Here is a 144,179-nt window from a genome sequence, read left to right as displayed (position 1 = left end):
AGAAAAGTATTATGTAGGAGTTATAGTCCAACATGAACTCAGATATCACCAGAGGCTCTCAGCAGTTACCATCTTCTAACTAAGCCTTGTATGTTAATATTTTATGAAGAGACTGGTTTAAATGATCAATATAAGAAATACCTCTACCAGAAAATTGCATCTGAATCCTGCTCTGGCAATCCCACAGAAGTCAGCTATTTGTTCTTAGATTTAAGTTCCAAGAGGCATTTAGGCAACAGTGACTGAGGACTGAAATTCCTTTGTAAGAAACAGATATAAAGGAAGCTGGTGTGTGAGGGAGTGGCTTCAGCTTCCAGATTATTTCTCTCCTTTCTCCATTACCCTGATTCTGTCTGTTTTATGTCACATAGTCCTTGCTCCTTCAATTCACAAAGATCTATGATTTGTCAAGGTTTTAACCAACCCATCTCCTACTGTTGTTTCAATTTCTTCAGATCGCCTAGTTTCTGATTATTTTCAGGAAACTTAGGCCTCCTTCTCTGTTTTCTCTTTTGTCTCTTTTTTCTACCTTCCTGGTATTGGAAACTCCTCTTGCCTGGACATTCTATGTTTGCTTGTATTCTATTTCTCTTATTATAGATCTTCAGGGGGTTTCTTTTCCCATTGCCTGAACAGGAAATCACAAATAATAGTTTTCTCTTTCTCAACTTTTCTCAGACACCAGTTACCATCCAACCTGTTCAAAGAAATGAATTTAAACATTTTACTGTAAGAAATGGATAAGAAAGAAAAATATGTGCATGTTATGGTTTGGATGTAAGGTGTCCCAAAAAGCTCATGTGTGAAACAATGCAAGAAGGTTTGGAGGAGAAATTATTGGGTTATATTTTAACCTAATCAGTGGATTAATTCCTTTATGGGATTAACTGGAGGGAGGTGGGGTATGGATGGAGGAAGTAGTTCACTGAGGGCATGGCTATGTGGTATTTATTTTGTACCTGGAGCTTGGAGTCCTCTCTTGGCTTTCTGATCACCATGTGAACTGGTTTCCTGTGCCACACTCTTCCACCGTGATGTTGTGCCTCCCCTACAACCCAAAGAATGGAGTCGGCATTCTATGAACTAAGACCTCTGAAACCGTGAGCTCTCAAATAAACTTTTCCTCCTCTATAATTGTGCTGATCAGGTCTTTTAGTCACCACAGTTACAAAGCTGACTAAAACAGAGCATTAGCATTCCAAGTCTGAATAACAAATTATCTCCAACTGGAGGACCTCAGAAAACAAAATTAATCTCTCAGAGTTTTGGAAGTTAGAAGTTCAAACCATCATGCTGACAGGGTTGGTCCCTACAGGCAACTCTAAGGAAAAGATTCTGTTCTTTGCTTCTAGTCCAGGTCCTGATGGTTACTGCCAATTGTTGGAGTTCCTTGATAGCAGATGTATCATTCCAACCTCTGCTTCTGTCATCAAGTGGTATTCTCCTTCTGAGGCTCTGTCTTAATGTCTCCTCAAAAATACCATTTAGAGGGGAGTGAGCACCCACCCTACTGCACTGTGTCCCCATATTAAATTGATCTCATTTAAAATAGCCCTCTTTCCAAATAAAGTCACATTCTGAGATACTGGGGGTTAGGATTCTGAAATATCTTTCTTGGGGATGCAGTTTAACTCAACAAAGATTATAAACTGGCTGGCCAAATTTGCTAGCAGAAATTCATACCTATTAAATGTCTTCAAATTTTTTATTCCGGAAAAAAATAATCCTGCTCCTGGAGGATAAAATTATGATGCCTTTCTCCACCTTTGTTTCTGATCCAAGAAAATATTTCAGAGTCTAAATGTATTCTGCAAATTAATGATATTTAGTTCTTTTGTTTATTTTGTTTGCCATAACTGTGAAGTTTTACACTTGTATCAATAAGACAGGCTTTTATTTCATTCAACATATATTTATAGTTCCTATATGTTATATTATACTGTTTTAGGGGCAGTATGGGTTTATTGAAAAAAGAGCAAAAAATCCCATCAGCAAAGAATTAATTTAGAAGAAGACTAACTGCACTTCAAAGTACTTATTATAAAAAACCATCAAAACAAAGGTGTGAGCAAAGAATTGTATTTAATAGAAGTGAATAGGATATGACATCAGTTGAAGGAATAAAGAAATATTTCCCAGGAAATATAGTTTTTGAACATTGGGCTTGAAGAATAAGATCAATAAACTCAATAAGAAAAATGGATTGGTTGAAGATTGTATATTTTATTTCCCAAATTCTAAAATACTGTAATTTCATTATCTCCCAAACATGAAAATAGACAACATTTTTGGGAGAAGAAAAGTCAGATTATGAATAATTAAAATACAGGAGAAAACATCTTAGTGTGATTATAGAAGATGAAGGGGAAGGAACTGGAGAGACTGGAAAGGTGACCCAGTATACTAGCAGGCTACCTACCAAGAGCCATAGCCCAAACTCCTGCTTTCAGAGCCAATCTTGATAAGAAAAAGGAAATATATCAACACTTCCCAGCCAACAATCTTAGATAAAGTTTCTAACAACCTTGTAGCAAGTTTTGGCTTGTCCCTAAGCCTAGTTGTGTCATTGTGCCTGTGTCTGTAGAACTCTGAAAGGGCACTGGGGGAAACAGTTGTTCCTACTTAGTGAAAGCTTAAATTCCAACATCACCTTTGAAGAATAATGGGTCAACAGAATTAGTAATTAAAATATATAGCCAGGTATGGTAATACACTCCTATCATCCCAGCAATTCAGGAGACTGAGGCTGGAAGATCATGAGTTCAAAGCCAGCCTCAGCAACTTAGCAAGGCCCTAAGCAACTAGTGAAACCCTGTCTCAAAATAAAACATGAAAAAGGCTGAGGATGTGGCTCAGTGGGTAAGCAACACTGGGTTCAATCCTTGGTAGAGAAAGAGAGAAAGAAAGAGAATAAAAGGAAGGAAGAAAGAATTGAAATATAAGAAATGTATAAATGTTCCATGCAAGACTTCATTTCTTATGAAGTCCATTCTAAAAGCATTGACGAGTCAAAAGACAAGGATCTAGGAGAAAGAATATTTATTGTAGTATTGGTAATAGAAAAAGGAAGGAAGGAAGAAGAAAAGAAGAAAAAAAAAGAAAACAAGTTGAAATCCACCAACAATAAAGAAATGATGGAATTAATGAGTAGCATTTGTAAAAGCTACTATTATAGTCCATTTTTCATTGCTATAACAAAATATGGGATGCTTTGTAAAGAAAAAGGTCTATTTAAATCAGTTTCTGGAGGTCCAAGAGCAGGGTGCTGGCTTTTGCTCAGCTCTGATGAGGGCTTCATGCCATTACAATGGCAGGAATGTGTGGGGTAGAGGTCACATGGTGAGACAGGAAGCAAGAAGGCATTACAGAGATCAGGGTTGCACTTTCATAACAACTCACCCTCTTGAGAACAAATGCCCTCCACCAGACTAGCATTAATTTCTTTCAATGGTGAGGCCTCCAATGATATAAACAATACCGACTTTCAAAATTTAAGTATCTATCCATTGGACCCCAACTCTTAACGATACCACCATCTCTTAATACTACCACTCTGGGGACCAAACCTCCAACAACATACACTTTTAGTAGACAAACCATAACCACACCATAGAAGCTACACATTAATTTTAAAAGTAAATGTCTAAATCAGATATAAAATTTTCCATTCAAGGACAACTAACCCTCACCACCCACCCCATCTCAGGTACATTGGGTGCTCCTTACCTCCATTCCCATCTCGTCTATTCCAACGTCCTGGACTTTGACCTAAATTCCACTGTGGTGTGGAGGACTACTCTCCCAGTCCTTGAACTTCAGCCCAATATCTGAGATAATATCTTCAAACAATGCAGACAAGAGAGACTTCCACATGTCCCTTAGACTAAGCCCACTAAGCCAATCCTAGGTGCATTTTATATTAATGAAGAAAAGTCAGTAATCATCTAATCAAAGAGAAAAAGAGCAATATTAACAAACCATTTCTCACTGGACCAAAATATTAGTCATTAGTCATCTTAGTAGTCATGTCTGCTTGTCTTCCTACCTAATATCTTCATCCAGATGCACTTAGAGAATAGGACACATTGAGAACAAATTTAGACCAAAATACTGGAAAAAATGGTATTTTCAAATATAAATGTCATTTTACATAGACATATATACTAATAATTTTTCAAGCACTTGAAAGTAAAATTACATTCAGAAGAACTTCAAACATCCTAAAATACATTGCACACATAATTGCTCAGCACAGAATATTTCTTTTATAATATTTCTTAATTTAATTGGCTAACAAATTGTCATATCACAGGATAATTACATGTAATTTTTAAGTACTATATGAAGAAATAATCAGGGCAAGATTTATGTTATATGCCTACTAAAAAACATATTAAAACAACTTTGGATTTGTATGGAAGAAAATCTCATATACCTGAATTGTCCTCTTTCACTACAAAAGTTAAAACAAAATATTTCCAAAGATACACAAAATTTTTTAAAAAAAATTCTTTCTTTATGAAATAATTCACCCAATAAGTGAGTATATTTTTGTTAGAATGTATCAGCAAGTAAGTATTCATTTGTCTGAGTACATGGACAGAATTTTTTATCTTCCAGGGTAAGGAATGCTCTACCTGAATATAAAGCAGTCACTGTGACAAATTTTTGATGAAAAAAAAAGACTAAAAAGCTTTTGTTCACTTTTATGAAAGGGTGTTAGATGGAGATAAAATTAGTTGAATTAAGTATGATCTGATAGTTGGATGAGAATGCTAAATTAATTAGTGTAACAGTAAAAGGAAGGAAAGGATAATTGGGCACCAAACTAAGATATCTCATTTTAAATAGTTGTTTTTGGTGGTGGTTGTTTTTTGGTTAGGCTTTTAAAGTATGTGAAACAAATGACAATTTCTAAATGAATTGCACATGCATCCCATAAATTAGACTTCAACAGTAAACAGAGTTAAAAAGTACCATAAACATTGATATTATGGATCATTTAGCACTTTTATTTAAGTGAGGTCATTTTTATACCAAAGATGTCAATACCTTAAAACAATAATTTAAGAAGTATTTTTATAAATTGCTAAAGTTTCCTATCAATGGAAGTTGCTTAATGTACAATAAAGGTGTAGACTAACAGTGTTGATGAAAGGTACTCATTTTCTTCAGGTCTTGGCAATAAAGCAGATTAAACTTTAGGGCAGCAGGAGTATATTCTCTTTCTATTTGTCCTTGTTGGGACAGATCATAAACGTGTATAGCATATACCATGGAGGGCTGGGCTGATAAGAAACAATGAAGAAAGCACAAATCTACACTGATGGAGCACTTTGGTGGTAAAGGTGCTCAGGTTCTTCATGCCCACAATTCCCATTGAGCCAGGGAACTTGTCCCAAGTTTGCAGCAGTATCTGTTGATTCTAAAGGATCATTGATGTCAATTGGTAGATTGAATTTCTACCAATGTTGAGCCTTTATCTGAGTCTGGCTGACCTACATATTTGCAACCCATGAGGCAGAACTTGGTTTCATTCCAGTTAGTGTCAAAATATGTGGATTGACATTCTTAACCCTCTCTTTCCTTTCCTTCTTCTTTCCCTTCTTTTGTACTGCTTTACTTCTCTCTGGATCTATTCTTGATTTCTAGCTCTTCCCTTTCCTACATGTGTTATTCAAAAGATTTGGCCTTCTGGTTTGAACCTTATCTCTTACTCTCAAACTCCCTTATGATGGGGCCAAATCAGAGAAAGAATAGGAATCAGAGTCACAAGGAAAAAAAAAAAAAAAAACAGGCTGCAAGTAGGGAAATGGTTTTAAATAACAATTCTGCAAAGCAATGAATAGGGGAAAGGATGTGAGATCCAAAATGTGAAATATTAGAGATAAATTAGAACATGGTAACTAAAATGATAATGATAAGCATTTGTGCAAAGCACTAAACAGAAAAAGAAGAAGGATACTGATGACTGTTTAGGTGCTATTTTTGTTATAGAGGGAAACAGGCAGCTTAAAAGAAACTTGTATTTGGAAAGACCTTGTCCAGTCCCACTCCATCTGCCTGAAAATCTGCTGTGAATTTCTCATTTCTCAGCTCCCATTTGCCTTTCTTCTCCTCCCCCTCCCCCTCCCCCTCCCCCTCCTCCTCTTCCTCCTCTTTCTTCTTTCTGTATTAGGGATTGAACCCAGGGGCACTTAAACATTGAGCCACATCCCCAGCCATTTTTAAAATTTTATTTAGAGACAGGGTCTCACTGAGTTGCTTAGAGCCTGGCTAAATTGCTGAAGCTGGCTTTAAACTAGAAATCCTCCTGCTTCAGCCTCCCAAGCTGTTGGGATTACAGGCATGCACCACCATGCAGGGACCCCATTTGCCTTTCTCATAGCATCTATTATTTCTGTAATTAACATATTTTATTTGTAATTAACATATTTTATTTAGGTGTAAACATGTTTACTTTCTCTCCTTCTTAATAGCCTGTAATTAACATATTTTATTAACATATAATTAACATATTTTATTTATGTGTAAACATGTTTACTTTCTCTCCTTCTTAATAGCCTATATGCTATGTGGTGTTTAGAGCTTCTCTTTCTTATTTTACAGTTTATATGCAGCCCTGAGCAACACGCCTATCACAAAATCAAAGATGGGGCTTTGATGCTTTTGATGAATGAATACAAAAATAAATAAACTCAAAATTAAATTGAGTTTTTACTTATACCTTAGTAACTTCTTTTTCATTATAATGATGGCACCTTTCATATACAACCATATTATATAGTGCTTTAATCAACACATTGTTTTCCTTTTACCTCTGACAGAATATGAACTCCTTGAAAATTAAGTCATGTATTATTCATCTTTGGAACAGCAGACCACTTAGTATATAACTTTGTAAATGAATGAATGTTTTTATTAGTCTCCCAAAAGCATTTCTCATTTTGATGAAATGAAAATTTTAAATTTCACAAATCATCAAAAGTGGAAAATATACTTCATTATGATTTGGAGGGAAGAGAGGTTTTTATTTGCTTATGAAAATATAATTTAGCTACATATTTTATCTTCACCTGTGAATTCCATAGTCTATTTTAACTACTTCCTTGATTTAAAAATTAGCTGTTTAATAAAAGCAAATACAAGGCTATGAAATATTTCTGAAATACTGCTTAGGAAGTGGTGATTGTTTTCATAATTCCTTCATTTTCTTCAATTTATCAGATGTCTTGGTGCTTGGAAATAGCTGAGTTTCTCTATAAAACAATAAATATTCCAAAATTATTAGACTTTCCTGGACAATAGATAGTAACTTAAGGGAAAAGTTATTTTCACCTTTTCGCAATTTTTTCATTTAATAAGATGCTCTGGACTTAGTCAAATTTGAAAGACACTCTTAAGTTACAAAAAAAGCAGGCATTATTTTTTAAAAAATACAGACCTCTGATTAAGGAAAATTAATATTTTTCTCCATTATGGATATTTCTCCATTATGGATATGCATTTTGTCTATTACATGAACATTTACTTGGGTGTAATTTTCAATAAAGGATATAAGATTTACTTTCGATGTCTTAAAGAAAAAGTAATATTTGGTAACTAACTATCCCAGTTTGCCTAAGACAGAGGGTTTCCCTGGGATTCAGGACTTTCAATGCAAAGACAAGACAAACATGGAAAGTTGTTTATCCTAGACTGAAGCAGCATTATTTTTTTTTTCTAAACTGCAATCATATACTTGTTGAAAAAAGCTCTTAGAATTTTGTAAGGAAGTCTCTCTAAGGTGTAGTTAGAGAGAGGAAGGTAACTCATTTTTGCTTGAAAGGTTGACATTTTGTGTTTTATTTTCATCCCAAGATGATGATGATTATTTATTTATAATAGTTGTAAGGGTACATAGCATTTACAAACACATAAAAGACAAAGCTCCTTTGAGGTTTCCCATCTAATTCAATATACCATATACCACACAACAGGAAAGGGGGAGGTAGAAGACATGGAAAAAATCAATACTGTGATGCTTATTGAATGAAATGTGCTGTAAATTTTCAAGGAGAGATGTCAATGAATAAAAGAAAAACTGTGTTCAAGCGAGACTAATCTGGCTTTAAACTTTTTGAAAATAATACATGCATATAATAGGAGAAATTTCTGTCTCTTTTTTTATTATATCTTCCTGGTGGACTTTTTACAAAATATCATTATACAATGACCCTATTTAACCTTAATAATGTTTTCAGCCTTAAAATTTTTACCTGAGAGTTATAAACCTACTCTAGTTTCTTATTAATATTATTTGTCACTTACATCATTTTTCTTTAATAAACTTCCAAATAAAAAATGTATCTATGTGGTAGCATGCATTATTATTTTTTATTGCCAAATAATATTCCCTTGATTTTACATCACATTTTTAAAACTTTTTTCATCAGTTGATCTTTTGTGCTATTTCTATTTTTTGAATATTATACATAGTGCTACTGTGGAAATTTATGTACAAATTTTTATGTGAATGTATGTTTTTATTTCTCCTTGAACATATGCCCAGGAGTGAAATTACTATAACAAATGACGCCTCTTACCTTTAACATTTTGAGGGACTATTTTTCTACTGTGCTACATTTTACATTCCCATGATTAGGGTCTGAGCATTCCAGTTTCTCAACATCCTTCCACACTTGTTAGGGTCTATCCTTTTGATTAGTCATTCTATTGGGTATAAAGTGATACCTCTATGATTTTGACTTACATTTCCCTTATGGATAATAATTCTGAAAATTTTTATGTGTTCTTAGAATTTTGTATCTCTTTTGGAGATATGCCTATTCAGATCCTTTGCTTAATTTTAAATTGTATTGTCTTTTTAACATTGAGCTCTAAGTGTTTATATATTCTGTGTTCTACTCTTATCAGTTAAATATCTTACTCACTTTTTTCTTCTATACGGTGGATTGTCCTTTCACTTTCTTGATCATTTACAGCAAAATTTTTAAAATATTGCTGAAGTCAATTTAATTATTTTTTTATTTTGTCAATTTTACTTGTGGCATCAGAACTAATAAACCTTTACCTAAACCAAGTTCATGAAGATTTACTCCCATATTTTCTGCTAAGAGTTTTACACTTTGAGCTCTTGCACTAGGTTTATGATCCACTCTGGAATAATTTTGATGCATAAAGGGGTCCAACTTTGGCCTATGGATATTCAGTGTTTATGGCACTATTTGATGAAAAGACAATCTTTGCTCATTGAATTATCTTGATGCCTGTGATGGTTAATTTTTTGTGTCAACAAGATATTTGGTCAAACATTGTTCTGGATGTTTCTGTGAACGTGGAGTTTTGTTTGTTTCTGTTTTGGATGAGATTAACATTTAAATTGGTGAACTTTAATTAAAGTAGGTTACTCTTCATTATGTGGGTAGGTCTCATCCAATCAACCCAATAGAACAAGACTGACCTCTGGTCAAAAAGAAATCCCCAAAGGCTGCCTTAGAGTCAAACTGCAACATCTCTAGTCTGTTAACCCTCAGGCTTTCCCTATAGCCTTTGGACTTGTCAAGCCTCCACAAATACATCTGTGGATTCCTTAACATGAATTTCTCTTTCTCCCTTTCTTCCTCTCCTTCTCATAGGGTCTATAGTCTCTGTTGAAACTGTTTAGTGTAGACAACCCCAGAATAATGCAATACTATTCTTTTTTTTTTTCTTTTTGGTACCAGGGATTGAATTCAGGGACACTCGACCACTGAGCCACATCCCCAGCCCTATTTTGTATTTTATTTAGAGACAGGGTCTCACTGAGTTGCTTAGAGCCTCGAAGTTGCTGAGGCTGGCTTTGAACTCGTGTTTCTCCTGTCTCAGCCTCCCAAGCTTCTGGGATTACAGGCGTGTGCCATCATGCCTGGCACAATACTATTCTTAATTAAATTGAACTTAATTGTAAAGATTCATTCCTAGATTTCCAATTTTATTCCATTTATCCAGGGTTCTAACTTTATGACCTCAGTAACAAATTTAATGCTTATGTTCCTATCTGAAGCTTTGCTTTGATTACCCAAGGTGGAAGACCAGAGGACTCCAGACTGAGCAGCCCCCTGAGTTCTAATTCTTTACCTAAATACGCCCAGAGTCTCATCTTTTGTCTCTGCATAGGTATTTTTGTTTTCTTTTCTTTCTTTTTTTTTGTTGATTAATTTTTTTTTTATTGGTCGTTCATAACATTACATAGTTCTTAATACATCATATTACACGGTTTGATTCAAGTGGATTATGAACTCCCCCTTTTACCCCGTATACAAATTGCTGTATCACATCAGTTACCCTTCCATTGATTGACATATTGCCTTTCTAGTGTCTGATGTATTCTGCTGTCTGTCCTATTCTCTACTATCCCCCCTCCCCTCCCCTTCCCTCCCCTCCCCCCCTCCCCTTTTCTCTCTCTACCCCTTTTACTGTAATTTTTATACAAATGGAGCACAACTTTTCATTCCTCTGGTTGTACATGATGTAGAGTCACACCATTCATGCAATCAAACTTATACATAAGGGAAATAATGTCTATCTCATTCCACCATCTCCCTCTCATACACCCCCTCCCATTCCCTTCCTCCCCTCTGCTCAATCCAAAGTTCTTCCATTCTTCCCTTGCCCCACCCCTCACCCCCCATTATAGATCAGCATCCACTTATCAGAGAAAACATTCAGCCTTTGGGTTTGAGGGATTGGCTTATTTCACTTAGCATGATAATTTCCAACTGTGTCCATTTACCCATATATGTTATGATTTCATTCCTCTTGAAAGCTGAGTAATATTCCATTGTGTATGTATACTATAGTTTCTTTATCCATACATCTATTGAGAGACATCTAGGCTGTTTCCATGGTTTAGCTACTGTGAATTGAACTGCCATAAACATTGAGGTGGCTGCATCACTGTAGTGTGATTTTAAGTCCTTTCTGTATAGACCAAGGAGTGGGATAGCTGGGTCAAATGGTGGTTCCATTCAAAGTTTTCTAAGGAATCTCCATACTGATTTCCAAAGTGATTGCACCATTTTGTAATCCCACCAGCAATGAATCAGTCTACCTTTTCCCTCACATCCTGGCCAGCACTTATTGTTTCTTGAATTCTTGATAATTGTGGTGCTGGGAGACCTGGAAATCCTTATACAGAAAAATAAAATTAAACCTCTATCTCTCACCCTGCACATAAATCAACTCAAAGTGAATCAAGGACCTAGGAATTAGGCCAGAGACTCTGCACCTAATAGAAGAAAAAGCAGGCCCAAATCTTCATTATGTCAGCGTAGGAACTGGCTTCCTTAACAAGACTCCTAAAGAGCAAAAAATAAAATCAAGAATCAATAAATGGGATGAATCCAACTAAAAAGCTTCTTCTCAGCAAAAGATACAATGAAGTGAAGAGAGAACCTATGAATGGGAGCAAATTTATATCACACGTACATCAGATACAGCACTAATCTCAAGGATATATAAAGAGCTCAAAAAACTTAACACCAATAAAATAACCCAAGCAATAAATGGGCTAAGGAAATGAACAGACACTTCACAGAAGAAGATAACAATTCATAAACAAATGTATGAAAAAATGTTCTCTGCATAGGTCTTAAAACTCAAATCTTGTCTCTTAACTACTCCTTCTCTACTTTTGACATGAAGGTTGTTATCTATTCTTTGGAAACAGTGTACGAACACACACATATCACTTTGAGTGATTTTTACTAGGAACAGAATTTAAAAGTTTGTTTTTGTTTGACAACTTCAAAGATCTACATTAAAAATTCAAATAGAACTGAAAAATTCAAATATGGAACATATATTTATGAAAACAATGAGTATTAAAATTATAATAATATGAATATTCTAAATTACTTGTATATTGAATGTATAAAACCATCATCAAAATTAAATGGGGCACTTGGATCAAAGACTTCAATAGAATAAATTATTCATTTAATAAGTAGAGTTATTGTGTTTCTTGTTATTCAGTTACACTCTGAATTACGTCTGTATGATTTCGTCTGTAAAATTCTGATTACTCACTATAATATTTCTTTTCCCATTGAGATAAAATACACTGTCATTTCTAAACAACTATTTTTCAAATGGATCTGAAAAAAGAAGACTGTCATCTGTCATTCTATTTTATATTTAAAGTTCTATTTATTTGAAAGTTAAAATAGTTAAAATACTTAGATAAATACAAAGGCAGGTTATGCTGTAATGAAACATGCAATTTCTAAATGTCCTCTTTCCCTCAGTGCAATAAAATATTCATAGACGTTCATGATTTGCATAATTATCTTAAGGCCTCAGAAGAGAAAAATGCCAGAGAAAATATTAACTATTTTACTGCCAAAAATAATTAGTTGTAGGAAAAATCTACAGCTCAATTATTAACGCATAGAAGTGGCACAATTCATCACAGTAAGCATGCAATCATTCACCTTCAATTCTTGAGACAGACCATGTATCTTTCATTTCTTTATGATGAGACAATAAAATAAACATTTATTTTTAATATTTCCATTTTAAAATTTTGAAATTATTCACAGTGATGATAATGTTATTTTAAAAGTTCATCTAGGAAATATACTTCTTTTTTTGGTACCAGGAATAGAATCCAGGGGCATTTAACCACTGAGCCACATCCCAAGCCCGATTTTGCATTATATTTTAGAGACAGGGTCTCACCGAGTTGTTTAGTGCCTTGCTGTTCCTGAGGCTGGCTTGGAACTCGTGATCCTCCTGCCTCAGCTTCCCAAACCACCGGATTACAGGCATGTACCACCATGTGCAGCTATATAAAATATATTTTAAATAAACAATTTAATGTTTAAATATTTTTTGCCAAAATGTCATTTTGTTTCTGGGAAGCTTTCCCTATATTAAGCACTGTTAGAAACATTTTGAAAAGCAATACATTAGTATTTTAATACCAAATCTTTTTAAATAGATATTTTTTAAAAATTATAACAAAACAAAGATTTGCTAATAAAATTTCACTTTGCCCCAAAATGTCTCTGGCCATTTTGCATTGATTATTTTACCTGTTTTCAGAGCACGTTGGATATTGATGATGAATTCTATGGGATTTATTGAGAAAAGAATTCAACCAAAAACCAAAATAGAACATACTATGTGGTTAGTATGTGTGTATGGTATAGACAGGATTTATTCCATCAATTAGAACAATTGTAAGCTACCCACTTCATAGTTGTGTGTTCCACACTATATAACCTTGATTTTTCTTACTTTCAATAGAAAGGTTTCTAGGAGTGGACGGATATGGCTACAGAATGTAAATTTTTATTTTAGTTTTTTATAACAAGCTCAAATTATTTAATGTTTTTGAGATTGCATTTTGGGTGAAATCGGTCTAATTTAAGCACACTTCCAGTGTATTAAAACAGATCTGTGGTTTTTCATAATTCCATAGGGTTGATGTTGTCAAATGAAGCTTTAACAGATGATTTCTCAACACTATTAGCTGAAGAGGTATTTCATAAAGATTTGTTTTGCACAGTTGCATTTCCCATTTGTTGTTATCTGTGTCTCATAATTTAATCATTTAAGGTTTTTATATGTGATATTTTATGTTAATTATGTCCTAAAGGACATTCTTTTTCCTGTAGAAATAATCTACTAATTTTCACGTTTAGGTGAAAATAAATATTCTTATTTCAGCATTTCTATTTCAGTAGCTCATTTGCTTTTATATCATCCATTATTTAAGGATTTCCTTTGAATTTTTTGGTGCCAAACAACAACAGTGCCATAAAATAAATATAAAGGCTTTTAATTAAAGATATATAAGATCCAATAGTCTCTCAATTAGGTAATGATAAATTAAAAATGCTATTTTTTCCAAAACAATAGAAAACAAAACAAAACAAAAAACCTCAGTGTATTTATCGCAGAACTTTTCTGTTAAGATAAACAGAAAAATGGGACTTCCTGAATTTTTATTATTTGAGTGGTAAAAATTTAAAATGAAAAGTGAAATTGCTTGCCAAGGTAATAGAGATTCAGAAAAGAATGACTTAATTTCCTGGGCATGAAGAATAAAAATTAGCCATAGGAACTCTTAAATACTTTTAAATGAATTATATAATTGCAAGAACAATATCAAATGAAAATACAAAGTATAAATTTATCATTTTTTATATTTAAGTTTTCTATAGAGATTCCCATTGGTGCAGATTTTCTGTTGCATGTGTGTTTACACAAATACTTCAAAATTAGTCTGAGAAAATGGCTGACAGAGAAAGTGAGACTAACTGTGACTCCATTTTCATTTAAGTATATCTTCAATTTTTTTTCAGGTGATTAAATTTCACTGAGCTCTCAATATTAACAATAGATTGCAAGATTGCAAAGGCACACACTCTTCTCACTGTAGATTTTACTGTGTGTTCATAATCTGTGATTCTATTTACCACATATTAAAACATATGGGCTCTCTGATTGCAGAGATGGCAATACTTTTGTGCTGTCTACCAGTGTAGCAGCTTCTTGTAAACTCTGTGAAGCCAAAGAGTTTGGAACAATTTAACACCAAGAGAGATGTGAATTCCCTCTATTTATTTTAAAAAGGTTTAACATCAAAATAGTTAAGTGCCACCAATTGTACTCCAAAACAAAAATGCTCAAATCCAGTTATAGAAACTGAACTCAATCAGTTTTTCTCAATTTGTTTTTATGCTCTGTTATTTAGCTACTACTACAAAAACAATTATCCAGAACTAATGAAAATCATTGGCAAACTAAATTTCAGAACATAACATCAAAACCATGTTACTACCTTGCCATATTTTATTGATATTAAGAGTGACATTGGATCTGTCTATCCATACTGACAACAATGCTGAATTTGTAATAAAATTGTGATATTGTGCATAAAACAGCAATCAAGATTCACTGTAAAGCACTCAATGTAGAGTGAGATTTGCTGGCTTCTGATCTTGGCTCTTTTATTTAAGGCTAATTTGGAGGTAAATTTCATGTCACAACCACTCTGTGCCTCAGTTTAGTCATCTGTGAATGAAGACAGTAATGGCACCATCTCATAGAGTTGTGATAAAGGTTAACTTGGTTAATATTTCTATTTACAATGGTGCTTGGCATATATAAATACTAACTATGAATTCAACAAATATTTGATGTAATAATGTGTTATTATATAAGGGATATATTAGTAAACACTTTCAGTTTGGGATATCTACTATTTCTGTATATTGGATTTCTCTGAAAAATAACTAAGGTAAATCAATCTCTCACCCAGAGTGAAAATAAAAGACAGATTTATCAAATTTGTTAACTCAGGACTGAGAGCATAGCTAAGAGTTTGGATAACACAATGACATTTAAAAAGCCTGCTAGAAATAATGAACTGATGCTAGCCAGATAAAATTGAATATGAAAAAAATTATATTTCTTTATTTATGTCTTTAAATTGCCAAGTCTAAAATGGAATAACTTAGTTTAACAGAAATTCTATGTTAAAAATGGCAAGTTCAAATGAACCAACTGTATTTTCCCAAAATAACTATTAAACTTTAAACTGAATAAATAAGTGTGTAATGCTAAAGAAGCTACACTGTAATCTGGTCTTAGCATTCTAAAATATTAGAAAAGACCAGATAACATATTTTAAAGCAGGTATTGACTGTCTGAAGTATGTGTGGAAGATATCAAGACAATAAGATAATGGAAATCTCAGAAAAGGCAGAATAATTGAAGTGAATAGGCAGTTTAGTCTGAAAAGAATACAAAAGTACATGATTGCTGTCTTCAATATCTTAAACTCTATAAAATTCTTCAAAAGAATTATACCTTGTTCCTTTTACTTTTGAAAACACAAGTAGTTTCCAAATGCTTAAACGCCCACTTCTTTAACAGAATTTTCCTCTACCTTAAAATCTTTCTACTTGAGACATCCAGTGACAGATTTCTCAGTTCTCCTCACTTTCATCCTCTTTACAGAGGAAACTAAAACTAAAAACTATATAAAACTGTCTTAATGTATGTTCCCAGCTTTTCTCCTCTCTTCTGAACTTTTGTGGGTTTTTCTCTCCTTTGCACCTCCATGTCAGGCTCCTGTTCCTTTTTCTATTCCCCTGACTAGGAGTTCAGGAAGGTTCTGTTTTCCCTCTCTACACTCTCTAAACCACAACTGTGCACTCTATCTGTAAATATACCACTGGAACTACACCTAAATCCTCTCCCCCTCATTCTCAGGCACCATCTGTGATTACTTTTTGAGTCAATGTTTCATGTTCCTTAGACCTGTCTCTGTACATCCATATAGTAAATCAAGGTGTACTGTTTTCAACCAAGTCATTGAGAAACACAAATTTCGGGTAAAAGGAATATTGGGGAAATATAATTAAAAATAAAATCTCCTCCCAGTACAATAGTGAGATTTCGGGGTTACAGGGTGGTTGTATTTTTTAATTTTTTGAAGACCCTCCATACTGTTTTCCATGGTAGTTGCATCAATTTATATTTCCATCAGCAGTGTAAAAGAGTTTCTGTGGAGAGTGGTGACTTGGATAATGGTTTCTGACTGCCTCATGGCTGTGGCTGTGCTTGCACTGGGAACTTTGTGTGCAAAGATGCAGGACAATATTGCTCAGTTGCTAAGATGGTTCCCTGCCTTAGGAAACTCTGTGCAAAGGCATGGAACTATATCAGTCTTGACCTGGAGCTCAGACACCAGCTGCCAGGGATACAGAATTCTGAATATAACAAGGTAACCACAAAGTCTCACCAGAGCTGCAAACTTCTAGTCTGCCTGCTTTGCAGAAACTTATATAAATAAGCTTTAAATACTAAAACCTATATAATAAACATGCTATACTAGCTCTGGGTCATTTTTCCTCCATCAGAGGACAGTATCTCACTTGGTCCCAGCTTTCTCTTTCTAAATGTTTGTTTGTCTTTTTAAATTCCCCATTGCACCTTGCTGGTTTCTGAGGTTCAGTCCTGCAGGTTGTGACAGGTTTCCTTTTCTCCAACATTTGTCATCCCTTCTCAGTTTAATAACAGTCACACTAATAAGATCAGGGCAAAGGACAGGTAGCTGATTTTCGAAGAAAAGGAACAGGTAGATAGCACTTCCCATCACCTAGTTGTTAACAACCTCCAGGGGAGGGGAAGGATCACATTTTCCAACACAAGCAATCACCCCCTGGGTGGCTCTATTCCTGCCCTTTTGGCCACATAGGCAAAATAAAAGAAAGGAACATGAGAAGAAAGGAAACCCCCACTCCCTAGGGCACCATTTCTGGACCCTCTCCTCTCCCAAGGAGTCTCCCATTCTCTCATTCTCTATTCTATCCTTTAAATAAAACTTTTTACTCTTGCCTTGGCATTTCTCAGGTGTTCAATCTTCAACACTGAAGAACAGGGACCCAATCCTGATTCTCGAGACCAGTTTCACTAACAGATATCCAATGTTTATAAAGGTTTTTTTTCTCCAAATCTTTCCATGTACATGCAGTCTAACTTTTCATATTCTGTATGTGCTATGTGCTTGTGTTAAGTAGTAATCTTACCACTGTATTGGAAGGAGATTTGGGGTTTAATTATATTTCCCCAATATACCTTTTACCAGAAATTGGTGTAACTTGATGATTTGGTTGTGAAAAAAGACACTCTCGGTTACCAGGCTGTATGGATACACCTTGAGCAGGGCTAATGAGAATAAAGGGTTTTCATTCAAAAAGAATCAATAGATGATGTCTGAGAATGAGTGGCAGAGGCTATAAGTGCAGTTCTAGTGGTATATTTATAATAGAAGTATTTTTCACACAAGGACATGTGGTTTACATCTGTCTCTTTTATATAATCTTATAACAATCTTAATTTCCTTTTTCTTATACAACATATATTCATTTGCCACTATGAACAATTAGAATATTAGTTTACTTCCACTCCTTCTGAACTTTTTCCTTCCATCTACCATCTAATTTATATCAATTGAAATACTTTATAATTATTTCTAATAATTATCTTTATCCAACATATTCCCATTTTAATTTTTTTTGTTCTAATTAGTTATACACGATATAGTATAATGCATTTTGACACATCATACATAAAGGGAGTATAACTTCTCATTCTTCTACTTGTTCATGATGCAGAGTTACACTGGTCATGTAATCATATATATGCACATAGGGTAATAATGTCTGATTCATTCTACCATCCTTCCTAACCCCATACCCACTCCCCTTCCTTCCCTCCCCTCTGTCTAATCCAAAGTATCTCTGTTCTTCCCAATACCCCCTTGTTGTAAATTTGTATCCACATCATATATCAGAGAAAACATTAGGCCTTTGGTTCTTTGGAATTGGTATGTCACTTAGCATGATATTCTCCAGTTGCCATCCATTTACCAGCACATGCCATAATTTTATTCTTCTTTTTTGGCTGAGTAACATTCCATTGGTTATATAAACCACATTTTCTTTATCATTCATCTGTTGAAGGGCACCTAAGTTGGTTCTATAGTTTAGCTATTGTGAATTGTGCTGCTATAAACATGTGGCTGCATCACTGGAGTATGCTGATTTTAAGTTTTTTGGGTATAAACCAAAGAGTAGGATAACTAGATAAAATGTACCCCATACATTCTTAAGCCACTATTACTTGATTTAATAGCTGCTAAATGTCCTTGAAAACTACTTGATCAGGAAGTTTCTGAACCTTTCTTCTTTTCCCCTCTACCATCTAACATTTCATATTTATATTATTGTTTCCGCATTGCTGTAGATTTCATCCCATAGCTATAGTTTTCCTAGATGTTAAATTTCACCTTGACATTAAATGATGTTAGGCTTAACCACATCTTGTATTTCTAGATTGGTTGAACTGCAACTTCCAACAATTCCTTCAAGAAGGTCTTTATCAAATGTATCTTCCCTAATTTTTTTTTGTACCAGGGATTTAACTCCTGGGCACTCAAGCACTGAGCCACATCCCCAGCTCTTTTATTTAGAGACAGGATCACACTGAGTTGCTTAGCACCTTGCTAAATTGCTGAGGCTGGTTTTCTTGCCTCAGCCTCCCAAGCTGCTGAAGTTACAGGTGTGTGCCACTGCATCTGGCTCTTGCCTAAACTCTTGAATGTTTGAAATTATCTGTCTGTTACTTTTATAAATGGAATTGTAAAATGTTAAAATATATTTGAGTCACACTTTCTTTGAGGACATTTTAGATTTGCTTTACTTCCCCTTACTCTGAAACATGTTATTCGGAAGATTGAAACCAAACTGACAAGTGCCTGGTGAGGTAAGTTGATCTATTTTACACAGTTTTTGGTGGTTCACATTCCATAAAAATATTTCCTTCTCTTTATAGCCAGGATATTTATGTGAAATTTTTTAGTAAGACAGCCAGTTTTAATTGGTATATAATGTTTACTGAATTGAACCAAATTATTTTTTATTTCAAAAATCCTTTTTTCTTGATTTTTATCTTTAAACACAATTTTTCTTTTTTTCTTTCTTCTTTCTTTCTTTCTTTCTTTCTTTTTGTTGTTGTGTTGTTAAAAGAGGGTAGGGATTTTGTTCCTTTTCCAGCTCAAAAGGGAACATATCATGATGTATTTTTAAAAAGTAGATCACTTACTGTTCTATATTTTATCTAAGTTGTTCACATTTTCTACTGATTTGTATTTCCTATGACTATATTTTATATTTCACTAAAACTGACTAATTTCTATTAGACTTACAGGATATATTCCTCAAAATTTTGATGATTTTTGGTTTTTGCTAGTTCCTCATATTTTTGAGATGATTTCTGTTTGCCTGGATGTAGATATGTGTTCTGACATCAGAGTTGGCCTTGGGAAAATGTGGGAGGAAAATGCTGGTAAATTGTGCCAGAAATTTTTGTCTGATTATGTCTAGCTTTGATCATCCAAACACTCACCCTCACTACTTTGCTGTGAGGGCAAACACAGCTGAGGCCCAGGGAAGGAAAGGGCTCTGCCCAACTCTTCCACATGCACTCACTAAAATGGTCCTTTCTCAGGGTTCTCCTCAAATGTTTGTAAGTGTTGGCTGGGAGCTGAAAGTAGTGCCACACATCCTCTTCTAACTTTTTGGGGGCTGTGGTTTATAAGAAACTATGCCCTTTGTTAATTGATTTCAAAATTCTCATTTTCCAGCATTACTTTAGATTCATTACTCCATAGACTATATTTGGCCATTTCAAAGGTAATTTGGGTTTGTAGAGAGTTCCTATGTTTGCAGTCAACTCTTTTCATCCAATATCATTGTTCAGAACAGTCTATGATTTCTAATTTGAAACCTATTTGATTCTCTGACCTGTTGTAAATATTTTTAATAAGACAATGTAGTATCCTCGTGCATGTATCCCTTTTAAGATTTCACGTGCTTATTTAGTGGTATTTTTGTAAGAGATTTTTTGACTTGCAGATTTTTTGACTTCATTTAATGAATGAAACAGATAAAAAGGCCATAATGATTGAAGAGCTGATATGATTTTAACTGACATGCATTAAAATGCAAGAATTCATGATAAAAATAGATCTAAATAATATTATTGCATATTTTACTGTGTAATGAACTTTTAAATGTTTTTAGCTTGTAAATTTGGTTATTTGGAGTTTTAATGTTTATTAGTAGCTATGTTTTTTAATCTATGTAGTGGTCATAACCACAGAATGCAAATATTGGAGTGTAAGCAGAGCACAGATTATTTTATATAAAATGCAGATATCTGCACTCTAAATAAAATTACTCTAACCTTCTGGATTTTTATGTTTGCTTATATATAAAAATTGGAGGTATATGTAAAGATAACATGGAACATTTAAAACTTGGAGCTATTTGAATATAATCAATCTGTGTAATTATAATTGACATAAACTTAAACTATTAATCTCAAAAATTATGTTAGCTGTAGCATTTTATTATTTGAGTCTAGGAGAAGCCAGAGAATTGCAAAGTTTAGGTAATCCTACAGAAATTGGCCCACATACAATTTCTGGGAAGGGTTGTACATTTAATATTTCATCTTTATATTAGTATTTGATTTTTTACAAGTTTTTTGAGATTTATGATAGTGTTCAACTTCAGTAATAGACTGCTGCATCTACCACAGGGCTTCTGAGGAACCTGGAATTGGATTTCGAATTTATCATAGATCCTTGTATGTCCTAGAAAGTGTGTTTGTCACTGTTTTCTCCCAGGTTGCTTATTTATCCTCAAAACACAAACAGTTGTAGTGAGGTCTGCATCACCTTGAGGCACTCACTGTCTAGACTTTTATTTATTTTTAATTCTGTAATTCCCAAGGCATAGAGATTTACTTCCTAATTTTGTGTTCTGAAAACATACCTTTGTAAAATAGGCTTCAAAAAATAGAAGACATGCCGTATGTCCCTGCCTTGCTTTCTCTGCCTTCTTGCCACTTTTCTTGTACCTGCTCTTGTCAGAGGAGCCTGACATGTATGGAGAACATCCTTGCAAGTCCTGCCTTTGCTTTTGGTAGGCCATGGCCAATGGGAAATCTTGGCAGATACCTGATGGCTGTGGAGTGGCTGGAGGCTGATTGCATCACTATACTCAAGATCAGCTCACTGCCCAAGGCTCCATATGTCCTTCTCCTTCTGATATTTGGAAACTACTCTTGCTTCTTATTTTTGACATAGGTGGCCTATATCACCTAAGTTATGTTGATGTAGAGAGTCTCCCATTCCACAGTGGAAAGAGCATTACCACTAATAAAAAGGAAAAAAGGAGAATAGTTTTAATAATAGGATTCAAATGGTATACCTGAAAACAGTTTTTGGCTCATGCATAATAGCAATTAGTATGAATAATATTTTCCAAGTGAAAGAAATAGATGTCAAATTGTTTTGAGTAAATGGATTCTCTCTTATAACTGAAAATTCTAAGAGTAGACAAATTGTAAGTTCCAACAGTGTTATTTGGTCATTTATGCACAAGAATTCATTTTCTTTAGCCCTTTGTTTCCAACCGTTCCTTATACTATTTTTGTTTAATATTTACTGTTGTTTTGGGTGATTTTATTCTTATGAACTCTATGCCCATCATAACTGAACTTACATCTGAACTTGTAATATTATTATTTTCATCAAGAGTTATATAAAAGAGCTTTTGTGTTTTTTCAATTATTCAAGCAAAAGTGATATAATTACTTTAATGTGAAAAGCTGGTGTTGTGTGATTGTTTCTAAACATCAATCAATGTGGATGGATTTGTAAATTTTCCAGGTTTGTAGCAAATGTGTTTCTGTGATCATAAGAATGGGGAGTGGGGTTGCCAACTAAAATAGCATTCAATAAACTAATAATCACTAAGTAACTACCTGGTAGAGGCATTTTCATAGGTGGCAAGGATATATCCTTTAATAAAATTTTTGCCATAACAGAGCTTACTTTCTGGTTAGGGTTATAAACAGGAAAAATAAACAAACTAGTGATTTGTATCACTTACTTGTTCTATCTAAAACCAGTTCTAGATAGTAAGGGATGCAGAGTAAATCGTTAAGCAAGAACTCTCTGATAAGGTAACTCTGCAGCAAAGCCTTGAAGGGAGAGAGAGAGAGAGAGTGAATTAAGTGGATATTTGAAGAGGATAATGTCATTTATAAAACAGCAGCAGAGTGAACACTACTTAGCAGAGAAGTTGAGGAAGAAAATGTGAATATAGGGTGGCAAGTAGTAAGAGGTCATATTATCTTTTTCTGAGTATGATTGGAAGCCACTCAAAGATTTTGAAAGGGGAAGGGACACTTTATGAGATGAGCCATTATGCTTCTAAGCAAATCATCAGATGTAAAAGGATAAGAAGGAATGTGAGGAAGGCATTTTAGGAGGCTGCTGTTTTTTTTCCAGTGAAAGACAATGGGCTTGATAAAGGTGTAAGAACTTTCTGGCTCTAAGATAGGAAATGTTCTGAAGATCAAGGTAATGGGACTTGATCAGGGAGGTCAAGCCCAGTGGCCCAGTTCACCCACACCAGCTTTTGTGGGGCCCAGACACACAGCAGGCCTGGTCCACCCCTTTCTCAGTTGGGCAGACACTTGTCAGAGCCTAGCCTCTGGTGCAGGACTGCCCCTTCTGACCTCTGGACTACCCTGGGAGCCCAGATCCAGCCCAGACTACCCACACTAGCCCAAGGGATCTAGGCTCTCAGTAGGCCTGGTTCACCCCTCCTCCAGCTGGGCAGACACCTCCAGAGCCTAGACTTTGGTGCAGAACCGCCCCTTCCTAACCAGCAGACTACCATGGGAGGTCAAGCCCAGATGCCCAGATCCACCCACTTCAACTTACTCAGGTCCCAGATCCAGAATGCAGTAGCATTCACTGAGGGACACCAGCAGGGTCTGGAAGCCTTCCAGGGTCTGGAAGTATTCTTGTAGTACCTGTATAATCTGTACAGGTACTACAAGAATATAGGGAAGAAACTGTAACATCTCAGATCCACACTGTAAGAAAGAAAGACACATAGACAACATGATAAAACCAAGGAAGAAAAGTGTCCCAAACAAACCAGGATACTATAATAACAGAACCCGTGGACAGCGAAGTTGATGAAATGTCAGAGAAGGAGTTCAGGAGGTTCATAATTAAAATGATCTGTGAATTAAAGAATGACCTAAATGAGCAAATACAAGCAAAAATTGATGACTCTAACAATGAGATAAAAGAGCAAATACAGGTAGCAAAAGATTAGAGAGAGAGAGAGAGAGAGAGAGAGAGAGAGAGAGAGAGACTCTGAAAAAAAAACAGTCAGAAATCCTTGAAGTGAAGGATACAATAAATCAAATACAAAACTCAATAGAAAGCATAACAAACAGACTAGATCACTTGGAAGAAAGAATGTCAGGTAATTAAGACAAAGTATACAATCTGCAAAATAAAGTTGATTACACAGTGAAGAAAGTTAGAAACCATGAACAGAACATTCAAGAATTATGGGACAGCCTCAAAAGACTTTTGTTATTGGGATAGAGGAAGGCATAGATTTTCAAACCAAATAAATGCACAATCTCTTCAATGAGATAATATCAGAAAATTTCCCAAGCATGAAGAATGATTTGGAAAATCAAATACAAGAGGCTTACAGGAAACCAAATGTACAAAATTACAACAGATCTACACCAAGGCACATTATAATGAAAATGCCTAGCATATAGAATATGATAACTTAAAAGCTGCAAGAGAGAGGAATCAGATCACATATAGGGGGAGATCAGTTCGTTTCTCAGCAGATTTTTCAACCCAGACCCTCAAAGCCAGGAGATCATGGAACAACATATACCAAGCTCTCAAAAAAAATGCATGTCAAACAAGAATCTTATATTCAGCAAAACTAAGCTTTAGATTTGATGATGAAATAAAAATCTTCCATGAAAAACAAAAGTTAAAAGAATTTACAACTAGAAAGCCTGCAATACAGAACATCCTCAGCAAAATATTTCAAGAAGAAGACATGAAAAACAATGATGAAAAGCAGCAGAGGAAGGTATTACACTAAAAAAAATCTAATCAGAAGAGAAACATATATATATACACACCAAATATAAATATACCCAAAAAATAAAAAATAAAAATGCCTGGGAATACAAATCATGTCTCAGTAATAACCCTGAATGTTAATGGCCTCAACTCACCAATCAAAAGACATAGGTTAGCAGATTGGATCAACAAAAAAGACCCAACAATATGCCGCCTCCAAGAGACTCGTCTCATAGAAAAAGACATTCACAGACTGAAGGTGAAGGGTTGGGAAAAATCATACTACTCACATGGATTGTGGAAGCAAGCAGGGGTTTCTATCCTCATATCAATAAAGTAGACTTCAAACTAAAGTTAATCAAAAAGGATAAAGAAGAACATTACATACTGCTCAAGGGAACCATACACCAACAAGACTTAACAATTATAAATATATGTTCCCCAAACAATGGAGCAACTGTGTTCATCAAACAAACTCTTCTTAAGTTCAAGAGTCAAATTGACCACAAAACAATAATTTTGGGTGACTTTAACATACCTCTTTCGTCACTAGATAGATCTTCCAAACGAAAGCTGAACAAAGAAACTACAGAACTCAGTAATACAATCAATAACTTAGACTTAACTGACATATATAGAATATTCTATCCTTCAATGAGAGGATACACTTTCTTCTCAGTAGCACCTGGATCCTTCTCTAAAATAGATCATATACAATGCCACAAAGCAACTCTTAGCAAATATAAAAAAGTAAAGATACTACCCTACATTCTATCAGATCATAATGGAATGAATTAGAAATCAATGATAAAATAAGAAATAAAAGCCACTCCAACACCTGGAGACTAAATAATATGCTACTGAATGACAAAATGGGTCATAGAAGACATCAAGGAGGAGATTAAAAAGTTTTTAGAGGTGAATGAGAACACAGATAAAATATGTCAAAATCTCTGGGACACTATGAAATCAGTTCTAAGAGGAAAGTTCATTGCATGGAGTCCATTCCTTAGAAGAAGAAAAAGTCAAAAAATAAATGACTTAACACTACATCATAAAGCCCAAGAAAAAGAAGAACAAATCAACACCAAAAGCAACAGAAGACAGGAAATAATTAAAATCAGAGCTGAAATCAATGAAATTGAAACAAAAGAAACAATTGAAAAAATTGACAAAACAACAAGTTGGTTCTTTGAAAATTGACAGACCCTTAGCCATGCTGATGAAGAGAAGGAGAGAGAAAACTCAAATCACTAACATGTGTGATAAAAAAGGAAATATCACAACAGACCCTACAGAAATACAGAAAATAATCAGAAATTATTTTGAAAACTTGTACTCTAACAAAATAGAAAATGCTGAAGGCATCAACAAATTTTTAGAGGCATATAATTTGCCCAAATTAAATCAGGATGATATACACAATTTAAATGGACCAATTTCAAATGATAAAATAGCAGTTACCATCAAAAGTCTACCAGCAAAAGAAAGCCCACGACCGATGGATACATAGCCGAGTTCTACAAGACCTTTAAAGACTAATTAATACCAATACTCTCAATTTATTTCAGGAAATAGAAAAAGAGGCAGAACTTCCAAACTCATTCTATGAGGCCAATATCACTTTGATTCCAAAACCAGGCAAAGACACATCAAAGAAAGAAAACTTTCAGACCAATATCTCTAATGAACATAGATGCAAAAATTCTCAATAAAATTCTGGCAAATCGAATACAAAAACATATCAAAAAGATCATGCACCATGATCAAGTGGGATTCATCCCAGGGATGCAAGGTTGGTTCAACATACGGAAATCAATAAATGTAAATCATCACATCAATAGATTTAAAGATAAGAATCATATGATCATCTCAATAGACACAAAAAAGTATTTGACAAAATATAGCACTGCTTTATGTTCAAAATACTAGAAAAACTAGGGATAACAAGAACATATCTCGACATCATAAAGGCTATCTATGCTAAGCCCCATGCCAACATCATTCTAAATGAAGAAAAATTGAAGGCATTCCCTTTAAAAACAGGAACAAGACAGGGATTCCCTCTTTCACTGCTTCTATTTAATATAGTTCTTGAAACATTGGCCAGAGCAATTAGACAGACAGAAGAAATTTAAGGGATACACATAGGAAAAGAAGAACTCAAATTGGCACTATTTGCTGGAAGACCCTAAAAGTTCCACCAGAAAACTTCTAGTACTAGTAAATGAATTCAGCAAAGTAGCAGGATATAAAGTCAACATCCAAAATCAAAGACATTTCTTTATATCAATGACAAATCCTCTGAAAGGGAAATGAGGAAAACTACCCCATTTTCAATAGCCTCAAAAAAAAAAATCAAGTACTTTGGAATCAACTTAACAGAAGAGGTGAAGGATCTATATAAGGAAAATTACAGAACCCTAAAGAAAGAAATCAAAGAAGTCCTTAGAAGAAGGGAAGATCTCCCTTGCTCTTGAATAGGCAGAATTAATATTATTAAAATGACCATACTTCCAAAAACACTATACGGATTTCTGCAATTCCAATCAAAAGCCCAATGACATTTCTCATAGAAATAGAAAAAGCAATCATGAAATTTATCTGGAAAAAATGAGAGACCGAGAATAGCTAAAGCAATCCTTAGCAGAAAGAGTGAAGCACGTGGTATCACTATACCAGACCTTAAACTATACTACAGAGAAATAGTAAAAAAAACCAGCATGCTATTTGCACCAAAACAGACTGGTAGAGTCATGGTAGAGGACAAGAGACTAACCTACAAAACTACAATTATCTTATATTAGACAAAGGTGCCAATTACATGCATTGGAGAAAAGATAGCCTCTTCAAAAAATGGTGCTGGGAAAACTGGAAATCCATATACAAAAAAAAAATGAGATTAAACCCCTATCTCTCATCATGCACAAAACTCAACTCAAAATGGATCAAGGACTTAGGAATTCAACCAGACACCCTGCGTCTAATAGAAGAAAAAGTAGACCCTAATCTCCATCATGTAGGCCCTAACTTCCTTAATAAGACTCCTGTGGCACAAGAATTAAAATCAAGAATCAATAAATGGGATGGACTCAAACTAAAACGTCTCTTCTCAGTAAAAGAGACAATCTGTGAGGTGAATAGAGAGCCTACATCTTGGAGCAAATCTTTACCCTTCACACATCAGATAGAGCACTAATCTCTAGAGTATATAAAGACCTAAAAAAACGAAGCACCAAAAAAGCAAATATTCCAATCAATAATGGGCCAAGGACCTGAAGAGACACTTCTCAGAAGATGATGAACAATCAATCAACAAATACATGAAAAAAATGTTCATCATCACTAGCAATTAAAGAAATGCAAATCAAAACCGCTGTAAGATTTCATCTCACTCCAGTCAGAATGGCAGATATTATGAAGACAAACAACAATAAGTGTTGGTGAGGATGTGGGGAAGAAGGTACACTCATACACTGCTGATGGGACTGCAAATTGGTGCAACCAATATGGAAAGCAGTATGGAGATTTCTTGGAAAATTGGGAATTGAATCACCATTTGACCTATCCTTCTCCTCAGTATATACCCAAAGAACTTAAAAACAGCATACTACAGGGACACAGCCACATCAATGTTTATAGCAGCACAATTCACAATAACTAAACTGTGGAACCAATCTATATGCCCTTCAATAGATGAATAGATTAAAAATGTGCCATGTATATACACAATGGAATATTACTCAACAATAAAAGAGAATAAAATCATGGCATTTGCAGGTAAATGGATGGAGTTGGAGAAGATAATGCTAAGTGAAGTTAGCCATTCCCCCCCAAAAACAAATGCAGAATGTTTTCTTTGATATAAGGAGGCTGATTCATTGTGGGATAGGGAATGGGAGCATGGGAGGAATCGATGTACTCTAGATAGGGCAGAGGGGTTGGAGGGGAAGGGAGGGAGTATGGGATTATCAATGATGGTGGAATGTGATGATCATTATTATCCAAAGTACAGGTATGAAGACACAATTGGTGTGAATATACTATGTATATAAACAGAGATATGAAAAATTGTGCTCTATATGTGTAATAAGAATTGTAATGCATTCTGCTGCATATATATATATATATATATATATATATATATATATATATATAAAAGAAGAAGAAAAAAGGAAATATGACTTGCTTATAGATAGTTTATGGAATGCAAGAAGACATAAAGATGTCTTCAAGGTGGTTCAACCTGTGTCATAGTCAGTTAAGTCTGCTTATACCAAATAGAGTAGACTGGGTGGCTTAAACAAACATTTATTTCTTATAATTCTGGTGTCTTGAAAGTCAAAGATCAAGGAAGTGACACAACTGGTATCTGATGAGGGCCCTCTTCCTGGTTTGCAGATGGCAATCTTGTTTTTGTAACCTCACATGGTAGAGAGAGAGCTAGCTCCCTTCTTATACTCTAATCTTATTCTGGAGTCTCCACGATCATGACCTAACTGCCTCCTAAAAGTTTCACCTTTCAATATCATTACAGTAAGTCTTCAACATATGAATCTTGAGAAGGGAGATAGAGACAGCCTGAGTAATTACATGAAGGTTGTAACATTGATTGAGATGGAGAACACTACAAATGAGCAATTTTAGTGTTCATGAAATTAAGAGTTCTGTTTTGAACTTGGTATGGTTTGTGAGTTGGAGAGCTCTTCCAGACCACCAAGTGGAAATGTCTAGTATGTAGTTGAAGATAAAAGTCTGAAATCTACGAGAGATACAAATTTGGCATGTATATATCTGGAACTGTGGATATAAAATTACGAAGGCATAAGCATATAACTGCATAGCAAGAGGTAAAGGACTGATTCACCAAAGGAATATAATCATGTAGCTGGACGGGGGGTGGACAAGAAGTACAAAATTTATTGTATTGCCCCACCTGGTGTCAGTTTTTACTAATGGTAAAAAGTACTAGCTATAGTGGGTATCTTATCTATGAATTACCTTGTATTCACCTGAAAGATGGCTGCTTTTTATTGAGAGAAATAGAAAACCAAAAACTAAAAATTCATTAACCATAAGAAACCATAGGTTGATCTGCTATCTCATATAACAAAAAGTTCAGAGGCAAAAGTTTCATAGTTAGTTGATTTAAGGGCTTACTGCTACCATGGTATTATAGTTTTTATTTTATTTTATTTTTTAACCTGGAATTCCACTCTTTCAACTATGGGACTGGCTTTATCTTCTTACTTTTGGTTTTGTTGTGGTTTCCCGGAGCAACTGGTGTATAGGTTTCCTCATTTCAGAAAGAGGGGAAACTGATTTCCTATGATAGCGCCACAGGGGGAAAAAAAAAAAAAAGAAAAAAAACAAACTATCTTAGAAGTGCCAGAAAATATTTCCCTGCATCTCTAGTTGTTCTGGGTGCCTGATCATCCCTAAATTGATAACTGTGACAAAGACAATAATTTTTTTTTCTGCTGAAGGATAGATACTTCTGCATAAAGGATATTGGGCAGAAATGTAAAGAAAAGAAGCTATTCTAATATTAGTAAAATCGAGATTACTATTTGGGGGTCTAATAAGAATTTGCAGATTACTTAGAGTAGGTAGAACATTCCTCATGGTCAGAAATACATGTCAAGACAAAATAAATAAATTTCCTTTTTACAGTTTCCTTTCAGTCAAATAAAGTTAGAAATTTATTAATAAACATGCCTCTAGACTTTGGAACTGTTTACACCATTTTAATGTAAAAATACATAGGAATGGTAACATATTTTTTCTCCATCTCTTCTATTCCTTTGACATGTCAAGTTTTGATACCAAGTACAGGTTGAATATGGTATATTTAAACTGAAATTTTCCAAAAATTATTGTATGGTATTCAATTTTATTCTATTTTAGCCATGGGAAAGACTTCTTGAATTACTTTGTTACTATTGAGGATTAAATAAAACAGGAGAACACAAATAGCATTTCATCCTCTAATAAAACAGCTGTAACTATCATTCTAAAAACATAGTCTTCGAAAAGCAAGTTATGTGGAGGAAAAATTAACATTTAGCCTTAAAAAGTCTATTGTTATTGCACACGTTAATAAATGAATAACCACCTCCAATTTTCATCAATGGGACTCTATATATTTTATTTCTCATTTCCTATAAAATATAGGAAAATAATGTATAGATATAGATTCAATTTAAAATAGGTTCTGACAAAGTTACAAAATATTCTGAAGAAGTTACAAAATTCCATTCTGTATTAAAATGTATTTTGAATCTAAAGCAAATAGTTTCCATATATTCCAAATAATGCTAAACTTTAAAAGAAGGCAGACTCTTAGTCAGATTTTCATTATTTAAAGCTAGTCATTATAAAAGTTCTAAAATTGTGCCTTCATGTTTGTTAGTTTTCAGATATTCTTTTTTTCTTCACGTGTGTTTTGTGTGCTGCTAGAATTATACATGTATCAACCTGAACATAAACAAAACTTCTCACTGATTTTCTCAAATTTTCTCACATATTCTCAAGAATTTTGTGAACTCAATAACTTTCCTAAGTTTTTGTTTTTTAGTGTGTGAATGGGAATCAAAGAGTGGCATCTCTTTTGAGTGATGCAAACCCTCTGGTTTTTCCCTGGTTCCATTTCAATTTCTCTCCTTTTTGTCTTTACTCACATCTCTACAGAGAAACCTAAAGAACAAACATGATTTAGGCAACATGTTTTTTCCCCACACATAGGCATCTCATGGGGATGGGAACTGAGTTTTTACTACAGGCAAGCTTCTCCAAGAATCTTTTTCTGAATTAACACTCAAATGAATTATCATTCAAAAGAATTTTCCTATTAGAGTTCTTTTTTAAAAAAATCTCAGTGTATATCTTCGGTGTAATTTAATATCTGTTGAGACATTCTTTCCCAAAGCTGTGCCTTTTGTACAGTGAACCACCAAGTGCCACATGACATGGTCCAAACCAGAAAGATCCATTCCTCTCCTCTGTAATGCAAGCTTTTTTCGTTTTGCATAGACCACAGGCCACACATTTGGATGCCCAGATGTGCTAACTTGACTTTTGGGATTCCTTCCTTCCCTCCTTCCTTCCTTCCTTCCTTCCTTCCTTCCTTCCTTCCTTCCTTCCTTCCTTCCTTCTTTCTTTCTCTCTTTCTTTCTCTCTTTCTTTCTTTTTTTTTTTAAATCTATTTCCAGCCATTGACTTTTCCCTTGGAAAATGGCTTATTTCTTTGGATGCCTCTTAGGCATTTTCATTTGCTTTCATCCACTCCAAATCGGTAAGCCTCCACAGAAAGTGAGGCGAGAGCTCAGAAGACAGTGGGTGCACTTGATGCAAAATAATTCTCTGAGGCTGAGAGAAAAATGAAACAGGGAGATCTTCAGCTCCAATGAGTATTGAAAATAGACTTCCTGTTTGAATATTCTAATTTGAAACGCTCTAATTTAAAGAGTCACTTATCTATATTAACAAAGGTAAATTTTGAATTTTGACTAACATTGTGACTATTGTCGTAATGAAACATCTTTCTTATTTACCTGTAATTCACAAAATATGGTGTTTGAACCATGAGTAGGCCATATGGATTCTCTATTATTCATTGCTTTTTAAGCCAGCTATTATACGTTTTTTGGCATAATAAGCAGTTTTTCTACTTTTAATAGTATCCATAGCCTCACTGGTATCTATTAAAAAATCAGTGTCTTCCTTCCTAACAATTCTGATAATTTTCAGGCATTGGTACATCGGAGATGATGAAATGTGTTGTCCACAGGACCTGTGGATCACTGGGCAAATTGATTAACATATCATTAGGCATGATGTCTCAGTCAACCATTCATTTATCAATTACTTGCTGACCACTAAATGAACAAAAGAGCCCATGGAGCTTACATTCTAGTGTAAAACATAATTAAATATGTCATTTGTCATTTTTACAGTGTGTTAGAAGGTCGTTAGTGCTCTAGGGGAAAAAAAGAAAATGGCAGCAAATGTCTGGAGGTGTGTGTGTGTGTGTGTGTGTGTGCGCACACACTTTTAAATATAGTGCTCGGTTTGTTTGTTTTTTTTTTTTTTGAGAAGGTTATTTTGATAAAATTCTTGGAGTTGGAGGAATTAGTCAGAAAAGAGTGTTCTATTACTCTGTTGTGGACTACTTATGAATAGCAAGGAATCCAGAGTAATCTGGAATAAACAGACAAGAAGAGGCAAAGTTAGAAGGATAGCAGAGGGATTAGGGCATATATTGTCTTTTAGGCTACTTAGAAGACTTTGACTCTCAGAGCATTGTGGAGCTCTTGCAGTGTTTTGAGCAGAGGAGCAAATGATGCAACACAATGTCTTGACTGCGAATGCACCATTGGTTGTGTGTAGACAGGAGGTGGAGAATAAAAATCAAGGAATCTTCTAGAATGGTATTGCAGAAATCCAGTCCAGAGAATATGGTGAGTTTGATCACAGTAGTGGTAGAAGTGATATGCAGTGCTATAATTCTATACACATTTTTAGAAGATAGATTATGGAAAGTTCTAAGTGTTATTCACTATGGCCCTATTGCTAACAAATAACAAAAATTAACAAATAAAAACTAATAAATACTGGTAAAATTCAAAAGGGTCACATGAAACCCAAGAGCAGAATATTTAGCTCCTTACTAAGAACTATGTCAAAGATATTAAGAACTCGGTAAACTACTCTGCCTTTTTCTTTGGGGCTTCATGGTGTTTGATTTTGTTTCTTTGTGTACTACTGATTATGTACCACCTTTCTTTACACTTTACTTTTCTCTGACTTTTCTTGCTTTGTTGGACATTGACTACCCTAGCCTTCTGTTTATCCTTGAAATTCTAGTTTCAAGCTCTGTTGACTTTATACAAATACAAATCCCATCTTCTTTAGGGAAAGAATTTAACTGGCTCAGCACAGGCAATAGATAGGCTGCCTCATGAGTAGAATGATCAAGTGATCGCTCTGGTCATCCTGGAATAGGATGAAATATATTACATTAACATGGTAGCATAGTGAAACTACTTTGTTGGGGGAGGACAGATCTTAGAGAAGCGGAGGGTGATATGTATAAAAATCCAAAATGTATACTGGTTATCAGATAATCTATTTTCTTTTTTTGTACCAGGGATTGAACCCAGGGGTACTTAACCATTGAGCCACATCCCCAGACCATTTTTATATTTTATTAGAGACAGGGTCTGTCTCTGAGTTGCTTAGAGCCTTGCTAAGTTGCTGAGGTTTGACTTTGAACTTGTGATCCTCCTGCATCAGCCTCCAAACTCGCTGGGATTTCAGGCATGCACTACTTCACATGGCTGATTATCAGATAATCTTAGAAGTAAAATGTATTTAACTATACAATGTGTAGTCTTCAAAAAATTTTTTAGCTTATATATCTTTAGTTATGTGATGAATAGTAAAATTTTTAAAGAAGAAAGCAATTAGTCACTCAAATCCTGCACTTGATAACAGGTTAATATTTTATAGACATTATTTTTTATATTTTTGTATGAATAAAAAGAATTAAAATTAAGCTACTAGACTACATGAATAAAATTCATTTTAAAGAAAGGAATGATAATATAAATGATACTTACAGAGTATTAACCTAAATTTTGCTTGAACTAAAAAAAAAACTGAAGTAAAACTGAAGGGATTGTTACATTTCAGATAATCAGATAATGCATCCCCCACCCCACCCCCTTTCAAAATCCAGATACATACATTCTTATAAGAATGCCTTGAGCAGAGAGAAAGGGAAATGGAAGAAAAAAATATCTAGTCTTGCTACAATGCTGAGATAAGCCTTGACCTTTCACAGGTTCTCAGGGAAATAGCTGAGTCTGAGTCCTGAATGCATTCAGTGTGGGTTTTAGTGACAGGTCATAAAATTTACTGACTTGCCTTTAAGGTTTTCTTTGTACTTTGAAGGAGACAGATATATGACTAGAAAAATTAGATTATATGCCTTAGATTACAAGAGATCCCCAATCATTTTTTTTCAGAAGCATTACAGTAATTATAACATTTATATGGAGTCTTGAATTCTTAGAAAGTTGGTTGATTGCCTAGAAAAATATATCATCTGAGCAGCCAACATTTAGAAAACATGGTGCCCTGCAAAAAAAGGAACATAGATGTGTATCCCTATGGTGAACTGTGACATCAAACTCACATGTGACATGAAACTACCTGTAGAATCATCAAATAAACTCGCCTTTATGGAAATTTCTAAAAGGTGAGACTAGAAATGTCCTTTTGGCTTAGCAACAAAGAAGTCTTCAGTGTTTTTGTCAAGGTAAGTTTCAGTCAATGGGGTGAGGATGGGAGTGGGAGAGAAGAGTGTAAGTTAGAGGTGAGGAAAGAAAAACATTTTCCTGAGCATTGTTCATTCAAAGATTCGGCACCTATGATGCATCAGAAATTGCATAAGACCCACAGATATAATAGTAAACAATTCTTCCTGTTCTTGATAAGCTTGGGATACTAAACTAAAGTGTTAAAATGCAGCTAGGAAAGAATGAGTAAGGAGGGAAATTTGAAAACATGTTGAGAGTATACTATTGTTGACAGAAGTGAGATGAAAGTGGTTGGAATACAAAGCTCAGGAGTAGGGATTCATTTAGGAAGGAGAAACAAGGATATGATCTGAGCCTATGGTTTTCCTCCAGTGGCAGCTCCTGAGCTGTCAGTTATTCCCCCTGGCTTAAGTATGTTATGTGAATCCAGATATGGGGAGGGAAAAGGGAAGATGGGCTTGTTTTGAATGTTTCCTGTTGAAAAACTAGGTACTAGATAACCAGTGTGCTATTTCTTCCTGCAAATATGCACCCAAAGCTGACATTTTAGTCCAAATCAGTCTTGAAAATATTTATGTAGTTCTTTATTACGTTATGGTTTCACGTAAATCAAATGATTGAGAAAACATTGGAAATTAGAGGATAATTCACATTTCACATTTTGTCTTATTACACCACAAAATCATTGCATTGTAAACCAATGGCAAGTTTAAATCAAATTTGCCTGAAAATTGCATAACTCATTATGTCAATGACTGAAACCTGCTATAAAAATTATCAAAGAACACTGTTATGCTCGAAAATATTTCTCTGTAAAAATTGCATTCAGGAGCATATGTGTTCGGGTAAGAAATTTTAAAAGTTCAGCTCCCATGAGCTTATGATTCACCAAATAAAACGTCCACTCTGGCCCTGGTTTGGATAGCTTCTTATTGGCTACAGAATTTAGGAATCCTGCAGCCCACAGGATCCGCTCACCAGCTTTCTCGGGCGGAGAAGGCGGGAAATTGACAAGAGGTGGAGCAAGGAGGAGCGGCGAGAATTTGGGTGGGCGTGAACAAACTGGGCGGGGCTTGTAGGCCCTCCCCCGCCCTGTTCCTTTACATATTTCAGAAAACCTCTAGGGCGCCTTAGGCCTGGGAACGCGCGCAGCTGGTCCTCCACCAGTGCTGGTTAGCCCTCTAGTGACCCCGTACGCATGCGCGAAGGCGGAGACGCCGGCGTGCGCGTGACGTCACGGACGCGCCGGTCTCTAAACTCTTCCTAGTTTTCTTTCTAGCTTGTGAGTGAGTGACTTTTTAAGTGGTTTTGGAGTTTGCTGCGTCTGTGAGAGGTAGGTTGAACCTTGGATCAGCGTTCTTTAGAGATTGATTTCATTTAGATCCACATTGATGTAGTAATTTCTCGGAAACTCTCCATATGTGTGTTTATGGTGAACCTGCTGTGCGCTGCATCTTGGCTGGTGTTTTGGGAGAAAGCAGCGTACAAGTCCTTGATCTAACAGAAATGAAGTGGCTTGGACAAAGTTGGCGCGTACATGTTAAAGTTAAGCGTCCATACTAGTCAGTGTTTTAGGTCAACATTTGAGAAGTAGGATTTAACTGCCAGTCCGCAAGTTAACAATAGTTTATCTTTTCTTTGGATTATATAGGGGATGGAGGGTGGAGCAACAATAGATGCTTTGTTGCAGTTTGCCTACACAATATTACATTTGTCAGGAGTATTGAAAAACAAAACCCAAACTTTCAGCACCTCCTCCCCAATTGCTTTTACAGTTATACATTGGTGAAGTTTGTTAGTGAACTTCTGACACTTCTTAAAGCTAGCTTTTAGAGGTATTTTAAATGCAAACGCTAAATGGAAAAAAGAAATTGTCTCCATTCCTTAGAATGTTCTATATTGGTAATTATAATAAGGTTATAAAGTAATCCATCATTCTGCCACTCTTTCAACCCCAACAGCAATAAGTATCTTATTAAAAAAAATGAAAAGCCAAACAAGTCAAAGAGACTTATTTTTTTGAGTATGTTTTGGATAAAACACTGGTCTTTGTGTCTTTAGCAGCAAGCTGTCAACTTCCCTAGATGAATTTGCTTTGGATGTCATTGTGAAGCAGAATTGATATGCCACTTGAATTAATGAAGCAAGTCAGTGGGGTGCCTGAAGTTCAGCAGCTGAGTAAATTACACAAGGTAGATTTCAGATCTCTACAGCCAGGTTGTGATTATAGCAAGAAATATATTCAGGTAAGACGTTTCTTAACTCACAATTTTTTTTCTTTCTAAAGGGAATGAGAATTTTATGTTCATTTTCTTTATGAGTACTGTCTTAAGAATGGCTTTTATCTTTGTCTAAACAGTTGAGACTGAATAGTTCAACAAGTTCTGTATAATTATCCATAGCAAACATTTAGAATTTTGTAATATATTGGAGTGGGTTTCTGAGATACAAAGATGAGTAAATATTGTGGGGAACTAAAGGTGATTGTATTTTTGAGGGTTTTGATAGGATTGCTCAATCTCTAATTCTTATTACTAAGTGTGGTAGTCATATGATGTGAACATGAAAGAGTTTTTGGTTTACATACGTTAGCAGGAAAGTTGAACTGGAATTTACAGGATGATAGATTCTCTCTCTCTTTTTTTTCTTTTGGGGAAAAGCTGTAATCATGTGCATGTTAAGGAATTCGGATGTTACCATAAAAGTATGAAGGCTCTCAGCAGGTGTTAAGCAGGAAAAATACATGATTCACTTTGCATTCAAATTATTCTACTTCCTGTGTGAAGAATATATTGTATTTAAAAAAATCAGAGGAAGGATATTTAGTAAGTGTCAGTTACAGTAATCTAGGTGATATTTGATAGTAATCTGAGTGTTAGTGGGGATATGGTAAGGAGATAAATGTGGAAAAAACAGCAATAAAATAATAACAAAAGTTAATACTTATTGAGCTCCTTTTGTAGGTGCGTTATGTATATTAATTCATTTAATCATCACTAAGACCAATGATATAGGCATAGGCACTATTAATCCTCATCTGTGTAGATGAAGATACTATATAATTAGTTTTACTGACTAGAACAAGCTTCAAAGACTCTTACACCTGCATAAGCCCTTCTACCATGCTGTCAGAGGCCTTACAAATTTTACACATTGATATAGATTTTTTAAATTTGCCAAAATAAGTTGTTTTATCAGATGTTTAAGGCTACAATTTCTTTTCCTCTCCTCCATCATATTTTTTCTTATACTAAATGTCATTGGAACAACTAAGATTTTTTTTTTTTTTGACTCTAGCTATGGAGAAGTTGTCTTATAAAATATATTTAGTTTGGGTTTCGGGAGATGTATTTATGTGGTGTGTAGTCACTTTCATGGATAGTCTGATATTGCAGGCTGGGAGTGAACCTGTTGTAGGGACAAACGAGGCAAGGCACCAAAGATAGCAGGAAACAGTTTTATTTGGCTGCAGCCAGGTTCAGAGGGCACAGCTTTTGCTATATTCAATTAATCCCCTGAACCCTGAGTTCAGGGAGTTTCAGAATTTTATACCCAGCATGTAAGGGGAGGGGCTCAGAAGCTCACAATCTGCAGAAGTTCACTTAAAAGCAGCTTTTTCTTTCACTGTCCTGGGCAAGTTAACTCTTCAAGGACAACACTTGAGAAGGGGAGAGCTTCTTTTCCCCTTTCTTGTCTCCCCTTGCCAGCTGTTACCATGGCCCATTTGTAACTTATCTTAAAAATGTAGACATCTCTGTGAAACCCCAGCTCAAGGCCAGAGGCCTTGTTTGCACATTTCTTCAAAGTACTATACTGGATATGTTTGTGAAAAACTAGTAAGGGGGTGTCCGGCACCTGGAGTGCTGGTATCTTCTCTGCCAGTGGCCAAGTAAACAGGGCGACACGAAAATAGGAAGTTTATCTACATTGGACTTTTTCTCAGAGACTCTTTTGCTGACAGTCCTAAAATCAGCCATGGTGGATAAAAGGGGTGCCACTTCAAACACAGGGTCTTGCATATGCCAGGCAAGTACTTTACCTCTGAGCTCCATCCACAGTCCTTTTGAAATTTTATTTTGGAACAGTGTCTCACCAAATTACCCAAGCTGGCCTACAACTTTCAATCCTCCTGCTTCAGCCTCCCTCTGTGTGCCACCACACCTGAGGATAGACCCCTTACCTTTTTGCAAGGTTGTCCAGTGAGCCAGAGTATTATGGGAAATCACTCTTAACAAATTGCTGGTACTAAGAAAAAAAAAAAAAAAAGGAAGAAGAAGAAGAAGGAAGCAGACCTGAAATTGTATAAGGCTGTGAATATGTTCTGTCCCACTGAACCATGATACTTATGTACAGTTAGTGAAGGAGAAAATAAATACTTAATCACGTAGATCCTGAGGCTAGTCTGAGGAGAGATGTTATGAATCTTACAATTTACATATGAATGAAACTTAATAGGAGTTTTCTCAAACTTGATAACAGTTTTCTGTTCTTTAAATAGTCTATACTCTGTAGAAACCATATTTTAAAATTAACATGAAAAAATTATTAGAGTATATACCAAAAAACAAAAAGTAAAGATATGTCACACAGTGTTAATTATAAATTAGGTTATTTTCCTGGAATTTTAAAATATTTGTATCACTTTTCTGCTTTATAGCTTATAATTTATTGTTCCTTTTTATTTTAAATGAATTTTGATGTGACAAAATGGATTGAGGAAAGATGGTAGTTAAAGAGGATATCAGATTGAAGAAAGCATTGATAATGTTAGACTGGGGATGTATCTGAATATGTTGTTGATTTGTAATTATATTCTTCAAGATTATCAGATTTTTGAAAACTTTATTAAGACTTCTTTGTGGGCCTGCATATGGTCTCTAGAAAAATCTATTCTTTGTTGTCAAGTGTAGTATTCTATGAATATCAGTTGTATAAAATTATGTGGTGGGTGTATTTGAGTCTTTCATACTCAAAGTGGCTTAATTTCTGCTTGTTCTGTAAATTACTGGGAGATGGTTGTTAAATTCAACTATGATTATGGATTTGTCTGATTAGTTATGTGAGTATTCATATATTTTAAAACTTATTAAGTGCATAAATATTTAGCATTGTTGTGTCTTCATGATGGTTTGATCCTTTTATCATTATGAGATGTCCCTGTTTGATCTTTGCTTGCTCATTTTCTTTGATCTGTTTTGTCTGATGGTGACAAAGCCTTGCTAGCATTTTTATTTTTATGTTTTGTATTTTATTTTTGTAGTACTGGGGATTGAACCCAAGAGAATTTTACTTTTGAGCTACATCTTTAGGGTTGTTTTTTACTATTATTATTATTATTATTATTATTTTACTTTGAGACAGTGTTTAGATATGTTGCCCAGGTTGCCCTGAACTAGTGATCCTCATGCCTCAGCTTCCCAAATCACTGGTATTACAGGCATGTACCACCACACCTGGCCAAGCCTTGCCAATGTTTTTATCTTTACTTTTTGGATGCTATGTATTTTTTTTGTTTGTTTTCAGTTTTAATATTTTAACTAGATTATATTTTTTAATCTAGTATGACAATCTCACCATCTTATTGTGCTTTCCTCCTAGATTGGCCTGCTGTACTTTAGTAGATTCAGCTGGTGAGGAGATAGAACATCTAGATGGATTTACATAGTAGTTTATTACTTAGGTCACAGCAGGTGACACAACTTCACATTTTCATTGGTTCCCCTTCCCATTCCAAGTCCCATGGTGCATATTTGTATAGTTCGCACAGAGGTTCCTTCATATCTCAGGAACACTGAGTTCTGAATACTCCCAAGTCATAACAAAATATCCCAGATTGTGGATTTAAATATTTATTTTCTCATAATTTCTGTAGGCTAAAAGGTCAAGATGAAAGTGTCCAATTCCCAGATAAGCTTAGGAAACCCTTGAATTTTAACAGGGTGTTTTAGTTTGTTAGGGCTCTCATAACAAAAAACTACAGACTGGGGTGCTTAGACATTTATCTTTTCATAATTTCTATAGGAGAGAAGATCAAGATTAAGGTGTCTGCAGGTTTGGTTTCTTCTCGTGCTTCTTTCCTTTGCTTATAGGTGTTTATCTTCTTACTGTATCTTTTTTCTTCTATGCACGTGTGAGCTCCTGGTGTCTCTTTGTGTATCCTATTCTCTTACATGGTCATTGATCACATCGGATCAGGGCCCACCCTAATGGCTTCTTTTTAACTTAATTACCTCCTTAAAAATCTCTAAATATAGTTACATTGTGGAGTACTAAGGGTTAGTGCTTAGACAGATAAATTTTAGGATAACATGATTCAGTCCACAACATGGGGTATTACATTTTTATGTCTGTCTTCATTTTTATTCTGAAAGCAACAGATTTCTAGAGTAGAGAGAGATTAATATTATTCTTGTACACCCTTTACCTCAGCTTATCTCAGCAATAATATTGTCCCTATTCAGGGTGATGTAATGAGCACCTGATGTCTTCCTACATATGTAAAGGAGATTTCTTGTACTGTAAGAAAGGATCCCATAGATCTTATATAGAGTTTATGTAAGACAGCTATTCAACTTCACTCTTCTGTGGTAGAGAAATAGCATCTTCTTAATGTAAATATATCATTTGGAAGGAATATAAAGGAGTGGCCCTGGGTTTTATCTCCTGTTAAATGATGAACATATAACTTGGATGCAAGTCGGCTCTGAAGTCTCTTACTGGTCAGTTATCCTTTAACTTCCAAGCTTTTTTTCTTTAACTCAGGTTCCATTTATGTTTGCTCACTTCAGCTAAGGCAGTGTGAGATTTCCTACCACCCTCCTTATGGAGTAACTCCCATTGTAGGTAAAGCTTTCAAGATAATATATAACTCAGGGCTATTGTATCAACCAAAGGAATTATATTAAATACTTAAATGTTTATAGACTACTCCTGGGTGCACATCACACTGTTTGTATGGTTTTCTGTCTTTCACACAAGAAACACAATCTCAAGGGCACATTTTTCATCTCTGGAAACAAAATTACAATTGTTGGGAGTCCTTCCTAAAAGGACATAGATCAGTGTGAGTTAATAGGGTCCCTTATGAGGTCTGCCACTGGTAAGGCCTCTGGCCCTCAGTTCAGTCCCAGTAATTCAATTTAGATCTAGTTTCCAGAGACACTGCTTGAGGGCGGTCATTTAAATCTGTCCTGCCTGACCAGTTCATTTGTCCTAAATGTATAGAACTTTTGGAGCTATTCTCCATTGAAAGTGCAGGGGGTTGGCCATGCCAACCTCATTGTGAGAGCCCTGGGGTGGTGGATGATAATAGGCTCTATAGTTATTTTACTTGCAAATTTCCCAGCAGTTTGTGAAAGTAGCACTAGTTCATTCTCTTTTGGGTTGTGGGAAAGCTCTTTGAGTAGTTCTGCCATAGGTCATTAATCTCCCCTTCCTTATACCTCTAGAGTCTTCGTATTCCCTTCCCAAGTCTAGCTAGTCCTAAGTGTTCATACCCCTTCCCTGGTTCCAGGGATCTCTCTTCAGGGTGCCAACTTTATGAAACCAGCTTGTCTCATTCCAGTAACTGAAACTCATATTTTCTCTGATCATTCTCTTCTCTCACCCAGACCTTTCTTCTAGTTGGACCACATGTAAGAGGAACAAAGCCATTTGCTTTGATTAATCTCATGTAATTTTATTGTGATTCTCTTGGTTGCTTTGTGTCTAAGACAGTGTTACTTCTTGCCTGTTTGTATGCCTCAAATATATTGTTGAAAGCCATGCACCTTATATAGGACTATGGAAATTGAAGCAGATAGTTTTATTTCTGAAACTGTATGTGGTGCATTAAACTAATCTAGTCAATAAGAGGGATAAGTTTGTGATTTGTTGTTAGTATGGTTATTTCAGTGTGCTGTGGGCTGCAGATTACTTTGTATGTAGGAAGAAGGCGGAATGGCCAGAGGGTTTTGCTCACTGTCTTCTTCATCTTTAGTTTTAGGTTTTGCCTTGCTCTGTTCCACAGATAAGGTCTCTCTCCATGCAGTAGTACTTGTCTCCTAGTTGTAGACAATGTTACCTTTTACTAGATATGTATTGGTCTTTGATGGGTGGATGCTTTCTGTTCTGATTAAGCCTATCTTGGCAGGCAGTGAAGAGTTCCTGGGTCTTGTGAGTGGGTCCTTCTCCATGATCTTGCCATGCCCCTAGATGCAGGTCTGGCCCTTGTATGGGTATTACTGTTCCTGACCATCTGTTTCAGGAGTAGAAGTTTCTTGTTTCTTTTTTTTTTTTTTTCCCTCAGTAACTCCCTTCTATCTACAGTGAGTTTTTACCAAAGTTATTCCAGGTTTATTGCCCTTTTCCCACCATTATCATGCTTTTCTTTTGAAAAAAAGATTGATGAGAAAGATCCAAGCAGGGGTTCTCCAGTTCTTGCAGTAACTCCTGTCACCCTTGCCCCACCTTTTGCTGTGAATCTTGTCAGTTCTGTGGAAAGAAACTTATAAGTGGATGTGAATTCCCTTGTTTTTGCAGCTCCCAGGAGCTCTGTTTGTGCTCACTAGACTTTCTTGGTTTTTAACAGTTCATTAAAAAGGTCAGATGATTTTTTTCTAACAGATAATCTGGCAGCATCTGCCATATAAGCAAGTTTATAACACTTGCCAGATAAGAAAGTGTTGTTTGCCATCTCTCACTGAAAGAGCACTTTCTGTTTAGATTTCCTTAGTTGTTTGACATGTGACCTCAGCTCTTTAATGGGTCAAGAAAAAGTTTTGAAATTTGCAAATTGTTTATTTTTTGTTGTCAGTCTCTAGCTTTCTACCTCCAAAGCAGAACTATTTATCTTTACTTTTGAATCATTATGTATTCTTTTTTTTAAAAAAAAATTTTAGATGTTGATGGACATTTATTTTATTCATTTATTTATATGTGGTGCTGAGGATTGAACCCAGTGCTCACAAATGCTAGACAAGTGCTCTACCACTGAGCCACAACTCCAGCCCCTTATTATGTATTCTTAATAGCTATGTTCTTATTTATTTAAGAATACGGTTTTCCAAATAAAATTGACTTATAACTAATATTGATTTCTGTCTCATCAATAAACTTGATTTCTTTTTATTGTTGACTGTATAAATGTCTGGAATATTATTAGGGTGGGAGGTGTGTGTTTTAGGATCTTTTAAAAAAACTATTCAATAAGTAAAATAGATACCTTTATGGAAGTTTTCTAAGAGCCTCGTAATATATTCAAAATATCCTTAACTTTTAAAGCCATACGAAAGTAATAAACCATTCAGATTTAAGCACTTCATTTTATCTGAGAGACTCTGATTAATAACTTTGTGAATCAGACAGACTGGTTAGTTACAGAGTAGAACAAAGGCTAACCTGTATTTGTGTCTTAGTATATTGGTTTATCCCCACTATTTTTTTGAGAGAGAGAGAAGAGAGAGAACTTTAATATTTATTTTTTAAGTTATCGGCGAACACAACATCTTTGTTTGTATGTGGGGCTGAGGATCGAACCTGGGCCGCACGCATGCCAGGCGAGCATGCTACTGCTTGAGTCAATCCCCAGCCCTCCACTATTTTTTTATGAGATAATTTTTCACTACCAAGTTTTTCTTGTTTAGATTTTCATTCCTTTCTAGAGCAAACCTTATTGTTCAAATTTTATTTATTTTTGTTAGAGAACAATATGGGTTAAAACCAAGTTGGGTAAAGTTGATATATTTCTTTACCTGTATCTTAACTAATAAGATTGTTTAAAAAATTAAATTAGTAACTAAGTATTTTTACACCCTCAAATTTTTCCTTAGAAAAATTTATTCAGCAGTATTCATTGTCTTAGAAAAATTTTTTGAACCCAATATATTGACTTCTTGAAAGGATCAACCTCAATAAAAATTATAGAGATTCTCTAAAGATTAATTAAGCTTTTTTGGGAATAGAATAGCAATACAGGAAAATTTGTATCCATAGTCAACTATGAATATGTTCTAGGAACTTCAGGCACAAGGAGAAGTTTTTAAACAAAACGTGAGGAAAATTATATATTTTGAGACAATAATCTTCAGCCACAGAGATTAATAACAAGGTCTATATCAGTTTGTACAGACAAATGCTGTGCAGATATCCTCAAAGAAATATTTTTGTATAAGTTTGCAGTAGCATTTGCACAAAGTTTTGGTTCTAGCAGAGTTGTGACTTCACAACTGTCAGAAGTCATACATAGGAATTCTTGTCAGAAACCTCCAGTGGCTTTATTTATTTATTTAACTAGTTAGGGTTGATATAAAGCAGTTGTATTTTGGTTTTGAGATCATTCACAAAAGATAAAATTCTAATGCTTTTTAAAAAATTCTAATTTTTACTAATATCTTGGTATTACATAAAATTCTCTCTTTGTTAACTAATTTTTTTTTCTCCCATTTCAGGGAAAACTTTCACTTATCTCTTCTTTAACTTACGGTGGAAATGGAAGAGCTATTTTGAAGATTGGACTTCAAGGTATATAGTAAGCAAGCTGACTAAATTTATGTTTAACTTTTTTCCTGTAATCTTTAAATATGTACCTTTGTGTACTACATGCATACATAACCCAAATGATTTTAGCAGGTGATATAGTCGCATTAATGCAGAAATCTGTGCAATGAAGTTAGTTTTTCCTTTACTAAACTTTTTCAACATCTCTTTCCTTCTTCTTCTCATTCCTTTACTTAAAATATAATAACCTTTACTCTCATATCTAGACTATTGCAATGATTGATCTCCCTGTTTTTAGTTTTATTAATAATGACCTAAGCATTGTAACTAAACTTTCTTAAAAATTTGCCCTCAACATGTTACTTCTTATATAGGTGCCCTTATGTAGGCAGAAATCCTTCTGCTTAGTAACTCTCAAAGAATCTTAGTAAGCTAGGAAGAGCACCTTGTAGCATTGAAAACTATAAAGTAGAACAAATTTAAATTCTGTAATTTGGTTAGAAGAATGATCTGGATCAGTAAATGGGAAACAGACCGAGAACTTCAACATTCTACAACTCTTAAAAACCATCGAAATATCAGACATTGATAAAGGTTCTGTGGATACAGCAATGACTGAAACTCAACCCATGTCTTCATAGAATTTACAGAATAGGAGAGTGAATGAAATGTACTAAATAATTATAAAAAGTAATATCAGATACAAATGTGATCTTGAGAAAGAGCAAATTAAATTGGTAGATCGTAAAAATATTCTAAATTTTCTCAGGAAATCTATAATGTCTACATTTTTCAAGTAACAGATATTGACAGAAAATTGATTTATCAGGAAATGGTATTATTATTTTTTTATTTTTTGGTATTTCCAGTGGCTAGAGCTTTGCATGCAGCAGAAACTTGGTAAAATACTTTTAAATGAACTTTAAATATTGAACAAAGCCATAGATGAAGTAAATAGAAAAATTTTGGACTTCATGTATGAGATCAAGTAGAGAAGTTATCCATTCATTGACCAAAAAAAGATGTTCAGATGAGTATAATATAACATGATAGAAGCATTCATAATTTGAATACATCAAAGTACATTTATTCAAGACACTGGATTCTTTTTTAGCACGTATATATAGCATATATGTATAGAAAAATGAACAAATCATGCATAATGATGTTTTTATGAGGAGAATATACATTTGTAATTAGCATCTAAATCCATAAAAGACCATCCTTAATACTGTCTTCCAGAGTCACTATCTTCCCAAGGAGAATTAATCTCATTATGCCATATATTAATTTGCTTGTTTTTGAAATTTATATAAGTTGAATTTTATGGCAGTATCTCTATTATGTGTGGCTTTTTAATCTGAACATTTTGTTATGAGATTTGACCAATATTGATATTGTAGTTCATTGCTTTTTTATTGTTCTCCAGTATGCTGTTTTCTGAGTGTATTAAGAGTTTATCTGGGGGCTGGGGATGTGGCTCAGCGGTAGCGCGCTCGCCTGGCATGCGTGCGGCCCGGGTTCGATCCTCCAGCACCACATACAAACAAAGATTGTGTCTGCCAATAACTAATAAATAAATAAATATTTAAAAAAAAGAGTTTATCTGTTCTGTTGATAGGCAGTTGGTTAGTTTTGTGGGTTTGGGCTATACTGTATATACCTGTTCACGTTTTGGTAAATACAAAGTATTTCTCTTGATCATATTTACATAGTAGTGGACTTAGGTCTTTAGTAGGTATTGCCAGATTGTTTCCAAAGGATTTATTCTGTTTTATGTTTCTATCAATAGGATTTCAGTTTCTACCAGTAGGATATCAGACTTTGAGATTACACATTGTCATCAATATTTTATCTATTCTATTTTATTAATTTATGTTTTTTTCAGTAGGTATAGTCTAATTAAATACCAGTTTATGGTGAAAACACTTAGACAACTAGGAATATAAAGAAATTCTCTTAATCTGATATAAAATATCTTCAGAAATCTTATAGCAAATGCTATTCTTAATGGGGAAATATTTGAACCTTTCCCCTGAGATCAGGAATGTAATAGGGGTGCTTATTTTTACCACTTTTTACAAAAGGTCCTTGTCATATAAAAAGACAAAAGAATTAAAATGAATACAGATCAGAAAAGAATTAATAGAATGTCATTACTGACAGATGGCATTAATAAATATATAAAATTTCTAAAGTTATCAGTGGAAAAATATAATATTTAATTATAAAATTTAATGAGGCTGCTGAATAAAAGATCAGTAAACAAAAATCAGTTTTATCTTTATTTATTAACAACAAGTAAATGGGATTTGATTGCTGTTGCACTGAATCTATAGATTCTTTGGAAATTTCACATGTTAATGATACCCATGTATCAGATTCATTAACTTTGTAAGGACTCACTATTTAGTTGTTTAATTTTTCTTAATAGTGTGTTATAAATTTTCAGTGGACAGATATTGCACATATTTTAATACATTCCAGAATTTTTTATGCATTTATTTTTAATAATTGTCCTTTATCAGACTTAAGGAAATCTTTTCAGTTCCTACTTTATTGAGAGTTTTTTCATGATTGGATGTTGGATTTTGCTAAATGCATTGTCTGCCTCTGTTAATGATCATAGTTTCTTCTATTTTTAGTTTGTTAATATGTATTTTACTTTGATTGATTTTCCCACATTAAATCAGTCTTGTATTTTGGTTTAAATCCTTTTTAGTTTTGATGTATTATCTTTTTTATGTATTATTGGGTTTGATTTGCAAATATGTTAAATGTTTTTGCATCTATATATTTGTGAAAGATTTTGATCTAAAACATTCTTTTCTTATAATAATTTTGACTGGTTTTAGTGTCACAGTAACACTGTTCTCATGACTTAGTGTTGCCTCCTCTTTGTTGGGAGAGTTTGGAGAATTGTTAATTCTTCCTTAATGTTTATACATTTCACTAGTAAAGCCAGCCAACTACCTTATTTTAATGGAAAATCTTTTAATACTTAATTTAGTGTCTTTTAATTTATATAAGGCTGTTCAGTTGTCCCTTTGTCTTGAGGAAACTTTGGTAGTTTGTGTTTGTAAAGGAAGTTATTCTGTTCATCTCAGTTGGCATGAAGTTGTTCATTTCTTGAATACTCCTTTAATGTTGATAGATTTGTAGTGATATCTCATTACTAATTTTTGGTTTGGTAATTTGAGGTTACTGTCTGTGTTCTTTTCCTGTTCGTTTTTTGGCTAGAGGTCTGTTTAATTGACCTTTACAAATAATTGGCTTTGTTTTATTGGTTTTCTGTATTTTCCAGTTCTTTGTAGCACCTTCTTCTATATTTATTGACTATTAACCCCATTCAGTATACTATCAATTTTCAGTATTTTTCATTTCTAAAAGGTTCACTTGATTCTTTTTTTATACCTTCCATTTTTCCCTATGTTCATGATTTTCTGTACTTTTGTGAACATGTTTTTAACTTCCTTAAACTCCTCTCTCCTAGTGCTGTTATTTCTATTGTTCATGGATCTTTTCTATTTTTTTTTTCTTTTTTTTTCACTGCTGGTAATAATGCAAAACCTCTAGCGTGCTAGCTACTATGCCACTGAGCTACTTAATGTCCCAGGCCATTTTTTTTTTATTTTCCTTTTTCCTGTTTTATGTCCTTGTTTTTCCTGTTTACATGACTGGCAGTTTGTTGCTGAATGCTGGATATTTAGAATTTTATATAATCAAATATTGGATTTGTTACCCTTTGAATATTGTTAGTGTTTGGGATATATTTTGTTGGATTCAACTTGATTAGCTTCATTAAATTAGGTCCAAAATAGCCTTTATTCTGGGACTTATTGGCCTTCTCATTAGGGAAATATCCTTCTGAGGAGTCCATTCTGTACTCTAAAAATGAGGAACTCTTTCTATTCTAGCCTATTGGTTGTTATAGGTCTTTGTGAATCTCAAGATTGTTCTGCATTCTCTGTTCAGTTGGCTAGTCTCTTTCCCAGAGGACTGAGTGCTCATACAGTTGGAGATGAGTGTATGGCCAAAGACCTGAGGACACCTAACGATATTCAAAGCATTCATTTTATGGCTCCCTTCCTTTCTGCACTCTGTCCTGAAAATTCTAACAACTGTGATGTCCTCAGACTTTTAACTCAGTGAAATTGCTTGACTTTAGATTCCATCTCCATATTCTGTTGCCCACAATCTCTCCCACAGTGAACTAGGTTACTGCTTTTATTTCCTAAACAAACAAACAAACAAAAAACCCACAACTCACTTTCTTTTGTCTAATGTCCAAGAAGAGTTATTTCACATATTTTGTTTCTTGATCTTCTGTTTTAAGGCTGGAGGATAAATCCAGTCTTTGTTGCTTCTTCATGGCCAAAAAGAAAAATTCTATAGGTCATTTAAGACATTCAAGAAATGTGTTAGGTTTTGATTAGTAGCCACTATATTTTTGTGTTTGAGGAACAGTAATATTTGAATTTGCATATATACTTGTTTTGAGGGAGGTAAGCAAAAGGAGCAATAGGTAGTTCTGTGGTAGTTGTTTCATTCCAGGGGCTATTAGACCTGATAGAGTGGCAGATGTAAGAGTTCCAAGTCAAAAAACAGAGACTTCAGATTTTGGAAAGATGTTTTATGTACAAGAAAATCTACTAAGGGAGGGTCTTGAACTAGTTAAATGTTTGCCAATTAATATAAATTAGCTTCTCTCAGATGACATAATTGAATCTTAGCATCTGGCTCTGTCGTAGTGGCTTATAGGAAGTGGGTAACCTTTGGAGAATGAGAATGTCTGACATTCTGTCCCCAAATATAGAAGATGTCAGTTAGGTTCTTTATAGAATTTGTCTAACTCTTCCACAGTTATAATGATTTGGCCAAGATGTGCCATTATTTAGAAGAACTGATTATCATCTCAGCAGTTAGATTTGTTTCACCCACTTCCTTTATTCACAAATATTTGTTGAGCATTTTTAATGAGTTTATCACTATGTTAAATGCATCCCTGCTCTTCAACACTTTCTTAATTATTAAAGATTTGATAAAAATGGCATTGCCTTATTGGTTCTAAGTATTGAGTATAATTAATCTCGATATCAGTTTGAAAAATATTCATTCCTAGGTATGTTAGATCCTTGGCTCGTGTGTTTGGATTATGTTAGAGATAAAAGAAGTAATATGATAAGGTCTTTTAGGTATTTAACATCCTTGATATTTTCACTTTAAAAATAAATATGGTCATATTTTTAGGGAGCATGTAAAGAACTGATTGTTAGTCAACCTTGTCAGTGAAATTTCTTTGTAGTCTCATTATTTAAGTAGGTTTTACCTAAACTTCTGTGGTCTTCTGTCCCAGCACATATATATGCAAGTATGAAAGATCAGAATCTGTGTTGCAAAGTACCCTGAAATTTTGATAGAGAAAATAACAGTATAAGAGACTCTGCATTAATAACTGTAGATTACTTAAAGTTGACCATCAATAAAAATGAAATATTTTGAAAGATCTCTTAGGCACTTCTAAATTAAATAATTAGTAGTTTTTCATTTACTTTTGATTACAAACATAAAAAATAGTAGAAGGTTGCTATTATGTATTGTTAATGTGATATTTATAGAATGTTATACCAGATATATTCTAGTTGAAACTTGTTATAATTTTGGTTTTCATGTGTAGTATACTTTACTTTTGTAATTCTTAAAGTATTACAGCAAGCTAAAATTGAGTCAGAAACAATTTAATTATTTTCTTCATAATTAAGTTTTCAAGGAACTAGTTTTAAAGATATAGTTGTCATCAGTTTTATTTTATTTATAAAACTGCTATTTCTAATAAGTGTTTTTCTATGTGTATGTGTTATGTTTTTCTCAATAGACAAAGAAAATTCAGAGGTCAACACCATCAATGTATTAATTTTTGGGAAATTAGCAAAGGACTGTGCAAAAGTTTTCTATGAAGGGGTAAAATATTTTTATATTTATTGTTTTAGAAATAGAGTTATTAATGATGTTATTCATCTTAAAGACTTTTTGAAATTTATTATTTATTTTCAGACATGTAATAAAAGAATAAGACCTATAAAAGTGACATTTTTGAAATGTAACAGCACTAAGAGATGAGTAAAACTAATCATTGGCATAAAGAGAAATTATTTCTTAGTTCATTTTAATTTTTAGTATTGAATAGCATGTCTAAATTTAAATACATTACTCCTTTAATTAAAATAAGTATTATTAAAGATTAATATGAGCTTTAGTTCTGTGTTTATAGTATTTTCTTACAGTTATTTAAAAACTACATGCCTTCAAAATCCTGATCAAAATAGTAGCCAACCTAATCCAACAACATATGAAAAGGATTAGACCCTGTGAACTAGTAGGATTTATCCCAGGAAGGCAAAGCTCATTTAGTATAAGAAAATAAGTCACTGCCTTACACCAGATTTATTAGTAGAAGAAAGGGGGAAAAAACAAAGACATGATAATATCTGTTAATATGGGGAAAAGATTACTAGATAATGTAAGAAACCCTAACACATTTTATCATAAAAGTATACAAAATTAGAGAATAAAATGGATCTTCCTCAACATAATAGAGGGCATTTTTGGAAAAACCCACTCCTAATATAATAATGAGAGACTGAAAGCCTTCTCTCTGATTAGGAACAAGAGAAGTATGCCCCGATACTCAGCATTGTACTAGATGTTCTAACTAGATCAATTAGTTAAGAGGAAGAAATATAAACATTTCATAATGGAAAGAGAAAAATAAAACAATCATTACTTACAAATGACTGATCAGATATATAGAAAATTCCAAATACTTCAAAATAAAGCTATTAGAACTAATAAACTAATTTACTAGTTTTGAGGGATATGATCAACACCCCCCCCAAAAGTTAAGTGTTTATATATACCTGCAATGAATTGTCTGAAAATGAAATGATGAAAGCAATTCTATTTATACTAGCACGTAAAAGAATAAGATACCTAGTAATAAATTTAACAAAAGAAAAAAAAAAAGAAAGAGTAGTACACAGAAAATTAAAAAGTTATTTGTAACAGAAGTTTTAAAAAACCTAATGAAAGAAAATAACCTTCCTTGTTCTTGGGTCAGAAGAGTTAATATGTTAAGTTGCCTATACTACCCAAATGATCTGTAGATTTAAGAACATCTGTATGTATCATAGTTCCAATTTTTTTTTTTGGTAGAAATTAAAACAACAACAACAACAACAAAAAAAAAAACAGTCCCCAAGTTTTTAGAGAATTTTAAGGCACTTCAGTGACCACATAACCAAAACAATCTTGAAAAAGAAGATGAAATATTAGAACTCATGCTTCCTAATTTCAAAACATTATACTAATCAAAACACACTGATACTGGCATAAAGACAAGTGCACTAAAAGTTAGTCAAGAAACAGTGGGGTATGTTTGAGGCTCTGGGTTCAATCCCTAAGTGCAAAGAAAAGAAAAGAAAGAAATCCAGATTTCTATCAATAGTTAATTTTTGAGAAGAATATCAGGTCCAGTCAATGAACAAAACAATTAGGACAAAAAAAGAGATTCAAGACATTTAACATCCAAATGAGTAAGGAAGAAGTAAAACTATCTTTATTTATAGTGACCTTTTGTCTTTTTAACAAATGATGAGGCAGTTGCATTTTCAAATGTAAGAAACTAGTAGGATATGATAAACCCCCATACAAAACAACCTCCACACATTATTTGTTAAAAAGACAAACACATTGCAGGTGTATATAAACAACTAACTTTTGTGTGGGGGTTGATCATATCCATGTGTAAGAAGTAGATCCTTACTGTACATCATACACAAAATTTAATTCAAAGTAGATTGAAGTCTTGTGAATAAATAGAAGATACAGGAATGAACCTTAATGAACTTAGATTTTGCAGTGGATTCTGAAATGTGACAACAAATGCATAAGAAACAAAAGAAGAAATAAATTTCTTTTCATCAGAAGTATAAGATGTTATGTATTAAAGGATATTATCACAGAAGAAAAAGAGCAGTTTCTAGAATGGGAGAAATATCTAATGAGGATTTGCTGTCCAGAATATATAAAGAAATTCTAGAGATGACCAAGAACTGCATGAAAAATATGAATACTGTTGTTGGTTTTTAGAATAAGAAAAATTTAAACCAAAGTGAAATACCATTTCACACCCACTAGGATGGTTATAATAAAAAAAGTCACAGAAGTTCTAATGTTTCATAAAAATCTGAAGAAATTGGAACCTTTATATACTTTGCTTTAGGAATGTAATATGGTACAGCCACAGTAGAAAATTGGTTGGTATTTTCTCAAAAAGCTAAACAGAATTAGTGTATGACCAGCAATCTTAGATCTAGGTGTATAAACAAAAGAATAAAAACAGGTAAAGAAACTCACCTGTAGGCCAGTTTTCATTGTAGCATTATTTACCTCAGTCAGCAATGGTGGAAACCGTTCACATGTCCATCAACAGATGAATGGATAAGCAAAGTGTGTATGTACATATAATAGAATATTAGCCATAAAGATGAATGAACTTCTGATATACACTACAGTGAGTTTGAACATTGAAAACATTAAAGTAGGTGAAATAAGCCAGATAAAAAATGACAACTATTGTTTGATTCTAGTTAATAAGTAGAAAGTGCATATTCATAGAGACTTTAGGGAAATTAAGGAAAAGTAGAGATCACCAGGACCTGAAAGAAGGTTAAAATGGGGAATTACTGCTTGACAGTTGAAAAGTTTGTGTTTGCTATCTTGAAAAGTTTTGGAAATAGAGGTGATGGTTGCACAACTTCATGTTTTTAATTAATTCTACTGAGTTGAATCCTTAAGAATAGAAGTGGCAAGTTTTACATTGTTTATATTTTGCCTAATAATGCAAACCTGCTATACAATATTTAGACAATATAGATAGGTATTTGAAAATGAGAATCTAAGTGACTAAGTTTCCTAGACCAGCATCATCTAAACTATTGCAATGATAGAAAGATGTTCTACATCCACATTGTTGATATGGTAACTACTACTTACATGTGGCTAATGAGCACTTGAAATGTGGCTAGTGTGGCTGAGGAATAATGTTTTAAATTTTATTTAGTTTAAATGTTACATATAGCTGGTTGACACTGTATTGAACAACACATCTCTAAACAGCATATCTCTAAGTTTAACCTAAGTTTAACTTGTGAAGTGGTGCTGTTTTTGTAAAACCCGACTTTGAAGTCTAGATTAAAGATCCATTTCAAAAAAACTTTGGGTTTTGTTTTGTTTTGTTTGTTTTCCATGTAAAAGATTGTTGTGGATATATTGCTAAAGTGAAGTTTTAATCTATTTTTGCCAAAGCTCTTTTAAAGAGACAGTAAATCAGTTAATTTTTTCCTAATTTGTTTTAAACAAACAAAAGGAGAATCAGTAATAGTAATATTTTTCCTTGTGCACATCTCTTATTAAGCCAGTGATTTCTTAAAATCTTTCTTTGGGATTGAGGTAGTCAGGTAGGTGTTGTACAGTTTATGTCTTAAAACTCATGGATAGGTCATCAGATCATTTCTTCCAGGATGAAAACTAATTTTAGATACAGGTTTAAAGATTCTCGTTGAGATAAAGTTTTAATGTACTTGGTGTGATAGAGAAGTTCTAGAGACAAATCTACTAAATAAGAAGTGTTATATAGCAGTCTTTTATCAGGGAAGGGGACTAGAAAATTAAATAGAAAAAAAACCATACCCATACACAGTTATTCCTACTCAAGCCATTTAGGCTAAGAATTAATATTCTAAGCAAGTTACTATAAAACTGTCATTTATGATGAGGCACTTTGGTTATGGGTAGCTCCAGTCAGTCCCTGTTGTCATTACTATTATTATTGCTACCTTTGAGGTGTAGATTTTTATCAGTTTAATTAATTTAATATTTGAGATGACTGTTTTGAGTTATTAAGAATTCAGTGTGGGCTGAGGACACAGTTCAGTTGGTAGAGTGCTTGCCTCTCATGCACAAAACTCTGTGTTCAATCCCCAGCACTACCAAAAAAAAAAAAATTCAGCATGTAAGAAGACTTGAGATGTCGTTTGTTGAAGAAAAGTATTCAGAAATGATGAAATTAGAAAGACAGGGAGAGAGAATATGAATGAAGTTAGAATGCGAGTAGGTGAAGAATGTCTTTGGATTTGGATGGGGTAGAGATTGCATTGAATCTGTATAATGCTTTTGGTAGTATGGTCATTTTTACAATATGAATTCTTCCTATACAAGAATATCCTTTACGTCTTCTAGGGTCTTCTTTAGTTTCTTTCTTCAATATTCTATATTTTTCATTGTAGAAGTCTTTAACCACCTTAGTTAAATTTATTCCTCAGCCTTTTTTTTTTTTGAGGTTATTGTGAATGAGATAATTTTCATTCTTTCTTTCTCAGTAGATTTATTATTGGAGTATAGGAAAATGATTGATTTACTTATGTTTATCTTGTATCTTGATACTGTGCTGAATTTATTAGCTCTAGAAGTCTTCTGATTGAGTTTTTTGGGTCTTCTAAAGGAAGGATCATGTCATTAGCAAACATAATTTGGCTTCTTTTCGTATTTGTATTCCTTTTCTTTTCTTGTCTGATTGTTCTGATAGTTTGAAGAACTGTCTTGAATAGGAGTGGTGAGAGTGGACATCCTTGTCTTGTTCCTGATTTTAGAGGAAATGCTTTCAATTTTTCTCTGTTAAATATATGTAGACTTTGGATTTATTGTATGTAGCCTTTACAGTGTGGGAGAAAGTTTCTTTTATCCTTAGTTTCTCTAACATTTTTAACATGAATGGGTGCTGCATTTGTCCAATACTTATTCAGATTATATTGAGATGATTTTTGTTTTTGACTCTGTGATAGATTATATTTATTGATTTTTGTATGTTGAACCAACAATGCATCCCTGGAATGAAACCCACTCGATTATGTTGTACTGTCTTCCTCATGTGTTTTAAAATGTGGTTTGTCAATATTTTATTATGAATTTTTTCAACTATATTCATCAATGATGTTGGTCTGAATTTTTCGGAATGAATTTGTCAGTGTCCCCCTTCCCTGTGTATTTCATGAATAATTTGTGGAAAAATGAGACAACCAGAATGGCCAAAGCAATACTGAGCAGGAGGAACGATGCCAGAGGCATCACCACATCACCATACCAGATCTCAGATTATAGTAACCAAAACAGCATGGTATTGGCATCAAAACAGACATGAAGACCAATGAGACTTAAAAACAAAACAAAACAACAAAAACACAGAGACAAATCCACATAGATGCAGCCATCTGGTACTCAATGGAGGAGCCAAAAACTATTGGAAAAAAAGATAGCCTTTTTGACAAATAGTGCTAACAAAATTGAATGCCTTGTATGTAGAAAAATGGAACTGGATCTCTATCTTTCACCCTGTTCAAAAATCAACTCAGAATGGGTCAGAGTCCTAGAAATTACACTAGAAACTTTGTAACTGCTACAAGAAAACACATGCTCAACACTTCAACATTATCCCTGCAAGTACCAACTTTCTTAACAAGTCTCCTAATGCTTAAGAAATAAAATCTAGAGTCAATAAGTGGGATTTCAACAAATTAAAAAACTTATGCACAGCAAAAGAAAGAAAAGCATGAAGAGAAAAACCTATGAAATGGACGAAGATTTTTGTCAGATGGTCCTCTAACAGAAAATTAGTAACCAGAATATGTAAAGAACTCAAAACACTTAACATCAAAAATAAATAAATAAATGGGCAAAAGAACTGAACAAACAGAAGAAATATAGGTAGCCAACAAACTTATGAAAAATGTTCAACATCCCGAATAATCAGAGAAGTGCAAATTAAAATTATACTGGGATTTCATCTCATTTCAGTCAGATGGGCAGTTATATCAAGAATATAAACAATAATAAATGTTGTCAAAGATGTGGGGGGAAAGAAGGTATACTTCTATATTGTTGGTGGGACCACAAATTAGTCCAACTACTCTGGAAGGCAGTATGGATATTCCTCAAAAAACTAGGAACCACCATATAATCCAGTTACCCCACTCCTCAGTATTTATTCAAAAGAACTAAAATCAGCATACTGTGGTGATAACAGGCACATCATTGTTTATAGTAGGAAAACTCACCATAGCCAGGTTATGGAACTAACCTAGATACCCATCAGCAGATGAATGGATAAAGAAAATGTTTATCTATACAATGGAGTTTTACTCAGTCTTAAAGAAAAATGAAATTATGTCATTTGCTGGTAAATAGATGAAACTGGAGAATATCATGCTAAATGAAATAAGCAAGACCCAGAATGTCAAAGGTCAAATGTTTTCTCTTGTATGTGGAAGGTAGACAAAAATAAGGGAAATAAAGGGGGTGGGGGAAATCCCATGAAAATAGAAGCAATATCAGTGGAGCAGAGGAAAGGTAATTGAGGAGGATGGATGAGGGTCAGGAAAAGAGAGGAACAGTGGAATAAAATTAACCAAATTGTGCTGTGTGCGTATATGAATATGGTGAATTTAACTTTTTATGTATATCTGTAAAGTACTAATTTAAAACAACTGCAACTAGAAAAAAATAGAAGGAAGACCAGTAGAATAGAGGATGGGGAATAGAGGAAGGGAGGAGGGAAGGGAAAAGGGATTACAGGGTCTGGAAGTGGAACAAATGCTACCCATGTTTTGAAAATTGATTTATTTTCACTTAGTTTTACTTAGGTATCCTATAGAAGCATTTCAAAAATAAATGCAAAGTAATATTGGAATCTTCTGTTTTATTTCTAATATGTTTTCATTTTTATTCTCTTTAAGCAGCTTACATTTATTTTTTTATTTAAAAAGCATTATATAAAAATTATAGTGATTTTTTAGAACATGTACTTATGTGTCTACGTGATAAACACTATATTAAGTATTGAATGTATTTTCCCTGACACATGAAAAATGTTTTTTGCTTTTAAAATAAATTTTATATAGGTGTTTATGAAAATATAATAGGATTATGACAGCTAATTAATATTTCTGAGATAACAGGATGTTAAAGATGGTAAGTTAGTGTTTTCTCCCTCTTTAAATATGATAAAGTTAGGTCACAGTTTAAATTCTTTCTGGACTTACAGTTCATGAGTGCTGATCATCTGGGCAGGTTAGTTTAGAGACTGTAGTATCATCATTAAAGAAAATTGCAATGCAAAGTTAGAACTTTTTGCACAAAGAAATTAACTCTTCTAGTTTTGTTCTTATGTCTGCCTTGTCAGTTGTTTGTTTTTATAAGGCTAATTCCATATTTAAGTAAAACTCAATTCCTAAAACTCTAAAACTAATTTTAACAAGATTTTAATCCTTGCTTTGCTAAATTAAAGATAGTTTACAGAAATATACATGTCGTATAATTGAAACTCCTTGTTTTAGCTTTCATTTTTTAAAGTAAGTTTTAATATTTGATATGGGTAGACTTATCCAAAGTGTTAAGTTTTAAAAAATATTTTATTACAAAACTGTCAATTATGGATATTTATGTATAGATAGATTTTCTATCCTTGTTTTGAAAACTGAAGGTAGAATAGTGTCTGTCTTGGAGGTCAAGAGATCTGGGTTCCTGTCTTAGTCTATAACTAATTATCTATAAGTGACTTTAGGCCATTCTTAATATGCTTTCTGGCCCTTGTTTTCTTATCTGAAAGATGAAGGTATTTGATGATCTTTGAGGTTCTTATCAATTCTAAAATGCAAAATGCTAAGATTCTATGAAGTAAGTTTTATACAATTTATGTAAGATTTATGAAGCTGTACAATGTGTGTGTCTGAGTTTGCGAGTATTCATATCTTTGGTTACTTATGTAGTTCAAATACATGAATTTTTTATGTTTTATAATAGATGTTGGAGATAATTAGTGAATAAGATAGTCATGGGCCTTTCATTCATGGAACATGATGTGGAGTGGAGAAAAGTGGAGTTAGCCAACTATTACAATCATTTCATACAGACATGATTCATAGTAAGAACATTAAGTAACAAATTGAGAAGAGTTATAGAAAAATGAGCACAGGGTACTTGGAGAGTGACTCAGTATGAGAATAACATGCAGAGGTCCTGAGTGAGCATCTGGAATGTTTAAAGAATACTAGAAGGCAGAATATCAGATTGAGTCAACTAGTATATGACTGGTGAGGGAGGTGATTACGGGATCATATAGTAATTTTAGACCATTGTAGGATTTGGAGTTTTAAGGTTAATATTACATAATTGTCTGTGGTGTAATACACAATCCAATAGCTGGTAATTCTCAAAAATATACTTTTTTATGTTAGTGAAATATTTTCTGTCTAATCACTATACTGTTAATACCATCAGGTCCCTGGTTTCTTGCTGAACCCTGTATTAACATTGTTTAAAATAATAAGATAACCTCATAAGATTTGCAAGGTCAGAAAAATTACTTGATGCTTATTAAAATCAGATATGTATTTTTCTTGTTAGACTATCAGTTATTTTACATATTCTGTGCCCTTTTTCTGCTCATGAAATTAACAGCTTGAGAATTTTTAATTTATTATCTATTAAAAATCAGCAAATTAACTCTCTAGTCTTACAATTTATTTTTTCATTATTTATAAAATACTTTTAGTTTCTGCAATCAAACATGTAGATAAAACCTTGCATATTTGATAAATGTGTTACCCTTGTATAAATGGAAAAAAATTAAGTTTAACTTTTCTAGACCAATATGGCTGTTAATTTCTGAACAATGCCAACTCAACACAGTAAATTGGGGATACTTTTTCCAGAGTTGACAGTATATTTAAAGTTTCCAAAAATTCAATATTGTATATATATAATATGTATTTTTTTTCTTTTTTGTTATCTTTTATTTTAAAACAAATGCTGTTTCAAATTCATTTATAATATGTATTTTATATATATATATATATATATATATATATATATAATAGCATTATGTTATACATCAGTTGCAGCAACAACAGCTTATCCAGGTTCTTCAGTCATATCAACATAATTATAGAGACATCCAGCACACTCCATTAAAGGTGGGGGAGGTATAAAAACAAAAAGAAAACAAAACCAGAGAAAACTGCAAAGTTCTGGTAGTGTTGTGATACCTGGCACCATTTTTTTCTTATTAGCTTCTCAGTCATCACCTGAAAAGAAAACATTCTGGAGTAACATTATTAAAAACAGCTCTGTTAAAGCACGGTCACTACTGCATACCATAAGGCAAGTACAAGAGGTTTTACATTCACAGAGTATGATACTGTACTGTCCTACATCTATAATACTAGAGGATACAATTAAAAAGGCAATTATTTGAGACTTGATTCTACTTTTCCAGCAAAGGGTCCAAAGGATGGTATGACACAGTTCTGTAAAGAAATGTACTTCTTTAGGATTTCCTTTTATTGGTGGCACAATTCTAAATACTTACACTTTTCATGAACATCAGCTGAAAACTGTTAAAAAAAACAACAGGAAAAAAACAAAAAGCAAAACAAAACAACCATTGGATTCATACAACGGTGACCAAGTGGAGGCAAGCAAGACTCAACCTAACTAGTGTTTTACCAAATCTGTCATGTTTGAATGGTGAGCTCTCCATGGAAGAAAGGAGATGCCAAATAGTGCTCCAAAAAACTTCAGAATACAACCAAAACACAGCATCATTTCATTCAGGTATGCCCAAGGATATTGATTTCAATATTGAATCATCAGCTCACTCATTCAGGAAAAAGAGGAGATCAGTTTCTACAGTACTTTGTGTTCAACTCAATCATCATGTTACAAAAATAGCAGGCTGCCATAATAAAAAATAAGGCTCCTCTCTCCAGCACCAGTTATTACAGTTTACCTTTTTGTTGTTCATCTATTAATTTGCTTATTTCACCACTGATTGCTTTCTTCATTAAGTTTCATGAACATATTAAGACCTATTTGTTAATGTACAAATGAGTTGTCTGATAGATTTTTTAAAGGACTTTTTTAAAAAGTAGTTTTAAGTTCACAGCAAAATTAGGAGAAAATTACAGAGATTTTCTTTTTACACCCTCCCTACACACATGCAGGCTTTCCTCCACTATCATCAGCATCCCTCTCTACAGTGAGATAGTCATTAAAATTGATGAACCTACTTTCACATATCACCTGGTCTGTAGTTTTCATGAGGGTTCACTTTTAGTAGTATACATTCTTCTGGGTTTGGGCAAATATATATTCACATATATTTACATATGTATGTACAGAGGATTTTCACTGCTGAAAATCTTCTGTACTCTGCCTAGGCATCCTTGCCTTCTCCTAATCCCAGGCTACTGATCATTTTATCTTTATTGTTTTCATAGTTTTACATTTTTCATGATGTTATATAGACTCACACAGTATGTAGGCTCTTTTTTTTTCCTGTTGATTGTTAATTTTTGAAGAACATTTCTTTAAGTTAAGAACATGTATACTGTTTACATTCTTTTTTTTTTTTTTTTTTTTTTTACGAGACTGGTTTGCAGTAAACAAACCAAACAGGAATTGTTCAGTGACATGGAATCACTCTATCTAAGGCACAGTGAAGAATGGAGGAGTCGTGAAAAGGAAATGACTTCTCTAGTTTTCAGTTACACTGATTGTATATTTATTTACTTTTAATAGCTTGTGCACAGGCATCAGTAAGCCTTGTCACATTTAGTAACATGGTATTCTTCTCAAGCTGGTCTCCTAACACTTTTTCATCAGATTGAGATAACTGCTTTTGTGTATCAGAATGTCCTCTTGGCACCAAACTAAGTAATTCCTCTTCTTTTTTGAATGGCCTCAGTATGGGCCTCTCAGAAGTTTAGAAGTTAGAGCACTACACATTAAATCTCATTTTCAATTAAATCTACTAAATATAAAAACTAATATTTCATATTAAATATTCATCTTTCTTATTTTCTATGTATTTGAATAAATATAAAAATATATTAATTCATGGAAACTAGATCTGAAGAGCCATTTTTTTTCTCCTTTGTTTGATCTGTACTTCAATTTTTACCACTGTTAATTCATATAATATCTTTGTTGACTACTGTGAATAGAAACCTGTCAGTGACTCATGGGATGTACACATGGATAAGACATTATTTTTAGTTTTATAGAGCTTAATGGGTTGGGCGGGGTTGTGGCTCAGTGGTAGATCATTTGCCTGGCACATGTGAGGCCCTGGGTTCGATCCTCAGCACCACATAAAACCAAACATACATACATACATACATACGTACATACATAAATAAATAAAAGGTATTTTTTAAAAAAAAGAGCTTAATGGGCTTTAACATGGCACTAGAGGTATTAAGTTTAAAGTTTGGAAGTAACAGAGTACAAAGAATGTTTAAATGCTCTTTGGGAGAAATCAGAGGAAGATTTTTTTTTTTTCCCCCTTCTGGGAAAGGTGTAATTTAAGATAGTCCTTATCAGGAAGAAGCATTTATAACTCAGACTTTGAAGAACAGATAAAGTTAAATAATACACAAATGGGGAAATGTTTATTATTCATGGGAGCTTAGAATAAGCAAAGAATAGATGTGGAAAAATGTTAGATTTATAAGAGAATGAATGAAAATATTGAAGGAAATATTTATTGAATGAAAATAAATGGAAGTAGGCTCAGATGAGATGAGGGCCTTCAAAGCAATTTATGTGTGTGTGTGTGCATGCTTCTGTACATATTCAAATATAAATCTGTGCTTATAACAAACTTTACTTTTTAAAAAAAGTTTGATGATTTCCATGTTGACAAGTATATGCTCAGGGAAGAATTGTAACTTCTTACTGAATCGTGTAGCTAATATTGATATAAATTGAGAAATTTTTAATGAATACTAGCTCACAGCTTTTAGTCATTTATTCATAAAATATTTTCTGTATTATGAAAGACACTTATAAAGTTTTATGCTGAAAATTTGAGACAAAAATGTCCATCTTTGCCTTATCTTTTGCTTTTCGGTGAATTTTTTTTCCTCATAGTGTTTATTTTTGAAAATGTTTTTAAGTCAAATAAAGAATAACATAAGATACTGGTGTGTGTGTGTGTGTGTGTGAGAGAGAGAGAGAGAGAGAGAGAGAGAGAGAGAGAGAGAGAGAGAGAGAGAGAAACCATGCTTATTTGAATAAACAACTTTGAATCTTTAACCAAAATCTTAAGTTTTCATTAAAATGAGAATTTATTGGTCTGAGGTCAGTTGTAAACACAAAGCAAATAAAAACATAACCCTTTGTCTTCCAGTGGCTTAGAACCTAGTTTATGAAACTGAATAGAAAATTCTGGGGGCTGATACCATGCCCTTATATATATAAAGCAAAATGTAGTTATGTAGACTTTCATTTCATGGAGATTAAAACTATTGATGGAAGATGACCTAAAGTTCAAGAATTTTTATACATCTTAAGATTTGTTATTACAATTAGAAGAATAAGAAAACAAAATATGTACAATGGACAAGACAGAACTCAGTTTATGTTTCAGTATCTGAAAAATATTCAGATACAAATAAATGGAGAATGACACAAACAAATGGAGAATGGCTTCTTCTTACTGTTATAAACATAAGTTTAATATATCTCTTCTTAGGTATAACTGGAAATTTCCTAGTTTTATATCATGTTCTGGATTTATATACATATGTAATTTGTAATATAGAGTTTTTACACTAAAGACATGCTTTTTTCAATGTAGTCTCTCAGTTCTGAAGTTTTATTCTTAATACTGCTAACCCATTTGTTATCTTGTGTTTAATTATACAGCTTATTTATATAAGCTGAGATAAACAATGATTTTTAAGTCCCACTAAAAAAAAAAAAAATCTTCTATGTGATTTTGTTAGTGTTTTCCTGGGCCATGAAGTGGGACATTATTCTTTTCTATGGTTGTAGAAGTTCAGGGTCAAAGGAGGTATTAGTCTAAAACATATATTCAATAAGCATGAAATCAATTTAGGTTAAGCAGTTTTCCATTTTATAGAAGTGATTCCTGTTTTTAAATAATGATTTGTATAACATTCTGGGTTATAGATATTTCATAATTAAATAACAAACTTTTTTTCATATATAGGACACCATTGCATTGGCTAGGTTTATTGTTTTGTCAGCATCTACAAGCAGAGATACTAAATGTTGCATATTTTTGAAAGCATTTGAAAACTTCAAATCAATTGTTTATGTAAGTATGCAACTTTTGTTTTCTAACCATATATATTGTAGCTTCACTGAGCTGAAGTAATGGGATGGAGATGTTATTTTTGGAAATCAGTAGATAAATTTAGTTTGACTGAATTGTTTTAGTGGTATAGAAAGCTCAAATTTCAGTTCTGAAGTTTCAGTGATTGAATCTGCTGAAACAAACAGATTAATAGGAGGAAAAAATGTACAAATTTATTAATGTGAATGTATTTACAGGAGCCATACAAAATAAGATATGTAAGCTGTTTGAGACTTAAAAACCTCTATAGGAGAGAGGGAGGGAGGAGAGCTATCTGCAATTTTAGGGGAGTATAAAAGGATTTTTATGGAGGGAGAATGTCTGGAGAGGAGACAGTGAATTAATACAAATATATTTTGGGTTCTTAATGTAATATTTGATTTTTAATCTCTTCCTCTATGATTTGAGTTTAATCTTCCATGGCTAATGAAATTATAATACCAAGATCTGAAGGTAATTATGTTCTTTTTTGGGAGGTCTAGTCTTTGAGTAAATAAGGAAACTAACTTCAGAGAAAACTCTTCCAAGCATTTGCTGTTTCTTACCAAATATCTTTGGTAAGATGATATTTTAGTTATTTTAGAATACATAACACCTACTACATCCACATGTACATGCACAGATACACACATATTTATATCTACTTTTTAGTCGATCTACTTTATATTTTGATTTTGAATTAGTCTACCTTACAGTTTGATTTTGAAATAGCCTCTCAGCTTGAGGTCCAAAGTTGTATATTTTGGAGTGTCATTTTCTGAGCTTCAACAATTGACTATTTCAAGTTTAAGAAAAATCAAAATGTTTAGAATGACTCTGAAAAAGGAAGGTCTTGTGTGAATACAGTCATGCATTTCTTAATGATGGTCGTATGTTCTGAGAAATGCATCATTAGGTGATTTTATGGTTGTATAAACATCCTAGAATGTACTTTTCACAAGCTCAAATGGCTGATATGTCACAAGGCTGTGTTACATGACCACCATCATATATGCAGTCCATTGTTGACTTAAATATCCTGATCAACATATTATTGCATTTAAAATGAAACTTAGAAAACTTCATAGACATTCAAGACCTCATCCTCTTCTTTGTAATTATCCCATTAGGTACTTCTGATAGTTGACCTGATTTCATTTTAAATTAATTAGTTAAAACATTTTCTCCTGGGTTAGTCTTTGTGACAGTGACTTCTTACTCTTGACCTCCTTTCTCCTTCACATGCTGGAAAACTACTTCTTTGATCAAAATCATATGTTGACCAAGTCATACAACTGTTTGATTGTTTTCTCTTAGTGTGTACAGAGGCAACTCAAGGGCTATGGGTGGCCTTATTTGATATTATAATAAATAAATTAGGTTGAATATGGGTTAGATTTCAGGTAAAGTGATCTCTACTACATTTCCTTTATTTTATTTTGTTTTTCTGTAAAGTCCAGGGTTCTGTGCAGAAGTTTTGAACACTAATTCTGATTTTCCACTTCCTTTGAACTGAGGATTGTATGCTCTTTTATATTTTTTCCTGAGGACTAAATACTGATATACTTCAAATTTGAGTGTTTTAATGAAAATTTTAATACATTTTACTCTTTCTTTTTGTAGTACCACAGACTGAACCCAGGGGTGCTTAGCTACTGAGCCACATTCCCAGGCTTTAACATTTTTTTTAAATTTTGAGACAGGGCCTTGTTAAGTTGCTTAAGGCCTCACTAAGTTGCTAAGGATGTTTTGAACTTGTGATCTCACTGCCTTAGCCTCCTGTGCTGCTGGGTATATAAGGCATGAGCCACCTTGCCCAGCACATTTTATTCTTAATATATAATCTATAACTTCTTGTCATTTTAGTGAGTTTGAATATTATACTGTTAAGTATTAGTTTTACCACAGTTTAATGTCTGTGATGACACTAGAGGTAGTTTGCATACAACTAAACCCTCTCTCTTTTTTCAGGTTTATGTCAAATCTGTGAGAGATTTTTCTACAGAACCAATGTCTTTGGTAAGATAATATTTTAGTTATTTTAGAATACATAATACCTACTACATCCACATAGACACACACACATATTTATATCTGCTTTTTAGTCCATCTACTTTATATTTTGATTTTGAATTAGTCTACCTTACTGTCTTGATTTTGAAATAGTATCAGAAAATGAAGTCCCTTTTTTTATATCTGATAGCATTCTATTTGCTAACATATTTACTTAGTAATTAATATCTGCTTATTCTATTATCTGGATATCTGCTGATACTTTGTATAAGGTATACATACACAAGAAAATTTAATTTAAAAAGATTTTTACTATATGAAGACAATGAGATTTTTGATAATTTTAATTATAGGAAGAATCATGTTTTGTTTTTCATCAAGTTATGTATGAACAGATTATTATGTGCTGAATTATTATTTGATAAATTATATAATTTTAAGTAAAGAATTTCTTTGTATTTGTGATACATTTTGCTTTTTCTTTTTATACCATATTTTCACTCTTATAAAATTTTGTTATAGCGGTAGGAAGGTTCCCATTTTAATAGGTAGGCTATTTATGGCTGAGTGAAACTGGAAAGGTAGTATATTGTTAAAATTTAATTTAAAATTCATGATATGCCTATATTTTTAAACCTTCAGTTAACAGAGAATAATAAAGCTTCAGGCAAATAGAGAATAGAGACTTTTTTCCTTTAAAAAAAAATATGAGACACAGGTTTTGAATTTGTGTGTGTGTGTGTGTGTGTGTGTGTGTGTGTGTTCGCGCAGGCGCATGCACACGCGATGGGGATTGACCCCAGGGCCTTGTGCATAGTAGGCAAGCACTCTACCAACCGAGCCATATCAATAGTAATATAATTAAAATTCGTTTTTTGGGGAAACTAACAATAGGAGGGTAGATGTGCTTTTTAGAATGTGAAGTAGCCCTGGCATTTGTATTTCCTAAAATTGTTATAGATTAGTCAACTTTAATTATTTGGTACATCTTTGAGCCTGCAAATAAAAAGGAAATAAGAGGAATATCTCTAAAATAGTTTTCCAAAAAGCTCATGCCTCTTAAATAAATCAAGTACAGATTTATTGAACTTTATTTTCCTGAGTTTAGTGCTCATTTTCACATTTTTAAACTGAGTATTGGACTTTGCAGTTGTATTAGCAAAGCATCCAGTTATTGTTGGTGAGGTTTTTACTATTTTCCTAAGAGGATTTTGTAGTTTTCATCAGAATGTATTATTTAATGTCTAATGTATCATTGGACCAGTAATCTTTTAGAATTTAGGAAATAAGAGTGTATTGTTTTACAGTAATGGTAGGATTACCCTTTTCAAGTAACACCAAACAATTATTTCATCTTATATTGTCTTCAAGATTTAAAAACATTTGGCCCAGTTCTATGATCTAAAGGCTCAGCATATAAACTAACCCCTATATTCCTATTCAACCTTGTATAATTCAGCCATATGTTTGACAGTGATTTGTTTTCTCTACTTAGAACTCTTTTTCTTTTTTACTTTTTTTTTAATTGATTTTATTTTTTTTTAATACACTACAGCGGAATGTATTACAATTCTTATTACACATATAGAGCACAATTTTTCATATCTTTGTATAACGTATGTTCATGCTAATTCATGTCTTTATACATGCACTTGGTTTTTTTTGCATTATAATTCTTATATATATATATATATCACAATTTTTCATATCTCTGTTTGTATATAAAGTAGGTTGACACCCAATTCATGTCTTCATACATGTACTTTGGATTACTTAGCTCATTCCCAACTTCTGTTCTTTGCTTAATTGGCTCCTTCCTGTAAATATCTTTTCAAAGGGATTTTCTAAACACACACTCTGCTGCTTAGGAACATTTGAACCTCTCAAAGGGACTTCCTCAGACTACTCTAATTTGCACTAGTCATATTTAAATTTCTTAGCAACCACAATGTTGTGGAATATTTTTATTCTCACAAAAGGATCTGTTGGAAAGTGATGATGTAGTTTTTTGCAATTATTTATAGAATAATGTGTCCAAAGGCATTGCCATAACAAGTACTATATCCTATTATCAGCCTAGAAGTTGGTAGCTTGCTGTAAATATTATATGTTTATTGTTATCAATATTAGAAATATCATTTGTGTCAATTTTGTCAAACTATTTTCGAATCTCTAATTATGTAATGTTATAGCCAATTTCTTGTGTTGTTCTCTCTTTGTTGTCCTTCCACATTTACATTAGTTATCCCCTTCAGAAAACCTTTGCTTATCATTCTTCTTTCCTAACCACACCACATCCCTCCCAACATACGTTTGTTTCTTAAAATAACATTGATTTGGGTGTCTCCACTATAATCATTTCTTATGGAATGTCATATTTTATTGTCTGCAATGGAGACAGATTTTTCAGGTAAGTTTTATTGGGAATTATTATGTAAGTTTATTTGTTGTCTTTCCAAATACATATTCTCTTAAGAGGACATTAACTGCCAGGTGCAGTGGTGCACATCCATAATCCCAGGGTTTTGGGAGGCTGAAGCAGGATGATCCCAACGTTGAGGCCAGCCTGAGCAACTTAGCAGGTCCTTAAACTACTTGGTGAGATCCTATCTTAAAAAAAGAAAAGAAAAAAAAAAAAAGGTGCAGTGACTCATGTTTGTAATCCCAGTGGCTCTCGAGACTTGAGGCAGGAGAATCGGGAGTTTTAAAGCCAGCCTCAGCAATGGTGAGGCCCTAAGTAACTCAGTGAGACCCTGTCTCTAAATAAAATATAAAATAGGGCTGGGGATGTGACTCAGTGGTCAGATACCCCTGAGTCAGTCCCCAGTACCAAAAAAAAAAAACCACTAGTTCCAGGGATGTAGCTCAGTGATTTAGAGCCCCTGTGGTCAGTCCCCCATGCCAAAAAAAGTACATTAACCAAACTTATATGAGAATATTAGCAGAAACATCAATTTATAAATATATTATTTAAAAACACAGCTTACTTGCTACATCCACATGTACTGTCTGATTACCTGGAAAGCCAAATTTATAATTCATAAGTTGATTTTTCATCATGAATTAGCAAGTACAGTAACTGGGATGATCCATTTAGCTATGCTAGCATTCTTTCCTCATCTCTGCATTAGGCTGACTTGTTAAGATAGAATATTATGTCCAGTCATTTTGTCAACCAAGGCACATGTCTTCTTTCTGTTTATTTTGCTGACCTGTGTTCTTTCAACATGATGAGCTACAGCTTTCTTTTATGTTAAAAGTTTAATGCAGCTTCTAAGCCCTACTCTTCCATGTGTGATTCAAGGAATCATCTTCCTTGGAAAAAATGAATTCATTTGTTTTTATTTGAGTTTTAAAATTTTCCCTTTCAGAGTGATGGATAATCGATTTTCTGTTGAGGTAGAGGCAGGTGGATGACGGCACCACCCAGCTGAAACCTTTTAGAATTGGACCTTGCAGTCATATCAACATTTAGCATCCTTCTTGATGTGCATAGTCTCCTAAATGACTTTTTTCTTTTTTTTTTTTTTTTTACCACACTTATGTAGTTATTTCAGTAAATCTTTTGGATAAAAGAAAGAGAAATTATACCATAAGTGTTAAAGTGATATAAAGTTACAAGCCAAATCCAAAATTTCATAGACTTCATTTTAAAAAAAATTTTTCTGATAACTGTTTTGTTGTGCTTTTTTATTAGTGTGTTGTAGTTATACATAATATTTGGTTTTATTTTGACCTAATCATACAATTGTGAAATATAATTTGCTTCCCTTCAGTCCTTAATCTTTTCCTCCCTTCTCCTACCCTGTTTCCCTTTCTCTACTAGTCTTTCTTCTAGTTGTTTATGGTTTTTAAAATTGTGCTTTATAGATATACATAAACTGTGGATTTTACATTTCATTTATGACTTCATTGCCAGATAAGTTGGGAAAGTATTAATGTAAAAATGGCTAAAATGATTGAATTACTGACAGCCCCCCCCCCCAGAGCCTTTAGTACTTTTGGGAATACGTTTTCCCTAAACTTATAAGATACAGAATTCTTTATTGATAGAACCAGTATTCTTACCACTCTTTCAGGACTTTAAGAAAAGTCTCATTATAATTGATTATTCCTTTCCTTTTGAGGGGAGGGAGGATACTGGATTCAAGTCCAGGGACTTGTCTGTACTAAGCACTCGCTCTACCATGGAGCTGCATCCCCAGCCTTATGCGTCATATCTCTTTAGTAAAACTCTTTTTCTTTAACTTAGAAGATATGCATATTTTAAGAGTTTCTTATTTCCTATATTGTTTCAGTTTATACATTAGTTACTGATACTTTAATGTACTCTTTTCTACTTTATTATTGAAGAAGTATAATGTTTAAACAAGTTATTTTGAAGAAAACTAGTTGATTTATATAGTAAATTTTATAAACTGCACATTGCCTTTTTTGAAGTTGTCTTCTTTTCGATTCTTGAAGGGTAATATACAGTTATGTAGATTTGCTCATTTATAACTGATATGATTCTAAAAAGTAAATAATAATGTAATCACTGTATTTTCTTTCTTCAGGTTCCAGCAACAAATTATATATATACACCCCTTAATCAACTTAAAGGTGGTACAATTGTCAATGTCTATGGTGTTGTGAAATTCTTTAAGCCCCCATATCTAAGCAAAGGAACTGGTAAGTATTAAAATTGGTGCACCTTCTATATAGTGTAGTTTATTTTTTTCCCCTCCTGGAGCTGGGGATGACCTAAGGGCTTTAACACTGAAGTACATCGCCAGTCCTGGTGGGCTTTTTATGTACTAGAACTGTATATTGGTTACAAGAATTAGGCTCCTTCAGTAACCTGAGTCTTTGAAGAGAATCTTAATTCTGATTTATAATTGCCAAATAACATTGATGCATGTTCTTCAGCAATTTTAACTTATGAAATAAAAATGTATTTAGATTCAGGAGTCTAGTTTAAGACAGAATAAATTTTTAAAAGGATGCCAAACAGTAACATGAAAGCATAAGTAAGTATAAAATTTGCTGGTAAAGGGAAGTATGTAAACAGATAACAGAATATTACAGTATTTTGGCAGTACTATTACAGCATAAATGACTTTAATTCTGATATATAAGTTGAAAATTCTATGTGTAAGAAATAACTGTAGCTGTATAAATATGTTAACAGATACACAATATACAGAGATGTAAATTATAACACCAATAACATAAAAATTGTTGGGAGAAGAAGTAAAAGTGTAGAAGTTTTTATTTAGCATAAATTGTTATAAGATTAAAATAGATTGTTATGATATAAGTAAACCCTGTGATGAGGACAAAAATAGAACCTTTGAAAAATGTACAAAAGAAAATGAGAGAGGAATTAGAAATTAATGAGTTTTGTCATTATGTAAACTCAGCCAAACATAAAGGAAGATAGCAAGAGAGGAAAATTAAAAAAAAAAAGCAGTACAAAAGAGAGACTTGCAGTACTCAGAAAAGAACTAAATAAATGACCATATATCTTCCCAGTCACTAACAACTGACATTGTAAATGGATTAAATTCTGTAATCAAAAGACATAGATTATTGTGTGGAAACAAACAAGAAGATATCCAAAGAGAGCACAGATGGTACACTTATATCAGACAAAATAGACTTGAGGTCAAAAACTCTTACAACAGAAAAAGGACATCATATAATGATAAAAGGATCAATTCACTGGGAAAATATAATAATTATATATGCAGCCAACATCAGCACTCCTAGTATATGAAACAAATATTGTGGATATATATGAAGAAAGAAATAGGTAGCCATAATTATAGCAGGAAATTTCAGTAGACCACTTTAAATAATAGATGGAATATCCAGACAGAAGATATAAATAAAGCAGAAAAATTTAACAACACTATAGACCAAATGGACTTAATAGACATACACAGAACATTCTTTCTTTTTTTGTACCAGGGATTGAACCCAGGGGCACTTAACTGTTAAGTCACATCCTCAGCCCTGCCCCAACCCTCCCCCCCTTTTTTTTTGAGATGGGGTCTCAGTGTTGCAGCTGGCTTTGAACTTCTGATCCTCCATCTGAGCCTCCTAAGCAGCAGGGGTTACATGCATGCGCCTGTGTGTCTAGCAGAACATTTATTGTAACTAGAGACTAATAACAGTATCTTCTCAAATATACACAGAACATTTGCAAGGGTAGGCCACGCGTTAGGTCACTAAATTACTCGGCAAATTTAAGATTAAATACATACCAAGTTTTATGTCCAACTACAATGGAATGAAACTAGAAATCAGTAACAGGAGGAAAATTAGGAAATTCACTAAATGTGGGCATATTAAATAATATCCCTTAACCAGTGAGTCAAAGGAAAAATCAAAATGGAAATTAGAAAATAGAGACAAAAATGAAAGTACAACACACAAAAACTTAGAAGATGCAGCAAAGGCAATTCTGAGAGACCTGTGTAGCAATAAGTACCCATGTTAAAAAAAGGAGAAAGAGCACAAATAAACAACCTAATTTACAAAGAATTAGAGAAAGAAATAATCCCAAAGTATGCAGTAGGGATTAAGTAAACAAGATCAGAGTAAAAATAAATGAAATAAAGAATAGTAAAACATTGAGAGAAAAAGCTTTTTTTTGAAAAGACAAACAAAATTGACAGTTTTAGCTACACTAAGAAAAAAAATTCAAAATCAGAATTGAAAGGGAAATATTATAAATGATGCCACAGAAAACAAAGGATACTGAGAAAACAGTGGGTGATTTTCTGGAAACATAAGAATGAAAAAGTGGAAAACTTATAAGCTGTTGAGTCATTCATCAAAAAGTTTCCCCCCAAAAAGAAAGAAGCTCAAAACCAGATAATGTTACTAGTGAATTTGGCCAAATATTTAAAGAGGAATTTGTGCCAATCCTCAAAACTCTTCAAAAAAGCTGAAAAGAAAGAAACATTCCCAAATTAATTTTATGAATATAGCATTATTATAATACCAAAATCAAAGACTGAAAAAATAGAAATCTACATGTCAGTATCCATAATGAAAATTGATGTGGACATCCTTAACAAAATACTAGTGAACTGTATGTTCATGTCATGGTGTGTCATGACACGCCATGACCAAATGAAGTTTATTCTTGGGATGCAATGATATTTCAATGTATGAAATCAATCATTTTATCACATCATCATAATAGAATGAAGTATAAAAATCATACCATCTCAAGAGATGCAAATAAAGCATTTGACAAAATTCAGTACTTTTATGAACAAAATATTCATCCTAGATATAAGAGAATATTACCTCAACTTAATATAAGACTATGTATAAAAGCCCTTATTTTATATAACACTTGACATTTAAACTGATAGCTTTTTCTCTAGTATCAGGAAAAAGGCAAAGTACCCACATTCTTCACTTCTGTTCAACATAGAAGTCCTACCTAGAGCAGTTAGGCCAGAAAAAGAAATAAGGCATCCTAATCAGAAAGGAAGAAATAAAATTGTCTTAGTTTGCAGAGGGCATGATTATGTAAATAGAAAGCATCCCTGACACACTCACACACAAATATATGTAAGAAGTAATAAATGAGTTCAGAAAAGTTTGCAAGATTAAAAATTAGCAAATGAAAATCAGTTGCATTTCTAGATACTAACAATAAATAATTTCAAATAGAAATGAAACAATCCCATTTACAATAGCATCAAAAACTAGAAAATGGTTAGGAATATGTAACCAAGGAAGTAAAAGATTTGCTCACTGAAAACTATAAAATATTGCTGGAAGAAATTAAAGAAGATACAAACAAATGGAATGATATTATGTGTTCATGGTTGGAAGACTTTAATATATTGTTAAAAGGTCTGTACTACTCATAGTGATGTACAGATTTATTATAGTCTCTATAAAAATCCCAGAATTCATATGGAACCCCAGAGAATCCCAGATTGCCAGAAACAGTCTTGAGATAGAAAAATCTGGAGGCTTCTCATTTCCTGGCTCCAAAATGTATTATAAAACTACAGAAATTAAAACCTTATGATACTAGCATAAGACAGATGTACATCAGTGAAACAAAATAGCCCAGAAATAAACCTATGCATATGGTCAACTGATCATCAATAAGATTGCCAAGAATATACAACAGAGAAAGGATAGTCTCTTTAACAAGTGTTACTGGGAAAACCTGGTAACCATAGGGAAAAGAATGGAATCAGATTATTCTCTTATACAAAAATCAACTCAAAGTGGGTTAAAGATTTTAACATACAACCTGAAACTGTGAAACTTCTATACTAAAACACAGGAAAAAAATGGTTTCTTACATATAACACCAAAAGCACAGTTGACAAAACCAAAAATAGACAAGTAGAAATATATCAAATTAGGAAGTCTCCACTCACTGAAGGAAACAATAGAGTGAATTGATGATGATCTGTAGGAATCCAAGCTGTTGAACCAACCTAGATGCCCTTCAACAGATGAATGGAAAAAGAAAATATGGTACACATACACATTGGAGTATTATTTAGCCATTAAAAAGTATGAAATTATGGCATTTGCCAGTAAATGGATGGAACTGGAGAATATTATGCTAAGCAAAATAAGCCAATCCTGAAAACCAAAGGCTGAATGTTTTCTCTGATATTCAGATGCTAACTCACAATAAGTGGTGGAGGAGGGAATAATAGAATTTAACTGGATTAGATAAAGGAGAATGAAGGGAAGGGAGCAGGGTGGGAAATGGGAAAGACTATAGAATGAATTGGACATAACTTTCCTATATTCTTCCATGAATACAAAAACCAGTCTAACTCCACCTTATGTACAACCACAAAAATGGGAAGTTATGCTCCATGTATTTATGGTATGTCAAAATGCATTCTTCTGTCCTTTATAACGAAAAAGAAAACAAAAAAATTTTAAAAACTGGTCCATTTCCAAAAATCAAAAAAAGTAGCAAATGTTGGTGAGGGTATGGAAAAATTGAAATTATATGCTATGTGAGACTGAAATGGTGTAACCATTCTAGAAAATACATTTTCTTAAAAATCGAACTGACCTTATGATCCACCATCCCTTTTCTATATATTTATCCAAAATAATTGAAATCAGAATTCCTAAGATATGTGAACTCCCATGGCTGTTCATTGCATAATGATTCACCCTAAATAAGTTGTGGAAGCAATTTAAATATCCATCAAGGGATGAATAACGAAGATTGGCATGTACATACAGTGGAATACTGTTCAGCTTGCAAAAAAAGAAAGACTATCATGCAACAATATAGGTAAACCTTGAAGGTAATATGCTAACTGAAACAAGTCAACCACAGAACAACAAATTCCACATGATTTTATTTCTTTGTATGAGGTATCTCAGGTAGTCACACTCATAAATAGGAATTAAAATGGTAGTTGCCAGGAGCAGAGGAGAGAGAAAGTTGGGAGTTGCGGTTCAGTGGATATAAAGCTTCAGTTAGCAAGACAAAAAGTTTTAGAGATCTATTGTACAATATTGTGCTTACAGTACAACATCACATTGTTAAAAGGTTACATCTCATGTATTTTTTACCCTTACAACTTCTCTTGAAGAAAAGAAGTAATGAAGAAATTAGAAGGCTGAGTTTTTTATCCACATACTTGGGTAATTCTCAAGTTAAAAAGCCAACCAATGAATTGCCATATGATAATGTAAGGCCTTAAGCATCAATGACAGCATCAACAAAATAACATGTAAGATAGTACGTCAAAACCATGAATTTCTGTTTATTGTGAGATAATAAAAAGTGAGTAGGAGAAAACACAGTTCACCTGTTTAATTCAATTCAACTAAATTTAATATTATTGTATTTAACCTATTCCAAAACACCATTATTAGTTAATGACACTGTTTTGTGTTTTATTAAGAACAGAATATTACCAGTTAATCTAGGCTATTTTTTTTAAGAGGAACATATATTTCTGGGATATTAAAAATAGGAAAGTGGATGTTGTTGATAAAATACTATCTATATATTGTATTCCAGGACCTGAGGTCATTCTGAGAACATAAAAAGATATTCCCATTGAGTTTATATTACAAAGCCTTTTTATTTATAATGATAAATATATGCAAATTATGTTTTCGAGGTTGCTCTGAAGGTGTGGTCTTGAGTGGGTAGTATGGGGGGAAAATCTCATTTTCATGTGCTCAGCATATATATTTTTATAATTTTTTAAAGCTGTAGATGGATACAATATCTTTTGTGGGTTTTTTCCCTTTTTTTTTAATGTGATGCTGAGGCTCAAACCCATTGCCTCACACATGCTAAGTGAGTACTCTGCCACAGAGCCACAACCCCAGCCCTGCTCAGCATTATATCATTAATGTACATTTTTTACACTGTACAAAAGACATTTTGAAGACTAATAAATCTGGACATAATGTTGAAATAGACTTCAAGTCAAGCCTGAAAAAATCAGAGGACTGTTTTATGGAAAAATCTTTATGATACTTATTGTTTTAGAGGAAGGGAAATATTGAAGTAAAAGCAGAGCATTTTTTGTTCAAATTTATGTTTCAGATATTTTCATTCCAACTTCATTTTTTCTCAAAGTCTCCATGATCCCACCCCATCCAATGTATATACATATACTTTAACCTCATTAGTCTCCTTTTACCACCAAGGTTTTTCCTGAATTGTACATGTGCCCTTCTGGGCATTTCTGGATATAATGTGATCACCGTGTTCCTCTTCCAAATTCTCAGTTTTACCAGTTGATTTTGATTGACCTGGTATGCCTAGAAAAAAGCTCCATTACTGTTAATAATGTACATCTATGGTGGAAGAAGATATCATTTTAAAACTTCATTGTGTTGATATGTTGTTAATTCTTCTCTTAAAACTTTGGTAATAAATTGTTCAGCAAATACATCATTTTAGAAAATAACCTAAAAATGATAATGTAGAATAAAATGGTAGCTGGTTTAAAAAACACTGATAACTTTTAATTTTCATTTATTCGAGAATATACTCATAATTTCTTCTGATAATTTTATTGAATCACACACAAAAGTGAATGTCACATGTAACTATAATATTTATTGTATATGTGTATGTATCTTAATCAGATAGTTGAGGTGTGTTTACTAAGATATGTTTACTAAGGGATCCAGTCCCTTTGTAAAAAATTCATGGCTAGTGAAGAACTATCTGTTATTACAGATGGAATATGTTTCTTCTGAAATACTAAATTAAAATAAATGTCATCAATTTTGTCTCAGCAGTCATCGAAACTTTAAAATCCATCTTTTAGACATAGCAAGATGTCTTCACTACTTGTAAGACAGTAAAGGTATTAACTATCCATCTTGCAGTTTTAGTTACAGTTACATTTTTATTTTTGTTGACAGAACTCATCCTTCAACAGGAGTAAGTGCTGCAGGAGAGTCAGACAAATATCACTCATGTATGTTCAGGAGAGGATCAGCTTCATTAATGGTACCACAAAAAAATACTAAAAGAAATATATAGGAGCAGTGCATATCTTTGCCTTTTAAGAATACTACATAAAGCAATGTTGTTTCAGAAATGCAGAACCACAATCTCAATAACATCTGGATATACATACAACTAAATACAGGGAAATTACCTTCATGCAACTCAAATTTACATAGATGAAGAAAAGTGTATATTCTTTTATATATCACTAGCTATAATTGAGAATTACCCCTATATTTCATTAGTTTATAATTTGAATTGTTTTAATGAATCATAAAAGTTAGTACATTTTTCTCAATCTGTCTTAAAATTTTTCTTTTTTTCTCACTTGTAGGTTTGGGTTATGCCTAGGTGTTCACAGTGATAAAATAGTAAGAGACTGAGTTGTCAAGGAAGACATAATGTAATAGATTTGCTAATATGAGACATAATTAGTTGTATGATACATAACTGAAGGAAAAAGCAAAAATCTCTGGCAGTGAACATAGATAAATGCTAACAGGGGAAAGGCTTCTAAGAGATCTAGTATTTTAGTTGAACTTTCATAGGTGAATTGAATTTTGATAGATGAGGAAAAGGAGGACAATATTCCAAATTTTGGAGACAGTAGTCATAGTTGCCAGAGTTCTGTAATGAAAAAGTGAATTTTTCAATTTCAAAAGTCAACTGCTGAGGAAGTCGACTTAAATATAATTTGAAACAATAATAGGGAAGAGAGTTGGGAGGTAAAGGGAGGGAGAAGGAGAATTGGACTGAAGATGGAAGGAGACTCATTGTTATGCAGAATACATGTATGATGATGTGAGGGGGAAAAAGTGTGTCACATTAGATTGAGTAGAGAGAAGTGAAGGGAGGGGAGGGGAGGGAAAGGGGAAATAGGAAGGGCAGAAGAATAAAATAGACACTAGTATATACGTGACCAGTATGTATATATATGTGTGTGTGTGTGTGTGTGTGTGTGTGAGATTCTACAACCTATACATTCAGAAAAATGAGAAATTATACCCCATTTGATTCAAATGTATGATATGTCAAGATCATTGTAGTGTCTTGTGTAACTAATAAAAAAAAAAACATTGTATTGAAACCTAATTTTATGCTGTTGTAGCAGTCTTTTAGGGATCATTATTAAGAACCTGGGGTCAAAGTAAAACTATTTTTATATTTAATTTATGGTTTTCTAGATTTAATTTAAAATGTGATAAAACTGATTCATTCAGATTATATTTGCAATGTTGCAAATGCTTCATATGATGGGGCTGTCATACCTGATGTTAGGATTTTGAGACCTTACCATTAAGAATTCCTTTTACATTCATCTGCATTTTTGAGAGCTCCTTCTACTTTAGTAGAGTACTCCCCCTTGCCCCCACACACACTTTCTATATCATTAGTCAAGAAATCTAAAATATCTTTTCTTTTTTATATTTTGATTTGTTGTTTGCTGTTATTTCTGGAGCTACTAATGTACTAATGATATTAATGTCTTTCCTGTTGTATATGTTAAATATGCTTTTCACAATTATTGCCATTCATTGCTGGTAATTTTTGAGATACAGATATTTAAAATATGATGAAGTATTTTTTTTTCTGCATGCTTCTTTGGAAAGTCCATCCCCCTCTAAGATATGATGATCTAATGTTTTGTTGGTAATTGATCTGTTGTTTCAAAATCATTTACTAAATAACATGATATATAGATAACTTACATATCTGTACTGATTTGTGGAGTCTGTAATTAATTTTCTGATCCCAGCGTTTAACCTGTGATAATTTGTCAGTTAAAAAGAAGACTTTTCAGATGTTGACAAGTTTTTGTCATTGGCCAAAGTCTTTGCTGCAGTCTCTATAGGAACTTTTGGGGGGTGTTGGAGTTTTTAGGAATCTTTGTTTCAGTCTTGATTTTCTTTATGATTATATTATCCACTTGTGAATTTCAGGGTTTGTCTCTTTTCTTCGTTTATTATTTTAGTGGATTTTTGTGGCTTTTAGGAATATATTGAGAGTATTTACCATACATAGGCTGGTACATGGAATCTAATATATTTGAGACCAGAGTAAAGTTTATATAAAACTCATACCCTAAGTTCTGATTTTTTTTTCTTCTCTAAAATTAGGGTAGTATTAGCTTCTTAAGTAAATTACATATAAGATATACTAAAGGACAAATTCACACACAAACACAGTGTATCCATGAGGCATTGGTTCCAAGACCCACAAGGATACCAAAATTGGCAGATGGCTAAGTCCCTTATGTAAAATAATGAAGTACTACATATAACCTACATATATCCTTCCTTTAAATCATCTCCAGATTACTTATAATATTAATATAACATAAATGCGCAGTTCAAAGGTGTTATACTGCATTGTTCTGGGAAAAACAACAAAAAATGTCTGTATATATATTTTTTAGATATTTTTCTTAGGTATGTTTTGATTGGCTGTGAGTTGCAGCTCAGTATCACTGTTCAGCACCATGAAAGAGTATCAGGGAAGATAGTACTCACTTAGCAAAAGACAAAAATTGCTGGATGGTTTCTACTCAATATGTATCTCTTTGTATCATGATAAATTTAAAAAATTGTAATCTCAACCATTGTCAAGAGAGGACCACCCATTTTCTTTAACAGAAGCATTTTTATTCCGAAGTTGCATGATTATGCTATATATGTCTTATTCTGTTTGGGCTGCTGTAGCAAAATATTATAGACTGGGCAGCTTATACACAAGAGAAATTTATTTCTTACCATTCTTTTACCCCTTCCATTCCCTTCATTCCCCTTTGTCTAATCTACTGAGCAGTCTAGAATTTGCCTCTTCTTGACATTCCCTATAAACTTATTATTCAATATGTGGCTTTGGTACCTGCCTTCTTTCACATGGTCTGATTTTTTTCAAGATCAATATATTGTTGAAGCATGTATGTATCAGTTCAGCTCTTCAGATTTACAACGGTTCAACTTGGAATTTTTCGGTTTTCTTGCAGAAAATATGTCCTGCAAAGCAAAAAATGTTTTCTGTCTGGTGCTTTGTGACCCCCAAATTAGTTTAATGACAGACATTGCCTCCCAAATGCCATACAACATGAAATCAGTTGTAGGCACGATATAAGTGAATGTATTGTAATAAAGTTTTATATAACAACAGGCAGCTGCCTCATAGATCATAGTTTGCTGACCTTGTTCATGGCTATGATTTTCATCCAATTTAAAATGGATTTATTTATTTACCTTTTACTTTTTAAAATTTTTGTTCTTCTTAGTTATACATGACAATAGAGTATAATCTGACTTATTTATTACAAACATGGAGTACATCTTATTCTAATTAGTATCTCAGTCTTGTGGTTGTACATGATGTAGAGATTCACTGTGGTGTATTCATATATGTACGTAGGAAAGTTATGTCAGAATCATTACACTGTATTTTCTATTCTTTACCCTCTCCATTCCCTTCATTCTCCTTTGTCTAATCTATTGTAAACTGCTATTCTTCCCCTCCATGTAAAATGAATTTGGATGGTAGAGCACATGTTTCTATTTGCTCTCTCCTAAGTTATAGTTAAAATGTCAATTTCAAAAAAAAATCTTCCACCTATCTAGTCTATATCTGTATGTATTAAAATATATAGTACATATAATATTAATCATCTATAGTATGTATTTTGTAATATATAATATGTATCATACCATTTGCTTTCTGTTCTATCTTCAGTGCTCTTTTAAAGTACAATAAAATATGAAGTGAAATTATGTAACCTCACCCCAGCATAATAAAGAAATGTTCTTATTGTATAATAAGTTTCCTTATAAAAGAAATAGGATTATATATTATGTGGTCTTGATACAGTGATTTATCTTCATAGTTTGTACTTAAATATTTCCATAAGATACTTTTATTCAAATGGGAGAGTGTTGCTAAAATATTGATTGGTTTAAAAACAGAAGTACAGAAGTAGATAAAAAGGAGATGAAACAGCTTTCATAGAGGAGTTTTTTGCAGATTATATTATTTATGCATGCATGCTTCTTTGATTAAAGACCTTGCTTAGATGAAGTACTAACTTTCCCTTATAATAAAACTCCAAGGCAATTTATACTTAATCATGCTGAGGAAAATAGGTGAATTGCTCAATATTGCAGAGTAGAGTGCTTGTTTTGTCATTTTTTATCTTTTCAGATTTATATCAAGTTATGGGAAGTATTACCAAAGTGTTAAACCAGTTAAATACTTTGTCAGAAATCAAATTATAAAGTATTACTAAAGCATTAAAGTCAATATTTTCTCAACAGTTTAAACATATATATTATGAAGGCTATATTTAGGTAAAAACGTTGATTTGTTAAAGTTCTTTGCCCATCTTCCCTGGAGATGTTAACTATGAAGAAAGACCTAAATTACCTTTAGTTTGTATCTTCATTTAGGACAGAGTAGAAATAAGTCATAGTGAAAATAAACACTTGTATTGTTCTGTGAATTCTTTATTGAAAGTTGTGAAGTTGGTTTATTTTTTGAATACAATATTTCCTTGGAGCAATTAAAAAATCTATGTTAGCTTTTTTGCCTTGTTAGTATATTTATCCTAAATCTTAATCTAGATATTAGAGCTTCTTGGCTCTTGATTACCCCTTTGCTCTATGAGAATTGTCTTTGTCTCTTTGGCATTTTAATTAAGTTTAAGATTAAGGTAAGACAGGTTAATGGTTATTTTTCACTTTCCATCAGAAACTCTTGTGTCCCAAGTGAATTTTCTTTTCAGAATGGCATGTTCTTGTTAACTGTGAGAGTCTTCTCTGGAAAGAAACCATATTTAATAGTAACTAATCCAGTAGAAATTCAAGTCTAAATCTTTTTGTAATCCTTTGAATCTATACTTTCCATTTCATTTGCCAAACTTAATCTAAAGATTGGCACCGTATTTTGACAAAGTATTTTTAGATACTATATATTTTCTTTAGATAGATTCTAAGATCATATGTAGGTTTATTAGAGAACACTGTTATTATGTACACTAGAAGAAATACCGTCACTACTTTTCCTGCTACTACTGCTCAGCGCTCATTTATCATGCCAGGCACTCATTTATTCTAAGCACTGCACAAGTAATCACTTGTTTAATTCTAACAGTCCATTGAGGTGAATACTATGACTTACCCATTTTTTTCATATAAGAAAATTGAGGTATACAGAGACTGTGTTTGCCACTGGCTTTAGGGGGGATGAATTTTTACATGTGCCATGTGTTTGATTGATCAGCTACTATGTGTGATAAATGCAGTGAATTGAGAAGATTTGATGCTAAGTCTGGAAGCCTGTCTTTCTATGTCTTCTGATTAAAAGCTGTCTATTTCCCCTTTGATATTCTTCAGAAGTCTCCTGTTCTGAAAATATATTTTCTATTCTAATACATAAATTACTTTTGTATGATATTGGGCATTTGCACATAGCTAAATTATTTAAATTAGAAACTCTAACTCCTATCTGTCCTCTTCTTATCTGTAAAACCATGTAACTGATGCTTTTCATTCTGAATTCCCTCTATGATAGACTTAATTTCTGACCCTTTGGTTGAACTTGAATCATATCTAGAAATTTAATTTGAGGTCTTTTCTATTGCCTGACATTTTGAACTGCAGGGTTGTATCTAATATTTATAAAAACTTTTGTTTTTGCCACTTTTCTAAAATGTGAATATTTAAAGTAATACTCAGGGCTGGGGATGTGGCTCAAGCAGTAGCACGCTCGCCTGGCTTGTGCGGGGCGCTGGGTTTGATCCTCAGCACTACATAAAAAAAAAAATAAAATAAAGATGTGCCCACCGAAAACTAAAAAATAAATATTAAAAAATTCTCTCTCTCTCTCTAAAATAAATAAATAAAGTAAATGCTCAGCAAGACTCGGGGACCATCTTAATACTGACTGTTCATCAAGTTTAAATGTGTATTTCCATTTATTCTGGAAAATGTCATGTGCATCATTAATTCTGCCTTTACCATGATGAGTCATTACCTATATAGAGAATGTAAACTCTACAGTAGCAAATAGGGGCATAAAATATTATAAAAACTAAGATTTTAACATTAGTTTATAAAAATATAAAATCAGTACAAGGAAATCAATAAGGTAAACTTCATGGGAGGCAGGACCATGTCTCACTCACTTAGTACTCTATAAACTATGGTTACGTGTGACATAAAATAATGAGTGAATCTGCTATTCACTTTGCTTATGTACTAATTTTTTTTTAAATGGGGTCTGGAAAACTGTAAAGCAAAAGCTAAGGGATTACTACTACTGCAATACAAAATATTAACCAACAAAAATGATTTTAATGATGTAGGATAATGGAGGAGAATCCTGAAGGACATTTACATTTGGGGCAGATTTATTCAAACTGCAAGGGAAGTCATTCTGTTAAAATAGTATTTCAGGTGATTCAACTGTTGCATATCATCCACTCTCCCCCATCTCTTGTATTGAATTAAGAAAGTCATGTCTACGAATTCTTATTTACGTGTGTGTGTGTGTGTGTGTGTGTGTGTGTATGTGTATTTTGCTTTAAAGGAAGCTCTTACTCTATAGAAATATCTTTTTCCTTTCTTCCTTTCCTCCTTGCTTGCCTACTTCCCTTTCTTCCTTGAGCACATGATGAGTCTCTTTGGTTTACATTTGCCAAAAGTCACAGGTAGTAGTGCTTCCAAAGGAGAACACATGGGTCTAGTGAAAGTTAGGAACATGGACTTAGCGTGCTATTGGTAGAGGTGTGTGCTCCATCCAGGTAATAGAGTTGTTTAGGTAAAAGACATTTCAGGGTTTACAGCCAAGACTTGATTGAACTGAGGAGTGTCCTCTCTTGCATAAACCTAGATCCTCAGCCATCTTATTTATATACTCAGATTTCTGAGCATGCAGACATAATACTCTTTGCACACACAACTGTTGTGTGTGTACTTTGGGTATCCTTTGAGGTGTTTCTCTTTCTCCTAGCTGTCCAATCCCACACAGACCTTTAACCTGGCACAGTCACTTCTAGGGAAGTGGTGGTGAGGAAAGAATATGTCCATTTTATCACCCTTTCTGGGTGTGCATGTGAGATCAGATAGGAGTGCATATGGGTGAGTAGCCAAAACTGCTCTCCTGGAGTCAATAAAGTTTCTTTGTAAAATTGATGAGGATCATCAGTACTTTTGAAAAAGGGGAGTCTATTCAGTTTTTACAAAGCACTACAAAACTAGTGATGACCCTGTAAAGACTACTTAGATAATGGGCCTACATCAGTGTTTACCAAAATATTACCTAGAGTCTTTCAATCCATCAACTCATCTTTTGAAGGTTGGCATTTCCCAGCAACTCATCTTTTGAAGGTTGACATTTCCTGGGAGCAGGGGGACGGGGGTAAAACTTTTTTAGTCTTAAAATTTAGATTAAGCCTGATTTTTAAAAATCAAAATCCCCATATCCCCCCCCCACCCCGTCCCCTACAGCTATTACATTCTTCAATATCATCTTTGTACTACAAGGACTGGATTTTGTTCATCTTTGCTAACATTCAATTCAACTATTTATGTCATGAATTTGCAGTTTTGCTTTTACATTATATCCCCAGTATATAAAAATGGATCATTTCAAAGCATTTAAAGTAAGAGGAGTAATGTAGAATTGCTGCAGGTTAAAATGACATAAATGCAAGAAGTGACTAGGTACAAATATGAAACGCGAGTTTTTGTATTCTGTTACAAGTGAATCAGCTATGTGCTTTATAAAGGCTGCCAAGAAACAAAAATGTAAAAGGACTAAGTTTAATGACATGTACCATGAGTTGTGCCAGATTTTGTTAGAATAGTGATCTCTGCCCTTATGTTTTATCTGTCATAAAATATTAAGGAACTTAAAACTTTCAAACTAATTGTGTTTTATTCAAAGTAAGTTGTTATTTTCTGGCAAACCAGCTGTGCATTTCACTATGAAATTAGTAAATTATATCACTGTTGTGGAAAATGGGACCAAAATTACAGAGGTAATATTCACAAGAAGGACAGGTGGTAAGTAGCATGGTCATATGTGTGTGAATCCAGTTGCAAAGTTAACAACCTGTGTAGTGCTTAGAGAAACATTGGAAGCTCTTACCAAAAATCCTGTATTAAATCATATCTGTTAGACATGAGGCAATATTAGTGATAGTTGTGTGGAAGAACTGGATGAATTGTAGGTAAAGTATTTGTTTTCTGATAAAACTTTTTAATTTACATAATAGGAATTAACTTAGATGAGTTGCAAATATAGAAGAGTAATAAATAATATTTTTGTTTATTGCTAAAATCTAATATTGCTGGAAAATTAATTTTTTTCTTTTTGAAATTACTACCGTATCCTATTTCCTTTAGGTTTATTATATATTTTTTTTTAATTCTTGCTCTTCAGCAGGAAGTTTATCTACTAGTTAGCCTATTATTTTTTTCTCATTTCCAAACCATGGCATATTTGGACAAATTTTCTTATTGATTTTTTATATTGGCAGGTCATTTTTTTCTCCCATATCTGTCTTTTATGATGACTGATTTGTTCTGATATCTGTTTCAACTTTTAGTAGTCTAAGATACACTTCGTTTTCAGACTTGATCTGTAATTTCCAAAGTTGTTAGATTTATGATAAGAGCACTAACCAATGTGTTGTTAACTTCTGTATTTACTTTCCACCCAACTTGAGCTCCTGCCATATTTGTTTATACCTGGGATTTACTTATGAGTTGAGAAGCAATTTTTAAAGTATGACTATGTAGTGTAATTTATCAAGCAATTATTATCAGAGGGAAATGCTTTTAGATTATTGAAATCCTTTTACTCTGGAAAATGTTATTCCTTCTAGATTTTTATTATTCACTTTTTCCTTATCAACGCTCTTTGATTTTAAATAATATACTTAACTTTCATTCCTTGTTCTTTGCTTTTATTCATTGTTATTGCTCTTCAGTACCCATAGTCCTCCAATCTCTCAGGTATATCTTTACTTCTTTGTTATCAAAAAACTGTTTTCTAGGAATCATTTATTTTTTTTTTATATTTACTGTAAAATTCTAGTTTTTAAAAAAATTGGGGGCCAAGCACAGCTCAGTGATAGAGTGTGTTCCTAGTATGCATGAAGCCCCGAGTTTGATCCCTGACACTGCAGTCAATATATAGCATTTTTATGTAGTTACAATATGACTTCATCATATTTGGTGCAAATATACTCTTTTTATTCTAAACTTAAATGTGCTTACTTTATGAATTATACTTTGTTTATTTGACTATGTTCATCAACTTTATGATTTTTAAACTTCGGAGTAATAAAAGAAGATACTGCCTTTCCAGAAAAATTAATTGAGTCTTTAATTTTGTTTTACTACAGTTTCTAAAGTAATTTTTGTGGAACACTTTTACAGATTAGTTTGACAAGGCATATTGAAAACCAAGAAAATGTCTTCATATTTCATCCTTTTCTTTAAAAATTTAAATAATAAAGTATGGCATTTTGAAGTAAGCATAATCTTATTTCATCAAATGCTTTGAAATACTAAAAGTTATGCCAATATTTTTGTGTTTTCCAGATTATTGCTCGGTGGTAACAATTGTGGATCAGACAAACGTAAAGTTAACTTGCCTGTTTTTTAGTGGAAACTATGAAGCCCTTCCAATAATTTATAAAATTGGAGACATTGTTCGCTTTCACAGGCTTAAGGTATAATTCATACTTTTTATAACTTACATTCTTTTGATGAGAACTCTGCCGTTCACTGAAGCTAGTTAGCACTACTTGTTTAGTTGCTTTGTTTAGAGCATGACATCAGGTGTTTCAGAAGATAAGAAATCTAAATAGTATCAGACTCCAAATAATATATAGTGTGATATCACTTCATTTAAATGAATTTCCAATTCTTCTTCCTCAGAAATATATTAGATGCTCAGATTCACACTAAGACCATTCTGTGTTCTTATTTTCAAATATAGATTCATAATATGAAAATTTTGGTAAAGGACAGGAGTAACAATCATAATAAATTAACTTATTTATTTACTTAATTTTTGAAACAGGGCTCTTGCTATGTTGTCCAGGCTAGCCTCAAATTCCTGGGCTCAGGCAGTCCTTCTGCTCAACCTCCTGAGTAGATGGGATTATAGGCATATGCCACCAGGCCTGAGTCAGTGCTATGATTTCTAATATCATACTAGTTTTATTTGTGTATGTTTGTATTCCCTTTATAATGTGGCTAGACACTATGGTTTTGGTTTTATGTTTTAAATGTCTACTCATGATTATGTGTTTCATCCATATTGCTTTCATGGTTTTGTTCGTTTTCATTGATAAATGGTACTTTCCTATGTGAACGCATCACAATTTTTATATTCATTCTGTTGTTTCTAAATGTTTAGGTGATTTCCAGATTGTGGAAATTATAAATATTGTTATGGACTCTTTAGTATAGCTTTTAGTTAATATAAACATATGTTCAAGCACATACCTATATACACACATACATTTTAGTTAGGTTTATACTAGCAAGTGTGGTTGCTAGGGCCTTAAGATGTACTTTTGTGTTCACCCTAAGTTTTTCAAAGTGATTGCTACCACTTTACATTGTCACTAACAGCATAAGAAAGTTCTGGTTGTTCCACATTTCACAAACACTTGATATTTTCCATTTAAAATGTATTGTTGAGTTTATATTACTATCTCATGGTTGTAACTTGAATTTTTGTGAATATTTATGAAGTCGAGAACATTTTTGAATTCATGTATCTTCCAAAATATGAAATAGCCATTTTTATGTATTTTGTTTTCTATGGGATTTTTATTTCCCTTTCTTATCTTATTGTGGAAGTCCCTTATATATAAAGGTTGTAGATCTTTTTAGTCAAATTATATGGATTGTGAGCATTTTTTTCCCACTGTACAAAGGTGAAGCAACTGTTTTCACACATTGGACAATAGCTATCTGATCAGATAGAAAAAAGAGACTTAGGAGATGAGCCACATGATCACCACATCTCTATCTGGGTACAGTTTCTCAACAATTGCATGGCAAGCTGGAATGTAACCTGTTGTTCTACTAAGATAAGGAAACTAGGCCAAAATTCAAGACATCTAAAAGAACTTGGATCTTTAAGATGAGGTACCAGAGAGGAAAGAACTATTTATAGGGGGATGTCAAGAAGTCTATTAGTGTTAGAGATGGGGTTGGTGTCCATGAATTCTTGACTGAAAGCTGTGCTGTACATGGGAAGGACAAGAATACTTAAGGATTACAAGAGTTGCTCTCTGACAGAATTATGGTTGAACATGAAATAGATATTAGAGGTCTAGCATTGGGGATGCTGCAGTTCAGCCTACTTAGGGGTAAATAACCTTGATAATACCTCTTTTACACCTTTGACATTCAGCTGAGAAAACCGAAAGCCCTTCTTCATAAAGGGAAACATCCTAGAATAAGGCCTACTACAACATATTTTGTCAAAACCTGTAAGAAAATCTACAAAGAAGACATGTTGCAAGTGAGTCCCACCAAGATAGAAGGACTTTGGAAAACACCATGGGGTTTCCATAGATTGTGTATAACAAGGCATAAAACCAGGTCTTCTTGGATTTAAGGTGTTTAGCCATCAAATAAGTAACCATGAAGAGGTAACACAATTCAGATTCTTACAGTGTCTACCAAAGGAAAAAAGAATACTAAATAAGAATATAGGAAAATATTACCTAGAGGCGAGGGAGGAAAAAGACATTCTAAACAGATTCCTTGGCCCAGATGTTGGATTTTTTAAATTAAAACTTAAAAACAGATATTTATAGAATATATAAAATACAAAATATTAAAAAATTTTTTTAAAAAATGAAAATGTAAATGAATGAAAAATCAAATTACAGCAGAGAAATGGGAACTTTTTTAAAGACCTAATAGAAATTTCAGTAGTTGAAAAGAACAGCAAATAAAATGAAAAATCTAATGGACAGGCTAATGAGCAGATTAGATATATCAAGTTAATTTTCACATAGAGCTAAAGAAATTACCTAATCTGAAGGAAAAAGGATTAAGTAAAAATGAATATACCCTAAGGGATTTTTTGAAGAATATCAAGTGTTGCATTATATAATTTGAGAAGCAACAGAAAAGAATGTGGATAGGGAAAATATTTTTTAGAAATAAGGACAAAACTTTTCCAAATTTGATGAATAACATTGACTTAAATGCACTTAATGCAAGGTAGATGAAAATAAAAGACACCTAAACAAATTACGCGGAAACCAGTGTAGAAACCAAAATGAAGTATGAAATCAGCTGAAAGAGAATTGAAATATCCAATATATGGAACAATGGTACCAATGAAGCAGTTTTTAAAAAGCAAACACCAAAGAACAAAAGAAAAATAAATAACAAGATAACAAAGTACAACCATAATGATAATTACATTGATGTAAACAGAATGAACAGTACAGTTACAAGGAAAGGATCAACTGAATGAAAATTTTAAAACTGTAGGTATATGACCTACAAAACATACTTAAAATATAAAGACACAATTTAATTGAAACTAAAACTATAGGAAAAAATATCCAAGCAAGCAGTAGTCACACAGAAAATGAAATAACTACACCATCAAGCATATATTATTAAAAAGATTTTTTTAAAGAGAAAGGGAGCATTTTATAAGAACAAAAATGTCACTTCGTGAAGAAAATATAACAATTATATATCTAGTAAATGAGCCCCCAAATTCAGAAAGCAAAAAAAATGCTCATGGCTTGTCAGCTCTCTCAATCACAGTGAGTAAACTAGCCTAAAATGCATTCATTCACAGCACACACTCATCTTTTTAAGTATTCCAGCTTTTAATCTGTCATTAATAACTGTCACTTACTATCCCTTTTTTCCTTGTGTAAATTATATCTTAGTAAAAATAATGTATGAAAACTTGGTAGTCAATGACTACCTCTTTGAAAATGTAAATATGTTTTGTACAGTGTTGTAGAATTTTATATGATAACTTATGTATATTGATATAATACCAGTTGAATTTACATTTCATGTTAGTTCAGTGAAAAACATTAAAGAATTACATGCGTGTGTTAATTATGCTGGAAAAATTTATAATCTTTCACGTTTCTTTAGCTCCTGAGTTGTGGTTGATAAACTATTTTCTTAGTATCTGTTTTCTACTTTGCTCTATTTTCTTAGATTCAGATATATAAAAATGAGCCTCAGGGTATCACCAGCTCTGGGTTTGCATCTTTGACATTTGAGGGAACCTTGGGAGCTCCTGTCGCACCTCGTACTTCAAGTAAATGTTTTAACTTCACTGCTGAGGACCACAAAATGGTAGAAGCACTACGGGTGTGGGCATCTACACATATTTCGCCTTCTTCCATGTTAGTACAGTTGTGTGATGTTCAGCCTATGCAGTATTTTGACCTGACTTGTCAGCTTGTGGGCAAAGCAGAAGTAGATGGAGCTTCATATCTTCTAAAGGTACATTTAAATACTTGAAATTATAAGTTATTACCATATTTGAATTAATGAAACACTTTTAGCATTCATATGGAATAAGTTTACACTCTAATAAGAACTTAAAATTTAACTTTTTTGATAAGCCTAAATATTCATGCTATCTACACTTACTTCTTTAATACTTTCCTTACAGAGAAAAATATTATTATCAGATCTGTATTTTAAATACAGTGTGATTTATGACATATTTATTTATTATTTTAGTAGTAATAGACCTGTTTTCTATTTAGCTGTTTAGCTGTTTTCTAGCTAAATAGCTATCCTTGTTTAGCTCATGAGTAATTTTTGGAGGAATGATCTGCTATTTTTCTTTCTTGGGCATTTGAACAACATTGCTTTCACCGTGTTTTTTTTTTTTTTTTTCTCTGTTCTCTGCAATTATAGGGCAAAGAACTGAGTGGAATGTTGTATCATTTGGACAAATCTTAGGGTTTAGTGTTATTATCATTAAGCCTATCCATTGTTTTAGTTAGCTTTTTTTATTGATTTTTTAAAAAATAAATAACAACAGAATGCATTACAATTTTTACTACACATATACAGCACATTTTTTCATATCTCTGGTTGTATATAAAGTATATTGACACCAATCCTTATCTTCATACATGTTTTTTGGGTAACGTGAACAACTTAAAGGAGGAAAAGTGTTTGTGGGGCTCGTGGTTTCAGAGGTCTAAGTCTATAGATGGCTGACTCCATTATTCTGGGGCTGGGAGTTGGCAATCTATGGACTAAGAATTTTGAACCATGAGCCCCCAATAAACTTTTCCTCCTGTAAGCAGTTCTTGTCAGGTATTTTGGTCACAGTGATAAAAAGCTGACTGAAACACTCATATTAAGGGACAGTGAAAAACAGAAATTATTAAATAAAATATGTAGGGTTAGAAATTGAAAATAGAATCTTTATATACACAGAATACTATAAGGAAAGTTGATCACGTCAAATATGACAAAGCTGAAGCTAAAGCAACATAAAATCATTCAAAGATAGAAGTCATGCTCTGTGGCCAATGTGATATCTTTAACCAGGGCAGTTTGTAATTATTATATATTTTCAGTGACAAGGAATCCATCTTTGGGCAGAGAGCATATTTTGACTGCTGTCCTGTTAGAAAATTCTTAAATTTTGCATTAAATTTTGTGGCTGATGATCTATATTTTTTTCTCTTAAAAAATAGTGTGTTCTTGTATCTTACTCTAATAGATAACTTTTTCAAGTAAGTAAAAGAAACTTTCAAGTAACTTTTAAAATATGGCATTAAAAAGTAAATGTAAGAAATTAAATTAGTAAATCTTGGACAATTTTATATAAGCCTAAAAGTCTTTGTGTACCTTTTGATGCAACAATTTTATTTTCATGAATATTTTAAAGAGCTGATTTTAAATGTGTACAGAGGAAATTTAAAAGAATATTTGTCTTATAGTACCAAAACTTAGGGAAAAATTCAGTAACCGTAGAGAATTAAATTGTATGAACTATTTATATGTAATAGAATGCTCTCAGACTATAACCTCAGTAACTCAGCAAGGCCCTACACAAATTAATGAGACCCTGTCTCTAAAAAAATAAAAATAAAAAAAAAATAAAAATATAAAGATGAGGTTTCAGCAACACTGTGGACTTTAAGGAAACAGAATATACCTAAATAAAATTTAATTTATAAGTATTATACAGAACACAAGCTGTATAAACACAATAATAGAAATAAGGTAGAATAATGTTAGACTTCCAGACTTATTAATTTATGCCTTTGTTGCACACCATTGGTAAAAGTATGGTTACTGAATAAATTAAATCAACTACATTGCAATTACTGAAAAAGGGATCAATACTAGTATCATACCCAGGTTGAGAAAGGAAATAATGATACTACATAGTTATGTTGACCAGATATCATTTAAGGTAAGGTCTGCCTTCTCCTGGTTTTGAAAAATAATTTAATAATGTTTTCCTGATACATAAGAAAAATCCAACATCAGAAAAATAAAATCAGCTATAATTCTACCTTTCAGAGTTAACAGTAAAATACTGGAAAAGTTGTCATATTCAAGGGATTACTGTTCAGATATTTACTTCTTTGTATGGAAGCATCATAAGACTGCTATGTAACTAAGAATGAGATGAAATCTTATATAATAATTTTATTTATGTAAATGTGAACCAAAATCCTTGATCAAATATCACCAAACAGAATCAACAGTATAGTAAAAGGATAATATACTATTATCTAGCATAATTTATTTTTATAGTTCAGAAGTTATATAATAACAGGAAAATATAGTAATCTCCATGAGTATTAAAAATTATATGCTTGTCTCAGTGAATGTTAATATATTTATGAAAACATTTAATTTAGCAAAGTAATATTAGAAATATGCCTCCCTAACTTTTTAAACAACATGTCCATCTTATACCAAACAAAATAGTTACTGATGAAATTTTAGTGTAAGATACAAAGCAAAATTATCTGCTGTCTTCCTAATTTGTAATATTGCTCAGGAAGTCTCATGAATTCAATAAGATATGAAATGAGAGATTCAATTCTTAATGAAAAAGAAAAAAAAACACAGTAGTATTTCTATGATATCAAAATTTCAGGTAACTAAAAATCTACTTATGTTAATAAAATTGTTCAATGAGTTAACTAGTTTAAAATATTTTAAAATATGTCTTTCCTGTATGTCAACAAATAAAATAACATAATTGAACAAAATACCTTTCAGATTGGCAATGAATTTGTAAAACCTGTAAGTTCTTGCAAGATATACCTAACCTTGTATGAAAATAGCTAGAAGACTTTACTGAGACATAAAAGTAAAATTGAAGCATTGAAATTTTTGATTCTTCCCTGAAGTAATTTTAAATAAAATATAATTTTAATTAAAATCACTGTTTTAATAGACTATAGTTTTGAAGCTTATTATAAATGATCAAAGAATGAAATAAGAAAGTTTTGGTAGTGCTAAGAGCCTTCTGTATCAGATATTTAAAAGTTTTAGAAAACCACTCAAATTAATACTAAGTAGTGGAAGAGATGAAGAAACTCAGAAATAAACCTATATTGTACATGCAACAGTTTATTTGTTCTTAATAGCAGTAATTAAATGTATGCCTTTAAGTAGCCACACTACTCTAAATATGATGTATATTATTTATAACTAAACAATTACTAAATATGAACTATGAGTAATTTGAATGTAAAGAAATACGAATCTCCCTCCTATGAGCCTAGAGGAAATATGAAATACTGTTAACCATATTTTTTTCTTCCATGTTTATATAGTATATACATATTTTTAAAATAGCATTCAAATTAGTCAAGAAAAGTTGTTTAAAGGTGGTTATTATCTATTTGGAAAAAAATTACATATAATTTTTATAAATATACAAATACCTACCAAATTGAATTTTGATGTGATGTTACAAAAGTTACATAATTAAAATTATGTGTGTGTGTACGTAAACAGGCAGTTTACTCCCAAACAATGCGAAAGTCCCTCCTATAGTGAACAGTTCACATATAACTTTTTACTCAACAAAAACTTAGCTACTAATGGCCTTTTATTGACCAGAAGCCTTACAACTAACATAAACCATCAACACATGTTTTCAAATAGATTTGTGTATATTTTATGGTAGTAAATGATAAAATAGACATATTTACATAGATTCAGTGCATTCACAGCATAGCTTTTTCTTCATTTTTTTTTCAGTTTCTAGACTAGGTGGTTATTTTGCAAGTTCTTTTTCTCAAATTATCATAGCTCACCTAAAAATATATATGTATATATAAGTGAATTCATGTTTTTCAAGGGTTAGCTGTGTGTGTGTGTGTGTGTGTGTGTGTGTGTGTGTGAGAGAGAGAGAGAGAGAGAGAGAGAGAGAGAGAGAGAGAGAGAGAGAGAGAGAGAGATTTTCATTCAATTAAAACTAAAGCATAAGTCAGGCGCAATGCGCAATGCCTATAAACCCTAAGGCTAAGGAAGCTAAGGCAAGAGGATTGCAATCCAGCCTCAGCAAAAGCAAGGTGTTAAACAATTCAGTGAGACCCTATCTCTAAATAAAATACAAAATAGGGCTGGGGATGTGACTCAGTGGTTAAGTACCTCTGGGTTCAATCCCGGGTACCTCCCCCGCCCCCAAAAAAACTAAAGCATAAAAGCCGTTTTGCAGCTTTTTACCCTCTAACCCCATTCCCAAAGACTCTTACATTGATCTGTAAAGTACAGAATGTTAAAGGCAAAAACCAGTACACAAAAAAATTAATGAAGTCTGGACAGAGAAAAATGTTTGTGACATAAAATATTACTCATTTTGACATGATTGTTATTTTAATCTTCCTATCGCATTATTCATTACTGTGTCCTGACACTATCTGTCACTGATCTGACCTTTTCTATAAAAATCTGGTGTGTTTGGGTTTCTATGTCAGGTCCTGAATTCAATAACCGGATCACAAGAAAATTTTAAAAAAGTAGAGAGAGAAATAAAAGAACTAGTGTTTTCTTTTCAAATAACCTGTCTATTCTTGTTCATCCATATTTTTCTAACATTCCCACATCACACCAGCTGTCCTTCATCATCATACATATTTGTGGCACAGCATAGCATCTCTTAAAACCCAAGCACATAGACTGTTCATGTTGTGAGGAAGGGGGAATGCGTTCTCATCTTGTGCCCCATGTCCCAGCACCTTAAGGTAGTTTACATAGCAGTCCAACATAGTTTTTTTTTTTTCCAGTACCCATTATTTTCATTTAGTTGTATTTTTAAAATCTAGTGTAAATAAAACATTCACATCTTTTAAAAGGATTTTCTAAATAAGAACAAAATTGAAACAATTAACAAAAGTCAGTATATTTCTAATGTTAGTCTACAAAATTTTTAAAGATAATTAGTATAGGTACTCAAAAAGGTTCATATGCAAGATGACAGCTATAGTATTATTTTAAATAACAAAATGGAAACCACCCAACTGACTAATGAAGGTTAGTAGGGTAAATTTGTGCCCATCCCTATTAAAATAATATTACAAAGATATGAAAAATTGTGCTCTATATATGTAATAAGAATTGTAATGCATCCTGCTGTTGTGTATTTAAAAAAATAAAAAAAAATGATTTAAAATAATAATATGAATACATTGTAAACCATATTGTAGGGTATTATTTAAATTGCTTGATAAAATCATAAACTATGGAGAAAAGTGATATATTTTAGTCAGCTCTTTTGCTGCTGTGACTAAAAGACCTGATAAGAACAATTATAAAAAAGGAAAAGTTTATTTAAGGGCTCACAGCTTCAAAGGTCTCAACTATAGACCACCAACTCCATTCTTAGTGGCTCAAGGTGAGGCAGAACATCATGACAGAAGTGTGTGGTGGAGGAAAGTGGCTCACATTATGATCAGAGCAGAGAGAGGGACTCCACTTTCAGATACAAAATATATACCACAAAGCACACCCCCAGCCACACCCTTCCCACCTTCAGTTACACTGAGTTAATTCCATCAGGGGATTCATGGGTTAGGTTAAAGCTCTCACAGTGCAATCATTTCTCTTCTTAAGCTTCTTGCATTGTCTCATACATGAGCTTTTGTGAGACACCACATCCAAACCATAACATTACATAAAACCAATTTATTTAAAAGTTTTAAATATATACACTATGTATACAAAAACAATAGAAAAATGAAATAGAACAGTATACTAATATTTTGTCTAGGCTCATAAAAGTGAATTTTATTTCTTTATGTTTTCACATTACCAATAGTTTATCTTTAATAATTTTATAATTAGAAAATAATATGTATCATATTTAAAGTATTGCAGATATTTAAGTGCATACATTTAATTATTTAAGTACTATTAATACAAAATAAAACTTTTACATTTTTTTCATAAATATCATTAAACTTTGCTCTACTCTTCCCTTGGCAGGTATGGGATGGTACCAGGACACCATTCCCATCTTGGAGAGTTTTAATACAAGACCTTGTTCTTGAAGGTGATTTAACTCATATTCATCGGCTACAAAATCTGACAATAGACATTTTAGTCTATGATAACCATGTTCGAGTTGCAAAATCCCTGAAGGTAATGTTGAGTGTTATAAAATTTTTGCTACTTTATGTTTGTGTTATTTATTTTATTTTGATGATTTTAGTCCACATAAATGTTGGTGATAAAAGATTACATTTATAAGTGATAGGTGAAGTCTAGAAATTAGCTTCAAATTTATGTTTTTCTTGAAATGTTTAATTTATAAAATATGTACCTAAAGTCACCTAAATAAATTAGAATATATAATAGATTATTTTTTAAATTAATCTTTCCTGATATCTTGTATCCATCCATACACAATTTACTGTGTAAATAGTAAGGAAAATTTTGTCAAGTGACAAAGGATTTGTAAAGTATTGTTAATAAATTTTAAGCTTGTTAATTGATTTGGTAGATTCTAGATGGCAACTTTATACTTACTGGTTTAAGAAAGTGGTAAATCCTCTCCAATGTAATGATTTAGTTGTGTATGTTTTTATGTCCTGTAAAGTTTATAGAATTTGTTTACTGTTTTGGGGAATTTGCTTATAGTTTTTAGTGAAAAATGCACTGTTTAGATATGGCAGTTCCTATTAAATTAGAAACACAAATTCATGGAATATTTTTCTTCATTTTGTTGTATTTTATTTGAAAGTATCCTATGTAACAAATAATGGTACCATGATTTATAATAATAGCATTTGCTAGGTACTTCATATGAATCCGGTACTAACCTATGCTGTAAGTGCTGTCACCATCTCATTTTATAAATGAGACAGTGAGGTTTCCAGAGGTTAAGTGAACTTTCCAAAATTCTACAGCTATTTGATTATGCCAGTGATTGAATCCACAAAGTCTGTTTCCTGAAGTAATCCTTTTAAACATTAAAAGGAAATGTTCTTATTGCAGATGTCTTTCTGCCTATTTATGGAAGTTAAAAGGAAATAGTAAAAGTGCAGATATGCATTTCAATGCTCAGTTTCCTTTTGTAAAAATGTAAAATCCATGGAGAAGAAAACACTTCCACTCTCACATTGTGTTTCAAATGAGCTCATCCAACTCAAACAATAAAATTGGGTTAAAATTAGGGCTTTGGATATAATAAATGCACTTTCTGGTTCTTTAGAAATGTCTGTGGTTATGTGTGTGTACCCGACATATTATTGTTGAAGATGTACTTTGGGTATTTTTTTTCTGTGAAAGATACTTACTGTCTTGTACTCGTATCTTTTCAAATGAAAAATTATGATAAATCCACTTCTTAGGTTATTTTTAGTACAAAAGGAGTTCTTTTATGAATAAAAAGGATTTACATTTTAGAATCACCTCAGTTCCTCATCATGCATATCTACTGATTATTATAATTTCATTTTGTTTCCCTCTGCACTTTTGTGAATTTTTATTTCCTTACTTGTTCTGCTTTTTTGTCTAAGTCCTGAACAGTACTTATTATACTACTTTTCATATTGTAAGGATGAAATGATATCTGTTGGTTAATGAGTAGATGAGTGAAAGGATGCTGTGAATTTTTTCCAGATTTTTTTCTTTTTAACTTCTTGCCCACTAGATGGTGATATGAGCACATATTCTAATTAAGAAAATAGGTGGCATGTTGTTTCTCTCAAAAGACTTTATAGTTATATTTTTTGTATGCAGGACAATTTAAAAATGAAAATAATTGTCTCTGTGTTTAAGTATTACCTTTAAACTATTATATAATATGCTTTTGTACTTGATATCTTAATTTCTGGCAACTTCTGTAAACATTCACATTTATGTATGAAATCTTTAATCACATGGCAGATATAAGTGAATATCAGTGTTTCAAGACAACGGTTTAAGTTTGCATTTTAATATCAAAACGCATGGAGCAAATTCAAAATTTGTTGTACAGAGACAGGAAAGATGTGTATTTTTTTAAATAAAGGAGTAGTTAATGCAAAGTAAAGCTTGATGTAACCAAATTTTATTAAACAATACATTTTACATCCTAAATTACCTTTTAACTCATTTCACCTTTTTTTCTGAATCTTGCCGTTTAAGGAAGTTATGTCATTCCCAGAACATTTTACACACATGAAGACAAATTGAGATTCTGTCTTATATTGACAGTTTTGAAAATAACTATAAAACATATAATGTCATAATTATGTTTTGGCCTTTAGCAACCCCTTAATTAACTGTAGCTTGACTATTTTGAGACATATACAGGGGATTAAAAGTATTAAGCCTAAAGATAAATTCTTGATGATTTATGGAAAATATTTTTGATTTTTTAAAATTTATTTAGTTGTGGATGAACACACAGTATCTTTATTTATTTTTTATGTGGTGCTGAGGATTGAACCCAGTGCCTCACACATTCGAGGCAAGCACTTTACCACTGAGTTACAGCCTCAGCCCATAGTTTGATTATTTCTAAAGGAATAGTGGTTTCTTTTTTTTTTTCCTCCACATTTTTATTGGTGCATCATAGTAATATATAATGGTGGGATTTGTTGTTATATATTAGTTCATGCACACAATATAGCAATATAACTTGGCCAGTATTCCTCCTCAACACTCCCCCCTCCCTCTGCACCTCCCACTGCCTGGTTGCTTTCTCCTCTTCTACTGATCTCCCTTTGCTTTTCATGTACTCATGCCCCACACACCTTTCTTTTGCTTTTTCTTAGCTTCTACATATGAATCAGCCTAGCTATCCATCAACAGATGAATAGATAAAGAAAATGTGATATATATACACAATGGAGTTTTCTTTAACCATAAAGAAAAGTGAAATTATGTCATTTGGAGGAAAATGGTTAGAACTTGAGGTGATTATATTAAGAGATAGTGGTTTCTTAGTAGTCATATTTGCTTTGCTTTTTCCAGTGTTTCTTTATTGAAATAGTGTATAATTTAAAAATTATAATAATTTTTAAAGTATATTTTATATATTTTTTAAATTTTTTCACTTGTGTTTTTGGAACCTTATTGCATTAGTGATAAGACAAAACAACATTCTTTTTTTTATACTAGAGCATTAGGCATATTTCATGATATATTTAGTCAGGTTTTAAAAGGTACAATGCTGCCTCCAGAAGGAATTTCTGATAATAACCATTTGTCATTTTTATAGTGTTGGTATATGAATTCTATTCTGGCCTTTAAATCTTGTTTAATAATGAAATACAATACTAGAAAAGATAAACACCCATGAGCTCACCAGATAAACTTATTTCTAATTGTTTTGTCATGTTTACTTTAGATACTTTTAGAATCAAACTATACATTGACTTTTTTTTTATCCTGCTTGATCCTTTAAAAAAATATATTTTTACTGTATGTACACTTTTAATAGGACAGAGCCCCTTCTTCATCTTAAAAATTTACTTGACTATTCTATTTCCCATAAATTTTTAATTAGCTTTTCAAATTCTATGAAAGACACTAAGGATTTTGCTTGAGATTACATTGACTTTAAAGAGTAATACGGAGGAAATCATGTTTATAATATCAGAGCTTTTTTTTTTTTGTTTGTGAACATAGAATCTTTCTCCATATATTTAGACCTTCTTTGAAGTTCTTCATAGATTATAGAAACGTACTGTACTAGTATATTTGATGTATAGTTATATTTATACACATATATAATCACAAAATAATAAATATTCAAAAAGAATGAGATAAATAGAAACTTATTTTCTTCCACTACTGCACTTTGGAGACCATGTGGGAAATGAGTTTTATCATCTTTGTGTGAGTTTGTGTATGTGTGTGTGTGTTTTCCTGATGTTCATGATCCTATTCCCCAGTCATGATGTGTAAGAAGTCAGAGGAGAAAAGACTAGATACCTTACTCCCTCCTTACAAACCAGTTACTGGATGGGAAAAAAGACCCTTGGGAATGAAGGAGTATGTCTGGGAATGTAGATTTACCACCTTGCTTTCTTTCCCGTATCCCCTTCCATCATAGCAAAAGAGTGAGGAAGAGAAATGTAATTAAGAAAAGTTAGGTTGGGGTTGTGGCTCAGCCGTAGAGTATTCACCTGGCACATGCAAGGCCCTGGGTTTGATCCTCAGCACCACATGAAAATAAATAAAATAAAGATATTGTGTCCAACCAACAACTAAAAAATAAATATTAAAAAGAAAAGTTACAGTCACTAGTGGAAGATGATTTGCTCTTTGTCTTTATTTTTTGTATTCTCCCTTATATGGCTTTTCTGTTCTATTTTACATCCCCACTCTTAGGCTGAATTTGTAGGGAAAAAAAAAAGAAAAACAGACAAAAAAAAAAGAGGAAGATAGCCTTATAGTCATCTAGTAATCACTAGTGCTACTTTTATGCAAATTAATTAAATTCCTAGCTTATAACTGTAAATTTTCATGAAAGTAAATTATGATTCAGGTTATGTTGCTTCTTCTTTTAAGTAGATGTCGATATCTTGATATCTTTGATTGGCATTCTATATCTCTCTCATTGAGATCTTTATTGAAAAAAAAATCAGGTTCTCTGTAATTAAAATACTTTCAGACTAAGTTTAGCAAAACATCTAAGATTAACCATAGATTAGTTGATTCAAAACTCGTTAATCCTCTATTTGAACTCATAGATCAATCCTGTGATTTTATTTTGCAGTACTGTTGTGGAAATACAAATGCTTTATTATAAAAATTTCCTTTTCATAAAAATTGAGGGATGGTGTAATATTTATTATTTTGGTATAGTTGTACTTTTTGTTTTTTCTACTTTGGTCACCATGAGACTATTTAGTGATCATATTTTTTAAACTAGTTAAAGCAAGTTATTTTGAAAAATGTTTATCAAATAAAGGTCTTGGATTTCATTTAGATAATAAATTTCTTTGCTATATTTTATTGATGCCATCACTGGAAGAGACTGGAGGAATTCCTAGAGAGGGGGACCACAAATGTTGACTAATGTTAGAGAAATGAATTTAAGACATGTCAGTTAGATTCACAGATAGTGTTTTAATTAGGGAAACAAAGATACATTCAAGGGAGAATATGGGCAATCTCAAGAACTAGAGAGGCACCACTTGGTCCGGGGTGTTAACATTTATTGAGGGACAGTAACTATGGATTAGACTATAGGTGGAAGCAGGGCAGAATTACACAATTTCAAGCCGGTTTTTGTACTACTTGTATATTTCCCTGGTATTACATGACTTTTTGCTGGCAAGGGCATGCCCCAAGTGTGCAGGCTGGGTTGCCCATGAGTAGTTTTGTTTTGAATTCCAACAGTTTGCGGGTGCTTCTTTTTCTCTTGAGACTGAATATATCTTTCTCTGTTTTCCCACATTCCTAGCTTAATGTTAAGACAGTATGTTCTTTCACATTCAGTATGTCTGAAATGGGACTGTCTTACAATTGAATGTGTGCTTTGGATATAGAATCCATGGAGCTGATGTTCAGCCACACTGATATAGCACACTTACTCTTATTTTCTGGTTAGGCAGTGGTCCTTATTGTTGTGGCTGGTCATTGCCTCACACTGGATCTAACATTTTTAAATGTAAGAAATTGATTTTTCCTCTCTTTCTAAATCATAAATAATCTGTTTTTAGGTTGGAAGCTTTCTTAGGATCTATAGCCTCCATACCAAACTACAATCAGTGAATTCGCAGAGCCAGGCATCATTGTTAAGCCTAGAGTTTCATCTCCATGGAGGTACTAGTTATGGTCGAGGAATCAGGGTCTTGCCAGAAAGTAACTCGGATGTGGACCAACTGAAAAAGTAAGAATTTTATACACCTGTTTAGAAAATGTACATAAGGTATTCATTAAACTAATTTTAAAGGTAATATTGTTCCTGGTGGGTCTCATCAGGTTTGATCCTCATTGCCTTCTATGATATTCTCCACGTTTTTAAGTAGATGAGCCAAATGATACAACCTCAAGTGATTATAAGTTCAAATAGCCAGTTAGTAACAAAGCCATCACTATAGTCTAAGTTTCTAGTAGTTCAAGTCTGCTTTTTACACTCATGCTCTTCTTATACCATTTGTTATACTAAGTATAGCAATAAACAGTGGCAAGTAGATTTTAGCCAAAGTTTGGAAACTTTATTATATAACTAAAATTTCTAAAATATTTAATCCTGCTGTGGGGAGAGGAGAAGAAAAAACTTTCTAAAGGGCTTAAGATTAAATAGGTAACAGAAGTGTTTTAGTGTATGAATTTTTAAACTTTTAACAAAAGTGTCTTTGACTTTTGGATATGCTCAGAGAGTAAATAGTAATTTAATTCCTGTGTATGCAATTCTTTTTCTTGAGCTATTCTTAGTGGCTACTGTGTACAAAAATATTTTTAGCAGTATTTTAGACAGAACAAAAAAAATAACTTTTATGTATCTCCAGAGATAGAAAACACTTAATTTTAATGAACAGTAACTTGATAAATAATATTTAAATTTTAATATATTCCAGTGAATTTGTCATTAAAATTAAAATCTATTTTACTAATTTTATGTCATTTTTATTTGTATTGCAATATATAACAGCATAGCATTTCATTATTTCATTTCTTGAATCTACAGTGAGATTGTTCTGTCTCTGAATGTCTATTAAATTGCCAGAATATTTTTGTTTATAGTATTTCATTGACTTTCTGTTCCACTTTTATCTTTCTAACCTTGGGTTTTTAATTATGAGGGCTTTGGAACCCTCAGATAATCTAATGGAAGCTTTAGACTATTTACTGAGAATACACCGAAAATTGTATAAGTAATTACAGTGGAATCCTGGATTTTTGTGGTTGGAGCTAAACTTGCTGTTTTGACTTTGTGTTATCAAATTTGAAATTATATTCTTTCCATTTTAGAGCTTTAGAATCTGCAGATTTGACAGCTACTCAGCGTTCAGATATTATCTTTCAATCAGAACATGAGGACAGCTTTCCAGCCCTTTCAAGTAAGGACAGTTTTTAACTTTGACAGTTTAGTTCCTGATAAATAAAATTGCTACATCAGTATAATTATTTTCTTTAATATTTCACTATTTCTATCTCTTGTTTTATTTATATGTGTGTATAAATATATATATAAATATATATATGTATATATATTTATATATATATATAAATATAATAGAACACCCTAATCATTCATATGTATCCTATGCAAAGTTAAGTATGGTTCTTCCTAAATTTATAATTACATTTCCAAATTAGAGTGATAGTGACTGCTTGATTTATGATGTATATATATATATAAAATGTGTGTATTCATTAAAAATTCTGTATTATTTTCTAGGCAACTACTTTTACTTCTCAGTTTCTAAAATGAACAAAGGATGGTTGTGCTGCTTTATTGGTTGTGCTGCTTTATATCAAAAAGCCCTATAATTTTTTGCTCATATACATCTTAGATGTATACATAGTTTCCATAATCTAATTATAAGATGCTATCAAATTATTATATTTTTGTATGTTTATATTTTTGTCTACCTGAATAGATGCTTGTTCAAGTCTGAACTTTAAAACTGTTCAGCGTGCAACATTTCTTCTCCTTTTCCACTTTGGCTTAATATCTGGTTGTACATTCTGACCTGTAGAATGTACATCAGGTTTTTAGTCTGATATTTTTTAACAGTTTAACTCCTATCCTGCTATAATCCAAAAAAAAAAAAAAATGTTTTATGGGTGTTTACTCTCTGGCTATACCACTAGTAGTCTAAAATTAGCATGCATTTCTTAATAGACACTTAGTAAATGCCTGTGTCCATTATTTTTTTAATCCTGACAACTGCCTATAAGATGTATTATTTTCGCTCTTTTACAGAAAGGAAACTGAGGCTTTGAGTAACAGGCATCATGTAATTTGTTCACAGATACTTACTTATTTACTGATGATAAAGCAAATCAAGTTCAAATATAGGGTATATTTGACATTCTGTTTTTAAATTTATTTCTCATTCTGTGTTAAAACTCTTCCCATTTCTGTCACCTCAATAATGGCATTTTAGCCTGATATATAACTATTCACACTACCATTTAAAGACCATTTTTTACAATTGACACCATTTAGATATAGTGTAATTTGTAGTTATACTTTCTTGCAATCTCTTTTCTCCTTTTAAAAGTGTTTTATTGTTTTTAAATTACACAGTAATATTCAAAATATCAAATTGAATACTTGTCTGTATGCCTATATCCACCTCTATGCCTTTCTCCCTGAAATAAGGTTAATAGTTTAATGTGATTCCTTCAATACCTTCATATGTCTAAAGACATACCTAACATAAAGAAATAAAACTTCCCTCTTTCTTAAGTTATTAGCAATATGGAACCATGCTATAATAGTTGCTTTTTTAACAGTATATTTTAAACCTCTTTCTGCACTGATTCATATAGCTTAAACTCATTATTTTAGTAATCACATAGTATTGTATTATACAGGCATAACGATATTTAGTTAGCCATTCTCCATTTGGTAGACATTTAGGTTGTCAACAAGTGCTTTGTAATTGCATGTAATGTTTGAATAAATATTAAACACATTTACTTTTATGCTTTTACTTCTCTTAAAAAAAAACAACAACTCCTACAAGTGGAGTTGATATATTAAAGGGTAGACATATGTTTTATGTTAATAGATACCACAAAATTTCTTTCAGAAAAGGTCATCAGAATTTGTACCTGAATAACGGCATAGGATAATGTCCTTTCCTCCACAACCTCACAGTTCTGGAGGTTAAACAATGTGTATAATTTCTTGACAATTTGGTAGGTAAAAGGAAATGTCTTACTTAATTTTCGTGAGCATTTGGAAATCTCAATATAATTAAAAGCTCTTTTTATTTTTTTTTTCTTTCAATTTTCTGTCCTTACTCTATGTGATTTTCTTTTGGATTCTTTTACCTTTTTTATCAATTGATGGTAGACCATATATATATTTTGCCATATTTTCTCATTCATCTGCTTTTATGGTTTCTGCATTGTTTACACTTCATATTGGAATGGTAGATGTTAATAAATAAATTAGATTCATTGAAATTGTACCACGTCACCTTGAGATATCTGTCCGAGTTCTCTTGTTTTTTGGTGTTAGTCATTAGTGATGCTGAAGAAGAAAGGCTGTTCATGCCTGTGTTGTATATGATGCTCCATAAAATAAATAATATACTGCTATATATAATAGAATGGAAAATAAAGCAATTGTAAAATATACTTGTCTTAAATTCCTCATTTTATAAATTAGATAGTATTTTACAAATTATTGGTTTGATTTCTACTTTTGCTTATTAAAGTAATATCCTGTTTAATGCTGTTTAATTTAGTTTGTCATTGTATTACATTTAATAAACTTACTGATTTATCCCCTTCTTCATTTTCATGGTGTATTTTTTGATATATTAAGAATTTTTAAAACATACAACAAGGTTAAAACAGTTGTAGAGAGAATATTATATACTCAGTACCTAGATTCTCTGATTCATATTTTATTTTATTTGCTCTGTTACATATTGGTCTCTCTCCATTCCTCCTTTCATTTATTAGTCTCTATTTTTTGGTTCATTTTAAAGTAAGTTTCAGATATCAAGCCTTCTAAACACTTAAGTATGAATATGCGTCATTAACATTCAAGATTATTTTTAAGATAAATTTACATTAATTGAAATGACAACCAATTATTTCATGTATTACTACATGAGTTTTATCTGATATATAAACATGAATAATTCACATTCTGCATACTTTTCTGTTTTAGAGCTTCAAATAAGTGGAATCATGAGTTATCTATTCTCTTACACAAAGTATGTTTCTGAGATTTATCTGCACTATTGCATATATCTGTAATTTATTCTTTTCTTAACACTTTGTGGTATAGTGTAAGGTAGACATTTTACTTTTAAGTAGGAATTTCTAGTTTTTATAGCAATGTTTATTTCCTTTTTCCTGTTTAGATTACTTCAGTGTCTTTGTCAGAAGTCAAATGGATGTAAATATAGATTTATTTCTGTTTTCTGTTCTTTACATGTTAGTATAGTGTGAAGGATGCATCCATTGTTCCCATATGAATTTTCAATTGTTCCAAAGCTATTTCTGCTTATCCTGTGAATTATCATGCTGTCTTTGTCAAAAATCACACTGTAAATGTGGCTTTATTTATAGATTATATATTTAATTAATTTAATTTGTCAGTCTTTATGCTAGTACTATGTTGACTTGATTACTATAATTTTATAGTAAGTCTTAAAGTCATTTACTATAAATCCTGCAGTGTTTTTCTTTTTCAAGATTTTCTTCACTATTCTAGATCCTTTGCATTTCCACTTAAGTAGTAGAATCTTATTAGCAATTTCTGTAATAATGCCTATGCAATTTTGATTAGAATTGTATTTAATCTTGAAAATATTTGGGGGGAAATTGATATCTTAACATTGTCAAGCCTAGCAAATCATGATGATAACTTATGTCAACATTTATTTAGGTATTCTTCAATTTCTCTCAATAATGTTTTATAGTTTTCAGTGCCACAGTAAATTTGTAATTCTTCTTTTTTTTTTTTCTTCTTCCTGTAGGCTCTGGATCAGTATCACTATATGAAGTAGAAAGATGCCAACAGCTGTCTGCTACAAGTAAGATCAACTATCTTTTTTGAGATAAGGAACAATACTACAGTAATGAGCATATTAAAGTTTGCTCTTACACTTAACTAATTCCTTCTTGCCTAATAGTAAGAGTAGATATCATAAAACAAAAATAGGTCTGCATTTAACTTTTATTCCTCTACCTCATCCTATACAGCATAAAATGTAACCCATGCAGAACCTGTCTCTGATTGAATATATATTTTAAATCATGTGTCTCTTACTATTTATAAAAAATATCATTGTACAATTTAACAGTATATCAGGGTTTATTTTTAGTTTGAGGATACAGAATATATTATATGACATTAATTTTAATCACACTATGTCTCTCATAGTGTTAGATAAGGAACTTCTTAAAACATGCCACAGAACTTATTAAACACAGTTTAATTAAATGTTATATACTATTATAAAGATATGAGTTTCTCATATGAGAGAAAGGGGATACAAAATATGGAATGAGAGAACACTTAATAAAACTTGGTGTTGTATTGGAACCAAAGATGCCGTGTAATCATGGCATGATTTTACATGTAGCTACAGAAATGGTGACAGTGGTGTGTGTGTGTATCCATATATTTACATGTATACATATTCATATAAAAGTACATGTATGTGTATTTACCAGTATCAACCTATATGCACATATGCCCACCTGTATCCATGAAAGGGCACAGAGGCAAGGGTATTCCACTAACAATAGGTATAAACAGTCTACAGATTTTGGTTTAAAAATATGTAAGGGTTCCTTAGAGAAATAGCAGATCTGGGGCTAGGACAAGGGAATAAGATAAATTTGAAATATCTTAGAGTACCAGAAAATAAGGAAATTCTCAAATAAATGTTTGGACATGTCAAATCTAGGACAATTTGTGCATCAAAATATATATTAGTGATGGATTAGAACTCATTGTGTGAGCCCATGTTGATAACAAACAACAGTAAATAAATGGGGTTGAATGGAAATTTCTTTCTTATGGAGAAATGACTACTACATATGACTACTAATAAATATTAAAAAAAACAATTAAATTAGAAAAAAATCCATCATTTTGCGATGATATTAGTAATTTTTGATTTAATTGTGAATCAGCGGCTCCTAAGCTGTTAGGTCCTAAATATTTGATGAATCATAGCATATTTGCTTTTTCTTAGGTACCTCTTTACCAATTATGAGGGGGCAAAATAGTAAATTTATAGCAGACTAATCACCTAAACCAAATGAAAAAAGTTATGTCTCCAATAATGGAAACAACGGTATTATATGTCCTTTGATGGATGCACTGAGCAGCACACATTATCACAGATATTGTCTTTGCCAAAAATGTGTAACTTGTATTTGAACCTGAGAGTAAAACAAGACACACCCAAATTAATGTTTATTCTACAAAGTAAGTGGCCTGAACTTCTCAAATAAATGTCAAAAAATAAAAAACAGGATTGGACTCTGAACCAAATAATAAAATGCTGAAAAGAACTTTTTGGAAATAGTTAGAAAAATTTGAATAATATCTATTAAATTAATGTTAAATGTTTTGATGTTGAAAATTGCACTGTAACTATGTCATTGAAAGATCTTGTTCTTGTGAAATACACACTAAAGTATTTGGGGGAGGGAGGCATGATATCTAAAAATTACTCTGAAGTATTTCATTAATAAAAATACATATGCAGAGAGATAAAGGCAGACTGACAAGGTTAAATGTGACAAAAGCTTGGGAAAGGGAATATAGAGGGTGTTTATATTACTTTTGCAATTTTCTTTAAGTTTGAAAGTTTTAAATAAAAAGTTAAAAACTTTGTCTCACAGTGTTAATTGAAGCAAGTGCCAATTTTAAACTAAACTGATTGCATCTACTTTGGCCTTTTGCTTTTTAAAGCAAAACTATTCCACTGTACACTCTTGGCCTCTTACCTCCTTGAAGGCAAATTTATTCAGTGAGGCTTTAGTTGGATTAAAGCTGGATATAGGAAGTAATGCTCCTAGCCATTTGAGTGTCAAACTGTGTGCATCCATTCTATTTTCTAAAATAGAAAAGTATTAACTAATTTTGCAGGCAGAGTAAGGGTTGCTTTCTTACACTGAGGGTCACCAGCAATTTTGTACTCATCCCTGTATAAACTGAGCACTGCTATCCCAGACCTTTCCACCATCAGCTGAGGAAACCCATTTTACCAGACTAAGCCTCTATTGCTTTTGTCTGACTTTTTTTCCAGTCTAATTCTTCTATTTCTCATCTTCCTTCTTCCCTCCTTTTCCTCTCTTCACCTTCCTCATTCATTTCCTTCCCACCTGACTCCTTTTCCTTCTTGTACTTTACCACCACCATGACAATTTGGTATTCCTTAATGTCCCTTGTCACTCTTGGAATTGTTTATTATAAATGAAAATTCTGGAAAGAGTCTCTTGTCTTATCAGGGAGAAGAACTTGTCTGGCAAATAATATTGAGCAAATGTGTTTTGTTATATTTTGTTGAACAATGTCAAACACAACTTAAGCTGTTACCTAATAGAATTGTTGCAGATATCAGTATTAGAGTGAATATTTTAAAATGTTTCACAGGTAACATACTCATTTTCTTGATGAAATAAACTTTACTGTTTTCCTTAAGTTTGCCAAGAAATCACTTTTAGTCTCATATAAAAATACTTAGTGTACACTTTCTAGACAAATTATTTCATGAATGAAGTATTTGGCATTTACTCAGCATATTTGTTGGATACCTATTGTGTGCCTTCTTGGCCTTCCTGCTGGGCATTTGCCACCAAGGTTCTGGTCTCACTCTCTTCCCCCAACTCCTGCCCAATTTTCAATAGTAACATTATCTGCATGACAATGCTGCCTAAATCCTATGGGTATGCGTCCAGGAATAATATGACTTTTGCTTTCTTGGAACTGACAGTTAACAATGTGTAACTTAATTAGGTTTTATAGTGTATATTTGGTTCTGGGGGATGTCATGAATACACTTAAGGCTCTTGTAAGCTATTCTGATTTAATATAAAAATTCTGTACAGTACTTACAGATCATCAGTATTTGGAGAAAACACCATTATGTGCCATTTTGAAACAAAAAGCTCCTCAACAATATCGAATCCGAGCAAAACTGAGATCCTATAAGCCCAGAAAACTTTTTCAGTCTGTCAAACTTCATTGTCCTAAATGTTATTCACTGTAAGTATTCCAAAATAAAGTTATCATGTTATTTGTATATAAGTATTACACATACATATTTTTAAGTCCTGATAATGATCAATTGTGATTTCATTTATAGTATTTTGAAAGAATGATAATGTTTTTAAGGGAAATGTACAATCTCAGAGTAGATTCTTCCGATTCATTCTTTTTCCCTTATATTTCCTTTCAGTTCGTTCTTAGTAATAAATAAAAATATGTGCTATTATTAGATCTGAAATTCACCTTAGTTCTGATGAATGCCTATGAAAATAATAAATTAGAAATGTATTTCGGGAGAATTTCTCCTTTGTTACAAAATGTATATGTAAATATAAATCTGTTTTAACTGGAATTCTTGGAAAAAATGTAGGTAATTGGTATTTCTACTTACTTGAAGCAGAATTCTTTTTAGAAATATTTCTGTCTAGTTAAGAACTATAATATAAAAAGCACAATTTAAATTTTGTGCAGAAATTAAGAAGTTGTCAGGTCCTTGGTGTCTTTACTATAAACATTAATCATAAATAAGTAAGTAAACAAATGCAGGTATGTATAGGACTGTTTTGTAATCTTGTTAATATGTACTCAGCTCAAGAGATATTTGGAAAGTTATTTTTTAAATTTTTGTTCATATTTTTAATGCAATTTACCTGTCTTCTAAATATATAAAATGATGTTAATGAAAAGTAGCTAATGGATGGATATGTACATTTGGATACCAAAAATCAAGCTTTCTCTGTAGTGTACTATGATGCACATTATATACATGACCATATATATTTGTGTTGCTATGTTATTTAGTAATTTCTGTGTACATTAATATACATATTTTCCCTCTAAAATCTAAGAATAATACTGTTTGGAGTGGTTTTTGATAATCAAATATCTTTAAATTACATGTGGGACCCATTAGACCTTGAATGGTAGTTGGGATTAAAATATATTTAAATATTTTACTTAACTCTTGAAATATTATCAAATTTTGGATCATTAAATTCTGTGTATAATCATGTTGCATGGAGCATGACGTTAAGTGTGTTCTTTGTCTCTCAGATTCGAAGAATGAGATCCACAAAAAAAGTGGAGGGTAGAGTAGCAAGATTTATCTAAGTCAGAAAAGGCTCCCACAGTACAGGAGTGGTCCTAAGGGAGGGTACTGCTGGCTATTTGTTGGGGGTTTTTAAAGGCATGTGTGATGGCCCCTGGTAGGTGATTGGTGGAACCTGTATAAATGAAGAATGGAGCAGTCAAGCTCTTTAAGCTCTGGTTGAATAAACCAATCCAAAGTGTATATGTTTAATCCCTTTACATAATTAAGAGGACAGGCTCAACCTTGAGATTTGGTCCTTTAGTTGAATAGAAAGTGCTTGGGATAAGAAAGGTAATCTACCTTTCCTACAGCTCTTTAAAGCAAAGCCCCTATCTATAATCCCCTTTTAAACAAATGAGATAAAGTTGTACAGCTAATTGACAACAGAACCAGGACAGGCACATAGATAGACCTTTTGATTCCAAACCATGCCATTTCTACACTATGATACTTTAACCATGTGACTTAATTACTAATTATTAAAGGAAGTTTAAGATTGGTTGAAAGTATATGGTCTATGAAAGTGGGACTAACTGGATAAAGAGAGGGAAAGGGAGTTGCTGCATTTTTTTTTCTCCCACTGGTAATTTTCACATTCCTTACAGAGGAGAACAGATTGGTATAAAAAAAAAATTGTAAGTAATCATAATTCAAAATTAGGCAGTGGTTAATGAAATGATGGTGTAGATCTGCTTAGCCACAAAATACCAGATATCTATTGAATAAAATTACTTGATTTGTACAGGGAATTATTTCTTAATTTAAGAAAAAATAGATTAATTGATCTGTATATAAAAATGGAATTTTAATTGGATGCTTTCTTAAAGTGGAATTTTTAAGATTAAACCAAAATTCCTTTAAAATACTTCATTGTCATTGATTTTAGGCAAGAAGTTCCACATGAGGGCAATTTGGATATAATTTTGCAAGATGCTGCAACTCAATCCCCAGATAACAAACTACAAAATACATCATTATATGATTCAGAGATCTGGACCACCAAAGACCAAGGAGGACGAAAAGTAGTTGTTCATTTTGTGAAAAATAATGGTATTCTTCCACTTTCAAATGAATGTCTGGTTTTGATAGAAGGTAAGATATTTAAACTGTTGTTTTTTAGAATACTGCTTTTACAGGTTAATTACCGTTAAATGTATTTTACAGGCCACCTAATACATATAAATGAAAAATACTAGTAATTTAAGTTTCACAAAATTGAATGTTATATTAACTAGATTCAAATATATTATACACACACGTACACACACATTCATCTGAATTACATTTTGAAATTAGACATTAAACCTAAGTATTTATATTCATCCATCTTGTTGGATTCTGGCGTGTGATCTTGTCAGTTCCAAACTGATTATTTAGCTGAGTAATAATAGTGAGCTGATTGCTATTGTATAGCTGCTGTTGTCTTGGCCTCTGGATGTCACTGTTGTTTCATAAAAATAGGATGAAAGTCTTGTATTGATGTCTAAATCAAGGAAGAGACCACTAAACAAGTAGGAATAACTTGACAAGTTTTAAAAGAAGGAAAATTTGGGGCTGGGTATAAACCTAAGTGGTAGAGTGCCTGCCTAGCTTTCATGAGGCCCTGCATTCAATCTCCAGACCACCAAAAAAAAAAAAAAATTAATAAAGTAAAAGAATAAATCTTTATTATGTTTTCTTTTTCATTTTCTTTCCATTTCCGTCACATTTTATCTAATATTTTATGTATGTAATACAACTTTTCTCAAGACAAGTTTAAAGTTTCATTATTTTCCTTAAAGCTTTTCTTCCTATATAATTTTCCTTGATAACTAATTTGCATTGGAGAAATGCTTCCTTCTGTTTTATAATAATAATGATTGTACTATTTTTATTGCTGACACTTTTTATTCATAGGAGTAATGCTGCTTTTATATGATTTTATAAAGCATATATATATGAATATTCCTGTTTATAAAAATGGATATCATTTTCATGAACATAGCAATTTTCTAATGTAATTACACTGTGCCCAAAACGACTCTAATTGGTGTTTGTTTTATATCCATTTAACCATCACAAAAAAAGCCAAATCACCTTGTGATTTATGTTAATTTTTCTGTTTAAAAATTCATTTATTAGATTTTAATCTTACTAAAGACAGGATACATGTTTACCTCTATTTCTAATTTGCTGAGGTTTTTTGTCATTAATGAGTATTAGGTTTTGTTAAATGCTTTTTTTTACTGCATCTGTTGATGTTATATTTATTTTTCTACTTTAGCTTGTATATGTGACAAGTAATATCAATTGATGTTTTTAATGTTGAACTATCTTTGCATACCTATAATATATCTCATTTATAGATGAATGGTTACTTGAATACATTTTTTAGATTCTATTTCCTGATACTTGTTGAGGGTTTTTATATCTGCCTTCATGAGAGATATTAGTTGGTAGTTTTCCTTTCTTGTAATGTCTTTTTCTGAATGAGACAGATATCATTTTTTAAATGTTTGTGTAGAATTCACTATTGAAATTGGGCCTGATTCTTTTTTTTCCCCATCCTTAGGTTTAGCTGTTGATTCAGTATTTCATAGATAAAGTTTTATTCAGATTATCTGTTTCTCCTTGTGTGAGTTTTGGGAAATTGTTCATCTAAGTTAACAAACTTGTGGGTATAGAGTTGGTAGTAATATTCCTATTTTTTCTTTTCAGATGTATTCCTTTTATTATTAATATATAGTTTCAAAACTGAATAATTTTAAACTTACTCTGAAACGTAATTCATTTGCAACTCTAATGTTGAGTCATTTTATCATAATATTTATTAATATCTTGAGCATACTATATGCCATGCACTATACTACATAGTTTAATATTTTATCTTTAGCTCATAACAATGTCTGTAAGCTATATATTGTCCCTTTTTTAAACAGATGGGAAACCTGGGACTGAGAAGATGAAAAATAGCTTAAAATTAAAGAGCTAGTAAATGGGAGAAAGAAACTCAAACCTATGTTCATAGTCAAAGATGAATCTTTGTACCCATTATAAATATGTGTCTTTCAGTAATAATGCCTATAGATATAAAACTTTCTAACACTGCTATTCATACATATAATTTTAAGCATCTTTTATTTGTACTCTTTCATTTATTCTGCATATGTTTATTCTGTGCCAGGAACTGAGCTCATCATCGGTGGTATTGTAGCATACAAGACAAAGTGTTTTCTTTTGTGAACTTTATGTAATAATTAATAAAAGTAGTCACATGTGACTCTAAGTACTTTATAAATATTAACTTATTCAATCTTTATAATGACTTTACAGTATAACGGTATTATAATTCTGTTTTTAAAATGAGGACACTAAACTCTGCTGGGCAAGGTAGTACATGCCTATAATCCCAGGAGACTGAGGCAGGAGGATTGAGAGTTCAGAGCTAGTCTCAGCAATTTAGCGAGGCACTTATCAACTCAGTGAGACCCTGTCTCTAAATAAAATATTTAAAGAAGGGTTGGGGATGTGGCTCAGTGGTTAAGCATCCCCAGGTGATATCCCTAGTACTACCCCCGCACACCAAAAAAAAAAAAAAAAAAATCGGGGAAACTAATATACCAAAGTAGCTCAACCAAGGTTATCAAACTCGTGTCAGAGCCAATGTTGGGTAATCCAGTGAAAATGGCCGGGCAGAATGCTCACAGTGTTCTTTGGAATGTTATTTTGCAGGGAACATTCATGGAAAAAGAGTTTATGAATGGTTGGTCGCTCATTGCAATTTTAAGCAAAGTAGGCAGGGTTAAGTGGGGCTATGTATAAGTATCTAAAAGACTATAGCTTTTGGCATATGAAGCTTTTAAACAGCTAGCTTCTTAGATTTTGAAATTTAAGCAGTTGTGATCAGTATAATAGAGCAAAAGTATGACTTCTAGCTGACACAGAATTGTGGAAACAAAGATGGGACTGTACAAAATCAAATGCAGCTGAGCTCACTGTTCTTACCAAAATTCAATCATTTATCAGTAATAAACACAGATTGTTGCAGTCTTATGTTTAACTTCCAGAGTTCTGAAAAAGTTAATTTTGGCAGTTTTTGCTGATGTTCTTGTTACTTTTATGGAAAAAAAGTATTTTTGAAGGTCCAGAAGTACTTGCAATTTAACATTACAATTTCTGTCCAATTTTCATGAAATACACAAAGCTGATGTTTAAACATTATGTTCTCTTTCCTTATAGAGAAAAGGAATTATCAATCTAAGTAAAAAGATAATTGGATTTGAGTTCTAAAGATAATGCTGTCTTCCAATAATGGAAAACCATTGAGCATACTGTTTTCTTAGCCAAATTGGTGGTTTTAATGTTTGTCCTGTCACAGAATTAGGGGAAGTGTGATAATATTTCCAGGAAAAATGAATAAACACTGTATTTGAGTTCATATGACATAAACTACTCTACATAGGTATAGTTAAATTTAATATTGATCTGAAAGCTTAAAAGATATTTCAAAATGTAAGTACAGAATAGCTAAAAGATATAGAGGGTAGAGTAATTATATAGTTGATCAGTTTTAGAACTATAGACCTGCACTATCCATTCAGTAGTCATTGAGCCACATTTGTCTACTGAGCATTTGAAACTAAAACACATTGAGATGGGCTGTAAGTATTAAATATTGTACAGCAGTTTTTGAAGATTTAATGTGAAAAAATGTAAAATAATTTATTAGTCTTTTTACTGACAATATGTTGAAAATATTTTGGATATGCTATATTAGATGAAATATATTAAAATTTCATCCTATTTTAATGCAAGTACTAGAAACTTTTAAATGAAGTTTGTGATATTTTTCTGTCGGACATACTACTCTAGACAGAGATTATATGTGAAATCTGGTCAAGTCACTTATTTTTGTAAATAAAGTTTTATTAAACTATAGTCATAAAAAAGATATTTCAAACTCAAACTATATTTGTTTAGACATTAATAGCAATAAGAAATTTAGTAGTGAGAAACCTATAATACTTTGGTTCCCATCTTTGTTCTTTTGGTTATTTGAACCAAGGTGATCCTGGCATAAAGAGCAGTTTATTTAAATTTAAGATGGTGGTTGAAATTTTACAAACTTTGTATTTCTAATCAAGTCTCAGCATTAAATTATTTAATTTTTAAATTTGGGGTACTAATGATTGAACCCAGGACATTTAACTACTGAGTCACATCCCCAGCCCTTTTTATTTTTAATTTTTATTTTGTGACAGGATCTCACTAAGTTGCTGAGGCTGACTTTGAACTCATGATCCTCCTGCCTCAGGCTCCTAAGCTGCTGAAATTATAGGCATATGCCATGGCACTGACTAAGTCCCACATATTTGTATAATTTTGTTATATATATAGGATTTTTATATAATGTTGTTAATAGATAGGATTAATATTTTTTACCATGAGTGATTAAATCTCTAAATTTATGACTTTATTTTTTTCTGTTAATCTCTTTAGTATATACTGTATCTCATGTGTTACTTAATAAGTATTCCATTTTGCCTTCATTATATAAACCTGATATGGCTTATTTAATAAACCTGGATGGCTAATTTCTTCTTTTTTAATAGGAGGTATGCTTGGTGAAATATTTAAACTCTCAAACAAGTTTCACAGTGTAATTCCTGTGAGATCTGGCCCCGAAGACCTGGAACTCCTAGATCTTTCAGCACCATTTCTTATACAAGGAAAAGTGTTTTACTACGGGTATGTTTTCAACCCAGGGAATTTTTGGAATGAAAAACTATATTGTTAGTATTTTGTCCCATGCACTAGTATATGTTTAGCAGATACTTAGTACCAACTTATCTATACAGGTGGTTCCCAACTTACAATGGCTGGAGTGACACACGCTCAGTAAATTTTGATTTTTCCCTGGGCTAGTCATTTGAGTACAGTACTCCCCTCACAGGGCTGGGCACTGGTAGCAAGCTGGAGTTCTCAGTCAGGGTAAACAACTAACACTCTGCAGCGGAACGTGTTGCTAAGCTATATGTTCTCTAGGTTAGATGTATTGAATGCATTTTCAGTTTAAGGTATTTTCAACTTAAAATTGGTTTATTAAGATGTAACTCCAAAGTAGATCAAGGATTATCTATGCTAGATTTTTCTATTCTATTAAGCATTATATATTAAGCACACAGTGTTCAAAGTATAAGCCTACAACCTTTTTTTTTCCTCAGACAGATGCAGATACTTGTTTTCTTTCACAAGGATTTAGATAATAGCTACAGAGAAAATTTCAGTGCTGCAAACTTATAATTAAGTGATTGAATTCCAGAATTGCCAGGACATTAGATAAAAAATTTGATTACACTAAAAATTAGAAAATAAAAGAATGCATTATGATATATAAAGAGATATCTAGGTTTAGAAGGAAAGCATAGAGATAAAAATGCCACCTACTACTTGAAAAAACAAATCACCATGCAAATGTCCTGCTTTGAGACCTTGGATTTTAGGATGGATGCATCTTATACTCTCTATTTCTCCTACTCCTAAATTTGTAGCAGTTGTTAGTCATTATTAAAAATGGGTACATCTTGATTTCCATTGAAAAATTATTTACTACAGTTATCATGTTTCCCAGATTGAGAACTTGGAGTCACTAGTAGGCATCCCCCAGGTTCTATCCCATATAAGACACACCAAAATGCTCCAGTCATAAAGTGGAACTAATTATTTGCACCACTGAATTAAATGCCTAGGTTAATATTGATTTTTACCTTGATGTGCCCAATATCTTTATATCTCTCACTAGATACATGACCTCAGAGTCATCTTCAAGATTTATCCACCAGTTAATTCAACAATCAAAACCTTTTATGTTCTGTGTGTTTCTTCTTGAATGAAATCACTAACATGGGATTTTCCATTTGTTTTGTTTTATTGGTGTGTGAGTCTGTGTTTGTGGGTTCACACACACCTCTTCTCTCTCTTGCCCTTTTTCTGACTTGACTTCCTTGTATAAGGTAATTGACTACTCTTAAACTTGGAAAGCAGATATTAGTTATGAAATCTAGAATGTCATTTGTTAATTTACCAGTATTCTATTTTATAAAAGTTATTTTAAGGATTTCAGCTTTTCTCACCACTTTCAGCATGAACCAATACAGAAATTTTGTTTACTTGTTAAATTTTAAAGATATTTTTAGATTTTCTATTACTTGAATATCAGCAGCAAAAGCCAACATGTCTTTTAATTGATTTCCTTTTTATCTTTAATTATAAAATAACTTTAACTTACAAAAATATCAAAAAAAAGTCACAACACTTATGTACCCTCTACTTAGATTTAGCAGGTATTAGCATTTTAGCATTTTTCAGACTTTACATTTAAGAATTGGTATTTTACAGAGAAGAAATATGTCCTTATAACAGACCCTTCTCTAACCCTTTTTTCTCACAGGTAACTATTTTTCCAAAGTTGTGTCAGTCCTTCTCAGGCATATTTTGATGCTTCTGTTGTAATATATGAACTTCTTAAGCAGTATATCTTATTATTTTTTGTGTTTTTTAAATGTGTATAAACTGTTATATAGCATGCCTTCTCATGTGCAGCATTTTTTAAATTCAATGTTTTTTTCAAGACTTATCCATGTAGATTGTATAGATTTAGGTTATTTTACTATCTGTACTCTATTAACATCCTAAGTATTCATCTATTTCCTATTAATTGGTATATGCTATTTAATTTAAAGATGACAATACTAAATCATCTCCTGTTACACATTTTCTTTGTCATAAAATCATTTCAGTGATCATGACCAGCAGTTTTAGTTTTTTAGGTTTTTTATATATTTTAGATATTTTTTAGACTTTTTTTTTTTTTAGATATATACTGGGATACATACCAGGACATAATCTAAAATGAATTTACTACTATGGGTCCTTGCCAAAAGAGTTTGAAAGTGACTACTAAGTCATTTACCTAGAACTGGAATTACTGGGTCATAAGATAAGCATATTTTTTGCTTTTTTGGGAAAAAAGCTGAGTTGTTCAATGCTTTTAACAATTAATGATCTCATCAATAGTATATAAAAATTTCAATTTCTATTATGTTCTCTCCATGCATTGGTGTAAATGTAACTTATAACTTTATTAGACTTCAAATGATGTCTATGTATTTTCTTGTATTTTCTAGATGATTATTGGGTTTATACAACCCATATGTTTATTGACTGTTTCAGTATTCTGTTTCATCAATTCCAAGTTCACATCTTTTGCCTGCTTTTCTATGTGATTACCACTCTCTTTTTAGTTTAAATTTGTGCATGTGCATGCAACTGCTTGTAAATATTCTTCTGTAGTAGAAATACTAATATTTTGTCAGTTACATACTTATGGTGCTATCTATATCTTTCTAATTTCATGATTTCCTTTGTTTTATGAAGTTTTAAAATGTTAATATAGTCATATTTGCCAAAATGCTTTCCTAAGCCCATAAAAGTTTTTAAAAGCTTTCTTTATGTTGTCTGGACATGATCCTTTTTAAAAAAGATTTAAGCTAATGGTTCAGTGTGTCTCTTTAATGGTTATACATCTTCTAAGTATTTATATTTTGTTAATGAAATATTTTTAGAGAAGTATTCATTTCATTTTTAAGGTTATTGACATACAATTGTTGATTATATTTTCAAATTCTTTTAAATATCTGCTTTGTCGTTGCATCTACTTAATATCGTTTGTATGTGTCTCTTTTTTTCCTTGAGTTTTCTTTGTCAAAACAGCCGACTTTTGTTCATGATCATGCTCTCTCAAGTTTTGATATCTCATAATTCCTGATTTCTTTTTGACCAAGGAATTATTTAGCTGTGTTTATAACATTTCTCAAATTTGTATTTTAGTTGTTATATTATCATGTATATTTTAGTGAGATTGTTTTTTAGCTAAACATTTTGGAACATTTCGTAATGTTTCTTTGGGATTTGTTCAGCTTTCTTTATCCTACAATGTGTATGCTTAGATTTGTACATATTCTGTCTGTGTTGTAAAAGAATGTACAGTCCTTAATAGTTGAATTGGAGTTTAATATGTCCATTAGATCAGGCTTATTAGTCATAATAAAAAATTCTGTTTCTTTTATAATTTTATTGATTTAAACATTTTCTTATAAGATGTGTGTAAACATCCTCTGTGATTTTGAGTCTCTTTATTCTGTCACCATTTGCTATATATATTTTGAGGCTCTTTTCTGAGTTCATTTAGTTGAGTATTATTGGTCCTTACAAAAGGAAAACATTTCTAACCATAATTTTTTTTCCTTAAGGTTTGTTTTTGCTAATATTTTTTATTGTTTTCAACATTTTTTAAGTATCTAATTCTGTTTTCAAGTTTGTGTCATCCAGTTTTAATATGTCACTTATAAATTGTTTAGTTATCATTAGCAGATGAATTTAAATACATTTTAATTATTAGTATGTAGTATATATATTTTCATTTTTATTATTTTCTACTTAGCACATTTTTAGTATATTTTTACTTTCTTTAAAAATGTTTCAAGTCTTTTTGTTGAATTGATTTTCTTAAATGTTCCAAATTTTGTCGTTTTTCACCTTTTACTGATTTAGAATTAATGAGTTCTCTTGACTTGTTTCCTTAAATCTTTAATTAGTATACTTGCTTTTTCAGTGTCACAATCTAATTAATATTTCAGTCTCCTATTTTAGACAATATTATTATTATTTCATTCAGCTGTCTTTTTAGTTAGTTAAGAATCATTTATGTATTTGATGATTAGGTGGTAAAATTTAATACAGTTACCTTGTTTGCCCCAAACTGAAAATAAAAGGAATCTTTTGAATTTGAATTTTTGTTTTTATTCAAAAATTTTCTTATCATATGCCATAAACATATGATGATGTGTGATTAAAAAAGGAATTACTCAAACTTAAAATATGTGGTATATAAGCAAAGCAAAATGTCTATTCTAAATAGTGTACAACTTTAGTAGTAACATAAGTTTAGATATTTTTACATTTTAAAAGAGAACTGTAGTATTAGGCATCATAAACTATAAACCTCTATATGTGATTATTTGAAATTTAATTAGTAATTTTTTTTATTTTTTTAGTGTCTATTCCTGACTGCTTTCTATAAAATCAAAAGAATTCTTAGAAATTATCTCTTTCAACTTTTTAATATTATGAAATTAAGAGTCATTAATTAATGATTGGCATCTGGAATTCATTCCTCAGTTCTCAAAGTAGAGTTGCTTATTTTGATCCCCATGTATCTTTTTTATTGCTTTTATGTTAAAAAAAAAAAGCCTTATTTTTTGTTAATGCCCTTTTGAAATAAATACATTACAATATAGGTAGTACAGTAATCTTCTGTTTAATAATTTACCTTCTAAACTTATATGTAGTTAAGCAGCAAAAATGTTATAATAATAATTAAATTACTTTTAAATATTCACAACTTTTTCTTTTATTAATTGCAGATGTAAACAGTGTTCTACTTTGAGACCCATACAAAATCTAAATTCTGTTATCGATAAAACATCATGGATTCCTTCTTCGGTGGCAGAAGGTTAGCTAAATTTCCATGTTGTACAGTTTTAACTATTCCTGTATAAGATCATCTCACTGATGTATATTTTAGCGTTTGTGGATATAAAAGGCAGAACTAGATTAACTTTTTTTAGGTGAAATCATTTACAGTGATATAATATATAATATAGTCTACATGTTTAATACATTTGCAGGTACATTTCAAGTGCCATCCTATAATTTTCATCATAATGCAAATTTTATTTTATTTTTTTTTTTTAAAGAGAGAGTGAGAAAGAGGAGAGAGAGAGAGAAAGAGAGAGAATTTTTTTTTTTTTAATATTTATTTTTTAGTTCTCGGCGGACACAACATCTTTGTTGGTATGTGGTGCTGAGGATCGAAGAACCCGGGCCGCACGCATGCCAGGCCAGCGCGCTACCACTTGAGCCACATCCCCAGCCCAATAATGCAAATTTTAATTATCAATAATTTGTTTTCTCATTAGTCATTGATCATAAATACAGGTTCTGAAACATCACTTCAGCTCTTAAGTGCTTTGGGATTGGAAAGGGTTTTAGAGCAATTACAACTTTCTCCCAATACAAGAATCTTTTCATATTGAATTCTTGACTATGGTCATCCAGTCTTTGTTTAAGTCTTTCAATGGCAGTGTACTCATTACATTTCAAGGCAGTCTGTACTAGATACTTTTGCGGGGAAGGGAACAGTGTACAGGGGATTGAACTCAGGGGCACTTGACCACTGAGCTACATCCCCATGCCTGTTTTGTATTTTATTTAGAGACAGGGTCTCACTGAGTTGCTTAGTACCTCGCTTTTGCTGAGGCTGACTTTGAACTTGCAATCCTCCTGAGCCATTGGGATTACAGGCAGCACCACTGCACCTGGTTTAGACACTTTTAACATTGAAGCAAAATCTCCTTACCTAGAATTTTTAATATGCACCATTCAGTCTACTAGAATTATTGAGCATGTCTATTTCCTATTCTGTAAGATAAACAGACTTAGTATATTTGAAGATATTTGTCAGGCCTCTGGAATCTTATTTCTTCAAGCAGGCACCCTCATTTTCTCTAGTACTTCTCCACATGTCTTACTATTTTGTTTTTCCTCCTCAGTAAACATTTTACTTTGCCAAAGTTCTTAACTGGGGTTTGACATTCAAAGCTGGATGCAGGATTGCTGACATCTGGCCAATTTCAAATATAATGAAAGTTTTAGCTTCTCTAAAACTGGACAGTTAGCTTTTACTAACCAAATTTTTAGTGATTAGATATTTATTTCTATACCTAGTTGTATGTTGTTCCTTTTGTAATACAGATGCTATCTCATATTTTGTGTTCTAGTGAAATTCCATATTGTTTTCCCTTTTTTTTCTTTTTTTATTTTGTTCAAAACATTACAAAGCTCTTGACATATCATATTTCATACATTTGATTCAAGCAGATTATGAACTCCCATTTTTACCCCGTATACATATTGCAGATTCACATTGGTTCCACATCCACTTTTTTACATACTGCCATGCTAGTGACTGTTGTATTCTGCTGCCTTTCCTATCCTCTACTATCCCCCCTCCCCTCTCCTCCCATCTTCTCTCTCTGCCCCATCTACTGTAATTCATTTCTCTCTCGTTTTTTTCCTCTTTCCCCTCACTTCCTCTTATATGTAATTTTGTATAACAATGAGGGTCTCCTTCCTTTACCATGCAATTTCCCTTCTCTCTCTCTTTCCCTCCCCCCTCTTGACCTGTTTAATGGTGATCTTCTTCTCATGCTCTTCCTCCCTATTCTGTTCTTAGTTGCTCTCCTTATATCAAAGATGACATTTGGCATTTGTTTTTTAGGGATTGGCTAGCTTCACATAGCATAATCTGCTCTAGTGCCATCCATTTCCCTGCAAATTCCATGATTTTGTCATTTTTTAGTGCAGAGTAATACTCCATTGTGTATAAATGCCACATTTTTTTTATCCATTCATCTATTGAAGGGCATCTAGGTTGGTTCCACAGTCTAGCTATTGTGAATTGTGCTGCTATGAACATCGATTGTAGCAGTATCCGTATAGTACGCTCTTTTAAGGTCTTCAGGGAATAGTCCAAGAAGGGCAATAGCTGGGTCAAATGGTGGTTCCATTCCCAGCTTTCCCAGGAATCTCCATACTGCTTTCCAAATTGGCCGCACCAATTTGCAGTCCCACCAGCAATGTACAAGTGTACCCTTTTTGATATCAAGTTTGGTCTTCCCATCATTCTTTTGGTTGTTTTGTTTGTTTGTTTGTTTGTTTGGGGCAGTACTGGAAATTGAACTCAGGGCCTTAAGGACATGCTGAGCTACATTCCCCAACCCTTTAGTTTCTTTGTTTTATTCATTCATTCAGACAAGGTCTCACTCAGTTGTCCAGGATGACCTCAAACTTCTGATCCTCTGGCTGCAGCCTCCTGAGTAGTTGGAATTATTGGCAGGAGCCACTGTACTGACTTCTATCATATTTTTAATTCAATTTTTTGTTGGTTTTTGTAGATCTTCTGCATAAGTTTTAAGTTGTTCCTTCTGGGTTTTAGTTCACTATTCTAACTTATTTGAGACCTTTTGAAACCTGAAAATCAATTCCTCTGTAATAATAATATCTATTACATGCTTAAATTCATGTCTGTGTGCCCTGATTTATTATTTGCCTACTTGATTAGTACAGTTAGTCCTACAGTTTAAATATGGGTTCGGTAGATTAGATGGAAGCTAAGGTATGTAAGCATACTGAGTATCTTTCATTTCCATATACAAACATGATTTTGTGTCTTTAATATCTGTCTTATTCTTCATCTTTTCATCATGATAAAATCCCAGATTCTGAGATTTTTGTTAATTCAATCAGAAATATTCCTTAAAAAATAATAAGCGAACCTTTATACTTACAATACAAGCAGGAGTGGCATGTTTTAAAAAAAAAAAAAAAAAGAACTGCATTCTATTTTTTTAATCCTGCTATTTTAGTTTAATTTTCGGAAGACTAAATGCAGTGTTACAATTTATGAAATACTTTATGATTTCTCATTTTAAAGATACATTATAAAAATGATTAAGGAAAGATTCCATTGCTGTAATATCATAAGACATTATCCCTGTGTAAATACTGTGGAATGTTCCAGATTAAACCTGCTAAATAAAGTTAATATTTTGCTTTTAGAGAGCAAAAGTTGAATCTGAAAGTTTCTTTATCTCTTGAAGTATTTTAGTAAACAATATTTATAGGTTAATACATAATAAAACAAGTTTGACTTTTCCTTGATAATAAGGAATAGCAGACTCATGGGTTGTTTTTGTTCATTTTTTTTCTTCACTAGTACTGGGTATTGTACCCCTTGAGTATGTATTTGTTATGACATTTACTTTTGATGATGGAACTGGAGTATTAGAAGCTTATCTCAAGGATTCAGTAAGTAACAAAGCTAATAATGACATTTCCATCTAAAAGAAAAATTTTTTAAATTGTAATACACTTATACATACCTATTTATTCCTAAAATTTTTAAGGCAATGTGAAAGTTTAAATAAAATATAAGCTTATACATCTTTAAGTTGTCTGTGTATGTATCTCTCTTTTGATTTGATATTATAAATCTTGATATTTAAAAAATGAAAAAATGGGAATAGAAATTTGAAGAGTCATTGTCTATATCATGCCTAAGTTGAACTGCAAGTCCAAAAATCAGAAGTATGGCCACACTATATAAGCATTATTTATAGTAAGTGTTTCACCATACTTTGTAAGCTTCCACATTTCATATTAGAAGAAATACAGCTACTTTGATAAGGAGGTAGACATTGTGTAAAGCTGTAGAGTGTTCCATATGCCCATCCTCACTTCTGATATTTCTAAAGTTCAGAAGTCTCCAAGGCCATCTTTAGTTTTCATAATTCACAAGAAAACCTTGGAATTCACTGAAAACTATTGTAGTCCAAATATAGAACTGCCTAGCAGAGGATGTAGATTGAAATCAACCAAAAATGGAGATTACATAGTTTCTGAAAGTTCCAAACATGGAACTTAGAGTCATCCTGTCCCCATGAAATTGTGAATTGTGTTACTTTTCCTGCAACAGTGTAACTGTATAGTGGAGTATTGCTAACCAGGGAATCTGAATGAGTCTTGATGTCAAAAATGTTTATTGTGACTCCATCACCTTGGCATGGTTGACTGCCCATGTGACTGATTTGAGTCATCATCAAGCTGATAATGCATACCCTAAACTTTCCATGTGAATCACATTGTTAGACTATTCAGAATGACCCAACCCCCACCCCAGGCAAACGAAGTCTTCCTCCTATCAGGTGTGCCACTAAGTTTAGACATTACCCCACAGGCTAAGGGCTTAATTGAGGTAAGGTTAAACTTCTTACTAAACATCTTGAACATGAGGTTAGTTTGAGAGAAGACATTTTCTCCTACTTTCACAACTCATTAGCCATTTATTAAATAAATACTTAGTGATAACCTGTGCACCGAGTCCTTTTCAGTGTGATAAGGATACAGCAGTGACCAAAGTAACTTACAACCTAGTAGAGAGGAGAAAAAATAAATGAATACTATGTTATGTTCTTTTAAACTTAACACTAGATTTTGTATTCTCGTGTACAGATAATCATCAGTCTATTTTTTATCATCATCATTAAGTCAGAGTAACCTAACTTGATTTTATATATATATATATCACAAAGTTCTTTTAACATTAAAGAAGTGTAAGCAGATTTTAAAGATCAGCACTCTAATTTATGAATTCTATAATCTTGATAAAGTGAAATGATCCTAGATTATTTCAGTATATTAGGTAATGTTAAAATACTTTCATATTAATTATGATTAAAAAGATTTAATATTTTATTTTTCATTCTGTCATAATTTTTTAAAGGAAAAATTCTTCCAGATTCCAGCATCAGAAATCTTAATTGATGATGACCTTCAAAAAAATATGGATATGATCATGGATATGTTTTGCCCTTCAGGGATAAAAATTGGTAGGTAACAATATTTTGGCAATCCCTTTCTTTCTTATTCTTTTTTTTTTTTCCCCCCAGGGCTGAGACTCAATCTCAGAGCCTTGCACATGCTAGGCAAGCGGTCTCTCCCTGAGCCAAATCCCTAACCCTCCTTTCTTTCTTATTCTTGAAAGAGCATCTAGCATATATCTAATCTGCAGACAGTTAGAAATATGAAAGCTTTGAATTCAAATGAATTGTTAAATAGTAATTACTATATTATCCACCTCTTGATGAGATAGAAATAGAGAAGGTATAAATGAAATATTTATATAATATTTTATAAGTAATTTGAAATGTAGTAAAAGGTAGGCTGTTTTGATCATAAGCACTGTTTTGCAGGTAATGGGTAGTGGGGTTTGAACTCAGTGGCACTCAACCATTGAGCCACATCCCCAGCCCTAGAGACAGGGTGTCACTGAGTTGCTTAGCACCTCACTTTTGCTGAGGCTGGCTTTGAACTCGCAATCTTCCTGCCCCAACCTCCTGAGCTCTGGGATTATAGGTGTGTGCCACCACGCCCGGCTCATAAGCACATTTGATACAAAGTTTGTGCATGTACACATTTAGGTTGAAATTATACCAAAAAGGACTGAAATTTTGATGTTAAACATTTTCTATAATAAACTCTACTTAGGCATTTAATTCATTGGTAGATTTTCTATTTATTGATAATTAGCTTCAGATAATAGTTTTCTTTTTCTATTTTTTTATGAACTTTAGTTATTTTTCATATAAGCATTTGATTGATCAACTAGGTTTTCTTAAGATTAAATTGTATGGATTATACCTACTGCCAGAGTTTTCCTTCTGAGGCTTTTATTTCTATTTATATTGAAACTTGCAGAACTAAATCATTTTAAGACAATTTGATTATTCCAAATATTTTTATCACTAAGAAATTTTACCTGCTGTAGATCTAACTGTTGTTGGTTTAATTTTTATGGATTACTTTTAATCACTATACTTTCCTCTGGTTAATCTGCATCTGTGACAGTTCCAAAGAGATAGTTTTGTTCATCTCAAACAAAGTTTATCTTCTTCAGTTTTATTTGTTGTCTGTTTTTATTTGTGTTGGTTATTTGAGTTATTTGGATAGATTTCTGGAAGCAAAACTCCCATGTCAAAAAATAAAACATGGACCTTGTAGCTTTTGATATATACTGCAAGATTGTTCTTAAAAATATTTTATCTATTTACAGTTCTATCAGCAGTGTAGGACAGTGTCAGTTTCACTTTACCCTTGCCAAAATTAAGTACTTTATTAAATGTCTTTCACACTTGAACTTGAAGAAACATGTGCAATTTTTCTAGAAGTTACAAATAATCTTACCATGATAATAAACAAAGCTTAGAAATGGCATCTGTGGCTGCCAGTATTGCTTGAGCTCCATATCTGCTATGTGATGTGAGTCCAGCTTGGCAAGTATAAGGGCTGGAACTAATTTGAAGTTCAGGCTCTATTTCTTTTAATCCTTTAAGGAAAAAAATTTAAAAGTATGTGGGTAATCACTAAGTAGTCAGCAGAGGAAAACAGAATAAAAGTTGGTTTATTACTTTTGATATCAAGCATTTTGAAATGAAACAGATTTAATCAGTTTCTTCTGCTGTTGGGAAAAAAATTAAATAGACATAATTGCCAATTATTTGTTTAGTGTTAATGGTTAATATGGTTATGTATAGTGTTAATGGTTAAATAGTGTTTTGTTGTTGTTGTGTGTTTGTTTGTAGATGCATATCCATGGTTGGAATGTTTCATCAGATCTTACAGTGTCACAAATGGAATGGAGCAGCAAATTTGCTATCAAATTTTTGACACCACAGTTGCAGAAGATCTTATCTAATATTGCCATTCAACTTAGCCTAAGTAAAATACCGTAAATTAAAAAGCAAAAGTTAATACTTTTTATGAAGTTCTTGCAAAACAAGGAAGACATTTTGCTGTTACTCAAATAACAGTCACATTTTCATTCTTACTACTATTTTAAATTTTTTTTAATAGACATTTTGTGATCTTAACGCCTTCTTTTGAGTATGTTAAAATGTGCTTGTTGCTCAGAATATCCACATGATGACTGCCAGGGACATAAAAGGAAAATTGAATAAATAAAGACTAGTCTTTCATTTGATTTTTGCAGTCGCTGCAGAGAAGCCTGTTTTATTACCCTAAACTAAAAATCAGTTTTTCTATGGCATTTTTCATGTATCAACCACTGATTTCTGTGCTATATACTATTCCTTAATGGCTTCTTTTCCTACCTGATTTTTGTATCAGCAGCCTTGATTATGTTAATATGGGTGTGAGGTTAGGAAATATCCTTACCTTCAGTCTCAGCTTTCACTAAATGCAAGCTATTGGTTTTATTTTGATTTGTTTTTTGTACAGAGAGATCCGCTTTACCAAGTTCTGCTTAAAGAAGTATTTGTCAGAGTGAACCACAGTTCAGTAAAAGTATGATTTACTTTAACTGTATTTAACAAAAATGCTTTATTTCAGTTGTGATATTGATCATTTTAGGGTAAATCTATTTCTTTAGACCTGAATTATGTGTCTTGATTGCTTGTTTCTCTCCATGATACTAAAACATTTTCCATTCCACACCAACATAATAAAGTGATCAGATTAATGTTAATGACTTATTTATATTATATACATTTTCAATAGTATTATGTAAAATATACACATATTAGAATTTTTAACTAATTGAATGTGATGTTAACTCAGTATAATAGTCTGCTTTTTACCTGACACTATTTGTCAAGTGTAAAATCATGAATATTTAATTTCATACAAATATTCCCATGTATTTGTATGTATGGATAGATTTGTCTGTTTGCTAATGACTGACAAATACCTATCTGCCTAGTTCAGTATAGTGAAGAATAAATAAATGCACACATTTCGTTGGTTTCATTATTTGCTGTACATTAAGTGGTAGCATGATAATGATGAAGCAAAGAATCAGAGCAACGTAGTAGATACTAGGCACTATATACCAGGCACCATCAATCATTTAACATGTCTTTGAACCCCTGAACAATGCATTTTTTTTAATAAGAAAACTTGAATCCTGATAGATAAACTAACTTGTCAAGTTCATACAATTCCTAAGTGCTGGAGTCAGTATTTGTGTTTTATTATCTATTTGGAGCCTTTACTGCTAACCACTCCAGTATTCTGAAACAAAAGATACCATGGGCTATTCTGCATTAAATCCTGCTTTTAAATACCTAAAAGAGAAGTAGATTATAAAAGAAGTCAATGTGTTTTCCTGAACTCTCAAGAGGCTTTTGATACCTTGTTGGCAAAAGGCATTGGATACATTAACACATTTCTATACCTAGTTACAAATTCCATGTTTTAAACAGCGAGAGACTCGTGACCAGTGCTGCTGTTTTTTAGAGATACAAACTCTTGGTTCAAAACATCCTCAGGGAAAATACTTTAAAACCCTACAATTGAATGGATGTATTTCAGTACTGCTGATATGCTAGGGATACAAAGGTGGGGTAGACATTTTTTCTTCCTTCAGGAAACACCCAGTCTAAAAGAGTAGGGTTCAAATGTTGTCATGTGTTTACACTGTGAACCTATGTGTTCTCCCATTTTACAAATGAAAATTCTCCCCATGAATATTTATGATTAAAGGTCATTTCTCTTACTCTTTTTTTGTTTTATGTAAACCATTACATTAACATGACTTCTTATAGTTTGTTGTGGAGTTTTGTTTTGTTTTACCTTTTCTGTTTGAAAAAGAAGAGTTTCATTGATACCTAGTATTTATCCAGCAGTGATGTGTACATTACCCTAATCAGGAACCCAGAGTTAGAAGAATTTCAATTCTAGAGCAACAGAATGGTAGTTTGTTTTACCAAGATTTGATATATACTGCCAAATTGTTCTTTAATAATCCCAGATTGTTCTTAAAATCCCTGTCCCGTTGATATAACTACTGATAGAATCTTCCTGTTAGGTTTAAAGTGTGACATAAATTTAGGAAGATCATTTGTGTCCAACTTCTGATTTTTTCAGTATCTATTTTTAGATACTTGTTTTAGTCAGCTTTTTCATTGCTGTGACTGAAAGACCCAACCAGAACAAATGTAAAGGAGGAAAGATTTATTTGAGGGCTAAATAGTCCATCTATGGACTACGATCTCAAAACGAGATCCTAGTCCATAGAAGGCTGGCTTTAGCCCTCAGGGCTCCAGGTGAGACAGAACATTATGGAGGGAGAGTTTTGTGGTGGGAAGCAGCTCACATGACGATCAGAAAACAGAAATAGAGAGACTCCACTCTCCAAATACAAAATATATACCACATAGCCATGCCCCCAATGAACCACTTCCTCCAGCCACACCCCACCTACTTCTAGCCACCACTAAGTTAATCCCATCAGGGAAAATTCACTGATTGGGTTAAAGATCTACCTCAATCATTTCTCCTTCAAACTTTGCATTGTCTCATGTGAGCTTTTGGGGGACACCATCTAAACCTTAAGAATAATATTAGATTGTCTCTTTATAATCCTTGCATTGTTCTATATGAAGAAGAGAATTTGGGTCTTAAAAATTGGTGACAGTTGTTCTATTGAAGATAGTTGTTCTTGATCTAGATGCAGAAATGAAAAATGCATTGCTCACACATTCACTGTGCAGCCAGCTTCAGTTCCACTGAATTTTTTTTTTTTTTTTTTTTGAGGAAACCTTACATTCCAAGGCACAGTTCATCTCAGGGTTTGTTGTTGTTGTTTTTAACCCCTGGTCTTCCTGTACATTGGAAGTTGTTTCTAAATAAAAAATAGACCTCTGTCTACCTTAGAAAACCATCTTCACAAATTAGGACATTGGGTACCCAGGTCTTTAGGTGACATAGAACCTGTACCTTAGCTTCTTACAGGCCACAGGAATGGACCAGAATCTCCATTGCCCAACTGACTATGAAGTTATTTCAGAAGTCAAACCATGAATTTGTCACAAATTAGGACAATCCAACCAATTGTCTTCTGTGATTTCTGGAAATTTTTCTTGGTTTCTATAAAAAATAGTGTCAACCCCTACTTATAATTTTTAGGATTATTTTTGACTTTGCATTTTATCAAGATAATTTTTATCCAGACATTTCTTATTAATAAAAGTAATAGGGCTGAGGATTTAGGTTAGTACTTGCCTATCATGCAGGAGGCCTCCGGTTCAATACCCAACACATACATGCTAATATATACTATGAAGAACTTTAAACAACATAGCATATGTAAAGTTGAATTAATTCCTGCACTTGCTGGTAGCCCACAAGAAAGCATTTTCTTTTTCTTTTTTTTAATATTTAGTTGCAGATGGACAAAATACCTTTATTTTATTTTTATGTGGTGCTGAGGATCGAACTAGTGCCTCAGGTGCACCAGGTGGGCGCTGTATCCCTGAGCCCCAACCCCAGCCCGAAGAAAGCACTTTTTAACAGCTTGGAGTACAACTTTCCAGATTGTTTTTCATAAGAACATGTGAGTATGTGTATATTTACATATTTTTTTATTGCATCATGTTATGGACAGTCCTGCAATTTTTCTCTTGTCAGTTTTTATAATGGACTTTTTTTCATGTCAGTACACATAGAGGAAGAAGCTCATTGCTTATAATTACTCAGCAGAAGTTACTTCAGTGGGTAATTCTCTGATTATTTCACTATTTCTGTTGTGTTTTTTGTTGTTTAAATATTTCTTACATCAGTTTTGGAATTTTATATTTTTATAAGACTGTATCCTTGTTTTTATTTTATTACCTTATAGTTAATCATAATATTGTTCTGTTTACATTATTTAGTCTGTATTTTGTCTGTTGTTATTTCCCCTTAAATCTGACATCCTGGGGTCTGGAGTCACCATACCCTTTAGAGGTTTTTATTAGCTGATCAGAATTTTGGAGAACTATATCGGATGCCTAATATAGATTAGGATTCTACCATGACACATTATCTTGAAATATTCTTTCCTGCTTTGACAAATCATGGAGAAAAGAATAATAAGAACACTTTCTCTGATGCTTTTCATTAGGCATTTCAAGTTATGTGAAGGCTATGATGAGTCATGCTGAAGTTCTAGAACATCAGTTTAGGTGAAACAAAATTTTTTTTCTCTTATTGTTCCCTCATATTCTCTGTGTAGTTTCAAATCTTTGTCACCTGTTATTTAGATATGATGTGTACTCAAAAGTTCATAAGTAAGACAATGCAAGAAACTTTAGAGGTGAAATGATTAAGTTATGAGATCCTTAACCTATATCAGTGTGTTAATCCACTGATAGTAATTAACTGAGTGGTAACTGTAGACAGGTGGGGTGTGGCTGGAGAAGGTGGGTCATTGGGGGCATGCCTAGGGTACATAGAGTACATATTTTGTCAGTGGTGAGGACAGTCTCTGCTTTTTGGTGGTTATGTCCTAAGCCACTCGCGTCCACCACACTCTTCTGCCATCATGTTCTGCCTTATCTAGAGCTCAGAGGAATGGAGTCGGCCATCTATGGACTAAGACCTCTGAAACTGTGAATCCCTAGTATACTTTTCCTCCTCTAAAAATTTTCTTGGTTACAGCAACAAAAAACCCAAAACATCACCCAACCCAGAAAACAGGGACCTACCTAGTTAAATCCGGGCAAAATAGTCTGTCTTTCCCTATGGCACCTGGAAATCATATGAGAACTTACCAGTGCACTCAGGTATGGATTATAGTTTCTTTTGGAAGTTGAGATGTTAATCGTAATACTGTGTTATTTTTCCCTGCAGTATTGTGATTTAAGCTATTAGAAAATTTGATATCAGTTGGAGTTTCAATTATGATCATATGTGGAGATAAATGTCCCTGCATTCAGGACTGCATTTGATGGATCAAGACTTGTTATACTTCCTTTACAACAATAAGGATGATATATCTGTAGTGGGAGCTCTCCTTCTTGTATCAATTATGACACAGTTCAGAAACTCCTTCACATTTCTTTAGACTATAGCAACATGTTGGTCTTTTTTGTTTTTTTTTTTTAAGCTTGAAATGTAGGCCACAAAGTCAGATTGATACTATGTATGTGTGTGTGTGTGTGTGTGTGTGTGTGTGTGTGTGTGTTGACATTGGTGCAGGCATGCCATCTATGTTTGTACACTTGCTTTTATTCTCTGTTTTGAGTTCTCCTTTCAGGGTACTATATTTGAAGATACCTGACAACTTCATCCATAGTTGTCAAAGAAACCAGTCTTCAACTTGTACAAAAGATTCTTTCATTTTGTCTATTTGTTCACAGTATTTGGAAGGTTAAACATGTCTGTTGAAAACCTTAACATTCTCATCTATTAAAAACATATTATACCAAATATTGTTAGTTTCTAAGTAAGTATCTTTTTATATGCAACCTTGAAATTTTTTTCTTATACCTTCAGGAGAATTTCTCCCTCTTGAAATATGAATTCCTAAAGGCCATTTGGTATTTACATAGATAACTGCTTAGAAGATTTCTATCCTACATTAGAAGGCAATGTCTTCTAGAATTTAAAGTAGCTTGCCAAGTTTGGCTACTTCATAAGTGACTTTCTGTCTCAAGCTTGCATTATAGTTAATACATTAATACATACATAAATAGTACAGTGGGTCTTTGGTGACACTGGTAAGGTAAGACATCAAACTTATTGACCTGTGGAGTCAAGTGAAAACTGCTTGGAGTAGATATGCATGGTTGTGGGTTTGGTTTTAGGTGGGAAAACTTACGTGCTTATTCCTCATTAATAAAGTTCTAAAATGACAAACTTGTCCTTAAATTTTGAAATCATTAATAAAATATTTCTGCACGATGATCAAAGCTTAAATGGAGATTCAAATAAAGAATCCAAACCACAAAATTGGTATTTAAAGGTCATCTTGTGCATTTCTGTTCACTTATTACTCATACAGTGTCTGTATCCAAAAAGAAATTTGACATGACTTACATCAAAATCCTAACCTAAAGGATGCTACAGGTTTTGAGCAAAACTTATTACACATGAAGATGCATCAGGTTATATTGCTCTTACTAAATAACAAGTTATTAATCATGTTACTAGGTGCTACAGACATTTTTATTTATCTCAATAGTAACAAGGTGGACTTTTATTTTAAACACTTATGTAATCAATAGTACTTATTTTAAAATGCAGAAACAATCTAAATAGTACAATGTAAGTTCTGTAGTTGGAAGAAATAGGATAGGGGAATTTTCAATTAAGCATCCACCTTTTGACTTAAAGGTGAGACAATTTTTGGTTTATTTTAATGATTTGTTAAAGGTTCTTAAACATCTGCCCATTTAAAATTATTAGAAATACTAATAAATTATGACCAAATCATAAATATTTTTCTGTCATTAAAAAAAAAAATCTGTTTCCCTCTGATACATTGAGAAAACCAATAAGTTTCTCTTTTACCTTTTGCTTTTCTGGTTGCAATTAAAAAAAATAGGTGTCTTGTATTCCATGTTTTATGTAAGGAAGAATGGGTTTCAATGAATCACAGTTCTGTAAAGGTATATGTTCCAGTTCTTCATCTTCATTGCTCCATGAAACATGTTGCTTCAGTTGTAAGACAAGTAGGCTTCACACCAGTGTCCAACTGGAAAATTGCTGGGAGAGTATTTTATTTACATCAAATTTACGGCGCTCTAAATGCCCAAGCATCAGATCTGGTCATCCTAATTCATTTCTCTCTCTCCCTCTCCCCCTCTCCTTCTCCCTCTCTCCCTCTGTACCCCGCTCTCTCCCCTCATACCCTGTTCTCTTCCCTCCCTCCCCTCTCTTTCTTCTTTCCCCCTCTTTACTCTCTCCCCTCTGTCCCCTCTTCTCTCTCCTCTTTGTGTGTACTCTACATTCAATCCATTAGAAAAAATAACCATGGCTTGCTCCATCACCTATCCAGAAATGGGCTACACCTGACCCCTTCTGTACTACCTCGCTGACCATTCTGTCAGCATCTCTTGCCTGGACTACAGCCATAGCCCTCCAGCTGATTTTCTCACCTCCACAATTTGCCAGCATTATATTCTCAGTGGAGAGGCTTATGCGTTCTAATACATGGTAGGTATTATTATTTTCCATGTTTCCATGTTATTTTCCATGTCTCACACAGACTGATCACCAGGGCCTCCCCCCGCCCAATGTGATACAATTATCCTTAAAACCTCTGATCCCATCACTTTTCTCCTTTCTCAGTCCTCTCTGAACACTGGTCTTGTTCTTCGGACTAGGCAAGCTCTCTCAAGGTTTTTGAACTTAATGTCATTACTTTATTCTGGACACTAATGAGCTGTCCCAGTTTCCTTGGTTCACTCCCATCATTCTGGGTATCAATGTGACTTTTTTTTTCTTTTTTTTTTTTTATTGGTTGTTCACAACATTACAAAGCTCTTGACATATCATATTTCATACATTAGATTGAAGTGGGTTATGAACTCCCAATTTTACCCCAAATGCAGATTGCAGAATCACGTCGGTTACACATCCACAATTTTACATAATGCCCTATTAGTAACTGTTGTATTCTGCTACCTTTCCTATCCCCTACTATCCCCCCTCCCCTTCCCTCATATCTTCTCTCTCTACCCCATCTACTGTAATTCATTTCTCTCCTTGTTTATTTTCCCATTCCCCTCACAACCTCTTATATGTAATTTTGTATAGCAATGAGGGTCTCCCTTCATTTCCATGCAATTTCCCTTTTCTCTCCCTTTCCCATCTCATGTCTCTGTTTAATGTTAATCTTTTCTTCCTGCTCTTCCTCCCTGCTCTGTTCATAGTTGCTCTCATTATATCAAAGAAGACATTTGGCACTAGAGCAGATTATGCTTAGTGAAGCTAGCCAATCCCTAAAAAACAGATATCAATGTGACTTTATAAAGAAGGACACCTTATCCTATTGCAATCCATCCCCCTGATCACCCCTGCCTTATTTTTCTCCCTTGCACTTATCTAATTTGACATATTTATTTGTTTACAATCTGTATTTTTCTTTCCTAACAGAACATGAGCTCCTAAGACAGAGAGTTTAATTTTTCATTGCTTTTCACCCAGTGTCTAGAAATTCTTGCCACATAATAGGTGCTTAGTAAATATTGCTGGAAGGAATGAAGAGATCTTCTCATATTTGAAAGCCATCTTCTAAAATGTGAGAATATTAAAATTAGCATCTACAATGATTATAGAGGTATGGTTGCCTGGGACCCAGAATTCTGCTTTTAAAAGTAAAACCTAGATAGTTTTGATGCAAATTGGACAAAGATTCTATGGAGCTGATGTTCAGAAATTTGCATTTTAAGCAAAGTCCTAGGTAGATATCTCCTGTGGTAAAAGATTCTGACCCATTTGTAGGAATTTTTTCAAGTGTGGTATCTGTGTGTCTGATTCAGGACTTTATTTGCTCTGCCTGGCCCTGAACATTTTAGTTGAAGCAACTTGAGCTAGAATCTAGAGTGGTCAACCATTCTAAACTCTGACTTCCTAACATAATCACCTGGAAGAGGAAGATTAAGGGTGTCAGATACTAGGTTGGCACCCTGAATTCTGGTTCAGGGTTGTATAGATTCAACATGGCTAACCACCCTTTGATCTGAAGTTTGTTAGCCTTTCTTGAAAACCAAATGCTAGTAGTACCCACCTAGATTGTCCTAGGAAGTAGGGAGGACTAAATGAAATAACATTAAAATGTTTAGAACCTGGCACATGGGAAATCCTCTAAAGGATGAAATGTCAGTAAACTTTAATGACAAAAACTAGTCATTTTTCTTTCTGCTCTCCAGAAAAAGATTTAAAGTTTATTTCATCCTTCTGTTTTGTGATGTCTTAGCATTCTAGCAGCCCTGCAGTGGTGGTGACAAAGAGACAAAACAGCATATGACAGGTTATTTCAGACCCACTCTAGAGCCCATTACAGAAATGGAAATGAAATGGAGTAGTGTCATTGAGTCAATTGACCAAAGAATCTCCTCTTCAGATGGTTATGTTGGATAGTTTTAGGATTTCAGACCCTGTGTTCTCAATATCTCATTCCTGTCATGAACAAATAAAACCAAGAGAGAAACTCAGATAAACAGTAGAGCTGCTTTTTTAACTAGGATATAGCTTGACTAAGGTAACTTAGTCAAAAGGGGATCTAAAAATAGTACACAAGCAATAAGAAAAAATGAAATTATGATTAAAAAATAAAACTCAAAAGGTTTTGACTTTATGGGGAAATGTTTGCGATATGACTGGTGTGTAAGCCTTTTCAGTTTCTTCATTTGAGTCACTTAAAACTAAAATATTGGTAACAAACTATGGATTTCCTAATGTGTTTCATCACTCATAAGTGTTTATATGCAAGGTTTTCAAGAGAGTCAACAGGATTTTTTTTCTTAATATTTTGTATGATCTAATTTGGAATGGAGCAACACAATGTACCTGTCTATTCTTATAATAGTAGAGATTTAAACAGAGAGTAATGACATAATACATGCTACTGGTGTTTAGTCCCTCTGGTTTTAGTTAAATCAAAATGCAATTTTTATGCTGGGTTATTTGGTGAGATATTTTAGTGGTTATTTTATGGTTCCACAGACCATAACTGATATCTCTCTGAAAATAGTGAATTTCCAATATTGAATCTGCAAATTACTTCTTTACTGTAAGATCACAAAAGGAGTCTATGACATAGATCATAATTTATCTGCCTTAAAAAATAAAATTTGGTTTTTAGAACACACATTAGGTACTTAAAAGTAACTGAAACCTGGCTTCAGTGTATTCCTCAATCTTTTTGACAAAACACTTGGTTATCCTATGACATGATAAAGCAAATCTTTCAGAACAAGATCTCACCTATAGGATCACTGCAAAGGAGGTTAATCTACAAGGGACAAAGTGTTACGTCCTTTTAAGGGAAGCCAACTCTGCAGACATTCATGATTTGATTGCTCCAGCTCCACTCTAAATGGATCAATATTTTTTTTTTTGCAAAGTTAAGGAAAGCTATATCATTCTTGCCTTAGTCATCAGTCTTCCTCCAGGAATCTCTCTGCCAAAAGAATACCTGGCGTGAGGTTGACTGTCTCTTGGAAGAGCTTCAGTTCTTTGCTTTAAGTCTGAAGTCTTCACAAAATAGAAATCAGCCTGGAAAAACACAACTTCTTGTTGGTATCAATACTTAAATAGTATAAAATTTTTAAACCTACATAGTAGGCAAAATATTTAAATAGGTATAAAATCAGTGACATTTTATTGAAAATAGAGGACTTATAACATACAAAGCACAGGTGTGTGAGGCTACATCACACAGTTCCAGGGATTACATCTCACAGGCTACAGTGTGAATGACATCAGCCAGCCTCTATGTTATTGTACTGGAGACCAGGGTAGAAAAGTTACTTATCTTGACTTTTACTACTGTCAATCAGCAAACTTGAGATCCTGTCCCACCTGTCCCAGCCTTCACACTAATGTACTTAATCCTGAGAAAGTCACTTCTCTGGACCCTATAGTACATTTTCAATACTGTATTTTCAACTCATGGTTAATTGAAAAGATAGATGTGGGACCCATCCATACAGAGGGCTGACTATATAAGGGATGAGTTTAATAAATAAAAGGATCAATATGGTATAACACTTTATTTAGAGTCACTTCACTCTAGATGAGGGTAATCATGAGAAAACTTCAAAGACAATAGATGAAAACAATTGTTTTCCTTTGTTCACATTCTTGCATTAGAAGAAAAATCAAATACTCACCATTGGTTAATTTGCAAGACTTCACCTCTGAACTTGTTAAAATTTCTCATTTTCATTTTTTAAAAGCAACTTAAATAAGAACATATGGTCCTATTAAATACTGTAGAATGTTTTATATAATCAATTTTATTTAATCCTAAACAAAAGCAAGAATCTGTGCAGATTTCTCACTGTACAACTTTTTAAGCTTTTTGTAATGTTGAAAAGAATCTCACTTTCTGCCCTTTGTACCTTGAAAGTCACTGATAGTTCAGGAATTAAGATTGCAAACCAGTGAACCAGCTGATCTTTAAGAACTCCCAGTTCTGATCTTTTTTCTAATTTGATGATTCATTCTTTGTTCTGTTTTGTACAGTAACGTTTCTGTTGTTATCGACTGACCAAAAATAAGTCTTCACCCTACCCAGTAAAAAATTGTCTCCCACCATGTAACTAAAAGGTTTAATGTAACAAGCATTCTTAGTGGAAAGAGTAAAGGAAACGGTAGAGAACTGCTTCATAGACTGTTTTTTGATCATCATTTAAGAACAAACCAAGCCTTAAGCAGCTAGAGGGAAAAGAAAAAAAAAATCTTCAATTCAGAATCATTGTGGACCATTATTCACAACTCTCTTTCTGTTTGGTTTCTTTCCTCTTCTGTTGGAAGAATTCTTGGCATCTGAAAAAATGTTTTTTAATTTTATCTTGGAGGACTTTGAACTGTCTATATTCAAATCATTTTTCTTTTAAAGAGGAGAGTTAATTGCTTAGCTTTATTATCTGAATCTAAATTGAGTGTGTGGGTGTGTGTGGGTGTGGTTTTTGTTTGTTGATTGGTTGTCCCTCCCTCATTCATTTCAATCCATAGCAAGTGAAAAACTTGTGTTTTTTCAAACCAAAGTGGATGGATGTGATATCACACTGTTTAGAGTCACCTTACTTCAGGTAAGGAGAATCATGAGAAAGCCTTAAAAGAGACACTTAAAATACAATAGTTCATGAAAACTCTTATGTTCTTTTATTCATATTCTTGCTCTACTAGAAGAAAAATCCAACAGTTCATAGAGGAAAAGTTACTGTTAATATGAGATACTTAAATTGCAATACTTACAGCTCACTAAAGGCAGTTTAACTGTTAATGACAAAATGTGTCAATTAAGGGAATTGCCATAAACACCCAAAAAATGTTTAAAATAAAAATTAACACCGCCTTGTATGTGTAATGTTACCTTTTTTTTGTGGTTTATAACTTGGTCTTTTCAACAACCACTTAAATTTAAGGGAGATTCCACTGTCTTCCTAGTAACCTGTGAAAAATTGTATTTGAAGACCTTTGCCCCCTTGAAGGTTGTCATTCCATTTGGGTTGCTATAAAATTCATGTCATAAACTGTATAGCTTAAAAACAAATGTATTTCTTGCAGTGCCAGAAGCTAAGTCTAAAATCAAGGTGTTTGCAGTTTGCTGTCCTATGAGGACTGACTTCCTGCTTCATAGGTGGTTGTCTTTTCACTCTAACCTCAGATGGCCTTCATGATCTAGTCACCTCCCAATGTTATCATCTTTGAGGTAGCATTTCAGCATACAAACTTTGGAGGGACATAGACATTCAGTCAATTGCAGAAGTTCTAACAAGTATCATGTCAGATGAACTAACACATCCCTTCCTACTTGGATAAATTTAAAGATGGAACCTTGGCTTATCCAGAAAAGCCTAGAACTGTATCTCACTAACACTTCCATTTGAATTTTTCATTTTATAATTTTAATAAATAATTTGATTCTCATAACATGTCTTTCTTCATAAGGAGGAACTATATTAATAACAGTATTTCTTTCATAAAATGATTAAGATCTGGGTACCACAATTTTTGAAATCTATTCCCACCAACAAAAAAGTCTTCAATGTTTTTGAAATGTGAATTTCCTTAGGATAGCAACATTTGAATTAATGAAGCCACAAAAAATAGTACATAAACTTGATTCTAAAAAAAGAATTGGTAGTGATGTGTGTAAATAAATCAGGCATAGAATAGGGCTAGAACAAAGTGTAGTCTGTCAACTTGGTTTTTCTCTTTTAAAAAGTCACTTTGAAGTGAAGTCTTTGATCTAATATGTGATCCAGTTTGACTTTAAGATTTATGTCTTTCATTTTATGAAATGAACTGTGACTGACTATAAAATTATTAAAATCTACTGTGTTGAACTAATATTAGCCTGTTAAATTCTACTTTTTTGCCCCTGGTATCTGCACCGAAAGTCCAGCTTTGGTATTTTTTCAAGATACCTAAGTCCCCCAAAATTCTAACATTTTTTAACATTCATGCATTTATTTACATCTTAAATATATTATTTACATCTTAAATACATTAATATATGCCCAGCATTGGTAAGCTTAAGCTTTTGAAGTATTTCCATTTTAGGCCTTATTCTTTTGTTCACCTGAAGTCATGGTTTAAACATCTCAGGACACCACAGTAAATCCACAGGATGATCAGGATAATCTCAGTGACTTAGAGAAACCACAGCAATGTCTGTCAAACACCACATGACTTGCTAGCTTGAGATAATTTTAAACTTCAACATCTAAATGCTACATTATTTTTAATGGCATCATTAATTTTCAAAGCCAGATCAGCTGAGTAAAGTTTAGTAGACCTTATTTAGTTGTTCCACATTTATTCCAAGTTAAATGGGAATTTTCATAACATGGTAATCAACAAAGTTACCCAAGAATTATATGTCAGACATCATCATCTTGGGGGAATTTCCCCATAAATATGAACACTTGGATTTTTGAAAAGAAATATATGAAAGATTCCATCTCTTGATTTATAAATAACACTATTGGAAATAATTCTTAAATTACACATACTGTATTTATAATTCTATAAAGTACTACATTTCTAACTTGCTGATGAGATTATCCAAAGTAAAGTTTGACTTAAAAGTGATCTAAACTATAGTGATTTGTGTTGTATATATACCATTTGTATTGACTGTTAATATAGTGCAGTCTCATTTTTAGACATCATTTAAAATGTATTCTCAACTTCTTATATTTAAACTGCATAAAAGGAATTTCATTAGTACTATATTTAGTGAAATAATAAATAATTTTAAAATATACTTTGTCCTAACCAATTTTTTTATACTTGCCTCGTAATCATTGGGGGAAAAAAAGTTTCATTGAATTTCTTTTATATTTACCATGCTCTTTAAATTTAAAAATTTGTGTATATCAGTAAGCCAAAAACATAAGATAAATAATTAACTGTGAAAAAATGGTAACAAATATTTTAGACTAATGGTG

The 144,179-nt window shown here is 32.7% G+C and overlaps 1 protein-coding gene across 4 annotated transcripts; it reads left to right on the top strand.

The window, feature by feature from the left end:
* Positions 1-36,108: 36,108 nt before the first annotated feature.
* On the top strand, positions 36,109-131,742 carry Pot1 (protection of telomeres 1). Of its 4 annotated transcripts, none has more exons than XM_026388731.2 (20): positions 36,109-36,202; positions 36,934-37,115; positions 45,297-45,369; positions 51,221-51,306; positions 64,475-64,582; positions 66,572-66,619; positions 71,170-71,284; positions 87,686-87,816; positions 91,310-91,600; positions 97,580-97,735; positions 103,255-103,424; positions 104,510-104,598; positions 108,211-108,267; positions 111,302-111,458; positions 113,438-113,643; positions 118,143-118,278; positions 123,015-123,103; positions 126,428-126,519; positions 127,994-128,099; positions 129,852-131,742. In XM_026388731.2, exons 2-20 carry the CDS (start codon positions 36,993-36,995, stop codon positions 129,962-129,964), a joined length of 2,346 nt encoding a protein of 781 aa, XP_026244516.1. In that variant the 5' UTR covers positions 36,109-36,202; positions 36,934-36,992; the 3' UTR covers positions 129,965-131,742. The 4 variants fall into 4 exon arrangements, with proteins under 4 accessions (XP_026244516.1, XP_026244515.1, XP_026244518.1 ...); XM_026388730.2 differs by having other exon boundaries at positions 36,931-37,115; XM_026388733.2 differs by lacking the exons at positions 36,109-36,202; positions 36,934-37,115; positions 51,221-51,306; positions 64,475-64,582 and having other exon boundaries at positions 45,292-45,369.
* The last annotated feature ends 12,437 nt before the right edge of the window (positions 131,743-144,179 follow it).

This window comes from Urocitellus parryii, chromosome 3 (genome assembly GCF_045843805.1).
Source record: "Urocitellus parryii isolate mUroPar1 chromosome 3, mUroPar1.hap1, whole genome shotgun sequence".
Classification (NCBI taxonomy): Eukaryota; Metazoa; Chordata; class Mammalia; order Rodentia; family Sciuridae; genus Urocitellus; species Urocitellus parryii.
The sequence above is the reverse complement of the archived record's forward strand: the minus strand, read 5'-3'. Positions and strand labels throughout refer to the sequence as shown.

Excerpts from the sequence above, each read along its gene's own strand:
- Pot1 (XM_026388731.2), top strand. The coding sequence starts at position 36,993 with ATGCCACTTGAATTAATGAAGCAAGTCAGTGGGGTGCCTGAAGTTCAG. Across the intron at positions 108,268-111,301 it reads CCAACAGCTGTCTGCTACAA|TACTTACAGATCATCAGTAT; the intron begins GTAAGATCAACT and ends AATTCTGTACAG. Across the intron at positions 123,104-126,427 it reads TCCTTCTTCGGTGGCAGAAG|TACTGGGTATTGTACCCCTT; the intron begins GTTAGCTAAATT and ends TTTCTTCACTAG.